This window comes from Triturus cristatus, chromosome 3_2 (assembly GCF_964204655.1).
Source record: "Triturus cristatus chromosome 3_2, aTriCri1.1, whole genome shotgun sequence".
NCBI classification, from domain to species: domain Eukaryota; kingdom Metazoa; phylum Chordata; class Amphibia; order Caudata; family Salamandridae; genus Triturus; species Triturus cristatus.
Genome location: NC_140584.1, coordinates 702,895,471 through 703,039,649, shown reverse-complemented (window position 1 = coordinate 703,039,649; position 144,179 = coordinate 702,895,471).

Below are 144,179 nucleotides of genomic sequence, written 5' to 3'. Positions count from 1 at the left end.
ATTTTGCAGACAATTTATTTAGTGTTTTGTATAGCGTGAACGTGACCCATTAGAGCAGAGGTCTTCAAACTTTTTTAGGTTGAGCCCCCCCAAGCTGAATTTTTTTAAATGTCGGGCCCCCCACCTCCTGACAGAAATTTCTGGAATCTGGTACACCTCATAATCGGCCGCCATTCGGATATCCCAGGCCATATCCGACAAATAATGTTAAATGTAGTAAGAGTGTTTAGTAAACTGCAGGTTTGTGAGTGGGTGTGGTTAAATGACAGAGGCTTATTAGACAGTTTAAATAAAAGATTTCCTAGATAAAATGCACGCATATTATTTTTACTAGGGTTTTACTTATATAGTTGAGTCATAATGGGACAGTGTTCTCTGGAGTAGCCCCGTCACCTACTAAGTAAGTACCCTCAAGTCAGGCAAATACCTACCAACCTCTTCATAAACATTTTGAATGGAAGTGAGCCACTTAGTCCCAGACTTGTTTTTGCACCTTCTCTAATTGTTGAGCGTTACCAAAGCAATTGAGGTGGCGACATCCCTTCCTGTGATGTCATGTGACACCAATGCACATTGCTTATTCTTATTAGTCCCCCCACTCGTGTTTTTAGGGCCTGTGCCCTGAGTGGGGGTTTAGGAAACCATGTCAGGCTTATGTTTAAAAAAATAGAACTGGGGGGCATAGCCGGCAGCCGATCCTAATGGCCGCCGCTTAGAGGAGCTCCGAGGAAGCCGAAGCTTCCCCAATCAATCCGGCAAGTAATCCGCTCGTTTCTCCTGCCCCAGAGACGATCCATGAAGGTGGAGGCACCGGCGCGCTGAGCGCCTGTGTTAATAGCCCACTCTCGACGACTCTCAACGCATCTGGAGCGGCGCGTGGAGCTGTACGGCCTGACCCAGCGGCCGCGACCACGGACTCTCCTGAGGCAGTGTCCCGGCCGGGAGGCTCGCGGGTCGGCGTGTGCCCCATAGTGAGAGGTGCACCCGCGAAGACATCTGGAGTCGGACGCGGCGCCTGAGCATCGGACGCCTGCCGGCGCCCGCAGTGTATATCCATTGAAAGGAGGGACGAGCGGCCTGCGGGGGGCACCCGCTGTGACTGTCCTGGAGAGGGCGAAAGTAGATTAGGCCCTGCAGGCTGCAGCCGGCCTTGGATGATGACGGGACCTGCCCTAAAGTGCCTGATACGGACCCCGGAGCCCCAAGCCAAACCGCACACAACACTACCCTGGAGGCAAATACCTGATAAGGGACTGAGCAGTGCCTTGAGGGAGGAGACCTGTGCACCCAGCCGGAGCCTCGCATGGGGACGGTCCCTCCTGAGGGGGACAAGAATTGGTGAGCCCCTGCTGCGCAGTGGGGGGTTTTCAGGGGTGCACCGGGTGATCGCATGAGCCCACTGGCCGGCGCAGAGAGCATGGTTGATGCCCGGGGAGGGCCCTTGGTCAGGCTCAAGTAAGCTGATTCGGACCCTTACACTGCACGGGGAGAACACTGGTAGCCACAGTACCTGAAAGGACGGAATAGACTCCTGTTGAGTAATCCACCCTGAACTCATACCCCACGGCCCACGCATCCCCTGGTGAGGCGGGAAAACCAACAGGCCGCGCAGGATGTGTGGTCTTGCGGCAGGCGGCGGCGATTACCGTCCAACGCGAACTTATCCGAACGGAGATGGGAGGTAAAGGGCTCCGCACGTCTTCACAGGGGAAGCTCGATAAATATGCATACGCAAAAGACCTCCCTGCTTTGCCAGAGCACACGGCTGTCGCGGACAAGGCCCCTGAAGGTGAGGGAGCGAACAAAGGGACACTGGAAGACATCATGACTGCTCTTACCAAGGTGCAGTCGACGGTGGGCTCCATCGCCACAGACGTCTCGTTTTTAAGAGCCGACTTTCAAAAAATGACCGCCAGTATCACGGAGGTGGAGCACGTGACGCAATCCTTGACTAAAGACTCAGCCACATTACTCCAAAAGGTCAGTCATCTGGAAGCCGAAAATAGACTGCTGGCGGCAAAACTGGACGACCAAGAAGGGCGCTCCCGCCGCAATAATGTCCGAATCACAGGCGTTCCCGAAAGTGAGGGGAGTCCGGCCATGGACCTCTATATTGAAGATCTCATTAAAAACAGGCTTCAGCACAGAGGACTCTCATCCTTTTTCTCGGTGGAAAGAGCGCACAGAGTAACAGGGGGTAGGCCCAAGCCTGGGGCGCCTCCTAGACCAATATTGGCCCGCATTTTCAATTTCCGAGATAGGGACGGCATTTTACAGGCAGCGAGAGTGGCTCCACCGCTGCACATTCATAACTCGATGGTATCCTTTTTCCCGGACTACACAACAGCAGTTACTAAGTGACGGAGAAGCTTCCTTGAAATCAAGAAAGAACTCAGGCGACGGGAGCTGCCCTACTCCATGTTATTTCCGGCGAAACTGAGGGTGGTGGCAGATGGTAAGACCTGGTTTTCCATACGCCAGAGGAGGCCCACGACTGGCTCGAGGGATGGCAGTGAGTGGATGGCTCCAGACGATCGGAGAGGCGCCAACAGCAATGCAGGGAATGAACGCACTCGGAGGCCAAGGACAGGAGCACTGGGAAGACGCCGCACAGCGGTCGGTGGTCGAGGAAAGTTAATAAGGATTAGTACGCAATTGGACCTCGCCAGCACTTGGGGCGGGGCACCCAACGTGCATCTACCTGTGAAGCAGACTGCATCGCAGAGGAGATTTGGTGAACCTGGTTCCCCCCCTGCTGGGGGAATGAGCAGACGACGGCAGAAATGGTCTTACTGGGCAGACGTGGCAGAACATAGCTGAAACATCGTCTTTGGGGTGGGGATGGGCTGCGGTGCCCCCCGGACTTCTCACCCCCACACGCAAGTACTGTTTATGGGATTGGGTATTAAGCACTCTGCAGAGTTGGGGGGGGCGGGTAGTTTTGAGTCCGTCCAGCAGGGAGGAAGGGAGGGGGGTGGAAGGATTGGGACTGTTCAAGCGGTTTGATATTTTTCTTATGTTAGTTCTTATAAAGGCACACATATATGACACATTCGCAGGCACTGTTCAGCGGTACACATCGCGCACCGGAATCGGGGATACCACTCTTACACTATGCCGGCTACGAAAGTACTGGACCTGCTGGCCATTGACCCGAGATCCCCCCCCGGGACTCACGTAGCTCCCTTATCCCTGATTACATGGAACGTGCGTGGCCTGGGGGACAAAATAAAAAGAGGCCTAGTTTTGCATTGCTTAAAACGAAGCGCCCCGACGGTGGCTTTGCTGCAGGAGACACACCTTACCGGGGCTGCATGTAGGGCACTAGACAGGTGGGGTTTTAAAATGGTAGCACACTCGGAGTTCTCCTCAGGATCACGGGGGGTTGGCATCCTGGTTAAGAAGCAATCACCGTTAATAATTCATAAAACAAAGACAGATGCACACGGTCACTTTGCGGCCCTTATAGGTCAGTGGGAGGGACGAGCGGTTAACATCGTAGCAGTTTATATACCCCCGGTCCTGCATGCTGTAGCACTTCCAGCTCTGAGTGACTTCTTGCTTGACCTTCCAGAGGGGAGCTACTGATTGGGGGAGACTTTAATGCCATTATAGATGGGACCATAGACCGCTACCCTGTGAGTAAGCAACCGACGGGCAGTTCCCGCCTTGCCAGCTTCTTAGAGGCACTTGGGCTTACTGATGTGTGGAGGAGTCACCACCCCGGGACGCAACAATTTACTTTTCACTCAGGGGTTCACGACAGTCTGTCTAGAATTGATTACTTTTTCGCTTCCACAGATAGTTTGAAAAATTTTAACAGAGTAAAGATTCGGCCGAGAGGTATCTCCGACCACTCGCCAGTGCTGTTGTCATACACATATCACCACAAAGTGCGGCAACGTGTATATCCTATATACCCGGGTTATCTTCAGGTCCCCAAGATCAAGAAAGCTATCCTTCAGGAGACACAACACTACTTCCAGGAGAATGTACTATCATTCGACTCCCCAACCACCTTGTGGGAGGCCTACAAGACTGTTCTCAGAGGGCAAGTCATCGCCTCTGTTACAGGTCATAAACGGGAAAAACAACAGGAACTGCATGATATAGAGTTAGCATTACATAACGCTGATTCCCAGCACACCAATAATCCAACACCGGCCACGTCTCAGCATTTACGTCTTGTGCAGCAGCAACACAGGGAGTACCTTAGGGTATCAGCTAAGTCACTATTGACGGCCACGCAGCATAGGATCTATGATATAGGTGATAAGGCCGGAAAACTTCTGGCGTGGCTTGACAAAAGGGAGCAAGGGACAAAATGGATAACGCGGCTTCGGGCAAGGGGCGGCCAGGAGACGACTGACCCAGAGACGATAACACACACTCTAGCGTCACACTTTCAGCAGGTGTACACGTCCTCCTCAGACATGTCTGCAAATGAGGCACTGTCTTATATACAGGACATTGCTATGCCCAAACTAACTCCAGAAGCAGCCCTCACACTGGAGGCTGATCTCACGGTCGAGGAGCTGCAGGTGGCGATTAGCTCACTACAATCTGGGAAGGCGGTAGGGCCAAATGGTATACCGATAGAACTTTATAAAACGGCGGCTGGGACTATTGCCCCACATCTACTGAATATGTTCTTTGACAGTCTGCAGACGGGTGAACTCCCGCTTGACCAACGATTAGCCACCATTGTGGTAATCCCAAAACCTGGAAAGCCCCCTGAAGAATGTACTTCGTATCGCCCAATATCTCTCATTAATGCAGAGGCCAAAATTCTCGCGAAACTTCTTGCGATCAGACTGACACCACATTTGGAGACTCTAATACATCCGGATCAGTCCGGTTTCATGCCAGGCAGAAACACGGCCCTAAACCTGCGACGCCTGCACGGGGAGATGGCCCGCATTCCATGCATTCAAGAGCCAGCTATAATACTCTCCCTAGATGCGTGAATGGCGTTTGACATGGTTGAGTGGTCCTTCCTATTCGCTGTGTTTAACTTACTTGGGCTTTGGCCCTAAATTCTGCGCGTGGATACGGCTGTTGTAAACAAAACCGATGGCACATGTTACAGCCAATGTTCATGTTTCCGGTACTTTTTCCTTAACGCGAGGCACATGGCAGGGTTGCCCTCTGTCACCTCTGCTTTTTGCCCTTGTACTGGAGCCTCTGGCGGAGTGGATTAGGTGGGAACCGATGATCCGAGGACTCAGTTGAGCAATAGGGTGGGAAGACTGTATTTCTCTCTACGCGGATGATATATTACTATATATGACCTCCCCTAGGCGCTCCTTACTGGTACTCTTAAACATATGTTAAATCTTTGGCCGGGCATCAGGATATACCATAAACTGGCCCAAATCGCTCCTGTGTGTCCTGTGTGGCCCACCGCCTCAACTCCCAGTAGATTGCCCGTTGCAGATCGTAGGAGACGGTTTTAAATATTTAGGCATATACATAACACCTAATCCAGGTACCTTTTTCAAACGAAATCTTGCGCCCCCCCTGGAGCGGCTGAAGAGAGATGCGATACATTGGGGAACATTGCAATTGACATTGTTGGGAAAGGCTGCACTTATTAAAATGATGGCACTCCCTCGATTTCTGTATGCACTAGAGAATACGCCGTTCCCAGTGCCATCCAGCTATTTTAAAATGATCGCAGCTCAGGTCACGAGCCTATTGTGGGGGAACAAACCAGCGCGCATTGCACAGGAAAAATTGGTTAAGGGCTGGTATGATGGTGGCATAGCACTCCCAAACATACAGATTTACTACTGGGCAGCTCAGTTGAAGGTCATTAAGCAATGGACACACTCCCCGCAAGCGGAACCCGCATTCAAAGCAGACAGATTTGGATTAGGATCAGAGGGCGTGTTAGCAGCCCTGTACAACAGGAAGCAAGCCACTTCCTTGCTAGGGCCCACAAAACATACAGTTACCATATGGTATGAGGCTCATACCAGACTAGGCTGGCGCGGGGTTATAACACAACTCACCCCCCTTTGGGACACGCGTCGATTGGGAAGGCTTAGGAATTGTAAGGCGTTTGCTCAATGGGACGCAATTGGTATTTCCACAGTGGGGGACATGTGGAGCAAAGGCAACGTAATCTCATTTGAATGTCTTAAACAACAGTATGAGTTAGCGCCCACTGAAATCTTTCGCTATATGCAGATAAAGCACGCATTGCAGGCTGTCCTCCCACCTGGCACTGAAGTCCCAGAAGCAACCCCCTGGAGAACAGGCTGTTGACAGACTATATGCACAAGCGGGCTACCTCTCTCACCTATCGAAAACTAATTAACAATCTACCTGATCCTACTGTGGCGCTGAGGGAAAAGTGGTCCCGCGACGTGCGACAACTTGACAACGCGGAATGGCAGGAGGTATTAGCTTCCCCGCGGGAGGTGGGAATACCCTCAAAACTTAGATTGGTGCAGCTTAAAATACTGCACCGAACCTATTACACTAGGCTCACCCTTCACAGAATGGGTACAGCACCGCACCCATACTGCTTACGACGCTGTGGGGAGGAGGGCACATTCTACCATACCCTGTGGCAGTGTCCAAAGGTCAGAGAATACTGGATTAAGGTGATGAGAACAATATCGCAGGCAGAGGAACTGTCACTAGTGCCGGAGCCCAGGCGATGCTTGCTAAATGTTTGGGAACTGAATGACCTTACCCGCACAGCACAGACCTGGGCCACATTGGGGATAATGTTGGCAAAACGTAATATCGCACAAAAATGGGGTTCCGCAGAATTACCAACGCTTGCTGCATGGACGCGGCAATGATGGCCGAAAGAACGGTGTTTGTGGGCTGGGGCTGTCCTCGCAAATGGAACAGGGTTTGGGGAAATTGGAATAAATTCCGGGGACACATATGTACGCGGCCAGAAATACAGGAGGACGAGGGTACTGAGGACGAAGATTAAGCTGGAATGGGGGACTCAATTGTGGGTCACTGTTATTTACTATTACGGAGTGTTAGACGATGTACCAATGCTGTCAGAATGTAAAATGTTGCTATGTAACGTCTATGTACATTGTTTAAATGATTTGTGCCTTGTTCTTCAAGATTATAATAAAAAAGAATTTACAAAAAAAAAATAGAACTAATAAAAACTGAATGATGTTGCCTATTTTACTTCAGAGCAATGTTGTCTGACAGACTTTGTGGTGATCAAATGGATCTGGGTCCAGCTGCTCAGTGAACTGGCAGCATTACAGTGCCTGTAAATGCAGTGACGGCCGTCGCAGGTAACCACGGTGTGGCGGCGGCAGGGCGGGGAAGTCGACAGATGACAGAATAGTTCAAATTAAATAAATAAATTAAACCTAATCTGTTCCCCCGCAGCACTCCACCGCCCCATCGTGCTTACCTGCCCCAGCCACAACTGATGCGTGATCCTCCAGGGAGTAGGTCTAGCAAGAAAGTAGAAAAGATTGTTAGAGGCGGAAAGGGTTTACGGTGGATGCCAAAGGCAGTGCTTAATTTTTTTTAAAGTGCAGGGGCCAAAGCTTTTATTAAGTAACTTGTGCCAGCGCTGGCTCTTGCCAGGGCAGCTGTATCCCAGGACCACCAGGTCTTCAACAAACCAACACACACCTCCTTCTTCCTCCACCCTGTTTTTCCTGCCTCTGTCTCATTCTTGCAGGTGGTTTTTCATCCCTGTTTTATCCCTTTGTCTCTGTTTTCACAGCTTTCTTGTCCTTTTTCTTGTACCATATTCTGCTTTACTCTATCTTGCTATTGGCCAAAGTTGGATGCTGAAAAATAATTATTGGTCCCTAAAAATGAGTACCGAGGGCCACCACTGGCCCCTCCGATAAAAAGGAAGCACTGCCCACATGTGGAGTCAGGTCAGGAATGGACTGGTTGGAAGCACTATTCGTAAGATCGCCCTTTGCCCCAGAACCCTCGGCCCAGTCGCCACAGCTGCTTATGCACTGCAATGTTAATCATGTTATCATTTGTGTCCATTGCCTTTATGCTTCTGATTGTATTGCTATATAATTGCATGTCGCATAAAGTGCAGACATTATACAGTCAGGCAACAAGTGGCACTTTACAGAGGTCCTAAAGGGAAAAATATATATAAGGCGTGAGTTGCATACATTGCTAGAAAGCCTTCCATTCAAAACAGGCACGAGAAGGCTGCCAAAATTTCTCATCATAAAACGCCCTGTTCTGCCTTTTCGCAAGACTGGAGACACCCAACCTTCCAAGCACTTTGTTGCGGGATCACGATAAAGCGTCTATTTGGGAGCAAAATGCAACAGCAGCAAATTGTGCGAACTAGCCACACTTGCAATTCACATAACTGGCCATTTGCTGCTGCCCCAAAATGAGCATGGCACAATCTGTACATGTAAATGCTAAAACAAAAAAGACATTGAATATTTAGGTTCAGGGTCATATTCTCAAAGCATGTCAACCTTGTCACTGACGAGAACGGACTTCTCTCTCGCTTTCTTTTATTTGCCTTCTGAGACTCCCAGTAGCATTTCTACTTCAATTACATTCACTTAGTAAAAATTAAACGGTAATCGCTTAATTGATTACACTCTGTCATGTGAGGGAACTTCAGATGTGAAACCGCACAGTAGGATGAGCCAGGAAGAGGATGTAGCTTTACAGCTAGAGCGATCGACCTCAAAGCTGGGGAACCAGGTTCGAGTCTCGGCAACGATGCTCAACATCCTGTGATTCTGGGCAAATCATTTAATCTCCCCGTGCCTAACAACAATGAATGTGTCCTTGTGTAATGAAACTGGTGCTCATGTAAAGCGCTCTGATACCTGATATCTTCTAATCTAGTTTGCGCTATATAAAAACTCTAAAAAATAAACAAAGTTGTCCCCTAAGCCATTTGTTTTCAGCCTATTATACAGAAATATCTATCTATAAATTGTTCTCTTCCATGTGCTGTGAACTGTGGAGGAGTGAGTGGACCCAGTGCCCAGATCACAATTACAAACAGGGCACTTGGAGAGCTGCCCGGTGCCCGGGTCCAGTGGGCCCACAGGATTTTACGAACCAAAGAGAAGTGGAACTACCAGCTGCCACTGCGACCAGGTGTAAATTGCAAACAGTGGGAGGCCTGCTCCTGCTCCTCCTCACTCGCAATATGCTGAAGACCACGGAGGAGAGGTGCATTATAATTGTTTTTCCAGTGATGGTGATCCATATCAGATATAAACATAGTTCGGGCATGTGCCATGGAGAATTACATTTTTGCTTACATCTCCAAAAGAACTGAGTGAAAATTCACCAAACCAAGAACTGAATGAACACTGATACGACTCGTATCCATATTTTTTTCCGTACGAATCGTACAAGTCACGTCCGATCCGTGAAGTACGATCCGTACGGGAAAAAGTACATACGGGTCGTCCCGATCCGTACAAATCGTAGCCGGAAAATTAGTATGAGACGGACCCGGACACTTCCCCGTACAAATCGTAAAAATGAAGTCCGACCGTACTAGTACGATCGGGACCGGCATTACAATTTACGATTCGTACGGAAATTCGTACATGGGGAATGACTTTGCCCGCCATGAAGCGAAGTTTGTACGCACCGTACACCCAGCGCAAAGGTACGCACCGTACCCCCAGTGCGAATGTACGGTGCGTACCCCCAGCGCGTTGGTATGCACCGTACCCCCAGCGCGTAGGTACGCACCATACCCCCCCGTGCTAATGTATGGTGCGTACCACCAGCGCATAGGTACGCACCGTACTCCCAGCGTGTTGGTACGCACGGTCCCACCCCGCGTAGGTATGCACCATACCCCCAGCGTGTAGGTACGCACCGTACCCCCAGTGCGAATGTACGGTGCGTACCCCCATCGCATATGTACGGTGCATACCCCCAGCGTGTATGTACGCACCGTACCCCTAGTGCGAATGTACGGTGCGTACCCCCAGCGTGTAGGTATGCACTGTACCCCCCCGTGCGAAAGTATGGTGCGTACCCCCAGCGCGTAGGTACGCACCGTACCCCCAGCGCATAGGTACGCACGGTCCCCCCTGCGTAGGTACGCACTGTACCCCCGGAGCGTAGGTACGCACCGTACCCCCATTGCGAATGTACGGTGCGTACCCCATCACGTATGTACGCTGCGTACCCCCAGCGCGTCTGTACGCACCGTACCCCCATTGCAAATGAATGGTGCGTACCCCCAACATCGCATATGTACGGCGGATGTTGCGGGTACGCGATGTTGCGTGTACGCATGCACATACGCGATGGCGGTCTACGCACCGTACATAGCAATGTCCGTGTACGCACCTCACATCCACTACTATGGGGGTGTGTGGCTGTACGACTTGTACCCCTGTACCGTACTGAACCACGGACACTGTAAAACAGCACAAGGAGGGCCTATTCGACTCGCACAACACCACAAAACACGTCTACACTGCACAAAAAATGAAAAGGACTGACCTGGACACATCCAAACAGGCAAACAGAGGGGCAACCTCACAACCACCCCTTATAACACACCCACCAAAAATTCAAACTGAGCTCCACCCACTAATGGACCAATAAAAAGGGACCACACACACAAACCATGAACCTTTGCAACAGACTCACCACTGCTACAGAGCACACACAAACCACTGCACCCATCCACCTAAACATATACACCTACACACACACCCCTTCACACATACCCTCTCTCCACATTCACACACACACCGTCGCATTCAGACCCACACACCCACAACCATCCACACCCTCACCCCACACCATGCCCACTGACAAGAATCCAAAGTTCACAAGGGAGGAGCTGGAGATCCTTGTCAACGAAGTCATCAGAGTCGAGCCACAGCTGTTTGGAACATTGGTCAGACAGACCAGCATAGCTGAAAAAGCACGCCTGTGGCAGAGGATTGTCAAGAGGGTGAATGCTGTCGCACCCATCAGAAGGACCAGGAATTAATGCCAAGCCAGGTGGTACGATCTGCGGAGGGCGGTCAAGAGAAAAATGAATGAAGAGCACGCCCAGACCAACATCACTGGAGGTGGTGCGCCCCGCAGACCAGTACATTACCATCCCTGGGAGGAGAAGGTGATGGCCATGTTTCCGCCGGTGGGAGTACATGGACTCCAAGGACCTCCAGAGCCTGGTGAGTACACAAACAACTTACGTAACATGGGGGTAATGGCATCCACACCCCAACTACACCAAATGCACGCAACTACCCCCAAGCCCTCACCCGCCAGAACCACAGTCACAAACAACGCGAATGCCAATAACATGTGTATGCCCCATTGAGAAAGCAAGGCCATGCTATGTCCCATGCTAAACGAAGCACCAACCCAAGAATGGATGTCCGGTATGCTAGGAGCTACATACCCATGCACCATGCGCAATGCCCAGGGATTGGGAAAGTACTGACAAGATAGCTCACACTTGGCCCTGGTGTAGGCAGCACAAAACCCTCCTGTGACCAGTGCAAACACAAACACCAATACAACAAGGTCAGATATCTAGGACAGGAACTCACGCTCACTCTCATGTCAGCATGCTCCATGGGGGGACAGCTACATCACCTGGGAGCCCCAGTGCCAAATCACACTACACCCACCAGCAGGCCCTGTCACACACACCCCTTACACAAGCAGACACCACCAGGACAGGCAATGGATTTACCTACTGCCACAATGGACATGTTAACACAACAACACCAATACATAGCCAAAGAATCACCCAAGCCACAAATCGACATGTCAAAGACTCAAGAGAATATATGAATCTGTCCCCCGCAACATACCCATACACAAGTGAACATTGAGGAGAATGCTAGGCACATACAACTGCCTGGAGGAACTGTGCCAACTTGAATGTGTATGAAACATGCATGTTGCATTAAACAGCTTTAACATTGTCTCTCTCTCACACACAGGGCAACGTGATGAACATCCCCCCAACAATGGGGGGGAAGAATCACAGTCACAGGCTCGGGAGGAACCGGATCCCACCAGCAGCGACACCTCTCAACACTCCGCGGATGACCCCGACCAACCTGGACCCTCCGGTGTCCAAGCCCCTGCAGCACCTGGTTCAGGAACATCTGTGCCAACCACCACCCCCATTCCTGCCACATCACAGGAGACACCCAGGAGCCCTGCCCGCAGTGAACAGAGCCAGTCTGACCAAGAGGGACAAGGTGCGGTGGGCACCCAGGAGGAGGCGTACAACACCGCCACTGCCATCCCTCAGGGGTCCCGTCGACCCGATGTGCCCACAACGGCAGGCCCAGCTCGTGTGGGCAGGGGTGGCGGGAGTGGAGGCAGGCGGAGGCGAGAACCTGACCAGCCAGCTGAAGGGACCGGTATGTCACACATCCGCAACATCATGGAGCCATACCGGCGTGACACCAGGGTGATCAGCCAGGGAGATCAGTGGTAGTGGTGAACCTCACAGAGATAAAAAACTAGCAGGCCGAGCAACAGGCCAGTCAACAACAACACCAAGGACGGATGGAGGCAAGACTGGCTGAGCTCCTGGCGGTGCAAAGGGACATAAGCCATTCACTCCGTCGGATCGCCGAAAACATGGGCAACCCTCCCTGTGACACCAGGCGCAGACCAGCACCAGCCACATGGAGGGAGGAGGAGGAGGATTCGTCCGACGGAGCGTCCCAAACATCGTCAAGGCCTGCATGTGAGGGTCCCCGGCGGAAGGTTGGTCGTCCACGGAAAAGACCGTGAGAGGCAGCGGGCCATCCACATCTCCCAGGTCACCTGGCCTTCATGTGCGACAGCAGCACCTCATTGACTGACATCATCTGCCATATGGACTTGCTGGTCACAGTCTGACCAATGATGCCAAACACTGTGGGCTGGACTCTGATGACTTCAAATAGCAAGGATCCCTTCTCCCCCTGTGAACTTTGGATTCTATGGTCCCTGCATTTCCCCATTTTCTGTGCACAAATCACGCCCCAGAGCTAGAAATTAAAACATTAATAATTGAAATTTCATGTTGCAGTCATTTAGCATGAGTCCACAACCTATGTGTGGGGATATGTTAAAGTATGCCTGAGTGTGGAACCAACTCCAGACATCCATACACTTGGATCTGAGTCCGGTCGAGGACACACATGGCTCACAATGTATCACAAAATACAGACATGGAGCCTAACACTCACTGGTGATGGCCTCAAGCTGCTGAGGGGGGGCTTGCTATATTGCTCTGACAGACCAATTTGGAAGAGTTACATGAAGGTGTAGAGGTCATGGGTCATGTTGATGTGCCCGGGGAGGGAGTACCAGGTCTGTTTTGCGAGGTGGGAGAACTATCTCCTGCATGCAGAGGTTATGTGGATGTGATGAATGGTGGCCAGGGCAAGGTGGGCTGCATGGAGTAGGGTCAATGGGGTGTTGGATGACACACGTCCAAGGTCGGTTTGGGTCCGGGGTTGTGGACTTCCTCCTGAGTGTGGTTGAGGAGTCTGAGGGTGATCCTGCAGCACACAGTGAGCCATTGTACCTCTCTCAGGTGGACGGTGATGTGGCTGGGGCGGGGGATGTTGCAGATGAGGTGTGCGGATGCACCCTGGATGTGGATAAGTTCTCCTGCATGTTTGCTGCTGTCCTCTGTAGAGGCCGGTGCTGTATTTGAGCCGGCTGGTGTCCTGGAACAGGGGGATGGTCTGTCTTGCCTTGCCTATCTGGGGGTCATCAGCAGCATGTGGAGGGTGTTGCAGCATGAGGTACAGATGTTGGTGAGTTGCATGTTAATTGTGAGCGATGGGTCCATGATGAACACCAGCTTCCTGCAAGGCCACTGGGTGCTGGTGCGGTGCACAGACCAGTGGGAGGCAAGGAGCTGACCCAGCCATAATGGGACAATCCTCAGATGATGACCTCTGTCCTGTCCAAGTCCTGCCTCAGATGGCTGATGTTCAGCCATTCATCAATGGATCTCATGCCTTCTTGAAGTTTGGATCTGGCAATGGCCGGCTCTTTGGTGAGTTTGAGGAGCAGCTGGGTGTCAATGGAATACCAGATGATGATGAGGTTGTGTGTGCATGTGATGGTGGAGAGGGGGGTCATGGAGACATTGAAGATCATCATGCTGAGAGAAGAGCCCTGTGGCATGGGCCAGATGACCCCAGTGTACTACATGTTGCAGGGTGGAGGCAGACTCCCTGTGCCTTGCTGGTGAGCTACTTCCTGATTGAATCCTGGGCCCTCCTCTGGATACCAGTGTTGGAGATGTGTGAGCTGACAGTGTGGTAGCACATGGTGTAGAATGGCGTTGAGAGGTCAAGGGTGGTGGCCTCACCATTGTTGAGCAGGGCAAAGTAGTTGTTGGTGTTGTCAATGATGACGGTTGCAGTGGTGTGATTACTGTGTAAAATGGTCTGGTGCCAGTAGGCTGGAGCTGGTTGCATGTAGGAAATTGGTCAGTTGCTTGTTGAGTGTCTTCCTGGTGACATTTGCTGGGTAGGGAAGTAGGGTGATGTACCAGGAGACCCTGCGGTACTGCCGTCTGTTGCTTAAGAAGGGCCTGGGGCTCTGCATGCCTCCTGTAGCCATGGAATGTGGCTAACTCAAAGGAGATATTCATGACGCACAGGACGTGGGCTTCAAGGATGGCGAATGATGTGGTTGAGATGTTGTGTGGGAAGGGGCCTGATGGAGAGCCAGAGTGGATGGTGCACATGATCCCGGTTGTGTACTTGCTGCTGACGGGAGTCCATGACCTGAGGGGGGTTTGTCCAGCGGATAATAGTGCTGTCTGCCTCTGTGTGCCAAGGCTGTTGTGTATGGCCATGAGCTTGCAGTGGTACAAAGTAGCAAGGGATGGGATCTGCCTTGCAAGGGTGGGGTGTCTTGGATGGAGATCTGCTGTGAGTTCACTCACAATGCTGATGAGCTCCTTGATGTCGTGTGTTTGGGTGTCTCGGCACCATCTGAAGGATCTCCACTTGGCCTTGCTGATGATAGGGTGATGGCTGTGTGTGGTGTTTTCCAGGGCTGTAAGGAAAATGATTTTTCTTTGTGTTGCAAGGTTTGCACACGAGTCCGGCTAGGTCTGTAGGAGTCCAGTAGGTCTGCCTTGTCCCAGGTGCCTTAACTGTTGTTGTGCTTCACAGGAAAGTCCGTCAATGTGGCAAGATTGTTGGATCAGTTGCTGATCCAGTGTGTGAGTTTGCAGGGTGTGGCGGTGGTGTTATTTTGAGTGTCCCACACAGCTTGTCTGTGGCGGCTTACATCAAGCATCTTTAGGGGATCGGTAGCGGGGTGTGTGGCACTGTGTTGCTTGTTGGAGACGTGGATTCAAATGTTGATGGACCAATGATGGATGGTGGTGTGTGTCCCCTCCAGCAAGAAGTTACTGGCCCCCAGCCACATGTAGCCTGTGGAGGTGAGGGCCTGCGTGCAGATGTACGTGTTGATGGCTTAGCGGAATTGTGGATGTAGACCTGCAGATCTGTAGATGAGTGTTACTCTGAGGGTTGCTAGGGAGTTGCTGCGAACCCGGACTTGTGACTCTGAGGGTGTACTTGTGAATAATCAGCAATTCAGCCCCCGGGATTGGTGTTGCCGTCCCTGCGGGTGTTCTTGGATCCGTCTGAGATGGCAATGAAGACGTCATGTGCTGAGGATGCTTTTGTCCAGGTTACTGTCATGAAGGTGATGTGTGGGGCTGTAGTGTTGAGGAGGTAACAGAGTCCAATGGTGTGCTGGTGGATGGAGCGGGTGTGGAGTAGGAGGCACGTTACCTGGTTGTACTGACAGGGTCTGGTAGGCTGGGCAGCACTGTGTAGACAGTTGGAGTAGCACACTCAGCATGCGAAGCTGTCGTGTGTGTGCTTAGGGGTTGCCTGATGGCAGGAGGATGATTGTCACAAGGACATTGCTTGGAGAGTGGCTGCAGCATGAGCCTGTTGTGTGACCTGGGTCACGCAAAGACTAGAGGGTCGTGCACTGTGCATGTTGCAGGCACAGACGGTCCTGCCTTTGGCACGGCGCTGGGGCTACAGTGGCACAGAAAAGCTGCTGGCTGCATTTCAAATGGGTGGAGAAGAAGGGCTGAGCATTTTTGAGGCGTGGGGGTTGCAGAATCAGGGCACTCGGAGTGGCGGGGCCGCAGGTGAGGCAGCAGCAGGCGGAAGGGGTTAGAAATCATGCAAAAATCAACACCCAAAGACAGGGAGGTCTGCAAGGCACAGTGCAACAGGTTTATGTCAAGGAAGGAGTGTCAGCTCACTCATGGGTCACTCCCAGGAAGTGTATGATCAATCACCATAAATTACAGCCACTGTATCAGGCAACAAAATGCGGAGATGCGCAAAGGAGACACACCATCAGCAGGCATTCACGTCCCGTTGTGGGCAGCAACCTGCACAAATACATACACAACCAGGTACTTCATGCACAATAGAGATCATTAGCCATGAAGCACTGCATGCATGTTGCCAAAGTACACATACACTCATATGCTCAATCTTTGTCAATTATGCAATAGATGACGCATGCAAACTGGTAAGAGATCTGCAGTGACCGAGATGAGGCACATTGGATTGTGATGAACACCTTTATTCCACATACACACACAAAGGGATATGCATCCATATTAACAGACTCACAGGTCAGTTGACAGAACATGTGGGACATACGCTGGACCCCCCTTCACAACACGGATGATGTCAATCCCAATGAACTGGCACACAAGGTAAGGGGATGAGCAAAACACATCCTGCTGCACATGGAGAGTCTGCAATTCCCCATAGAGCATGTTGTTGTGATGTCACCCACTATGTCCACCCGTAGCATCTGCAATGTTTCAGAGCCAAGGTTCACACACATTGATGCCTTCATCAGACGCCATATTCCACTACAGATGACTGTCAAGAAGGCTGACTATCTTGTCATGGGAGTGATGCTACATCTTATATGCTCCATGGTGAGAAGACATGTATGCATGGTACCACAACATGCACAGAAGCAGTCACCACACATTCCCAACCTGTACCACCACCAAAAAGCCTTGCTGCAATACTTACCCAAACTGACATTTCCACATGTCCGTGCATGGAACGCTGATTCAGCACACGTTGCAACCATCATGAGGAATAGCAGGACGACAACGATGACATGACCAGACAACAGGTGCAAAATACCTGGGAATGACAGACACACGAGAAGTCACCTAAAACAATTCTCAACTCACACATGGAAGTGTACAAAACATGAACAATGTTGGACACATGTAAACTGCCCATCAAGTCTCTCAGCAAAACTGTGTTGCATGACATCATCACTCGAGTGACACATCAGAACACACATCCAAGTCACTTTGCAGTCAGTCAGCTGGACACACACATTGCAACACATGACAATCAATGCTACAAGCTTGCACACTCATATCCAGTGACTCACCATTATAAGAAGAAGTTGCGTATGAGCTGACTCTGGATATCATCCCTCTCCTCCTCCTCATCACTAGCCTCGTGACCAAGCCCTTGATCCTCCATGGGTGGATGCTCCTGCTCATCTGGATCCAGGATGAGTGGCACTGCCTTCTCAACTGCCATGTTGTGCAGCATGCAGCACACAATGAAGATTTTGCAGACCTTCTCCGGGGCATAAGGGATGGACCCGCCTGTCTTGTCCAGGCACCGGAATCGGCTCTTCAGGAGTCCAAACGTCCTCTCAATCACTCGCCTGGTCTGCCCGTGTGCATCGTTGTATTGGTGATCTGCAGCTGTTCTTGGGTTGCGGAGAGGTGTCATCAGCCATGGCATGTTGGGATATCCAGAGTCCCCTACATGGAAACATCATGTAAATAAGTGGGTCAGGAGATGCCGTAAGAGACAAAGATACCGCAACACATAGGACAAAAGGACTATACCCACCAACAAGACATGCTTGTTCGTTGTGCAGCCGCAGCATCATTTGTGGCACCCTGCTACGCCTCATGATGTAGGCATCGTGTGCTGATCCTGGAAAACGTGCACAGACATGGGAAATCAGCATTTTAGCAAGACACACCACAAGGGCATTTATCGAGTGGTAATGTTTGCGGTTGCGATAGGCTTGTTCCTGTGCCTGTGGTGGTACAAAAGCCACATGTGTACCATCAATGGACCCAATTACATGGGGCATCCCACCCAGGGCATAGAAATCCCCCTTGACATCCATCAACCCCTCTGGATTCGGAAATTTGATGAATTCATCAAGGTGCTCCAACATGGCGGCTAAAACATCACGCAGGACACGGCTGAACATAGTCTGGGACATCCCACCCACATCAGCTATGGTCAATTGAAATGTACCTGTGGCAAAAAAATGTAAGGCTGCCATCACCTTCATCTTGGGGGTCAGCGCAGTAGGATACCTGTGTTGCGGTTGGAGGTGTGGTGCCAGCTTGTTTGTCAGGTCCTCAATCAACTGTTGAGTGAATCTGTAACAGCGGATGCAGGCACGTTCCCTCATGGCAGCCAAGTCTGGCATTAGTCTTGGGACAGGTGGTGCCCTGCAAAACATAGTTTTGAAGAATGAAGATTGAGAGTCGGCAAACATCAATGTCAATGAACATAGCACATGCTACACTGCTAATACACATCAGGTAACTATGGAGTCCGGTGTGTGCAATACATCCAGGACACAGATGCCAGCTTGCTGGCACTCCTACAAAAAGCCTGATACACATGTTGATTGTCAAGTCTACATGACATGCCCTGAAATGATTTGGGGGCCAGTCTGAGTGAAGAGCCACAGATATGACCGGAGTGACACACAACCACATAGCTGCATTTGAAGGATGTCATCTCATCCAGACAGCTGACTGCAAGGCACACGCACAGGTCACATGGAATGTCAAATGTACATATCAAACACAGTGCGATGAAGGGGTACATGTGACAACACAAAGACACAGCCATTGAGACAACAAACACATGTATGACTGAAAATATATGATGTCCCATGCACACAGACCCTACAGCCTTGGGAATCCACATGTGGCATGGTGTGCGTAGATGAGTTACATGCCCATCTCCACACAGACCCCTGTTGGATGCACCAACAGCAGATGCCGTTGACGGGACACTGACATGAAGCTCATAGGAACACATGACACACACCTGACATAGTCCCAAAGGAGCACGCTGATCGTGACAGGTCATCAGGAGACAGGTGCGGGTGTTGATGACTGTGCCACCCATTGCTGCTATGCATGACACAGTTGGACTACAGACACACATGTGGCAAGTGTCAAGGTGATGTGTGCCACATCGTGCCCCATCACATATGACATGTGTCCACAGGTCAGAACCCATCAATTGTGCAACTAGATGAGAGGACCTGTGCAATATCACTGGCTAACACACCTAGGGCCTGCACATGAAAGTATGCAATGACAAGTACTTGATGGACATCCATGTGCGACTCGTAGCCCTCCATTCCTGGCATGTGTACGGCTGTATTACCATTGTAAGCGTGTGAAATGCGTACCCGTACGTGTACGCACTGGTAGTACACGTACGTGTACTAAGGTAATACACGTATGTGTACAACTAGTGCGTACACGTACTTGTACACATACGTGTAGGCACTGGTAGTACACATACGTGTACAACTAGTGCGTACACGTAACTAGTGCATACACGTACTTGTACACGTACGTGTAGGCACTGGTAGTACATGTACAACTAGTGCGTACACGTACTTGTACACGTACGTGTAGGCACTGGTAGTACACGTACGTGTACTACCAGTGCCTACACATATGTGTACAAGTACGTGTACGCACTAGTTGTACACATACGTGTACGCACTAGTTGTAAACGTACGTGTACTAACAGTGCCTACACGTATGTGTACAAGTACGTGTACGCACTAGTTGTACACGTACGTGTACTACCAGTGCCTACACGTATGTGTACAAGTATGTGTAGGCACTAATTGTACACGTACGTGTACTACCAGTGCCTACACGTACGTGTCAAACGCACTGTGCAACTGGTGCCATAGGGGTATGTGTCAAACGCACCGTACCTGTGTGTGGCTTTCAAAATTACATAGGGGACACATAAGGGACAAGTATTAGGCCCTAAATGCATGCTGGTTGTCATGGATACCGAGTATTCTCTTCAAATTTTTCCATCAGGTATCCTGGAAAAGTCAGTTGGCCACAAAATACAATGTTGCAAAGTGGTTGTTGACTTGACATGATGCTCTAAATTTGAAGGATGCAAATGCTGTCAAGGGATTGGAGTAAACGTAAGATGTGAATGATTCTGACCAATCACTATGTACTCCTCAAAATGAATGCCCCTCAGCAAGACAGATATAAGGCAGCCAGAAGCCATGAGAGGGCACTTGCCTGCACAACTTTCCTGTCGACAACATTGCTGCTGTCTCTGCTTCCCTGGACCATGTCTCGTGCTGTGGAGAGGGCCCAGCCATTCACCCTGGAGGAGAATCAGGCCTTGCTGGACGTCCTCCTCCCACAGTACACTAGCCTGTATGGGAGACCAGGGGAGCAGGTGAGTGCTGAGTCCACTACCTTTGCCTATGCACCTGTTGTGTGACTGTCAATATTGTGTCCAGGTGGGACTGACATGCAATGTTGTTCAGAGTGTGTCCCGGGGGGGCATGCTTATGTCTCTCATACAGTGCATCATGTAGTTCCTGTGTGCACTCACTTGCATGGTGCTTACAGTGACTTTCACTGCATAGTGCATGAGACATTCAGCTTGGCTAATCCTTGGGGGCTTTTATTCCTGTTGTCCTCAGGTGATTCAGTGGTCCCCCAGTGTGACAGGTGACTGTACCCACAGATGTGTATGAGTTGAGTGGACCTGTGGTGAGAGTGTCCAAATGACGTGTACGACCTCATGGACATTGATGTGTGTGAATGTTCCTTTTCATGTGGGTGAGTGTCTATGTGAAGTGTTGCACCACAGCTGCATGTTGGAGGCTACTGATCTAACCATCTGATGTGACAAGTGAGCCGTGCTGTGTGTCTGACTTTCAGAGCTAGCACGACACCTGTGACTCCCCCCTGGCAAATGGCACATGTGCGGTGTGAGGGTTGTATCTGCTGTTGTCAATGACAGGTGAGTGATCTGTGCCTGGGTGTGTCTGTCTAGTCTGCTGAGGGTGCGTCAGTGGAGTGGGACATGTGACTGCATGGCACGTGCTGCCCATCAGCCTGCTGTTGCATTTGCTGCACAGTGTAGGGCATGTTCATTGAGTGTTTTGCACCCCTCATGCCACCTGTAGACTTTCAATGCCATGTACTGCATTGGCGCTTGCACACAGGCCAATTTCATGTTGTGAATGAGGCTATTCATGTCAGCATCCTATGCCCTGTTCAACATTTCAAAGATGTTCTAATGGGTGTCTCTGGGACATGGAGCAGGTGTATTGATGTTGTGTCACTTTGTCATCCTGACAGGTAACTGCCTACGAGAAGGGGGTTATCTGGACCAACGTCGTCAGGGCCATGAGGACTGCGGGGGGCGTGATCGGCAGCTGGCCCAGGTCCGCAAGAGGTGGCAGGACATCCGGTGCTGGACCCGGCGGATTGCCCGGGTCCAGCTCAAGCTCTCTCCTCCTCGCCCCCACGGTGGCCGCCGACACCTGACCCACCACATGAGACGTGTCCTGGCGGTGGTCTTCCCTGACCTCGATAGGCAGTTACAGGAGAGACTGCAGCAAGGAGGGGGTAGGTACATGGCTTTTTGTCGTGTTATGTGTCGCCAGCTTTAGGAAGTGCTATTTTGCATGAATACACTCCCAGAGTTCACATGTACAGTGCATTTTCTGTTCCCAAATGTCACCTGGGGATCTTTTTCATCCCTTCCTCTCCTTGACATGTGTCCCCTGGTGTGTGTGTAATCACATTTGCACATGGTCATCTAGGGTGCCAGTACATCTAAGTGCACATTGCTTTCTGCATCATGTGGGAGGGTGGTCTGTGACTTGTGTCGGTACCTTGCCTGTGCCATGACCTGTTCACTATATTGGGGGTCCAAAGTTGTTGTCACTGATGCTGATTCTCAACATAGGAGTGTGAGCTTTCAACTGGACGCCCTTGCAGCATGCATGAGCAATGTTGTGGCCTCAGACATGATGTGCATGAGTGTGAAATATGCATAGTGCCATGACGGTTGAACATGGTAGAGTCAGCTCATTCCAGGACCATGGAGCAGTGTGCCGACTACAGTCCCCTGAGACACCCTGGCCTCCTAATCATGTGTGTCATCCAACACTGTGCACATTCTCTCTGTGTGCTGCATAGGTCTGCCTCTGTAGCATTGTTCCCTGGCCTAGTTTGGATTTTGTTAATGTGTGCTACATGTGTCCACTGGACAGGGATACACCATTTTGCTTGTGCATAGTCACACTGGGCAGTGCCTGTGTGGCTATTCACAACAATCTGTTGATGGTTGTTTGTCACAAATATGTGTTGTCAGCCCCACGAGGTGATGTGGTGTCAATGAAGCAATTTTTCTAGCACAGTTGTTGTAACCCTGAATAAGAGGTGTCACTTCTTGATCTGTATAAATCACATTGACTCAGGTATTGGGGGGGTGCGGGAGAGGCATACATGTGCAACCCGGATTTTTCATTGCCAGGTCTGACTTGTGTGTGAGAATTGCCTAGACTAAAGTACACTGGGCAGTGCCCCTGTGATGCTGGCCAGTGCTTAATGTACGTGCTTTGCAGCCTGTGTCATTTTTTTACCACCAAGAATCCTGCTCATACATTTTTGGCACGTGTGTGGTTCAGATGCAACGCAGTTTGGACTTTGTGTGCTGACATCTGTGTGTACATTCTGGCTTGCCATGAGGGTGTCCCCACAGTACAGCTGGTTTACCAACCAATTGCAGGCCCATTAGCTTATGCATTGTCCTGGGTGTGGACATGTGTGCCACTCCAGATGACAGGCAGTAGGTCATATGTGTAGGCAACTGTGTAATCAGGTGACGGATGGCCTGGTGACAACTGACATGATTCAAGTTGTTACTCTTCATGAATTGTACCTTGGCACTCACAGCCCTTGTCAACAGTTATTCATGTTTAACATGTGGAAATTTGATGATTTGTGTTAAGAACACTGATGTGCCTGCATGCAATATGTCGCCCAAGGCAGTGCACACAAAAGTACTTTGACACTGTCATTGAATAAGCTGGCACCTTTTCAAAGAAGCCACTGTTATAAATAAATGGTGTTGCAGATTCTCCATATACATGTTCCCATGGTGGTCTTGATTTTGTGAGACTCATTATTTGTCGGTGATACAAACTAACGAGTGTCAAGACGTCAAGACCTCCGTGGGCCCATGTATATGTACTTTCTGCAACACCATCTATTTATAACAGTGGCTCCTCCGAAAAGGTGCTAGCTTCTTCAATGACAGTGTCAATGTACTTTTGTGTGCACTGCCTTGTGCAACATCTTGCATGCAGGCACATCAGTGTTCTTTTCACGAAATGGCCAATTGGCACATCCCAAACATGTAGATTGGTTAAAGTATTGTGAGTCCCAAGGTACCAACATTTGTTTGTTTTGTGTTCCAAGGGACCTTGAGCATTGAGGTGTGTTAGTTTACCTTGAGTGCACCACTCCTGTTTATTTCAGGGTAAACAAGAGGTGTCATGACTTCATTGTATTGCTGTGCTCACCGGTTCACAGACACTAGTTTCTCAGTGTATTGCTCATTCAAGTTGTGGCCTTTAGTGTATTGAGTTTCCTGGTGTCAAAGTGGCATGGTGGGTCTACCAACTGGGAAGTACAGGGCTTACATATGTGCGGAGTAATCCAGCTGTTACTCATGATGCATTGCCTGATATGCACTGTGACCAATTGTTCTTGTGCTCATGTGTCAGATGTATACAGGTGACTGATGCTTTCTGGTTTCTTCTCCTTGCCCACAGCATCATCATCAACAAGCAAGGGAGACACCTCCATGGACCTTGAGGAGGGACCCAGCGACAGTGCCACCAGTGCTGTGGAGTCAGCAGGAGACAGTGGCACGGAGGGGGAGGGGAGTCAGTTGGAGAACCTGTCCGGAGGCGAGAGCATGTATGACACCGACGGGTCCCAGGATGACATCCTTGAGGAGTCGGAGGATGCAACAACATCTGGCAGCATCCCACCATCTGTACCCGCCTCCTCCATTGCCATCTCCGCCCTCCCAGTTGCTCCCGTCCTTTCTGTCTGTGCAGGGTCCCACCGTGTCTCCTTCGGACCAGGCACTGCAGCCCCTGCCCCTGTCACCCCTGCTGCCCTCAGTGAATTGTATGTGGACACACTGTGGCAGTTGCAGGTTGGTCAGACATTAATGCTGCATGTCCTCCATGAACACACTAGACTGCTCACACAGTTGGTGTCGTTCGTGGAGTGCATGTCAGCAACGATGACTGAGCAACGCAGGTTTCTGCGGTCCATGGACTCTTCACTGACGGAAGCAGTGTCTCTCCTGCGGTGCTCCGTCCCCCCCACTACCCCAGACCCATCCACACTGCCCTCTCCCATGTCTGTCCAAAGCACACACAGAAAGTCACAGGCACACACCCCAACAGACACATCCAGCACACCCCCAAATAAGGCACAGCACACACCTCCTGGCACGCACACTCAGGGGGATGTAGTCACACCCACAGGGTCTGGGGGCAAACGGCAGACACGCAGCCACAGTCAGAGTCCGCAGTCCTCATGACCCACTTCCTCCAAATCCACTCCCCTTAGCTCCCCTGCCAAAATGTCACCCAAAGAGACCTATATGGCTAGTCTGTCCCTCAGCCCCACTGTGACACCACCCCGCAAGGAAGTCTCCGGCCAGGGTAGCTGAGTCCCCCCCATGTCCACCACCTCCCCCAAGAGCCCTGCACCCCATCCCTCAGACACCCCCCCTCAGTTGGCCCTGGTGTTTCTTCCGGTGCAGGGGTTCCTCTGGACGCGCTGGCAGCAGTGTGCAGCGAGCTGCTCACCCCCACCTTTGGCGCTGCCCCACCCCCTGTGGTGGATACTTCCAGCCCTGCACCCACCACACCTACCCAACCCACTCCTGTCCCTGCGGTGCCTGGTACTCCCACTGATGATGCCCCCCCCCGGTCGACAAACCTTGAGGTGACTTTGTGCAGGCAAGGTAGGGGTGGACACAGTCGCATACGTCCACCCTTGGACTCGAACTATGGACTGGCCATTGGCCTTTGTTAATAGTAATTTTTTTGGGTGTGCTGAATAAAGCCTTTTCATTTAGTTTCCACACTATTGCATTTCAGGTCCTTGATGTTGGTGATGAGGCCCATGAAGTTGGTGCTCTGGTAATGTGTTAGGGTTCTGAGAAATGTTTTATTTTGATGGTCATGAGGTGGACCATGGTATCTGTGTGCCATCACAATTTCTGTGAAAATATTAATTGGTAGTGTGTGTTCCTTTGGATTGTGAGACATTGTCCCAAGGAGTGTTACTTCCTCTGTGGCACCTGACATGTTCCCTGCAAACAGTTGCACAATTGTTGTGCTGACCTGTGTCAACATATCCTTTATTGGTGATGGATCCCTTCAACAATGGCCATGCATGCTCACCGATGTCTCCTGCTGACTCGTCTGTGCCATCCTTGCCAGTCACTGTACTTGTGTTTTGTGTATGTAGGAATGGCATAAGGGACCAATTGCCCCTTTTCAGCACTATGCATGTGTGTAATCACGGCCTAACACACAAATGGCACGTGTAATGCAGGGTATTTGGGCACCTGACTCACAATTGTGGGCATTGTATCTAGTCGCAGTGAACCCTATTCCTTACATGAGAGACAACATCTGGGTGGCTGGACCAGCACCTGGACATTCCTATCACTCCTGTGATGTGCGTGACAGTGTGTGTTCCCCTTGGCTAACTTATTTTAGTATGCGTTTAAATGACTATACAGTCTGTTGGCATGAAATCAGGGTGTGTATTGTGGGGCATCCGCCATGGGTGGGTATGCATGTGTTGTATGTCCTCACACCCACATGTGGTGTGTCATGCAGTGTGTGAATGACATCCATCCTCCTGGGAGTGGGGCACAGCTGGGAGTCCTCTGCACCCACCCCTCATATGTTTGGACACTGCTGGGAGTCCTCTGCACCCACCCCTCATATGTCTGGGCACTGCTGGGAGTCCTCTGCACCCACCCCTCATATGTCTGGACACTGCTGGTAGTGATATGCACCCACCCCCATATCTCTGTCCGCTGCTGGGAATCCTCTGCGCCCACCCCCATATGTCTGTCCACTGCTGGGAGTCCTCTGCACCCACCCCTCATATGTCTGGGCACTGCTGGGAGTCCTCTGCACCCACCCCTCATATCTCTGTCCACTGCTGGTAGTGATATGCACCCACCCCTCATATGTCTGTCCACTGCTGGGAGTCCTCTGCACCCACCCCTCATATGTCTGTCCACTGCTGGTAGTCCTCTGCACCCACCCCTCATATGTCTGTCCACTGCTGGGAGTCCTCTGCACCCACCCGTCATATGTCTGGGCACTGCTGGGAGTCCTCTGCACCCACCCCTCATATCTCTGTCCACTGCTGGTAGTGATATGCACCCACCCCTCATATGTCTGTCCACTGCTGGGAGTCCTCTGCACCCACCCCTCATGTGGCTGTCCACTGCTGGCAGTCCTCTGCACCCACCCCTCATATGTCTGTCCACTGCTGGGAGACCTCTGCACCAACCCCTCACATGTCTGTCCACTGCCTGGAGTCCTCTGCACCCACCCCTCATATGTCTGGGCACTGCTGGGAGTCCTCTGCACCCACCCCTCATATCTCTGTCCACTACTGGGAGTCCTCTGCACCCACCCCTCATATGTCTGGACACTGCTGGTAGTGATATTCACCCACCCCTCATATGTCTGTCCACTGCTGGGAGTCCTCTGCACCCACCCCTCATATGTCTGGACACTGCTGGTAGTGATATGCACCCACCCCTCATATGTCTGTCCACTGCTGGGAGTCCTCTGCACCCACCCCTCATATGTCTGTCCACTGCTGGGAGTCCTCTGCACCCACCCCTCATATGTCTGGGCACTGCTGGGAGTCCTCTGCACCCACCCCTCATATCTCTGTCCACTGCTGGTAGTGATATGCACCCACCCCTCATATGTCTGTCCACTGCTGGGAGTCCTCTGCACCCACCCCTCATATGTCTGTCCACTGCTGGTAGTCCTCTGCACCCACCCCTCATATGTCTGGACACTGCTGGTAGTGATATTCAACCACCCCTCATATGTCTGTCCACTGCTGGGAGTCCTCTGCACCCACCCCTCATACCTCTGTCCACTGCTGGTAGTGATATGCGCCCACCCCTCATTTGTCTGTCCACTGCTCGGAGTCCTCTGCACCCACCCCTCATATGTCTGGGCACTGCTTTGAGTCCTCTGCACCCACCCCTCATATCTCTGTCCACTGCTGGTAGTGATATGCACCCACCCCTCATATGTCTGTCCACTTCTGGGAGTCCTCTGCACCCACCCCTCATATGTCTGTCCACTGCTGGGAGTCCTCTGCACCCACCCCCCATATGTCTGTCCACTGCTGGGAGTCCTCTGCACCCACCCCCCATATGTCTGTCCACTGCTGGTAGTGATATGCACCCACCCCTCATATGTCTGTCCAATGCTGGGAGGCCTCTGCACCCACCCACGCACCCCCTTGGAGCTGTACACTGCTGGCCAGGACCTACACACACAACAATATGAAGGTAACATGCTGGGCCAGTCCTCAATGCCCACATTCCTGGCATGTGTACGCCTCGTATCCAAATTTTCGTACGGTCCGTACCTGAGTACTCATGGGGCCGTAGGGGTACGCACCGTACCCACGCATTTATGCGTGGGCACGGTGCGTACCTGAGTACTCAAGGGGCCGTAGGGGTATGCACCGTACCCACGTATTCATGCGTGGGTACGGTTTGTACCACTGTTGTCATGACGCCGTAGGGGTACATGTGGTACGCACTGTACCCACGCATTCATGCGTGGGTACGGTCCGTACCACTGTTGTCATGGCGCCGTAGGGGTACATGTGGTACGCACTGTACCCACGCATTCATGCGTGGGTACGGTCCATACCACTGTTGTCATTGCGCCTAGGGGTACGTGTGGTACGCACCGTACCCACGCATTCATGCGTGGGTACGGTCCGTACCACTGTTGTCATGGCGCCGTAGGGGTACGTGTGGTACGCACCGTACCCACGCATGAATGTGTGGGTACGGTCCGTACCACTGTTGTCATGGCGCCGTAGGGGTACGTGTGGTACGCACCGTACACGTCCACTTCCTTGTTGCGGTACGCAGAAGTTGCTGGCCATGCCCCCCCAAGTGACCAGACCCTGTTGGTAATGTATGGACTCCATATTATAGGTTTGTGTTTGCTATTGGGTATGTTTCCTGGCCCTCACCCCCCCTGGCCCCTGGGTGTTGTTCTCACCTTCTGCGGCGTGTGCGTCGGGTGCGGTGCACCAGGTCGTAGGCCAAGAGGACCAGGATGACTCGTACGATGGGGTTCATGGCTGTACGTTGCGTACCGGGGCTCCGTGGCGTAGGGTTCTGCTTATCCGGCAGTTTTTCGCTCCCGTAGTCACAGCGAGGTACGTAGTGACGTCGGTACGAATCGTACTTGCTGGGCTGGAAAACGCTGCTGAAATACGTACGGACGTCGCGTACAAGCAGTTCCGGATCGGAATCGTGGGTATTTTTTTGCTGTATGGTCTTTTGTATGGTTCGTGCAGAAAAAGGCTCTCTGTACGAATCGTACTTCCTAGGTTGTAGAATGAGTTTACCTAGTACGAGTCGTACGGAGAAAACGCTCCGTACGACTATTCGTACAGCCTTTTTCCATGATTGGAATCAGCCCCTATATGTATTAGTTATGATTTTTAAACATTTTAAAATATTTTTAACTATGTTTCTTTTAATTATATGTATTATTTACTTTATTTTACATTGTTTTTTAACATTTTTTTTAAAAAACGATATTTTAGACATCGATATTTTTTCCCGATATTTTTTAAATTACCATGATGTAGATAGGATGTCTGTTAGCTCCGGCCCTCGTAACGTAGTCAGACCTGACCCCTGCACCTCACACCAGCCCCGAGCCCACGGCCTAGCCGATCCTTCCCACCAGAACACACACACCCGACCCGGACTGCCCCCGTCCGTGGCCTTCCCCCTTCGGCCATCCCGGGCCCGCGTGCCCACTTCATGCACCAAGATGGCCGCCCGGCCCCAGCGCGACCCTAGCCTATAGGCGCCACTCCGGCTGGAGGACATCGCGCTCCCCTTGGGATGAGAGAGGGAGGAGCAGTTTCCATCACACCTCTGCGCTTCCCTGGGAAGGTGGGTTTCGATCGACCCGCCGGCCTCCCCGATGGCTGGCTCCACGCCTGCTGGGTGTCTGGGACTCCTCCCGACCCGGCCCTGAAAGGATCAAAGGACAATGGCAGGAAACCCCCAGCAAGCGACCCCCAGGTGACAAGACCCCTGCCTGCACAGACTCCGGACATCAAAGAGGAGTCGCCCTATAACAAGGGGTGCTCTGGGACTGTCCGGCAGATTCGCCTTGGAACACCTGAGCCCTGCTGAGTGACTCGCGGCTCCCTGAAGATCGTAAGACCTCCGACTTTGTGCTTGAGCCCTGCTGAGTGACTCGCGGCTCCCTGAAGATCGTAAGACCTCCGGACTTTGTGCTTGAGCCCTGCTGAGTGACTCGCGGCTCCCTGAAGATCGTAAGACCTCCGAACTTGTGCTTGAGCCCTGCTGAGTGACTCGCGGCTCCCTGAAGATCGTAAGACCTCCGAACTTGTACTCGAGCCTGCTGAGTGACTCGCGGCTCCCACAGACTCTCTTGGTCCCGCCGGACCCCACGACGACAGCGTATCCCCCAGCTCGAGGATTGTGAGCTGCGCGCCGGTTACGCTCCTGCATTTGATCCATATCCCCAAAGACTGTCCCACTACCTCCTAACCCCTCTCCAAGACTTTGCGAGCCCGCGCTCTACTTGTATATATTTTGCCTTGCTGATCATAAAGATCCTACCACTCCGATCTGATAAAGATTTGCTCTTAAGAACTCCTCGTGTGGTGTCTCTCTGTCGTGTGGTGCCGAGTGTGCGATCCTAGATACGAGGTTCCTCCCCTGAGGAGTCTCCCGCCAGTGCCCGGCTACGATACCTCGAGGGTGGGTCTCAGGGCAGTCAGGGCCCCCTCCGGGCCCCTCTGAGGTCGCCTTCTAACATTGGTGGCAAGCGACGGGATTCGGGCCCATAATCTAGAGATCGTACCGTGAACGGCTGTCGCACTACCGACAAAGATGGCAGAAGGAAACACCGTGGTTCTCGTAGAAGACGACGCCAGTACCGTGTTCCAGGTGGAACAACTGGAAGAGTACACTCACAAAGAACTAAAGCAATTTTGTAAGGAACTCAGAATCGCTACCACTGGTCTCAACACCAAAGAAGATATGCAAAAGGCACTGAAAGCTTGGGTGGATTCTGGAGCCTCCCGCCCAGAAGGAGCGGGGGAGCCCCACAACGAAGCTGGACCCTCCCAAGGAGAACGCAGCAGCAACCAGGTGCGAGGCTTCGTACCAGACGGGGGCCTATCCCCGGAGGAACTCGCAGACAGAGAAAAAAGTCGCCATCACGAGCTCGAATTAGCCAAACTCAAAATTGAGGGCGAGTTGAAATTAGCCGAGAAAAAGCTAGCAGTAGAACAGTTGCGAGTACAAGGAGAACTAGAAGAGAAAAAACTCCAACGAGAACACGAGGGAAGGAGACTTCAACTGGAACATGAACGCAGCTTGAAGGAAATAGAACTGAAAGCAAGAAGCAAAGAAGCACGGCCCCCGGGGAACCGGGAGGCGGCCGCCCCGACGGAGCAGAAGGTCCACATCCCCAAGGATGTGGTCAAAGAATATTACAAAAATGATGACATTCAGCAGTGGTTCCGGGCCTACGAGGTCGCCATGACCTCCCATCGGGTCCCGCAGAAGGATTGGGGGGGCGGGGTTATGGGGACGATTCCTGAGCGAAGGGAGAGACACCCTGCTCGACCTGCCCACCTCCATGCAGACCTCCTATGAACACATGAAAACGGCCCTCCTCACAAGGTACGGCCTCACCCCGGAGATGTACCGCCAGCGGGTCCGGGACTGCAGGAAGATCCCCGATACCACCTGGGTGGAATATGTGAATTTCTTCAGCCGCGCCTTCGATGGGTGGATCAAGGGCAGCAAGGTAACCACCCTGGCAGAACTAACCGACCTTATGTTGTGGGAACACCTGGCTGCCAACTGCTTTGTGGAACTACGCCAGCATCTGCTCGACAGCAAGCTCACGGACCCGAGAAAGCTGGCTGTCGAGGCGGATCGCTGGACCAACACCCGGGTCTCCCGGGGCCCTGTAGGAGAGTACCCCCGAGCCAGTCAGGGACCACCCCGCCAGAGAGGGGGGGGAAACCAGGGAGGGCAGAGAGAGCCCCAGGCTAGTCCCCCAAAGTCCCAACCTCCACCTTTCCCGGCACCCCCACCAGCTGTATCCGCCCCCCCGAGACGGGGGCACCGGGTAACCATCACTGGTTTCCATTGCCAGAAGCCCGGGCATTACGCCAACGACCCTGAATGCCCCATGGCCCCACGCACCACCCAGGCAGCACCCCCCGCTAGACAGATAGCCAATGTAGCCCTGGGGGAGGAGGTTGAGGAAGACGAGGAGTGGGAACCCACCGCTATGGCCCTAGTGTCCTTAGGGGATAGAGAGATGGTCCCTGGGAGCCTCCTGCCCTCTAACACAAAGAAATATGGGCAACTCGTAACGATCAATGGCCACCAGGTAGAAGCCCTCCGTGACACCGGGGCCAGCATCACCGGTGTCCTCAGCCATTTAGTCCACGAAGACCAGGTCCTCCCCAACGTATTTTGCCCTGTCATTTCAGCCGACAACACAGAAAGCCTATGTAAGGTAGCCCTGGTGCCCTTCGAGTGGGGAGGGGTGGTCGGTAAACTGAAGGTCGCAGTGAGAACCTCCCAGCCCGTCGACTGTCTCCTGGGGAACGACCTGGAAAGTTCCCCCTGGGGACAAGTTGAGCGCAAGACCCACCTAGGGATGCTGGGCCTCCCTGAGTGGGTGTGCGCCACCACTCGATCCATGGCGGCTCGACTGACCCCCCCTGAGGGACGTCGACGACGCCCCGACCCCTGAAGATGGGATAGCCCCGGCCGAGGGCCCCCACATTCCCCCAACAGAAGAGTCGATCGCCAGTGGCGAATCCCCGCCTTCCGACTCCACCCCAGACGCTGAGTTAGGCGATCTGCCCGAATTAGCCCAGTGGCGCCACGAGGGGGGCCCCTCCCGAGAGGAGTTCTGCCGAGAGCAGGCTACCTGTCCCTCCCTGGTCGGGCCCCGGCAACAGGCAGAGGCCCAGGCCGCAGGCGACCAGACGGGGACGCACCGGGTGTATTGGGAGAATGACCTTTTGTACAGCGAACAGAAGTCGGTGGAGCTAGGGTCCGGCCGAGTGCTGGTGGTACCCCTACGCTTCCGAAACCTCCTCCTGGGCTTGGCCCACGACGTTCCCCTCACAGGTCACTTGGGTCAGGACAAAACCTACAGTCGCCTCGTGACTCACTTCTACTGGCCCAGAATGAAAGCGGATTTGGAAGCCCACTGCAAGTCCTGTCCCACGTGCCAGGCCAGTGGGAAGAGTGGAGGGAAGCGCAAGGCTCCCCTCCAACCCTTCCCTGTCGTCAGTACCCCTTTTGAGCGGGTCGGAATCGACATTGTAGGACCTCTGGACCCCCCAACTGCCCAGGGGCACCGGTTCATCCTCGTCCTGGTGGACCATGCCACCCGTTACCCTGAGGCCATCCCCCTGCGCACCGTCACGGCCCCCGTGGTGGGCCGGGCGCTGATGGGGATCTTCTCCCGCATGGGTGTTCCCCGCGAGGTCGTGAGCGATCGCGGTACCAACTTTATCTCCCGATACATGAAGTCCTTATGGCAACAGTGCGGGGTGTCCTACAAGTTCACCACCCCGTACCACCCCCAAGGAAACGGCCTGGTAGAACGGTTTAACCGGACTCTGAAAGGGATGATCGCGGGCCTGGAAGAGCCCCTCCGGTGTAAGTGGGACCTCCTGCTCCCCTGCCTCCTATTCGCATACCGAGAAGTTCCCCAGAAATCCTTGGGTTTCAGCCCCTTTGAGTTACTCTACGGGCACCCCGTCAGGGGGCCCCTCAGCCTGGTCAAGGAAGAGTGGGAGGCGGCGCCCCAAGGCCCCCCCCGAGACGTGTTCCGTTACGTCCTGACCCTCCGAAATCAGACGAGGAGGTTCCGGGAGATGGCAGAGGCCAACCTGGAGGCGAGTCAGGAGGAGATGAAGCGCTGGTATGACCAGAACGCCGCGCTAGTCGAGTTTCAGCCGGGCCAGCTGGTGTGGGTCATGGCCCCCGTGAAACCCTGCGCTCTCCAGGATAAATGGACCGGGCCCTTCAAAGTAGTTGAGCGGAAGAGCCGGGTCACGTACTTGGTAGACGTCCAGTCACCCCGGGACCCCCTCCGTGTCCTCCACGTGAACTGCCTCAAGCCCCACTTTGTGCGGACGGAGCTGAGCCTCCTACTGGCCACTGACGACGGGTCCGAAGAAGAGTCAGATCCGCTCCCTGATCTTCTGTGCACCAAGGAGAAGGACGGCTCCGTAGAGGGAGTGAACCTCTCCCCGTCTCTCACTCCCCAGCAACGTGAGGATTGCCGCCAGCTCCTAGGGCAGTTTCCGGACCTTTTCTCCCTGGTCCCCAAGGTCACCGACTGGTGTGTCCATGATGTGGATACCGGGGACAGCCCGCCAGTGAGACACCGAGCCTACCGAGTCCCTGATCGGGTCCGGTCCTGTATCCAAGCCGAAGTCTCGAAAATGTTGACCCTAGGCGTGATAGAACCCTCAGATAGCCCCTGGGCCAGCCCCGTGGTCCTGGTCCCAAAAGCAGCTGCCCCCGGGGTCGCCCCGGAACTCCGCTTCTGCGTGGACTACCGGGGACTCAATGAAGACACCCGAGCCGATGCCCACCCCATTCCCCAAACCGACGAGCTCATTGACCGGCTCGGGGCTGCTCGGTTCCTTAGCACCTTCGATCTCACCTGCGGCTACTGGCAAATTGCGCTCACAGAGGGAGCCAAGGAGCGGTCCGCCTTCTCCACCCCGGATGGGCACTATCGCTTTCGCGTGATGCCCTTCGGGATGAAAAATGCCCCGGCCACCTTCCAGCGACTGGTAAATAGAGTCCTGGCCGGGCTGGAAAAATTCAGCGCTGCATATCTCGACGATATCACAGTTTTTAGTTCCAAATGGAGTGAGCACCTCCAGCACCTCCGGAGGGTGCTAACCGCCCTACGCCAGGCGGGCCTCACCGTGAAAGCCAGCAAATGCCAGATTGGGCAAGGTTCGGTAACCTACCTGGGGCACCAGGTCGGAAGCGGGCAAGTCGCCCCTCTGCAGCCCAAAATCGACGCCATCCTAGCCTGGGAACCCCCCACTACCCAAACAGAGGTCCGAGCCTTTCTGGGCCTCACGGGCTACTACCGGAGATTCATCCGGAATTACGGCAGCCTGTTCGGTCCCCTCACGGGACTCACGTCCAAGAAGCAGCCCAAGAATGTACAGTGGTCCCCTGCCTGCCAAGAGGCGTTCAATGCCCTGAAAACGGCCATGTGTACGGCCCCCGTCCTCCAGGCCCCCGACTACTCCAAAGAGTTTGTGGTACAAACTGATGCCTCCGAGCATGGCATCGGGGCAGTCCTCTCCCAGGTAAATGACCAGGGTCTAGATCAGCCCATGGCCTTCCTCAGCCGAAGGCTGTTGCCCCGGGAACAGAGATGGAGTACCATCGAGCGCAAGGCGTTCGCCGTAGTCTGGGCCCTCAAGAAACTACGCCCTTACCTGTTCGGCACCCATTTCAGGGTCCAAACCGACCATCGCCCCTTGCGATGGCTCATGCAGATGCGAGGAGAAAACCCCAAGCTTCTGCGGTGGTCAATCTCCCTCCAGGGGATGGATTTCACCGTGGAACATCGCCCTGGCACGGACCACGCCAACGCCGATGGCCTCTCCCGATTCTTCCGCCTCAGCGAAGAGAACCCCCAAGAAGATGGGTAGTTCTCTCCGGCTTTCAGCTGGGGGGGACGCGTGTTAGACCCGGCCCTCGTAACGTAGTCAGACCTGACCCCTGCACCTCACACCAGCCCCGAGCCCACGGCCTAGCCGATCCTTCCCACCAGAACACACACACCCGACCCGGACTGCCCCCGTCCGTGGCCTTCCCCCTTCGGCCATCCCGGGCCCGCATGCCCACTTCATGCACCAAGATGGCCGCCCGGCCCCAGCGCGACCCTAGCCTATAGGCGCCACTCCGGCTGGAGGACATCGCGCTCCCCTTGGGATGAGAGAGGGAGGAGCAGTTTCCATCACACCTCTGCGCTTCGCTGGGGAGGTGGGTTTCGATCGACCCGCCGGCCTCCCCGAGGGCTGGCTCCACGCCTGCTGGGTGTCTGGGACTCCTCCCGACCCGGCCCTGAAAGGATCAAAGGACAATGGCAGGAAACCCCCAGCAAGCGGCCCCCAGGTGACAAAACCCCTGCCTGCACAGACTCCGGACATCAAAGAGGAGTCGCCCTATAACAAGGGGAGCTCTGGGACTGTCCGGCAGATTTGCCTTGGAACACCTGAGCCCTGCTGAGTGACTCGCGGCTCCCTGAAGATCGTAAGACCTCCGACTTTGTGCTTGAGCCCTGCTGAGTGACTCGCGGCTCCCTGAAGATCGTAAGACCTCCGGACTTTGTGCTTGAGCCCTGCTGAGTGACTCGCGGCTCCCTGAAGATCGTAAGACCTCCGAACTTGTGCTTGAGCCCTGCTGAGTGACTCGCGGCTCCCTGAAGATCGTAAGACCTCCGAACTTGTACTCGAGCCTGCTGAGTGACTCGCGGCTCCCACAGACTCTCTTGGTCCCGCCGGACCCCACGACGACAGCGTATCCCCCAGCTCGAGGATTGTGAGCTGCGCGCCGGGTACGCTCCTGCATTTGATCCATATCCCCAAAGACTGTCCCGCTACCTCCTAACCCCTCTCCAAGACTTTGCGAGCCCGCGCTCTACTTGTATATATTTTGCCTTGCTGATCATAAAGATCCTACCACTCCGATCTGATAAAGATTTGCTCTTAAGAACTCCTCGTGTGGTGTCTCTCTGTCGTGTGGTGCCGAGTGTGCGATCCTAGATACGAGTTTCCTCCGCTGAGGAGTCTCCCGCCAGTGCCCGGCTACGATACCTCGAGGGTGGGTCTCAGGGCAGTCAGGGCCCCCTCCGGGCCCCTCTGAGGTCGCCTTCTAACAATGGCGATATTCTTGACTTCGCTATTTTTGTCACAATATTTTTTTACCTCGATATTGTGGTACTCGATATTTTGCAAGTGATTTGTTTTGATCCCCTCTAGGGATGAAACTTTTACGCAGATCTGAGTGTCGTCTGTGTACATGTGGTTTAGAGATGTTGGCGATACGTAGAATTTCAGCTAATGGTTGCAAATAGATGTTAACAAGAGTTGGGAAGAGAGTTGAACCTTGGGGACACCAATCGTAATCAGGGAACGGGAGGACAGATTACGATTAACTAAGAATCTCTGGGAGCCGTTCTGTAGGAAGGATTTGAACCACTCAAGAATGGCTTCCCCTAGTCCCATCCTATTTTCCAGACGTTCTACTAGCTTTTCATGGTTAACTGTATCAAACGCGGATAATAGATCGAAAAGAATTACGAGACATGTTTGCCTTGGTCTAGTGCTTGGAGGGCATCATCTACTATATGGAGAATATTAGTTTCAGTACTGTGATCCGGCCTGAAACCAGATTTGAATTCATCTAGCAGGTAAAAGAGGCGATGTGTAGGCTAAGTTGTTGTTGCACACATTTCTCAAGTAATTTTGCTAGTAGAGGAATATTAGATATTGGTCTGAAATTGTCCGTTTCAGCAGCATTCAGTGAGGGTTTTTTAGGATGGAAATGACTTGACCAGATTTTAGAGAGTCGGGTATGGACCCTTTTATTAGGGAAGCATTGATTATTGCGTTCCCGATGGGTATGTTAAATTAGTTGGCTGCAGAAAAACAATTGGATGGGAGTGGGTCATTGAAGTGGTTGTTTGGATTAATGGACGATATAATTTTGGATGAGCTATGGTCATCATATAAGTTGAAGGTGGTCCAGTGGGCTTGGTTTTTGGGTACCGCCTGTCGGGTGTGTGCAGCGAGGTTTGGAGGTGTCACCAAGGGCTGTGAGAGGACGATAGCGGCAGAATGCAACTTGTTTCCCAGGGAGTTGATTTTAGCAGAGAAGAAGGAGGAGAACTCATCGCAACTTATTAGGGATTTAGTTGTTTCTTTAGAGGTTTTAGCCAGTTTGTTTGATTGTTGTTTTACCAATTGAAAGTGCTTACGAGGTCTGTTTTTAGCGTTTTCAAGTTCTACTCTGAAGAACAATTTTTTTATTTGAGAATGGTCTTCTTGTATGCATTTCTGGTCTTTCTAAGAAGTTTTAGCTAGGGGGAGGAGGGGTGTTGTCTCCAATTCCTTTCTGTTAGCCTAAGATTTCTCCTTTCAGTGTTTAGGGACCCATAAAACCAGGGATTTTTATCTTTGGCCTATCTTTGAGTTATATTTGGTTTTAACGGGGCTAGTGAGTCAATTATTTCAGACATTGTTGAGTTTTAGTGGTCTGTGAGTTTGCTGACAGTTGATAGTTTGGGGGAAGGGGTGAGATCCATCTCGCATCCTGCTGCCAGTTTCTCGTAATTTAGGCTTTTAGTGTCCCAGAGCCATAGTTTCGGTTTCACTAATTGCACTGATCTTTTCTTAGGTTTGCCCAGTATTTGGAAGGAAATAGCGTGGAGGTCTGACCAGTCACTGGGAGCAATTGAAGTTAGCCTGATCACCATTTCCTTTGAGATGATCCAGTCCAGCGTGGCACCTTTCAAGTGTGTAGGCAGAGTGCAGGCTTGAGTAAGTGATTGGTCACCCAGGAAGTCTTTAAGGTTGTTGACCTGAACACCATTGAGGTCATTTCAATGAAGATGAAAGTCTCCTAGGAATATTTAATTGGAGTGGGAAGAGGAATTTGCTATAATGATTTCCATCAGGTGGTTGATGAATAGGTCATTCTTACCGGGGGAGGTAGAAGGTGTGCAGTTTGCACAGAAGGTTAGAATTGTTACTTATGGAGAGTGCAAAGTGTTCACAGGAGTCAAGAGGGTCGGAGAGGAACTGGGTAACAGAGAGGTTGGAGCAAGAAATGCAAGCTATACCTCCCCCTTTTTTATTTGTCTGTCAAGCCTTACAATGTTATAGTTTGGAGGAACCAGTAGATCCTTGCAGGATGATAAAGCGTCTTTGAGCCATGATTCGGTTAGGATTGCCACATCAAATTCTTGACTTAGGATGAGTTCGGCCATGTCAGAGGCATGCTTCACTGCTGATCGGCATTTACGATGGAGACCAGAGAGCGGAGACGCAGAGATCCCCAGGGTTATGTTGTGGGTAGTTGTGGATAAGGGTACTCATTTTAGATTACTACTGTTTACCTCTCTGTTTCTGCAAATGGAAGATCTGTTCGTGTTGATTGAGACCGTATAGATTTTGTTTTCACCTTCCTTGTCAGGGGGATTGGAGCAGACAGGTGTCTCCACGTACTTTGTAGAAGAGCTAGCATTTCATCCTCTGATAGAGAGTTAAGTTGTTTGCAAGGGTGATAGTGTCTATTAGCCAGCGACAGTGGTTGATGGTAAGGCTTAATTTGGGGGTACAGTACTGATTTTTGACTATGCTTGATTTTAGCGAGAAAGTGTTCGATAAGGAGTAGGAGGTTCCTCAATTTGAGAGTCACGTTATGGATACTCTGAGCTAGGCTGGCTGTTCGGAGGCTTCAAGATCCATTAGTGAGGGCTGTACTAGAGGCAAAGTGACAAAGGGATCCGGGCTTTGTGTGGCATAGTCGGGGATCCTGGTAAGAGCATTGGAGTTCGGTCTCCTAGTGGTTGAATTTCATTGTGAAGCAGTGAGCAGAGGGCCTGTTTTGCTATGCAGGGTGGTCGAGGGGCCTTTAGGGGGTAGACGACAAGCTCTGGATGGTTCAAGTGCTTTCCGCTAAGGTTGTGGGATGGAGACGATGAGTCGGTGGTGTGGTTGCAGGCGTTGCCTTTTTGAGGTATTAAGGTGGTGACCGGTGAGGTAGGTGTTGCTCTATTAGATTTATTGAGAGATTGAGGTGGTGAGGTAGGTGGTATTCTATTGGATTTGGGGGAGAAGCTGCCCTGAGTCCTGTGCTGTAGGGACTCCACAATGGGGAGATTAGTGCCAGATCATTCTTTGGGAGAGGGTGTTAAGGAGAAAAGGGAGCGAAAAGAGGTAGCTTGTGTTTTGGTAGACGTGGGCGGGAAGCCCTTACCCTCTGGAGCTAACTTTGAGTTGTGGTGGACACTGCTCCAACGTGCGTTAGGTTGAGACAGGTGGTGCTCGGGTGCGTTAAAGTGTGGGAGGCAAGCACCTGCTCTTTTAGGGTGGGGAAGTGGACATTGAATGTTTTGAGATCCTTGTGAGGAGCTTGGATCAGAACGGAGCAATATTTATAGATTGTGATGTTGAGGTCAGCTCTAAGGTATTGTGAGGGAGCAATTATAATTTTGGTGTCATACGGAATGTTTCTGGTTTCAATAACGTTTAGTATGTTTATTATGGCTGCACACCAGTGCAGTTTTCCTGGTGTAGAATATTAGATCATTAACAATGATGCCCTTTTCCAGGTTGTGGTAGTACGGGTCGGATATCAGTGACTCAGACTGTCTTCTCAGGAGATTGTGATTGAAGGTTTTTGAGGCTGACTTGGATAGGTTACAGGTGTATGAGATAGTATAGGAGTTACATCCTGCAGCTTCTTTCAGGTATGTTCCTGCCATACTGGTGAGAGTGATTCAAGGTTAGTTGAAAGAAAATTTCTATCCGTTTTCTCCGTGAATTTTCCTGGACAAAGGAGATTGGGAGGGAGTTATGCAAAGTAGATGGGTCTATCCACTATCACCGTGACATTCCTAGATCACTAGTCGGAATGTCTAAGTGAAGTGAAGAAGTGGTGGGTGTGCTCATCGGAGAGTAGAAATATGAGTAGAGTACACGCATAGATCCTGTATTACTATATGTATATATATATGTATAATTAAATTTTTTTCCCTCAAGGATCCAAAGTGGGAGGACGTCAACACCAGACTCTATGCTCTCTATCCTGTAAAAGAGGATGTTTAAGGATGGCCGCTTCTTTGTAAGGGTGTCAAGATTTTTAGTCCTTTTTCAGTTTCTAAGGACATATATAGCTTAGGCCATTTTCCATTATTGTTCCTGGCTGACCCTGTGAGAGGGCAGGGGAATCACACAGGGACCAAGTGACGCCAGTATTCAAAGTCTGATGAACTTCCATTCATTACATTCAGCCACATTGAGCTTTTTCCAAAGTTGATTACCATATGTGTTTGAATGGACAAAAGGGGCACTGGGAGCCCTCTACACGTTTGCCTCTTCCCCAAAGAGCCAACTCCAAATTAGGCGCATAGAAAGAGCTGAAATAGCTCTGGGTGAGGTTGGCGCCGCAAGTCCCCAACCTGTGGCTGAGGCTCAGATCAGGAAACAAACCGGGAGGCCGCAGGCAGGCGGGGCCACAGATGGGAAAGCACAGCCTGCCCCCAGGCTGGACCCGGCAGGGAAAAACAAGGCACAGGGCAGCGGCCTCCAGCAGAGGGCCAGCCCCTGGACACACTTTAACAGAACTGAGGCAGTAGGCGGCGGCCCCAAGCGGGACACCATTATGGAATGTGGTGTAATGGTGTTATTTTAGTAATTTCACGTATTTAGTGTAACTAAATTCACAAAATTACACAAATTATGCAGTGTAAGTTAAATTTTGCCAGGGCTACTGCAATGGTTTGTGTAAGGTATGAAGATTGTGCGGACAGTGTTGCAACTTAAAAAAATAGTTGAACTCTGACTTTCATAATGATGGAAAAGGCATATGAATACTTTGAATAGAAAACATCACAAATGTAGATAGAACTCATTCTCATTTACTGTTTCATTATTTTCTATGACGAGGGGAGGGGTTAACATTTGGCCACAGTTAGATGAGAGGAAGCAAGCTCCCATGATGTACTCATATACAGAGAGAGGCAGAAACGTTGCTAGACATGTAGGAACAGATTTACAAATATTTCACACAATGCAGAGCAGCAAGCAAATTTGCAGTGCTGTGTTGTGTGATGTGGAAGAGCAGGACAGCACTCTATCTACAGAGCTATTTCACTGTTTTTCTCTCCCGCTGCTCTGTTTCAGGCTGCCTTCTGCTACATACACACCCTCACATCGTATTACAAGGGTATGTGTGTAACACCTAGTATAGGTGTTGTACTGGAAGAGGGCCTTTCCAGTACAAAATCCTATGTTAAGACTAACTTTAAAACTTTTCCCACTTTGGATGCATGCTATACAGCAAAGCACACATGCAATAGAAACCTGTCTGCAGTATCGACTGCTGCCGTGAGGGAAACGGCCACTTCCACCTACCTGTTGCTGTGAGGGGAACAGCCATTCACCGCCACTCCAACCCATTGCCGTGAGGGGAACGGCCGCCCAGGGGACTACAGCTCCCAGAACCCCCAGAACCTTGCACATCCAGTGAGGCTGCTACCGCGCCAGGAGGCGCGATAAGAGCCTCGCAGCACTCCCGCGGCGCAGGAAACCTGTCTGCAGTATCCACTGCTGCCATGAGGGAAACGGCCACTTTCACCTACCTGTTGCTGTGAGGGGAACGGCCATTCACCGCCACTCCAACCCATCGCCGTGAGGGAAACGGCTGCCTGGGGGACTACAGCTCCCAGAAACCCCAGTGCCTCGCGCATCCAGTGACGCCGCTACCGCACTAGGAGGCGCAATAAGAGCCTCGCAACAGTCCTGCGGCGCGGGAAACCTGTCTGCAGTATCGACTGCTGCCGTGAGGGAAACAGCCACTTCCACCTACCTGTTGCCGTGAGGGGAACGGCCATTCACCGCCACTCCAACCCATCGCTGTGAGGGGAACGGTTGCCTGGGGGACTACAGCTCCCAGAACCCCCAGAGCCTCGTGCATCCAGTGATGCCGCTACCGTGCCAGGAGGCGCGATAAGAGCCTTGCAGCACTCCCGCGGCGCAGGAAACCTGTCTGCAGTATCGACTGCTGCCGTGAGGGAAACGGACACTTCCACCTACCTGTTGCCGTGAGGGCAACGGCCATTCACCGCCACTCCAACCCATCGCCGTGAGGGGAACGGCCACCCGGGAGACTACAGCTCCCAGAACCCCCAGAGCCTCGCACATCCAGTGATGCCGTTACCGCGCCAGGAGGCGTGATAAAAGCCTTGCAGTACTCCCGCGGCGCGGGAAACCTGTCTGCAGTATTGACTGCTGCCGTTAGGGAAATGGCCACTTCCACCTACCTGTTGCCGTGAGGGGAATGGCCATTCACCGCCACTCCAACCCATCGTGGTGAGGGGAACGGTCGCCTGGGGGACTACTGCTTCCAGAACCCCCAGAGCCTCACGCATCCAGTGACGCCGCTAACGCGCCAGGAGGCGTGATAAGAGCCTCACAGCACTCCCGCGGTGCGGGAAACCTGTCTGCAGTTTCGACTGCTGCCGTGAGGGAAACGGCCACTTCCAACTACCTGTTGTCGCGAGGGGAACGGCCATTCACCGCCACTTCAACCCATTGCCGTGAGTGGAACGGCTGCCCGGAGGACTACAGCTCCCAGAACCACCAGAGCCTCGCACATCCAGTGATGCTGCTACCACGCCAGGAGGTGCAATATGAGCCTAACAGCATTCCCGCGGCACGGGACGCGCGTGGGCGTGCCCGGGCCAAGGGTGGGCCCGTCTGCGCCCGTCAGAGCCCGAAGGAGACCGGGCTGGGCCACTCCCTTTGGTCTTTGCAGTGCGATTATCCTGCTGCTTTTGGACTTGTGCAGGAACTGTTCCATAGGTGGGTGTCTCGATCATACAATTGATTCACATATTGCCAGAACAAACTACTCAATGACTCAGAGTTTTTAACTTGTTTTAATCTTACCTTCTGTGGGATCTCTAAAATAGAATATATTATACTGTGACTGAATTCCTGGTCCCTCGCCCAATTGACTTGCCAAATTAAACCAAAGGGAGTCCTCACTGGCCAATTAGATATGGGGAGGCGTATCTGCTCGGGGAAAAAAGTGGCAGCACCTGTGCAATCACCAACAAGCCACCAGCCCACCTTGATTGATAAGATATCTCCAGAGGGCCATAGGGGTGGTCTTAAATGAGATTGAATTGACTGAAAGACGCTTAACAATAACACCAGCTCTAGCTCAGCCCACTTTTAATTCTGAACTACAAACCATCAATCCAGATCCACCAAGGGCCCAAGTTAGAACATGTGCTTTAGTAAATGACGTGCCAACTCTGGACTTGCACATTGAGGATACTCCTCTGGACCCACAAAAAAGAGGGAATGCCAAAACCGCCACAAAAACTGGGAAAATTTGGAAGAAGGGAACTAAGGACCACGCAGAAGACGGGGTTCTGGGAAATGCAGGGTTGGGGGGGGGGTCATGTGAACGAAGGCATAGAACAACCACAGTGGGTGTCAAATCTGGTCAGGGATTTGCATTTGGAAATAAGAAATATAATTAAGGAGGAGTTGATCACTCTGACCACTAGGGTAGATAATCTTGCATCTTTAATAGATGATTACATTAGAACGCCAGGACCTAGGGAGAAAGATCCCCACCACCAGACCAGGTCCCCAGCCCACCCAGCCCCCCCAAGAAATGGCCATGCTTTAGTAACTATTTGTAATTCGATTCCACTAGCCCAGAGTAACAGGGAAGATGGGGCGGCTTGTTCAAATACATCTAAAAAAACAAATTATCGCATCACTGACCTAGAAAGTGAGGAATCAAGCAAGAAGCGGGAGACTGGTAGACAACCAAGACCCCCAGCAGAAGAACCCCAAGTGGGAAAAAATATGTAAAACTTGGGTTCAAAGTGCAGAATTAGAGAGGGGCAGTATCTGTGAATTGTGCCATTAGAGTGAAGTTCAGACTTACCATGTATTAATCTCCCCCCAGATTCTACACCATATGTTTTGATTCTAACAAATGTGCCAGAACTCAAAAAGGGGCAAAGGGAATCGCATTATGACCTAAAAAATAAATGCATCTTTTGGCTGTCTAAACATCTCCAATTTTCCTATAAGGATGCGGGTGAGATTTTATTCACGCGCAGGGTGAGGTGGGGGGGCCAAAGAGTAAAAGATTTAGATGGTGATACCATTGTGATTAATTTCAGAAACCCACAGGTTGTTAGGACACTCCTAATGCGAACCCACCATGGGCAAATAGGGGACATCAGGCCCCTTCCATTGGGGTACTTTTATCCCTCGGGACTGGTTCCAGATAACAACCCATGGACAGTCTCCGGAGCAGGGCCCAGACGCTGATATGAGCAAAATCTCACCAAGGGGCAAGAGTACACGACCTAATCATTTTTCAACCTTCCACTTGCAAATAGATTTGCACCATTGGAATCCGTCGACTGACTAAAATCAATACAGCAATTTAACTTGGAAACAAGGGAAATAGAACAGTCACCAAGGAGGGCCGAGGGAGTAGATGCTGCCCATAGTGAAGAAATGGAGAGGCTCTCTCTAAATTATATTGCAATGGACACACCTTCAACGATAGCACAAACTCCCACAGGCCATCAGCAGCTGACCCCACTATCTACAGCTACCAACCCTGACAACAAACCCAAGTTCCATGTCTTATCCTGGAACATTGCGGGCTTGACTTCTAAACAGGGCAACCCGGAGTGGGAGTTCCTTATTGATACACATGACATCTGTATGTTTCAGGAGACTTGGGCTAGAGAGGACACCCATAGATTGGGTTATGCGACTTTTGGCTTGGCAGCCACGAGTGGGGGAAGGGGAAGACCTGCGGGAGGACTTTGTGTCTGGGTAGCTGTACACTTGGGATGCACGGCAAAACAGATTGACACAACTTCACGTGACATACTTTGTGTCATCCTGAGTTTCCCCATCAAGATTAGAATAGCCTTAATCAATGTCTACTCTCACCCGGTTACCTATGGCCAGGAGTCTCCAACTCTTGAGCACTTGTCAACCTTTTTACACACAATCCCTGGTGGCACCTTGGTGGTACTTGCTGATGATTTCAACTGCCAGTATGAGCCACTGAAGGACTTAATTGGGGGTGACATTGACGAGGAAGACCAGCACTGGTCAATGCCAGAATTGAATGCCCCACCAACCAGGGCCTGGACCCCTTTGGTGTTCCAAATGAACACCCTCACATTGACCCATTCTTTTAGGGCTTATAATGGTCGAACTAAATCTGATTCCCCAGCAAAACACACTTACAATAAACCTGGTAGCTCCTCCATTTTAGGTTATATCGTGATGGATACTAAATCTTGGTGTTAGGTGATCGATTTTAAGGTTATACCTAGGCACAATAGCGACCACAATGCCCTGGCCCTGGATATGGTATCACCATGTTCTAAGAGTGTTCAAGTGGGAAATTATCTAAATGGGTCCAGGTTAGCCCAGACTGGTTGCAGGAGGCGAGTGAAATGGGGGGCCATCTGAAACTTTCAGGACAAGCTGGCCTCCCTTTATAAAATTGTCACTCCATACCTAGAGGCTGCCTATCAACTCAGTTATACAACAGTCTCTAATACAGTCATAGCAGAAATCGGGAGAAATCATAAAGATCTAGTAAGTGACCTGGTCAACATCTTCTTTCCTGTTGCAAAATCTAAACAGAAGGGGCCAATGGGCCACTCCTGGTACAACGGTGATTGTCGAAGAGCTAAGCAATCATTGATCCTAGCTATTAAAGCAAAGGACAAACCAATGCTAAGAGACAAGCGAATAGCCTATAGAAATACAATCAATGCTGCAAAACAACAATGGCAGGCTGATAAATGGGAAAGTATGAGGGCTGCTTTAACTTCAAGGGATATGCAAACCTTTTGGAACATAGTTAATACCGGTTGCAAGGAGGGTAAATCGGCAACAGAGCCAAATCTTGGGGCAGAAATCTGAAGGACTCATTTCAAGTCGCTATATGCAAGGGAAAAGGAAGAAGTAGGTCAAGCTATGGGCACTCTAACTTGCTCTCAGCAGTCTTCCCCCAATGCCACAGAAATCTCGCTAAAAGAGATAATGGCTGCATTGAACAGAGTAGCTCCCACTAAAGCGCCAGGCTTAGACAAGATCCCAGGCGATGTTTTTAGGAACGAACCTATTATTTGGGCTCCATATTTTTGGAGCCTATTTAATGCTATTTTTCAGGGGATGCCAATTCCGACGACCTGGTTGGGGGCAGAGATCATCCCAATTTACAAGAAGGGCTCTCCACTTCTCCCCGCTAACTATCATCCAATTAGTCTCATAGATGTTTCACAAAAAATCTATGCACAAGTACTTTTGGATCGACTGGAGAGATGGATGGAGGAGCATTCCATACTTAGCCCCTACCAGGCCGGCTTTAGAGCAAGGATGTCCACGATAGATCAGATTTTAAGGCTGCAACGTCTCTATTGGAAGACAGTGCTTTTGGAGGGCGGCAGCCTTTATCTGATCTTCGTGGACTTAAAATCAGCATTTGACCTGGTCCCCAGGGACAAATTATGGTCCATTTTAATAAGTATGGGGGTCCCTCCGTACTATTGTTATCAGATGAAGCGGCGTCATGAATCTAACTATGAACAAGTTAGATATCGGGAAAATGGTGAGCTTACAGATCCTATAGTTATAGACAGAGGGGTAAGGCAGAGGTGTGTTTTGGCCCCAACCCTCTTCTGTCTATTTATTAACGGCCTTGTGGAGGACTTGATTGGTGGGAGGGACGTAGATGCCCCCAGGTTGGCGAAACACAGGGTTTCGGCCCTGATGTTCGCCGACGACACTCTTCTACTATCTAAATCCCCTGTGGGAATCCAGCGGGCCCTAGCCATCTTCCAGTCATTTTGTAAAAGTAGGGGTTTGGAGATAAACTCTCTAAAGATCAAATATATGGTTTTTAACGCAGGAGATTCTACGCAACCAAATCCCTGTCTAGATGGGAAACCTCTGGAAAAGGTTACAGTTTTTGACTATCTAGGACTAACCCTCACTGATAAAATGCAGTGGCACGCACAAATCAAGAAGGCTAGTTTAAGATTAGCCAAAACTTCGGGGGGGCTGGCGAAGATGTTTAAGAAAACCACCCACAAAATGGTTGGCCCGGCTATGGAAATTTACAAGACACAAGCAAGGGGGGCGGCCCTATATGGGGCAGAAATTTGGGGCCATCAACCATCTGACTCCCTCTCTAGGTACGAAAATGCCTTCATTAGACAAATCTTAGGCCTCCCAAAAAGTACACCACTAACGCCACTGCGTATGGACCTTGGGGTCGGTCCAATTGCTGACAAATTTGCCCTTAGGCTCCTTCTCCACTGGAGACGTTTATGGTGCACACCAGAACTGGTGGCTTTTAAAGATGAGATGAAGGAGCTCTTAAACTGGCAGGGGGAGGGCAAAATCCCATGGTTAGCCTACATCAAAAATACCTTAGTTACTCTAAGGATGGGTGACCTATGGGCCAATGCTGAAGTATCGCGCCCAACAATTCCTAGGAAGGCTCTCATAAAGCTTTTTAGAGAATTTAAGATAAATCAGATTGAGGGGAACTCCACCACTGATACACTGACTGTACAATTTCTGGAAGTCAAGGACCAATACAGGTTAGAATCTGTTCTTGACATTATTCAGCCCCCCCCTAGCCAAAAAACTTTATTTGCAATTCAGGCATGGGGTATTACCACTCCGTGCCTTCACAAATAACTGGGGTGATGCACAGTTTAAGGGGTGTCCGGTTTGTGAGAACATCTTTGAAACGGACCAAAACGTATTGTTTGCCTGTCCGGCATATAAGAAGATTAGGCACCGATGGCTCCAACAGGTTTGCCGGGACCTTGGGACAACTCACTGCGGGGAGGCTTATAGGATATTAAAATATGATACCAGCAGCCGCGGCCCGTGGAGGGAGTTCCGTGGGGCGGTAAGGTGGGGCAGGGGAGGGGCAGGGTGGGGGGTTCTAAAAACCGGAATATGGATAATTGCAGGTAAGTAAACAATTAAACAAATAAAACTAATTTCGTAGCGCGCGCTGCATCGCATTTTGCGATGCAGCACGCTCTACGAAATTTGTTTTATTTATTTAATTGTTTACTTACCTGCAATTATCCATATTCCGGTTTTTAGAACACCCCACCCTGCCCCTCCCCCGCCCCGCCTTACCGCCCCACGGAACTCCCTCCACGGGCCGCGGCTGGATACCAGCCTCCCTATTGTGTACTCAGTTTCCCGATATTTATTCTCCATGTGGTGTGCTCATTCAACTGTACTAAAATCTAGTCTGGTTTCATTGGATTCTTAATTTATAAACAATTTTTATTCTTTTTTATTGCATAAAATTGAGTAGTTTTATATACATTAACGCTTTTACTGAAATCTTTTAAGTATTGCACTGTCCAGCACTTTACTTCATTTTGTATAACAAAACCGTATGAACTGTGTTGTTTTTTTTTTTTAACAAATGTACTTTTATGACCAGAATGGCCGAAATAAAGATATTTTGAACTTGAACTTGAGCAATAAAGTTAGGAGGAATAAAACAATTTCTCATTTTTAATGACTGTCTCACGAGGCATGATTCATTGATGCAAAGGCCAGTTAATTATTGTCAGTAGATAGAGCTTTGAGTCAAAACCCATAGGTGGATGCATGTGAGCTTGACAACTTTCCAGGTGCAAAACAACTTTTGCCCTGAAAAGTAAGTAGTATATATAAAGACTTTGTGCTGGTTTGCAGCACTGTTTGTGACTTCACTGGCACAGAGCCTTGATTAATCTACCCCACAGTCTGTTCACAATATAGATAAGAACTGAAACATCCCTGGCAAGGAAGCAAGTTCCCATAATGTCCAGATTACTTACCTCTTATCTCATTACTCTGATTTGATCTCAGCTAAAATCAATACTTACAGTGATGACAAGTCACAAGGCAAGTCATTCCACTCGTACTTTCCTCAAACATTGTCCTGTTAAAAATTCACTAACCCTCTGATCCTCCTTCTATGTATCTGTGCATTTCTGGCTCTTATTATTGAGGACATTATCAAACTTAGAGTTAGCTCTATATTCTCCAACCAGTCTGTTTGCTACGTACAGTCGACTGTACTAAATGAAGTGAGGTTTATTAGGACTTGTATTTCTAAAATGTCACTTGTAATATTTAGGACACATGCCATTGTAATGCAAGTTGATTTCTAGGAATCTGTAGGACATGTATTATTTGGAAAGTACAAGTGCTTTCCACTTAAAAGGGAATACATATACTTTGTAGTTTGTTTAAAGAACTCGTCAAACTAATTGTCAGAAGTATAATGCTATAGAATTGTCAAGTGCTCTGAGACCCAATTGGGTCATGTTCAAGCTATATAAAACACATAGGGCCTTATGTAGGTGGGCTTGCATTTACCACTTCCTAAATACCGAATCATACCGATTCGGTATTTATGAAGTGGTAAATGCAATGTAGGTAATGAGTCGGTAAATATTACCGATTCGGAAAAATTCGGTAATTACCGAATCGGTATTTACCGATTCGGTAATGAGGCATACCTTCCCATTGATGGGAAGGTGTGCCTCATTACCGAATCGGTAAATACCGATTCGGTAATGGGGGAGCACATGCAAGGGTGGCAGGGTGTCACATTGACACCCTGTTGCACCCCTGATTCGGCCATGTGTGCACATGTGGCGCACATACATGCCCTAAGGGCATGTATGTCTGCCACATTGCACACTTAAACGTGCACAAAAATGCTTTTTGTCACCTATTTGTCATTTACCACCAACCTTTAGTTGGTGGTAAATAACGAATCCCCACACCCACCACACACTCCCCCTACATCTCATTTCATGATTCGGTATTTACCGAATCGGTAAATTTACCGAATCGGTAATATTACCGGTTCGGTAATTTTACCGATTCGGTAAATACCGAATCATGAAATTCTCCCCCTACATCTCAAAAGCCAAAATACCGGTCGGTAACGGTATAATTACCGAAAATCGGCCGTTACCGACCGGTATTTGGCTTCCTACATGAGGCCCTAAATGAATAAATAAATAAACTACTAAATGTTCTTGGTCTGTGTGTGTTTTGTGGAATTGGTGAAATCGGTCACTTTTAATAACCTCACACCACACACAGACCAATGGTGTACTCACCAATATATATTTTGAAAGCTACATCATGAATCCAGAACAGATTCCAGAAATCTGGTGCTGAAAAAGGAAATCTCTTGAGTCGCCCAATTTCTACCTGGCCAGCAGGATGGAGGAAGAAAACAAAGCCCATGTTGATCCTCTATAAACAGGCAACATGAAAGCTCTCCAAGCCTCTGCCTAGACTACTTGCTTCTCCCGTAAGATATACAAAGCAAAAGAAAAAGAGGGCGCATAAAACACCTTCATGAGCCAGCAGAGAGGTGACACCTAATTCGCTTGGTACAGTTATTTCGATTTATTAAAGCTTGCAGCAGCCAAAAGGAACCATTATTTCAGTAAGCGACCATCTAATTTACCACCACAGTGAGGCTAGGACAAAGAAGGAAGTAAAGAGGGAATCGGAGTTTCAGTTCTCTTTTTCTTGTTTATGTCCACATTACAAATTGGCATAAAATGTCTGCTATGATTTGCCTTGAGATTTTTAATGATCACTATGGAGTCAGCTCAGTGTACCTTCAAAAGCAAACAACCGTGGCTTGCAAAAAACAGCAGATTTCTGCCTATTCCGTTTGACTCATGGACAAAACAGGAAAAACATCACAAAGTACTGCCAACAAAATGTACTTGGGTCCACAGTGTACTGTTCCAATATCTGCATGGTTGCAATTAGGACCAGTGCTTAATTTGTGCTGGTGATTGCAGATGGTGGGCAATAGTGGCCCTTTTCTGGAAATCAGGATATACTTTTCATTATCAGACTTTAACCAAAGCCAAACGAGAGACAGGCAAAAGGAGAAAGAGAAACATAGGGGGTATGAAAAGGATACAGTTACAGTGTGATAATGAGACAGGAAGGATAGGAGCTTTGAGGTGGAATCAAGACTAGGCAGCTTTAGCTTTCCGCAAACAGGGCATTCCGCAGTGTGGGCAGCTGCTCCTAAGAATAACTTTGGGTACCACACCTATTAACTATTTGTTTTCTTACAAATTAAGCAGTGCTTGTATTGCAACATTCATAATTGTACATCTATGGAACAATCTTTTCTTCTAAATGTTCAATTCATGTGCATTGCAACTACCTAAAATATTGAGCTAAACACGGAGGCCCTCTTTTTAGAATAGGGCCAAAGTGTGGCAATTCTGTTCAAATGAGAACTTATCACTGGATTTAGGTGCTCAGTGTAAATGATGAGATGTAACACAACTGTTTGTTTGACTAAAAGGACCCATGGCACGGTAATGAGGATATTAGGCAGCATTTCCCAAACTGTGGGTCGCGACCCACTGTTCGGTCCCTAGCCAATTTTTGATGGGTTGGGAAAGTCCAAGCAATAAATTAAGATGCTTTTAAATTATATATTTATCTTGTTACATTTGCTGCAGACAGAGGTCATTTGTCAGGCTCTTCTGCCAAATTGCTAAATATTTGTTTAACATGGCAATTGATGTTCACATACTCATCATCTCACTTTGCACTCAGAGAAAGAAAAGTAAAAATTATGTGGCAATCTTGCTCAGGCACAGGGAGAGTGAAAGGAAAGGGTGTGTGTGGGATGTTAGTTTTTGTTACAGGCAACAAAATATGAATACCTGTAAATGAACTGTACACATTCAGCGGTTAGAAAAGCAAAAATTAGGCATAGGCACTTTTTGCAATTCTGAAATGTGATGGTGTGATGAAAACAAAGATTTTAACAGGATGAAAACAAATCAAAACACTTTACTTGGTCATTCACAGTGATAAATAATCACTGAAATCCAAGCTCTACACATAATTTGTCTTCAATATATTTTATCAGTAAAACAGTATATCTGTGCAAATTTAGTGTCATGTTCAATGGAAATTGTGCAGTCGGTAAATGGTAGTGGGCTGCACACGATGCTTTAGTTACATCAAAAAATCTTCCACTTCATGTCTATTAAAGCTAGGTGGGACGCGAAAGTTTGTCATTCGAAAAATTGGGCGTGGTTCTAATACGTGTGGTGAACAACTGAATTACAATGGATTGCAGAACATAGGGATGTGTGTTTTTCAAAATCAATGTGAGTCTATATGCTTCCCATTAGAGGGCCGGGTGTGAGGAGAGAGGTACAGAAGCAAAAGCAATCAACAATAGCAGTCAGAAAGCAGAAGGGCTTTCATGCCATGCTAAGGGTGCTCCATAAGCAAACTGGAAAGGACAGAAGTGGGGATTTATTTGTGTGTAGAAAGTAGGAGGCAAGCATGAGACTACAATGGCATATCTTGTAGTGACCGGAAAGACCGGGTGATACAGGTCTGAACTCTGGGCCTTCTACCATATATTGTCTTGTGAGGAGACCCAGAGAGGCTAAGAGGCCTAGATGAGTGGCGTGGTTATGACGATGCACAGGCAAGGAATCTAACTACCTACGATTGATATTGTGCATCAATGTGTATGAATTTCCCTGCTCTAAAAGTAAGATATACAGCTAAACAGTTTTGTCGACTGGCTTTCCATTATATGCTCTCGACTCCTACCCTGTAGGTTACGGTTCTGGCGCGAGTGGCAACAACAGGGAACCGCTCGTAACAGTGTCCAAACACCAATGTTTTTTATCTGTCACAAAAGTCTCACTGCACATATTCAAGAGGTATCAAAGGCCATCAAGCTTTTCTTAAATTTCGAACTTTTTATTTTCTTTCATTTTTTTACATCGTTATGGCAGGAAATGCCCTTTTCAATTTCCGTAACGTTCCACACCATAAGCAGCGGGATTTTTAACGAAGCTGGAAGACTTTTGATGTGTGCGTTGAGACTTTTGTGGCCGTCAAGAAAGTTGGTGTTTGGACATTAAGACCATCAGCAGCAGTGCCTGTAAAAGGATCCGCGTCCACAGTGAGGTGTGCACTGAGAGCGGACTTGCTTTGTGTTTTCAAGGACTTGTTAGATCTCCCGAATGGCCACCTTCCAGACAAAAGCACTATTGTGCCTTTCCTCTCCTGTGCTCAGCTGATACCAACCCTCCCAGGAAGGTGGACGAAAGCAGAAAGCGCAGACATAATGGGACGCCGATTCGACGAAGCCTTCACTTACCTGTGAAAGCAAAACAATTTTATAGATCACTAAAGCGAGAACACAAGCGGCCTTTCACAGCTGAGCGCGAGCCGCAGCCCTGACCTGCGGTGCGTCGTGTGTGGAGAAGCGTGCAGCACGAGGCACCAGAGAGTATGGCGAGCGTCCCGGAAGCCATCACTCCAATCAGGCATTATTAAGTAATAACCAGCCCCGGGTCCGGCCATGCGGATCACCGCAGGCTGCTGATTAGAACCAGCGAAATACAATCTAAACCCGCTTGGCTGTGCCCTACTTTGCAACAGATGCGGCTTCCGCTGTCTCTACGGCGCAAATTAAGAGTGATGGGAAGGCTGAACTCTCCCCATTGCTTTAATGGCTGTGACAAAGAACCGTCCACGTCTTTCACTTTTTACTCTATTTATTTGCCCTTTTCTGCTTTGAGGAAGATGGATGTCGAAAGGCTGTAACATGAGTAATGTTTACTCTGTTTCTTGGTTTCATCATGTAGCACTTTTTTTAATGTGTAAAACTATAACTTGCTTGAAGTAGCGGTACTTTTAATGTGTAAGACTGTACTGTGTTTTATAGGATGTATTTCTAGTTTCAGAATGTAGGTAAATATTTTTTTTAATTCATTTTCTATCTAGTTCTATGAAAGCGAGCACCTGAAAATGCACAGAAGAGTCTACGCCTCAGATATTGTTGTTTGGTAAATAATCTAAAATCTATGTGTTGACTTCATAGAATATCTGCGTTTTCTCTGAAGGTCTGTTTGTAATGAGTTGTTTTTGAGGCAGTCAACACTACTGTTGGGAGATCTGTGGGAGGGTCGATTTTCTGTCAATAATAAGAGCACTACGATTTGAGCTTGAGCTAACATTAGCTTGTGTTACACAGTCCTCCATCTTGCCTCATTAACACAATATCAGTAGATCATTGGTGATTCTGTTTCTAAACAAAACTCATCTACTTTTCACTTGAATAAGCAGAAAGTGTTGTGCAGGACCAAGGACAGTTCTTAGTGTTCCAGGCTATGTTAACAATGAATCAGCTCAATTGTACAGCTAAAACTGCAAGAATGGGCGAATCTCAATCTATCCTTAGTTTGAGAAAATCTTAAAATGTATTCTGCAGTAAAACGTTTCTTCTAGGATGTTCCTTATTGGTCCAAACCTTAAGAATCTTGTATTCTCACCGAATGTATATACCTCTTTGTCTAAAGCCCTATATAAGAGTGGATTTTGCTTGTAAAAAAAGACTCCTAGTCCCCATTTTTGAAGGCAAAACTATGCCAGATTTAATTTTGAACTGTACCGAGTTCTTTGTACTTATGATTTATATGCTTGCAGCTAACTTACTCGTGGTACTTTATGCCAATTAACTCTTATATAGAGAAAAGAGGATATATAAAAACCGTTTGTGTAGCCGAAGCAGGAAGAGAAAAGATTAAAAAGAGGCTTCAGAGTCATTGGAGAGTTGCGTCAGTGCAGCACAGCGATTGACTGGCGAACGACAAAACCGCTTCGGGATAGAATGACCTTAGACGTGCTAGGGTTGGTGGACGGATTAGAGTGATAGTTCGTGTGAAAAGAGTGAAAGTTTGAAGCAGAACTGCTTACGATTGTTATCATAATTGGGAATCCAATTCCAAAAAGAGAGATGGATGCAAATAAAGAAGAGAAGTTTCCTCTCGAAAGCACCCCAGCTAGGGGAATAGCAACAAAGAAAGGGTTACACACGTGCATGTGGCTTAACCAATAGCACAAATACACATCTAAAGATGGGGAGCTAGAGCTTTGATTTGCCCTTAGTAGAACCTTCCACATTCCCTGAATACAGAATTTGAGGAGAAGAATGTATGATTGAGGCGCTAAATCATTTGGGAACAAACGGTGAGTGAGAAGAAGAGGAAGAAATTTGAATTTAAGATTTGTAGTAGAGCTCATTCATGGAGGAAGTAGCAGGACAAGGAAAGGCAGAGAAGGTGGAGCGAGGAGGTCATTGAAACAGTAAGTGCATATCTTCTGTTAGAAAAGGAAGAAAAAGGAAAAGAAAACCCTGAGAAAGAATCAAATACAGAAAGAGAGGAGGAGGATGCTCTCATAGAAGAGCTTCTCAGTGTTAGACCACCCCTATACATTGCCACAACCGCAGGTACGACAAGTGCTACTGCACCGGTACTATCAGAGAACACCGTGACCGCAGGTCTCTCAGTGGAAAATCCTAAGTTGTACAGATACCTTTGTTCTGTCCTCTACCCAGACCCCCGTATCAGTTGCAATAAGTCCCATAAACTTTACGGGCATCATTCCTGCTCCCCTAATCGAAACCTCCACTTGTTTAGCTCAGGGACAACCTGTTCAAAGTTTGCCAACACCAAGCACAGAAAGCAAGGGAAGTTTGATCGACAAGGAAATTATGGGTCAGGCAACCACCACAGACTTGTCAGTTAGCTCACCTGGTGCAGGTCATTTCGAGGATAAACTTATCCCAGTTAAAGACGTGATTTGAGGAGCAGGTAAAAGGAAATGTGGAATGGATTGCTTAGGGTATTATGGGGAAAACAAGTTGGTTTCTATGTACAAAGAAGCAGTAAGAGTGGCAAAAGAGTCCATGCCAAGATGAAGTAGGTGACAGATGAATGTGATGTTAAAAATAACACAGCGGAAGAAGTTGTGAAGGAATGCCAGGATGGGTACAAGTGAAAATGAATTGCAGAAGTTGAAACTGAGAAGTTTACAAATACATGTCAGAAAATTGATTGAAAATATTTGAAAGTGGAGGGGACACCGATAAGCTCAGAGAATTGTGGTCAAAGAAAGAAAGGGTCAGAGTGAGGCAAAGGGGGAAGAGGGAGAAGAAGTAGCAGTTGGGAGAGATAAAGGAGTTTCCCTTACAAGAGGTACACAGAGGAGCTTATGTGCATGTCTTATAGTCTGGTCAGATCTTTTCCATTTTACCAATTACCTTCCGAAGCTTAGATAATATCCTGATAAGTGGTACACCCAGATTAAGCAGATTGGGACGATATTGAAGGTATTGTGGGAAGATTTGGATGTATTGTGTGAGACAGCAGTTCCAAAAGATCTATGGGAGGAATGTAAGAGAGCTGTTGAACGGCCCACAAAGCAACTGCATTGGTGCCATGGACTAATGCCCCTCACCTATTATTAGGACCAAGCATGAGAAAATTAGACACCTAAAGAAGAAGGTTACCCAAAGAGAGATTAACTGGCCTAAGATTTACCGAACCTCTCAAGAGCCCAAGGAATCATAGAACACTAATCTTGAGAGACTTATGCAGGTGTATAGAGAACATAGTGGGATAAATGATCCTTTAGGTGAAAACATGGGAGGATTTCTTACCTCTTTTGTATACAGATTGAGGCCAGAAATCCGCAACCAAATAATTCAAGGCATCCTCTAGTTGGCAGCAGATGAGATCCTACGGTTTGCAGAATATTTCAGAAAGACTTTAGAGGCTAAATGATAGAGTCTGAAGGAGAAGTTCATGATTGCTCAGACCCAGTTGGCTCACAATGCATGGGTGAAGGGATTTACGCTCCTGCCCCAAGTGTCCGAATTAGACCCTGATTTTGGAAAGTTCATGTAATGAGTTTCTCCAAACTATGTGAATATACCTGGAATGAGTAGAGGTCAGGGAAATGGGGCAGGGACTAACACAAGTGCCCTAAAGAAGGTGAAGCAGTGCCACATTTGTTACAGGGTAGGGCATTAAAAGAGGAAGTGTAGTTACAATCCAGACTGAATCATAACAGTATCCCAAGGAGTGACTTCGACAGGCCGGGGAGAGTATCCCCCAGTACCCAAACCCCCTCTGGATGTCCAGAAGTTTCCAAAACCTGGAACAGCGCCTAACAACTTTAATCCAATGCCAATACAGTGAGGATCCCATCATCACAGCCAAATCACATTGTCTCCCAAAATCCTATGATGCTGCAAAAATTCCAGGCCAGATGATATTTGAAACTGTCATAGATCAAGATCAATGATGGTGCCTGAGGTGGGAGGAGGAGTGTGTACTTGGCGCAGCCCTAGAAGTGGATCAGAGAGGACCATATGTGGATAGAGAGGTAAACAGACATCCCGTATCTTTCTTAGTAGACACAGGAGCCACTCATTCAAAGGGTAGAGCAGTTGAGGTCTCTAACCTACCCCATACAGGAAAAGAAGACCACGTTGTAGGTATCACAAATCATCAGTATACTATTCAAGTTACTGCCCCGGCGTCAGCGAAAGTAGAAGACATTGGTGAGCAGCACTAATTTGTAATCTGTGATTCTAGTCCTGTAAACCTTTTGGGCAAAGATTTTCTCTGCAAGCGTAACTGCATCATATATTGTATGTAGGATGGAGTGAGAATTGAGGCTCAAGCAGCTGACCCTGAATTTAAGTTACAGTCATCAGAACCTATTGTAAGGCTGCACCCTGTCCTCACTACTGGGGATTTGCCAATAGATTTAAGGGAGACAGTCAAAGAAGAGATTTGGGATTTTTCTGAAAAGGAAGTTGGATTGATTATTGATTCCAAGCCCCTAAAGATTAAACTTTGGCCTAATGCCATTTTACCTCAGACTCACTCACACAAGATGACCCCGAGGCCATTGAAGGGATTATCCTTGAAATTGAAAATGTGTTAGATGCAAGGGATATTGAAGGAGGTTATTGGAAGCCCTTGCAATGCTCCAATTATGGACTCACACAACTCAAATAAAAAGTGCAGGCTCTTTCAAGACCACTGTAAAATTAACCAAATTGTTGTCCCATTTTATTCTGTGGTACTGAACCCTGCCAATTTCCTATTCTAAATCCCCCCAGCAGCGTAGTCGTTTGCAGTCTTTGCCAGGCACTCTTCTCAGTCCCATTCCATGAAGAGAGCCAGTTTCTCATCATGTTCCGGTTCCAAGAAAAGACCGTTGGGTGGATTGCGTCCCACAAGGGTGTACAGATAGCCCATTCTACTTCAATCAGATTCTTGAAAATAAATTAGGGTCCTTGCAGCTGCCATGCAGGCTGACATTAATTTATTACATTTATGATCTTTTGATTGCTTCAAAGAAAAAAGAAAATTGCAAACAGGACACCATTTTTTTAACTAAATCATTTGACTGAGAATGGACATATCGTCTCGGCTGAAAAGCTTAAATATTGACAGATGGAAGTCAATTATCCGGGACAACAAATAGCAAAGGGAGTGAGGTGAGTGTGTCATGAGTGCATAGAGACAGTTCCTAAAAATAAGTTCCAATCTACACAGAGAAAGATGAAGATGGTTTGGGCATGGTTGGCAACTGCCAACAATGGATCCCAAACTTTTCTTTGGTGGCAAAGCCTTTGATTAGGCTGACCTGTACGTTGATATCAATGACCCGTTACCAAAGCATGATGAAAGCATTGAAGCATTCCAGGAGCTTAAAATGTTACTTTGAAGCTCACCCGCTCTTGGAATGCCAGACTATAAGAAAGATGTAATACTCTTTTGACACGAAAAAGATGGGTATGCACTGTCCATACTAACAGACGTCCATGGAGACACAAAATATTCAATCAGCTATTTTCAGCTACTCTTGATCCGGTGGCCACAGCGTTGCCTGGTTGTCTCAAAGCGGTTGCAGCGGTTAGCCTTAGCATTCAGCAAACTGAGGGGATCATGATGGGCTATCCCTTTGATTGTGATGGTGCATCACTCTATCGAGATCCTGATGATTCTTACCAGAACTCAGAATTTGATGAATAGCCACATAACTCACCATGGAGGAACTGTTTTGGCAGCTGAGAATGTTTCCATCTGGAGATGTAACACATTACATCCAGCTTCCTTCTTACCATCCCCAGAGGGAGATGATTAGAATGACTTTGACCATGACTGCACCAGTGTAACTGAGTTGAGAACAAAACAAAGGCCTGCTAAACTGGATGTCCTCCATACCGAATCTGATAATGCTCTTTTTGTCTATGGGTTGTATCTGAGAGACCAACATGGTATCCTAAGACCTGCTTTTGCTGTATATAGGGTAATGACTGATTGGGTTTTTTTTAATGGCAAAATCCACACTCTTTTATAGGGCTTTAGAAAAAGAGGTTCACACTTTCAGTGGGAATACATGATTCTCATTGTTTGAACCAATAGGAAGCATCCTAGAAGAAACATTTTACTGCAGAATACATTTGAAGATGCTCTCAACATAAGTGTACACTCAGAGTGAGGCATCACTATACAGTGGGGCAAAACTCTGGGTACAGGGTTGCATTTTACTTTGCCAGGATCAGGGTGGTACTCTGACTGCTGTCAGTAGTGGGTCAGGAGCTGGCTAGAGCTCTTATTAAAGTTAGTTTGAATGATGTGAGGCCACGAACCAGGTCTTGCATAGGGCAGTAATGCAAGACCAGCTTGGGTTGTACACTCCTCATGGCTGAAAGGCAGGAATAGTTGCTGGCCTAGCCTTCAGGCTGGTGGAGTTCGAATCATGGGTGAGACATTGAGCTCCATCTCAGAAAGAGAACCCATTAGGGGCGGGTGAGGATGTAGGTTTGAGCAGTGGTGACTGCCATGTCCCGCGGTTGTAGGTAGGGTGGCATATAAAAAATTATAATTAAAAGCACTTACCTGCAAGCACAACGCGACGTCCTCCTCGATGGTCATATCTCCTTGAGGCACGCAGACAGGCTGGCTCCAAACTGCCGAACCAATCCTAGCACCGCTCTCCCCAGCATAAGAGCAGTGCTAGGATTGATGAGATTGGCCTTACTCGGTGCTCTCTAACCTAGAGGTCTTAAGACAGCTGGGTTAGAGAGGTTTAAAGTTCACATGTGTGGCTGGCCATCGCAAGACGGCCGCCCAAAAAGACATGCACACTTTAAACTGAAAGTGCCCTGCTCTCTCTGCTGATGCCAGTCAGGACCAGCCCGCCCCATCCTGACGCTCCGTTCGGGATGGGGAGAAGAAAAATAAAATGGTAATGAATTAACTTCATTACCATTTTATTTTCGTCTTTGGGGGCATTTCAGAGGGGCGAAGCTCCTTCCCTCAAACGGAGGAGCCGCCCCTGTGATGAGAACTTTTAATGTGGCGCTACCTTGCACAGAGTTCCGGGAGAACTTTGAGAGTGGTAAACTGGCAAATTAAAATTGCTCTTCCGATACGTGCTTACACAGAATAGGCTGTGGCGAGATGACACAGAGCTCTTATTTCAGTAAACACTTCACACTTTTCAGGAATGACTCTACAAAGCTCTTGTCTAGCCCACAGTAGAAAAGAGTAAAATTAAGTCTTAAACCGCATTTCCCTCGTCATGGCTTGAAAACATTGATATTTGTAGAATGAACAGCTGCAGGGATGGGCAGGAGCCGCAGCGACCCTCTGGTACTATGATCCATCGCTGTAGCATATTCCCTTTGCCTTTCAGGACCACCTAAATGGCTTCTACTGGTCTTACTAGTGATACGGAGGGGGGGGGGGCGTACTGGCACGTGCGTGTTTCTTTGCTTTTTAAAAAAAAAAATATATTTTTTATTGAAGATGCACAAGATATGAGCAGTAGCAAGAGAATAATGGTAGTACTCCAACAGTATAAATGCATCGACAGGTGAATCAAACTTTTATCAAGAACAATAAACGGACCCCCACCCGTTCTTGTTTGTTTCTCCCCAGTCAGTACATTTGTGTGTGTTTGTATGCTTGTTTGTACATTTGTGTAACTGTTTGAGATTTATCTCGTCAGTTTTGCATTGTTGACTCCTCAAATTTGGCCTATTCATTTTGGAGTGGAGGTGGGGGCTGGAGTGTGAAAACCACGCATACTCTATACTTGAGTTTGGTGAACTATTTGGCATGTGATGGGGCTCGTACAGTCTAGTACAGGTGTTCAGTTGTACTTTTTATTGAACTTGCTGCTGTCGGTCTTCCGGTGAGAATTTGTGTGCGTCTTTGTCTGTCTGCAGAGCCTGGAATTCACCATAGCACAGTTGAGAACCCCTTTGCTCTTTTACAAAGTATGTCTTTTTCTGAGAGGGTGTTGCTAGTGTGTCAGTCATCTCACTTGCGTGTAAGGATAACCCCTATCTACTTTGCCAGAATTCTCTACTCTCACCAGCCTTACAAGCAGTAGTGTCTAGGTGCATCAGCCCCGTAAATTACAAACATCTCAAGATTACTGTTCAGCTGCCAGCTTACTTGTTGCATCTTTCAATTACACACCACTAATTGCTTTTAGCATGTTGTGTCACGTGATCATGAACTTTTTAGAGGATATTTTTCACTTGAATTCGTTATTGCCAGGTACGGTAGATTCTTAATGCTGATTGGCTAAACGTGTTCATTCATCCCACGGTGATCTTTTTTATTAGGTCTCGCCTAGTGACGCAGCGCATTCGCTGCTCGCCTTGGCGAGACCTATTGCCGTCGGTTTCTGTTCACGTGCATGCGGTGTTTCAACACAGCGTGCGCCTGGCACGCATTCACTTTGTACGCGGTGTGTAGGTGTGGATAAGCTGGGGTAAGTGCAGGTGCTGGCAAGAGCGCGCCTTGAAAACCTTTTTGAGTTTAGTTACATTTTGACAGATTTTCAGTTAACCTGGTTTAAGCTCTGTATTTTTTCTACCACCCTGCGTCCAGGAACGCTGCGAAATGATAGAAAACAGGCAGCTCAAAACATACTTGATACAGTGTACTGATTTTTGGTACTTTTTGTTAGTATGAAGGGGGCTGTAATCCAAGCCGTAAATAAGAAAACTGATTCTCTAGCATTTTCGGAGAAAATCGGAAGTCTGACATTCTTCATCCATACACCCTCTATCCCCACTCCTCTGTGTTTTAAATGTATTTCTTTGTTATGGAAGCCTTCTCTATTACACAAAGGTCATGTGTTTGAATTGCTCCACACCCAATTTAGTAGCTAATTCTTCCAAGATCGGTTGCTGTTTAATTGGGTTATGACAACTGTTATTTACAGCACTTATTGGCAAAAAGCGACATACAAAATGTAATGTTTTGAAAACAATGTTGTCATTCCAATTTGATATGTAACTTCGTATAGCCCCTGACACCACATCGTTTGGGTGGAGAGTCATTAGAACATGGTGAAGAGCGTTTCAGAGAACAGTGACTGCGAGGTTGAGATTAGTGGTAAGGGAGTGGAGTGAGGGGTTGTAAGTGTGGCCATGATGGGTGTCAAGCAGACGTTGAAAACTGTGGTGACCGGTAGATCCCTGGAGGATGTGATAGGTCAGTACCTGTGGGGGAAATAGAGGTGTCTGAGCCACTGTAAGCCAGAGAGGTTTCTTTGAGAAATATAAGGTACTGTACCTTGCTGCGCCTTCTGATATTTGTTTATACAAAATACTAGTAGGGGAAATCACTACAGTCCCAAAGTCTTAGTTACAGTTTTTCAAAATCACTGTGGCTAGCATCCGGAGAAGGAGGTTCTTTTGATCCTCGTTTTCAAAGAAGCAGATGAAGTGTTCAGCGAATACGGTGGCATTCACAGATCCAGGCAGTAAGTCAGAAGAACCTGATAAAGCAGCTCCATTGTACCTGGCTGCATGTGAGAGGTGGAAAGCTGAATTATTTTGTCAAAAGGGAGAAAAAATGCCGCATGCGCCACGTCTTTTCCTTCAAGCTAAGCCTGCAGGAGTACTGTTTGCATACAGCGCCTAAGAACTAGCATTTTATGGCACTTAACCTTTCAGAGGACAACTACCCGTCTGCAGGCTGTTCATTTCTCAAAGCCACCCATCTCTTTCAGATTTTATACATCGTTCCGCATTGTGGGCACTGTTTGCTTTTATTTCTTTTCCACACCTATGTCATTTTTGACCAGTTTTAATCTTTAACATGAAAAAATGTAGGTATTTTCAAATTCCCCATCTGTTTATATATTGTATGAAAGAAAGACATTTCCTTCTGATCCAGCACCTTCTGTCTCCTCAACCTCCTCCCCATCCAGAGTAAGAGGTAGAGAAAGCTGGCTTGTGGGAAGCCAATGCGGCCTATAACGTGTTTTAAACAAAGTTGCCGCTAAGGCGCTCCAGTCGGGGAGGAGGGTGCAGATGAACGTAAAAGGCATGAGATAGGGAGAGGAGACCAGCATTGGGAACTGGATGGACAGAAACCAAAGTGGGCTGAATTCAAAAGTAGGGGAAAGGGACGTTTTCTTACATCTAAATGTTTACAGTCTTAAATTGCTGTCGTTTAAACTTTAAAAAAGATAACAAAATGTGTTTTAAATATACATTATGTTGAAATGTGTCTTAACTTATCAACGAGTAAATGCAAGTTTATTTAAGCAACACTAATGAGAAGCTTTCAGCCAATTTAAGAAAAATGGAAACTTATTTTCTTTTCTATAATCACACCAATAATGTCATGTTTCTTACAGAAAAACATAATCCTTAGGGTGGCAACGTAGCACACCACAACACGTACATTTTGGAGGCACGTCAATAGAGACCATGTGCCTCCATAGACTCATGCACTAACTTGTCTTCGTTACGCATTGGACAATTTTCAAAATAATGTTTTTTTTCTCATTTTAACAGTGAGGACGGATACTGGTCCAAACACGATTTACATTTTGGATGCTTTTTTAACTGGGAGCTTTATAACTCGTGTATTTGATATATTGGCTTTTGATCACCCTTGGAAACTTTCTACATTAGGTAAGATTTCCAACATTGATATTGACTCAATGGAGGCACCCACAGAATACTATATGCTTTTTGGTGCCTTCAATATACGTTTACTTCAATAGCTATAATATGTATACACATTTATATACATATTTATTCGCTTGCAGAATTCAGAATACGAGAACTAACACTATCAGGAGTCGCTTACGGTATAATTTACGATTTGAACCCTCAAGGTGAGTTAGCGGTCTTTGCATTAAGAAAAATTATCTATTATACTGTGGGGTTCGACGTATGACTTTCACATCATTCAAATACTTTTCACAGACTATGTTCCCATGTAGATTATTCGACCTCAGTTCACGTAACAATCTGTTGCTGTATTCGGTCATCTCTTACTAAATCTTTGGACTACTCTATTCCACTGGGTACAGGACTATTTTTTCCGGTGGTGGTATTCTCTCGATCTATATCTTTCGGTCTTCTCTCTATCACGCACTTGGATGTATCTGAATTTTCTTTCTTCATCATAGAGGTTTGGTGGAGAACTTTTATGCTTTTTAGCTCATTTACATATGGAGTCAAGTAGACTATATGTATTCTTTATGTTTTTTTATACATATACAGCCTTGAGAAAGCCCTGCGGGCGAAACGCGCGTCGGCTGTGATTTGAATATTGGAAATATACTTGGCAAACTAAAGTCTGTGATTGAATATATACTTGGCAATAAAACATCCAACACGACAACTCTATCAAGACTGGACAATGAAATATTTTCGTATATGAACTTTTCAACGTATGGATAAGATTTAAGGAAATGGAGAATTCAAAATTTATTAGACTGTTGTGGTGTGCTACGTTGCCTCTCTGGTAGATTCAAATCTTTGGATTTCCATAGTCGCAAAGATTATTTCATACTCTTAGTGGATGTGTATTTGGCTTCATGTTAGCACCCAAGAATACTGTTTGATCTTTAACTGTTTGATAATACATTCTATGTACATCTAATGAGGTGCAGATCACTATAGCATATCCACTAAGGTCTTTATTTTTTGCATAGTCCTTAGGGTAACACTGTTTAATGTTTGTAATTTCACAGTACTGTGTCATGGACATGTAGAATTAGAACATTGAGTTAGTTGGGAAAGCGGTCTCCGTGAAAAGAAAATTGATTAAACAATGCTTTAATGTAAATTAATAAAAGTTATTATAAAAATAAAAAGCACGACCAAAATTCAAATAAACCGGACAGGGGAACTTTTTTGGGGGGAACTAAGAAGGATGATGTGTAATGCCATTGAGAGACTTCTGGTGTAATACTGAGGTTTCAGATGGCACCTATAGAATGCAAGTTGATCTAGAAGCCAGAAGAAAGCTCCAACCATATATGAGCTGTCATGTTATTTCAGACCAGATGTGCTCACTTGTGTTTTACTAACACCAAGTGAAGTCCACCTATATGCAGATTGTGCCCCTTGGCTTAAGTGCTGTACTTGCTGTCTTCGGGCTGACGTGCCACATAAGGAGAGGTTTTAATCGGCTAATTTCCGATGATAACGATAAAGGTATTTTTATTTTTATTTATTTAGATGATGCCCTTTTTGCTTTTATTTTGTATGTTTTTGCGAAGCAGCGGCTTCGAACCATGAGATCGCTGACCATCAACCCATAGACAGATTTGATAATTTACTCGTATTTCATAGAAGCGGGCCTAAATCGCACTCTGTGGAAAGCCATATGTTAACGTGTTGCCCTTTTCCTGGCCTCGTAATAGGTTTTACACGTAGTGTTTTGTAGAGCTCAGACAGGTGGATTGAGGTAACAGAAATGTCCGCCTTGCTTTTGGGAATGCATGATTTTTGAAGCACCTTTGGAGCGGGGCGCTCCACATACCAGTTCACTAAATGACCTCACCGGGATCCACGCCGCGGGCCGCCCAGCCGCTGCCTTCACAGGAGGGCAGCAGACGCCATCCGCCCGCCTGTTTGAGCGGTCCCTGGGAATGCCACACGTCTGCTTGCAGAGGGAGTGCACTAAACCAACAGTTAATCTCCACTGCAGTATGCATATCAAGCACACTCTGGCGGCTCCTCCATAGGGGCGTCGCCCCTCTGCTTTCTCGCAGTGCGAGAAGCAGAAACATAAAATGGTAAAAACTACCATTTTATGTTTCTGCTTCTCGCACTGCGAGAAAGCAGAAGTGCCTGGAGTGCCTGGTTGTGTGAGGGCGGGTGGGCAGTGCTGCTCTCAGGCAGGGGGGGAGTGGCTTACCCACTGTTGTGGGTAGTGACTGTTTGGTTGGTCCCAGGGCCGAACAAAGCAGTCATGTGCACTCCCCCTTTTGGTCTGGCTGGGGCGCTGTCTGCCGCGCCTCACCAATCACAACGCTGCCATTGCAGCGTTGTGATTGGTTTGCCTTAGGGAGGGAGGCTGCCTTGGTTAAACGCAGGCCCGGCCGGGAGGCGGGAGCAGCCGGAGCCGGTGCTCAGAAAACACGGGACACGGGAAAGGTGAGTTAAGTTTTATTTAAGGTGTCCTGCAGTCATGCATGCCCATCTGGAAATTCATTGCAGTGTTCTAGATGTTCCAAAGCTCTTTAAACATAGAAGTGTTCCCCGCCGCCCGTGTCGGTGACTGTTCGAGGGCCCCTGTTTTATATATGTGAATGTGACACTTTTAGGTGTGCGCACTCCTGCACGGTGCAGCCAGCCCCATCCACCCGGCTCTAGAACCCGCCTTCACCGGCAGGGCAGCCCAGGACACGGTTTGTTTGGGGTTGCCTTGTAACTCTGGCCTCGCATGAGATTTGTGCAGCAGTCTGTTCCCTGTGCGGCCCCACAACTCTGCACTCCCTGTGAACACAGCACTGCTCCACACCGGCTCCTTGGCTCCAGCACTCTCATTCCGGCGCGTCCAAGAGCAGCAGGTGCGCTGGGGGTATGTTGGGCTTTTATTGTGTTATGTGGTTTTGTGGTGTGTTGTGATTTGTTGCACTCCTTTGGGTTTGCTGTGCTATCCGGCGTCCTTGTGTGGTGTGACATGCTCTTATTGTGTACTGACTGACGCGCTTATGTAAAGCCTGCTGCGCTAATATGTTCGGGTCGTGTTCCCGCCGTATAAAAATTAACACTCTTTGAAGTACAGAGTGACTCTGCACTTCAAAGAGTGTTAGTGTTTATATAATGGGAACGCAGACTGATGCAGACACTCAGAAATGTTTCTGGAGCTGGGCCCTGCTGGCACGCAGCCAAGAGGTGAGTGCCAGCACAGCCTAGCTTCAGAAACATTTCTACCTACAAGAAAAGTAATGTTTCTGAAGCTAGACCCTGATCTGCTGGCACGCTGCACACCGCTGAAAAGCATACACGCTGCGTGCCAGCAGGGCCTAGCTTCAGAAACATAACTTCTTGTAGATGGAAATTCTATGTACAAGAAAAGTAATGTTTGTGAAGCTGGGCCCTACTGGCACGCAGCGTGTGCGTGTATGCTTTTCAGAGATGCGTGCAAGCAGAGCAGGGCTTAGCTTCAGAAACATAACTATTCTTGTAGATAGAAATCGAATTCTATCTACAAGTAAAGTTATGTTTCTGAAGCTTGGCCCTGCTCTGCTGGCACGCACCTCTGAAAGCATACATCCTGCCAGCTGTTACAAGTTTTCAGGCACGGGAAGATTACATAATTTGCCCACAATAACAAGCTGCTGAACTGGGGTTGGATTCATACTTGGTTCCCCAGTTGCTTATTCAGCAGCTTTAGATAGGTCACACCTTCTCCCATATGAAAAGAGAAGTGCAAAGTTTTCAAGATGAGTCAGAATGCAGGGTGCTTTACAATGTAAAAGGAGATTAGAAAACAAATTTGCCGTACTTTGTTTCCAGTCGGTGTAGGCCTGCTCTATTGTGGAATTAGAGCATAAAGAAAAGGTGGACGGTGGACTAGCCATGAGCAAGAGATCAGAGTGACGGGGCAGAGAGGGTTCAACAATCACTCAGGTTAACAACATGTGTAGGTGGTACATAAACTCTCTTCAATCTGTTTTGGAGCGGAAGGCCCTGATACAGGATTGGCACTTTCACAATTACTTTATTAATCTTCCTGCTTTCTCAAATTTGCTTGAAAATGCACCATTTGCCTACTCTTTTTAAAAACAAATCACGGGGGAGGACCCCCGAACCCCCTTAACTCATTCTGGCTCGCGTGCTACGCACGCTCACCACAGTGCGCTCCACCACAAGTTTTACGCCTCACCACTTTAAAATCTCACCAGCCGCCACTGCAAGCACGTGCCGTACGTATCTCTCGCGCACATTGCACAGTGAGGAGAAAGCTCCCTTCTCGTTGCCTCTGGTATGCGATTTCTGCTTGAGGTACTACACGCCATGAGGTTGTACAGGCGGAGGGGTTTTCCTCTCCGAGGAATTGCAGTCCTGCCGGCCGCCGTTTCCTGACATTGAATGGCCTGAAAGACCCCGGTTTGCTTCTAGCCTGAGCAGCCTCCTGCTGGCTGCCTGAGTGAAAGGTTCACAGGCCTTTCCAACCCAGCTCTTACGGACGGAGCGCCTAGAAAGAGTATTATTGACGAACACAATTGGGACCTGGAAGATAGTCAATGCGCCTCCAAAGGCTTCAAAAAGAACTTTTGACAGATGGTACTAGCACATTTTTAGTCTGCCTTTCTAGGTCTCGCCTAGCGACGCAGCGCATGCGCTGCCCGCCTTGGCGAGATCTATTGTCGTCAGTTTCTGTTCGGAAGGGGGACAGGCGATGTGCACACGTACGGACACATCATGTGTACGCGGCGTTTCAACACAGTGCGCTTTCACTTTCCAGTGCGCGCATGGCGCGCTTTCACTTTTCCTACCAGTCTTGGAGTCGAGCGACGTTGACAAATGACGCTGTCTCGGGGAATCTCTTGGGGGACACTGGTAAGGGGTTGGGGTGGCTGGTTTGTATATTTGTAACTTGCGTGGGAATCATTTACGTGTTTTGGAATCATTTATGCGCATTCCACCCTCGTCCCAGCCCTGCAACCCAGGGGCACCTCGGAGACAGAGCTAACTTTGTTCTTGGGGAATCTGGACCCGCGGGTGATGGAAGAGCTCTTGTTCGAGCTCTTCCTGCAGGTGAAAGGGGAGATAAGCTGTTAATTGTGGCAGGGTTCCCATGTGTGTTTGTAAATTTGCCAACGCTAATGTGTAGAGGGTTGAAGAATGATCTTGTGTGGGTGTTTGGGTGCGATTGGCTAAACATGTTGTGGGTTGGGTTGCGGGCGTTGTGTTGAGTGACTGGAGAAGGCCGCACAAATAACGAGACGACACAATGTGCTTTTTAACACTTACTTTATTCATCTAGTCCCCCTCCCCCTCTACTCTGCACCAATGTTAGTTTTTATTACGTGAAATTTGACAATCACCCTGGAAACTAAGCCATAGCCTTAACTACGTGTAATTCCTATGTGGTGAGTGTGCACTATAACAAAACAACACAAAGATTCCAAAGGAAAGGCTGCGCCTTCAAAAAACAACAGTTAATGTTTTGTGAAAAAGTACAAATATGAAATGGGTATGCTGCCAAATAATCGCTTGAACTTGCGTCGCCACACTTTCAAATGCACTGATTGCTTTGGCTGCATTTAAAAAACAAAAACGGTGTATTTAGGATATCGATTGAATTTGCGTGGATGTCCGTGTGCTTGCTTTGGCTGCATTTAAAAAACAAAAACGGTGTATTTAGGATATCGATTGAATTTGCGTGGATGTCCGTGTGCTTGCTTCGGAGTCTGCGCGGTTAAAAGAAAACATCTGGCACACGTCAGCTCTTCGCGACCCTGTTTATAAGCTCGGAGTTTTGCCAATAGTGTTTTTGGAAAATCCACCATTGGCCGACACGGAGCTTTAAATTATATCATACGCCACTGACAAGAGGTGCACAAGCATTTGCAATGCAATAGGTCTCGCATTTACGCGAGTTTAAGCTATTGCCATTGTTAATGACAATGCCTTTTATTTATGTTTTAAAAACCAAAATAAAAGGCATAGCCATTTAGAATGGCGGTAGGTCAAACTTGCGTACTGGGAGACCTATTGGATTGCAAATGCTTGTTGTGGGCTTGCAGACTGCAGTATCAGCAGAATTCCACTCCAGAAACCAGTCTGTTTAAAATGAACGGAGATCTGTGATGCAGCCTGTGCTCTCTGATTGTGAACAAACATATCAGATTGTTGGAAGCTAGATCAGAAAAGAAGAAAGACAAATTTCAGTTGTGCATTGTTTACTGCATGAGAATTTACAACTGCATCTCAGTGGAAATCGAAGTGTAGCCTGTTCGTTACAGGTTTTCTTTTTATCTTTCAGAGGTTAGAAAAGCCCTTCTGGTTTTGTTGTCTGTAAATCTTGTTTACAGTTCCATAAACCCCCATGACTGTGACATGGACCACTCCATAGAAATAGCAGTTTGTCAGTGAGTTTTGCAGTGTGCATTCATTCTGGGTGGACATTACACTCTACCAGCTGGGCTGCCATGCTTTCCTTGCTGCGTGGTCAGCTGTGAGATTCAAGCGCCACGTTATTCAGCATGGAGGGTTGAAACTGAAATTGAAACCCAGTGCATTTGATCAGTGACGTAACGATAATTGAGGGGGCCCCCATGCAAGGTAAGTGGAGGGGCCCCCTCCGGACTCTATCAGGAGCTCCCCGGCTGAAGTGCAGTGCTGAGGGGGCCCCCTGGAGCTTGGGGGCCCCCGCATTGCGGGAGATGCGGGGGCCTGTGTTACACCCCTGCATTTGACCTGGAGCTCTGCTTCGAAGCTGTGTGGGGTGGGCGATTTGTGTCGGTGATAGGGTAATTTATTCTCTGAAGGGAAAAATGTCAACATTACTCTGATTTTCCGCACTGGTATTTTGAAAACCCACACCAATAAATCCTACTCAAGTCGATGCGACAGAGTTGATTGTTGTCTTTATTTCGTAGCGTTATTTTCTACGTTTGGTGTCTATTTTATTCATAGCGCTTTAACACCGCATCAGGGGCAAAAAGCGATATATAAATGCAAACCTTTTTCCCTCTTCTATCCCTCCACTATCCTTCTCAATCCAAATAACTGACTAACATATCCACCCCTCAAATTACTTTCATATTTCACTGTACTAGTTTACAACTTATCCTTATGGGATCCGGAGGAGTGTGCTACTCACCGAAAAAGCACTTTGACGCCTTGTCAGGGGTAGTAAGCGCTATATAAATGTAATTACAATACAATACAATCAACCTGATACATTGTTAATATAGACTGAGATAGTAAGAACTGTCCTTGATTTAGCACAACAAGGAAATTTGAGAACCCTTTCTGAATATTCAAGTGAAAAGTAGACGAGTTTTCTTTGGAAACAGAATCAACAACAGTCATCCTGTGATATCCTGCGATGTTGAGGCACAATGGAGGACAGTGTAAACACGAGTTAATGTTAGCAGTAGCTCAAAATCGAAGTGCTCTTTTTAGTGGCAGAAAATTAACGCACACAACCCCCTATGAAGATTTTAATCATAAGCCAAATTTGTTGTTGCAACACATAAATCATCAACTTTGGATTCTTCTGCTTAGCCTCTCCTTCATCTTTCAAGGTGTACAAAAGCACCCCAGTGCGTACATGTCAGGATCCATCTTCTATCTGCTTTAAGACCGCGGCTCCCTGGGCACTGGTGAGATGTGCCAAGTTCATCAAAACACTCAGGCATCATCTTTTCCTATCAGTGGCAGCTGCACTCAGTCACAATCAAGTCTGGGACCTAATAACAAAATATGCCATCCAAGCTGGGATGGCCACGTAGTGGTCAATGTTTCTATTGGGGGCAGCCAATCAATGTAAAGTATCGCCATGCGATCCGGTGTTTGCTTTGCCAGGCTCAGCCTAGCACAGCAGAAACTGCCAGTGTATTTGCACACTGGTCACTTGCTAACTTCGCTTTGAACATCTTAGTTACTTTTATTATCTAGTTCCGCTGGGGGCATTCAATCGATGTAAAGCACATGAGCAAAAACAGGAGAATACCACAGCAAACTTAGCTTAGAACTGCACTGACTCCCTCTACAGTAGTATTGTGAACACATTCATTGTTTTTATCTGATACTGCCTGTTGTAATGATTTTAAACTTTTCATACCTTTTTACTCTTCCGGCTATAATGGATTATTGGTTACTCGCAGACTGCACTTTGATCATTTTCGCTATTCACAGGATTTTAGCCAACATCAAGGCTTTTATTAACTATTGTAACTGTGTATTGTTCATTTCACACAGCACTTCGAATATTTGTTCTTTTAATCAGTTTGCTACGTGTAATGTTTTTGAACTGAACTGAACCTGATTAGTATGAGGCACTTCAAAGATTTTCTCCTTAGTAAATGTAGCAATATAAATTTGCCGGATTATTATAGATGCATCCATCTCTTTTCTGGCAAGCAGCCTATCATGTAATACAAATAATTGCATCTTTGTTTTAGAGTCATTCACAGTAAGCCAGTTTGATATTCTAATAGTTAATTCCTAGGTAGATACCTATATACCCCCGATGCCCTTTAAAAACTCTCTTTAAAACAAAAAAACTTGATTTAAGTATATATTCAGTGACAGTTCATGCCGGACAACAAAGCTTGAAAATACATTGTCAGGATAATGAGCTTCACAGTTTACAGGCTGAACTACAGGTACTATAAAACCACACAGTGACACTCATAGGACAGTTCTCTGTTAGCCAGTGCAGCCTACGTAATACAAATATGGAATTAAGAGGATCATAAGGCCTGAGGACAAGAGTGCCTGGAAATAAGCAGGCAGCACAGAAATGTTAAGGAACAATTAATGCAACGCCGATGTTCAACAAGCAACAAGTAACTAGGAGGTAACTTCGGGCTTATATTCGGGGGCATCACGTATTCAGTCTTTAGTCATATGTGCAACGATTAGGCATATGGGGGGGCAAACACGGGCTACAGTAAAGTCAGTCTTCTCATTAGGTCTTTGACTTGTGCGATTCCAGTCAATCACAATCCGCCCCCACAAAGCCTGCCACGACAAATGCCAAATCATCCGCTATAGGCCTCTTCTCTCTTCATTTCTCAGGCCAGTTTCCTCTGATAGTGCCCAGCGCCCGACCTCTCTCTTCCACCTTCAATGGGGGGACCCTCCAGTGCATTGCAAGAATCTACCTAACTATGACCAGAGCCAAACTCAAGAACCTAGTCATGGCCTTCTTCAGTCTCAAAGTGGGGGACTTCCCCAGAAGGCATATCTCCAGCCGCAGAACTTCTGTTCAGGCTAATGTATGCTCCAGGTCAGCATTCACTCCTGCCAGAATCTCAAAATCCCAGGACAAAACCAAGTCAAGTGTATAAACTCAGCAGTGAACTCTCCGCATCTTTGAAACTTCCTATTGTCCATGCCGTGCATTTTATTTAGCCTAGATTGTATAAGGTAAGTCATATAGAGAAAATGTATCTGGATTTAGTGAAACCCAGTCTTACATGACACAGTATGACCATGTTCCAATACATTAGCCCATTCTTTATCGAGTAGCTCTCGTCCGATCGCGACTCCCCTTGTTCGCTGAAGGTATGATAAGCCTGTCTTAGTCTGGTGCAGGGCGATTCTCTCCCACACATGCTTTGGAAGATCAGACATGTTCAATGGATGCAGGGTTCTTTTGGGAGATAAACAGTTGCACAGGCCTTTAATTCCCTTTCAACTCTTGTGTTATGATGAGAAAACGTGACTCAGTCTCTGAGAGCTCGTTTAGTGGCAATAATTTCACATTTTCCTTCATGTGCCACTTCAATTACTTGTTCTCTGGTATGACAATTCACAAATATCGTAAAATAATACTTCCTCGAGTAACGGAGAGTTCATCTTTCACATTTTTAGATTTCTGATGCTCACTGTCATTTGTAAGAGGTCGAGTGTGCTGTTTTCAGGATTGGCGGATAAATATGCCTACAAGGATTTTTCTTTCTTTTGCACAATTTAGGGGCCGATTCCGATCCTGGAAAAATCGTGTACGAATCGTCGGACGGAGCGTTTTCTCCATCCGACTCGTACCCGGGATAAATACCTTACAAACATGCAAGTACGATTCGTACGGAAACACAATTTCCGTACGAATCGTAAAAAACCCCGACCGTCTAAAATATACCCGCAATTCCGATCCGGGACACCGCGTAGGCAGCGTTTTACGGACCAGCAAGTACGATTCGTACCCACAGCCCTTCGCACGGCAATATTTTTACGGGACCCAAAAAGTGCCGTAAAAGCTAAGTACGCCACGATGCACGGCAAAAAGGGGGCCTGGTACGCACCGTACCCCCATCCCTACACGTCCGCACCGTACCCCCAGCCCCCCCATGTCCGCGCCGTACCCCAGTACCCCCCCATGTCTGCGCCATACCCCAGCACCCTCCCCATGTCCGTGCCATACCCCCACCCCCGTATGTACGGAGCGTATCCCCACCCCACCCCATAGATACGGAGCGTACCCCCACCCCACCCTGTATGTACGGAGCGTACCCCCACCCCACCCCCATAGGTACAGAGCGTACCCCCACCCCCGTATGTACGGTGCATACCCCCACACCCGTATGTACGGTGCGAACCCCCAGCGCGTAGCGTACCGAATTTGTGTTTGTTTTGTGGAACTCACATTTCTCTACATTCAAGGCTACGCGCTGGGGGTACGCACCGTACATACAGGGGGTGGGGGAATGCAACGTACATACCAGGGGTTGGCACCGTACATACGGGTGTGGGGGTACGCTCCGTACATACGAGGGGTACGCACCGTACACACGGGGGTGGGGGTACGCACCGTACATACGAGGGGTACGCACCGTACATACGGGGTGGGGGTACGCACCGTACATACGGGGTGGGGGTACGCTCCGTACCTACGGGGTGGGGGTACGCTCTGTACCTACGGGGTTGGGGTACGCTCCGTACCTACATGGGGTGGGGGTATGCTCCATGCCTACGGGGTGGGGGTACGCTCCGTGCCTACGGGGGTGGGGTAGGGGTACGGCGCGTACATGGGGGGCTCGGGGTACGGCGCGTACATGGGGGGGCTGGGGGTACGGTGCATACTTGGGGGGTGGGCTGGGGGGGTGTTCGGCGCGTATGTGGGCACATGTTTGGACGTCTCCATGGTTGCTACGGGAGTTCGCTCCGTACAGTGTTTTTTCCATACGGTTGTGCATTCGGACGGACGGGACGGATCGTACTTGCGCGCTCGGACTTCATTTTCCCGATTCGTACGTAAAAATGTCCAGGGACGTGTCGGACACTTCTTCCGACCCGAGGACGTGTCGGGGAATTTCCCCAATGCGATTCGTATGGATTTTTTTACATACGAATCGTACTTGCCAGTTTGTACGGGACTTGTACGATTCGTACGTAAAACAAATCCGGATACGATTCGTATGGGAAATATTTTTAACAGATCTGAATCGGCACCTTAATATCTAGTAGGCAAACAATGGTTGCAAGCTCTATCTAGTAGCTCACATTAAGTTATTTAAAAATTGAATTAGCTTATTCCAATTTCAACAAATCTGCCACACAATTTTACACAGGTGTTGATTTTTCAAGATGTCAATTTATAATGAAAAACGTTTTAGAGGGTACAATAAACTATTCTATATATCAATATAAATCTACACATAGTGACTGAGATTTACAAATGATTTGTTGTTACAAGCATCTCATTATCACTAGTGTGGACACCTATTCCAAACAATATATACAACAGGAAATTGTAACTGATTAAACAGAAAACGAATCCCCAAGTCAATTATTCACAAAGAAAATAGGTGTAGTTGTTGACGTTTCGGTCTAGAAAGTGAAGACATCTGTTAGACCATCTTCAGGATGGTAGATTCAAATGTTGAATGACCCTTAGAAGACTACATGAGTGATTTCAGAATGTAGTCAAGTTCATTAAAATTGTCTCTCTGACATCAAACAGAAAGCTACTGAATAGCTACCGTTGTTTCCAGGAGGTCCCGAAGAAGGGTTCAGCACAGTTAGTTTAAGCAATCTTGCAACGGTCCTCATGGACCGGCCTGTTCTAATTTCAAAGTTTCCAATTGTTTGTCTGGAATAAAATGGGCAGTGCTCTGTATGACGTTCCTCTGTCTCAACAGTGGGTATTCAGGATTGTGCAATAATGTCTTTAAGTATCACCATGTCACTATCTGTGCTCATGGCAGTAATAAATTGTTCCAAAGAAATAGTGGCAGACCTACTGGACTTTACAATGAAGTTATTGTATGCTTCAGCAGCAATGGAAGTGGCACCATGACACTGTACTGGCACTTGTGATAAAAAGTCAGCAGGGTTTTGATCTGGTCGGTGTACAATAGGGCAGACATATTCCTGTAGTCGCAAACCCCAACGTTCAATACGAGGAGGCATCTTAGCTTTAGGATTGCCAAAGATGGTAACCAATGTTGGATGATCTGTGACAACCGTGAAATGCTTTCCATATAAAAATACGTGGAAATGTTCACAAGCCTATACCAATGCTAAACTTTTTTTTTCAGGTTGTGAATGGGCAAATTCAAATTGTGACATCTGCCACAATATGCCTTTGACCATTTAGGTGTCCATTGTGTTAGGCAAGGATCACGCCCAACCTGTAACTGGGCTGGCATCAACAACAGCTTGATTCTCTTGAAGCTTTGTTCACATCCATGTGACCAGTGAAATGAAGTATTATGTTTTATTAAAGTCTCCTGAGGGAGCTCTTATTGTGGCAAAGTCACATATGTACCTACAACAGTAACTGGCCATGCAAAGAAAAGAACATAACATGGTAACATCTTGAGGGGGACAGGTTTCTGATAAAGCCTGTACCTTAGCCGGATCTGGATTTATTCCTCCATCAGAGGAAATATGGTCAAAGAATTTGTGTTTGTTTTGTGGAACTCACATTTCTCTACATTCAAGGTTAGACTTGCATCAGCAAGTAATCAACACACTTGTGTAAGAGCTTTACCATATTCTTTTTTTGTGGCCCTAGTTCATCAACTGTAATTGAAAACATTTATGACATGCTGTATAATACGTTGAATGACATCTTCAAAAAGATCTGCAGCTCATGAGACACCAAACGTAATCTTTTATATGTGAAAAAAACAATATGGATAGAAAAGGTGGTAATATACCTGCAATTTTCTTCGAGTTCCAAATGATGATTCCCTTTGTTCAGCTCAAGGAGAGAGAAGATTTTGGCACCATTTATCTGTGTGATCATGTTGGGAATGTGTGGAACTGCATGTCATTCTCTTTCAATTGCCTTGTTAGCTTGACGCATATTAAGACAGATGCATACAGCTCCTTCACTGTCCTTATTGGGCACTACCACTATGGGTGAAACTCATGGCTTTGGACTGGAAGATCGCTCAATAATATCATGCTTTAGTTATATCTCAAGTTCCTTTTTATCAGCTTCTTGTAAATGGATCACTGACATAATATTGTCAGTCAAAATATCGAGGTACCGGAATTTCGTGTCCAAAATATCGATGGACAAAATATCGACTTCCTATCTCCATAAAAGTAAGTATCAAAATATCGATATCAAAATATCATTGTCAAAAATATAGTTGTATAAAAATTAATTTTCTAATGTCTTACAAATAATATCAAATTAATTAAATTATAAATATAATTAAATTAAACATAGTTAGAATTATTTGTTTTTTAAATTAATAAATAATAAATGTAATGTAAAAAAATATTAAACATGCATAATTATTTTATATATATATAAATAAACTTGATATTAATAATACATCACTATTAAATGTAATTATAAAATTTTGAAAACATAATTTAAATGATAATTACATATATATCTAAATAAACCTGTAATATAAATTTAAAAAAATAATATTATATATAATAAATTAAATTATTAAAATATGTTTTTTTTTCCAAATAATATTTCACACTGCATTCATTATAACAGTAGGGAAATCATTGGATAGCCTGGGGGATAAAATGACTATTCCCACTCCAACAAGTGTAACAGTAGTAAAAGTGTTGCATAGCGGGAGGGTAAAAATTACTATTCCTACTCCAGTGAGTGCAACAGTAGGGAAAGTGTTGGATAGCGAGTGGGTAAAAATTACTTTTCCCACTCCAGAGAGTGCAACAGTAGGGAAAGTGTTGGAAAGTGAGTGGGAATAATTTACTATTCCCACACCATCAAGTGTAACAGTAGGGAAAGTGTTGGATAGCGGGAGTGTAAAAAGTACTATTCCCACTCCAGTGAGTGCCTCAGTAGGGAAAGTGTTGGATAGTGGGTGGGTCAAAATTACTATTCCCATTCCAACGAGAGTAACAGTATGGAAACTGTTGGATAGCGGGTGTGTAAAAATTACTATTCCCACACCACTGAGTGCAACAGTAGGGAAAGTGTTGGATAGGGGGTGGGAATAATTTACTATTCCCACTCCACCAAGTTTAACAGTAGGGAAAGTGTTGGGTAGCATAGGGGATTAATTTAATATTCCCACTCCTGCAATATAATCAACATTAATTAACAATTAATACATTTAAAAAAATTATTTACCTCCCACCATATTCCCCTATAAACGTCACCACCAATATTGTAAAATATTAATCAATTAACATAATTAATTATCAATTAGTTAATTAACTGATAACAATTAATGATAAAATTAATAACCATCAAATATGAATTAATTCACACAATTAACACTATGGGGCAGATTCCAATCCTGGAAAAAGGCTCTACGAATCCTTGTACGGAGCGTTTTCTCCGTAAGACTCGTACCCGGTAAACTTTCCTTACAACCTAGGAAGTACGATTCGTACAGAAAGCCTCTTTCCGTACGAATCGTACAAAAGACCGTACGGTAAAAAAAAACAACGATTCGGATCCGGAACAGCCTGTACGCAACGTCCGGACGTATTTAAGCAGCGGTTTCCGGCCCAGCAAGTACGATTCGTCCCTACAGCACTCCGTACGGCTCTTTTCAGACGGGAGCCAAAAACAGCCGTAAAAGGACATATGCGACGTTCTCAGCAGTACGAGTCATACTCCGACACGTTCCCAGGGGTACGAGTCGTACAGGGGTATGAGTCGTACATATGAGTCGTACAGGGGTACGAGTTGTACAGGGGTACGAGTCATACATACGAGTCGTACAGGGGTACGAGCCATACAGGCATACACCCCCATGCTTTGTGCATGTACGGTGCATACCCCAACATTGCGTATGTATGGTGCGTACATACATGTTGTTGTAAGGTGCGTACATATGCATGGGGGGGCCTGTACGACTCTTACCCCTGTACGACTAGTATGTACGACTCTTACCCCTGTACGAATCGTACCCCTCCTGCGATGTTGAGGCACAATGGAGGACAGTGTAAACACGAGTTAATGTTAGCAGTAGCTCAAAATCGAAGTGCTCTTTTTAGTGGCAGAAAATTAACGCACACAACCCCCTATGAAGATTTTAATCATAAGCCAAATTTGTTGTTGCAACACATAAATCATCAACTTTGGATTCTTCTGCTTAGCCTCTCCTTCATCTTTCAAGGTGTACAAAAGCACCCCAGTGCGTACATGTCAGGATCCATCTTCTATCTGCTTCAAGATCGCGGCTCCCTGGGCACTGGTGAGATGTGCCAAGTTCATCAAAACACTCAGGCATCATCTTTTCCTATCAGTGGCAGGAGCACTCAATCAAGTCTGGGACCTAATAACAAAATATGCCATCCAAGCTGGGATGGCCACGTAGTGGTCAATGTTTCTATTGGGGGCAGCCAATCAATGTAAAGTATCGCCATGCGATCCGGTGTTTGCTCTGCCAGGCTCAGCCTAGCACAGCAGAAACTGCCAGTGTATTTGCACACTGGTCACTTGCTAACTTCGCTTTGAACATCTTAGTTACTTTTATTATCTAGTTCCGCTGGGGGCATTCAATCGATGTAAAGCACATGAGCAAAAACAGGAGAATACCACAGCAAACTTAGCTTAGAACTGCACTGACTCCCTCTACAGTAGTATTGTGAACACATTCATTGTTTTTATCTGATACTGCCTGTTGTAATGATTTTAAACTTTTCATACCTTTTTACTCTTCCGGCTATAATGGATTATTGGTTACTCGCAGACTGCACTTTGATCATTTTAGCTATTCACAGGATTTTAGCCAACATCAAGGCTTTTATTAACTATTGTAACTGTGTATTGTTCATTTCACACAGCACTTCGAATATTTGTTCTTTTAATCAGTTTGCTACGTGTAATGTTTTTGAACTGAACTGAACCTGATTAGTATGAGGCACTTCAAAGATTTTCTCCTTAGTAAATGTAGCAATATAAATTTGCCGGATTATTATAGATGCATCCATCTCTTTTCTGGCAAGCAGCCTATCATGTAATACAAATAATTGCATCTTTGTTTTAGAGTCATTCACAGTAAGCCAGTTTGATATTCTAATAGTTAATTCCTAGGTAGATACCTATATACCCCCGATGCCCTTTAAAAGCTCTCTTTAAAACAAAAAAACTTGATTTAAGTATATATTCAGTGACAGTTCATGCCGGACAACAAAGCTTGAAAATACAGTGTCAGGATAATGAGCTTCACAGTTTACAGGCTGAACTACAGGTACTATAAAACCACACAGTGACACTCATAGGACAGTTCTCTGTTAGCCAGTGCAGCCTACGTAATACAAATATGGAATTAAGAGGATCATAAGGCCTGAGGACAAGAGTGCCTGGAAATAAGCAGGCAGCACAGAAATGTTAAGGAACAATTAATGCAACGCCGATGTTCAACAAGCAACAAGTAACTAGGAGGTAACTTCGGGCTTATATTCGGGGGCATCACGTATTCAGTCTTTAGTCATATGTGCAACGATTAGGCATATGGGGGGGCAAACACGGGCTACAGTAAAGTCAGTCTTCTCATTAGGTCTTTGACTTGTGCGATTCCAGTCAATCACAATCCGCCCCCACAAAGCCTGCCACGACAAATGCCAAATCATCCGCTATAGGCCTCTTCTCTCTTCATTTCTCAGGCCAGTTTCCTCTGATAGTGCCCAGCGCCCGACCTCCCTCTTCCACCTTCAATGGGGGGACCCTCCAGTGCATTGCAAGAATCTACCTAACTATGACCAGAGCCAAACTCAAGAACCTAGTCATGGCCTTCTTCAGTCTCAAAGTGGGGGACTTCCCCAGAAGGCATATCTCCAGCCGCAGAACTTCTGTTCAGGCTAATGTATGCTCCAGGTCGGCATTCACTCCTGCCAGAATCTCAAAATCCCAGGACAAAACCAAGTCAAGTGTATAAACTCAGCAGTGAACTCTCCGCATCTTTGAAACTTCCTATTGTCCATGCCGTGCATTTTATTTAGCCTAGATTGTATAAGGTAAGTCATATAGAGAAAATGTATCTGGATTTAGTGAAACCCAGTCTTACATGACACAGTATGACCATGTTCCAATACATTAGCCCATTCTTTATCGAGTAGCTCTCGTCCGATCGCGACTCCCCTTGTTCGCTGAAGGTATGATAAGCCTGTCTTAGTCTGGTGCAGGGCGATTCTCTCCCACACATGCTTTGGAAGATCAGACATGTTCAATGGATGCAGGGTTCTTTTGGGAGATAAACAGTTGCACAGGCCTTTAATTCCCTTTCAACTCTTGTGTTATGATGAGAAAACGTGACTCAGTCTCTGAGAGCTCGTTTAGTGGCAATAATTTCACATTTTCCTTCATGTGCCACTTCAATTACTTGTTCTCTGGTATGACAATTCACAAATATCGTAAAATAATACTTCCTCGAGTAACGGAGAGTTCATCTTTCATATTTTTAGATTTCTGATGCTCACTGTCATTTGTAAGAGGTCGAGTGTGCTGTTTTCAGGATTGGCGGATAAATATGCCTACAAGGATTTTTCTTTCTTTTGCACAATTTAGGGGCCGATTCCGATCCTGGAAAAATCGTGTACGAATCGTCGGACGGAGCGTTTTCTCCATCCGACTCGTACCCGGGATAAATACCTTACAAACATGCAAGTACGATTCGTACGGAAACACAATTTCCGTACGAATCGTAAAAAACCCCGACCGTCTAAAATATACCCGCAATTCCGATCCGGGACACCGCGTAGGCAGCGTTTTACGGACCAGCAAGTACGATTCGTACCCACAGCCCTTCGCACGGCAATATTTTTACGGGACCCAAAAAGTGCCGTAAAAGCTAAGTACGCCACGATGCACGGCAAAAAGGGGGCCTGGTACGCACCGTACCCCCATCCCTACACGTCCGCACCGTACCCCCAGCCCCCCCATGTCCGCGCCGTACCCCAGTACCCCCCCATGTCTGCGCCATACCCCAGCACCCTCCCCATGTCCGTGCCATACCCCCACCCCCGTATGTACGGAGCGTATCCCCACCCCACCCCATAGATACGGAGCGTACCCCCACCCCACCCTGTATGTACGGAGCGTACCCCCACCCCACCCCCATAGGTACAGAGCGTACCCCCACCCCCGTATGTACGGTGCATACCCCCACACCCGTATGTACGGTGCGTACCCCCAGCGCGTAGCGTAGCGAATTTGTGTTTGTTTTGTGGAACTCACATTTCTCTACATTCAAGGCTACGCGCTGGGGGTACGCACCGTACATACAGGGGGTGGGGGAATGCAACGTACATACCAGGGGTTGGCACCGTACATACGGGTGTGGGGGTACGCTCCGTACATACGAGGGGTACGCACTGTACACACGGGGGTGGGGGTACGCACCGTACATACGAGGGGTACGCACCGTACATACGGGGTGGGGGTACGCACCGTACATACGGGGTGGGGGTACGCTCCGTACCTACGGGGTGGGGGTACGCTCTGTACCTACGGGGTGGGGGTACGCTCCGTACCTACATGGGGTGGGGGTATGCTCCATGCCTACGGGGTGGGGGTACGCTCCGTGCCTACGGGGGTGGGGTAGGGGTACGGCGCGTACATGGGGGGCTCGGGGTACGGCGCGTACATGGGAGGGCTGGGGGTACGGTGCATACTTGGGGGGTGGGCTGGGGGGGTGTTCGGCGCGTATGTGGGCACATGTTTGGACGTCTCCATGGTTGCTACGGGAGTTCGCTCCGTACAGTGTTTTTTCCATACGGTTGTGCATTCGGACGGACGGGACGGATCGTACTTGCGCGCTCGGACTTCATTTTCCCGATTCGTACGTAAAAATGTCCAGGGACGTGTCGGACACTTCTTCCGACCCGAGGAAGTGTCGGGGAATTTCCCCAATGCGATTCGTATGGATTTTTTTACATACGAATCGTACTTGCCAGTTTGTACGGGACTTGTACGATTCGTACGTAAAACAAATCCGGATACGATTCGTATGGGAAATATTTTTAACAGATCTGAATCGGCACCTTAATATCTAGTAGGCAAACAATGGTTGCAAGCTCTATCTAGTAGCTCACATTAAGTTATTTAAAAATTGAATTAGCTTATTCCAATTTCAACAAATCTGCCACACAATTTTACACAGGTGTTGATTTTTCAAGATGTCAATTTATAATGAAAAACGTTTTAGAGGGTACAATAAACTATTCTATATATCAATATAAATCTACACATAGTGACTGAGATTTACAAATGATTTGTTGTTACAAGCATCTCATTATCACTAGTGTGGACACCTATTCCAAACAATATATACAACAGGAAATTGTAACTGATTAAACAGAAAACGAATCCCCAAGTCAATTATTCACAAAGAAAATAGGTGTAGTTGTTGACGTTTCGGTCTAGAAAGTGAAGACATCTGTTAGACCATCTTCAGGATGGTAGATTCAAATGTTGAATGACCCTTAGAAGACTACATGAGTGATTTCAGAATGTAGTCAAGTTCATTAAAATTGTCTCTCTGACATCAAACAGAAAGCTACTGAATAGCTACCGTTGTTTCCAGGAGGTCCCGAAGAAGGGTTCAGCACAGTTAGTTTAAGCAATCTTGCAACGGTCCTCATGGACCGGCCTGTTCTAATTTCAAAGTTTCCAATTGTTTGTCTGGAAAAAAATGGGCAGTGCTCTGTATGACGTTCCTCTGTCTCAACAGTGGGTATTCAGGATTGTGCAATAATGTCTTTAAGTATCACCATGTCACTATCTGTGCTCATGGCAGTAATAAATTGTTCCAAAGAAATAGTGGCAGACCTACTGGACTTTACAATGAAGTTATTGTATGCTTCAGCAGCAATGGAAGTGGCACCATGACACTGTACTGGCACTTGTGATAAAAAGTCAGCAGGGTTTTGATCTGGTCGGTGTACAATAGGGCAGACATATTCCTGTAGTCGCAAACCCCAACGTTCAATACGAGGAGGCATCTTAGCTTTAGGATTGCCAAAGATGGTAACCAATGTTGGATGATCTGTGACAACCGTGAAATGCTTTCCATATAAAAATACGTGGAAATGTTCACAAGCCTATACCAATGCTAAACTTTTTTTTTCAGGTTGTGAATGGGCAAATTCAAATTGTGACATCTGCCACAATATGCCTTTGACCATTTAGGTGTCCATTGTGTTAGGCAAGGATCGCGCCCAACCTGTAACTGGGCTGGCATCAACAACAGCTTGATTCTCTTGAAGCTTTGTTCACATCCATGTGACCAGTGAAATGAAGTATTATGTTTTATTAAGTCTCCTGAGGGAGCTCTTATTGTGGCAAAGTCACATATGTACCTACAACAGTAACTGGCCATGCAAAGAAAAGAACATAACATGGTAACATCTTGAGGGGGACAGGTTTCTGATAAAGCCTGTACTTTAGCCGGATCTGGATTTATTCCTCCATCAGAGGAAATATGGTCAAAGAATTTGTGTTTGTTTTGTGGAACTCACATTTCTCTACATTCAAGGTTAGACTTGCATCAGCAAGTAATCAACACACTTGTGTAAGAGCTTTACCATATTCTTTTTTTGTGGCCCTAGTTCATCAACTGTAATTGAAAACATTTATGACATGCTGTATAATACGTTGAATGACATCTTCAAAAAGATCTGCAGCTCATGAGACACCAAACGTAATCTTTTATATGTGAAAAAAACAATATGGATAGAAAAGGTGGTAATATACCTGCAATTTTCTTCGAGTTCCAAATGATGATTCCCTTTGTTCAGCTCAAGGAGAGAGAAGATTTTGGCACTATTTATCTGGTTGATCATGTCGGGAATGTGTGGAACTGCATGTCATTCTCTTTCAATTGCCTTGTTAGCTTGACGCATATTAAGACAGATGCATACAGCTCCTTCACTGTCCTTATTGGGCACTACCACTATGGGTGAAACTCATGGCTTTGGACTGGTAGATCGCTCAATAATATCATGCTTTAGTTATATCTCAAGTTCCTTTTTATCAGCTTCTTGTAAATGGATCACTGACATAATATTGTCAGTCAAAATATCGAGGTACCGGAATATCGTGTCCAAAATATCGATGGACAAAATATCGACTTCCTATCTCCATAAAAGTAAGTATCAAAATATCGATATCAAAATATCATTGTTAAAAATATAGTTGTATAAAAATTAATTTTCTTTAATGTCTTACAAATAATATCAAATTAATTAAATTATAAATATAATTAAATTAAACATAGTTAGAATTATTTGTTTTTTAAATTAATAAATAATAAATGTAATGTAAAAAAATATTAAACATGCATAATTATTTTATATATATATAAATAAACTTGATATTAATAATACATCATTATTAAATGTAATTATAAAATTTTGAAAACATAATTTAAATGATAATCACATATATATCTAAATAAACCTGTAATATAAATTTAAAAAAATAATATTATATATAATAAATTAAATTATTAAAATATGTTTTTTTTTCCAAATAATATTTCACACTACATTCATTATAACAGTAGGGAAATCATTGGATAGCCTGGGGGATAAAATGACTATTCCCACTCCAACAAGTGTAACAGTAGTAAAAGTGTTGCATAGCGGGAGGGTAAAAATTACTATTCCTACTCCAGTGAGTGCAACAGTAGGGAAAGTGTTGGATAGCGAGTGGGTAAAAATTACTTTTCCCACTCCAGAGAGTGCAACAGTAGGGAAAGTGTTGGAAAGTGAGTGGGAATAATTTACTATTCCCACACCATCAAGTGTAACAGTAGGGAAAGTGTTGGATAGCGGGAGTGTAAAAAGTACTATTCCCACTCCAGTGAGTGCCTCAGTAGGGAAAGTGTTGGATAGTGGGTGGGTCAAAATTACTATTTTCATTCCAACGAGAGTAACAGTATGGAAACTGTTGGATAGCGGGTGTGTAAAAATTACTATTCCCACACCACTGAGTGCAACAGTAGGGAAAGTGTTGGATAGGGGGTGGGAATAATTTACTATTCCCACTCCACCAAGTTTAACAGTAGGGAAAGTGTTGGGTAGCATAGGGGATTAATTTATTATTCCCACTCCTGCAATATAATCAACATTAATTAACAATTAATACATTTAAAAAAATTATTTACCTCCCACCATATTCCCCTATAAACGTCACCACCAATATTGTAAAATATTAATCAATTAACATAATTAATTATCAATTAGTTAATTAACTGATAACAATTAATGATAAAATTAATAACCATCAAATATGAATTAATTCACACAATTAACACTGTGGGGCAGATTCCAATCCTGGAAAAAGGCTCTACGAATCCTTGTACGGAGCGTTTTCTCCGTAAGACTCGTACCCGGTAAACTTTCCTTACAACCTAGGAAGTACGATTCGTACAGAAAGCCTCTTTCCGTACGAATCGTACAAAAGACCGTACGGTAAAAAAAAACAACGATTCGGATCCGGAACAGCCTGTACGCAACGTCCGGACGTATTTAAGCAGCGGTTTCCGGCCCAGCAAGTACGATTCGTCCCTACAGCACTCCGTACGGCTCTTTTCAGACGGGAGCCAAAAACAGCCGTAAAAGGTCATATGCGACGTTCTCAGCAGTACGAGTCATACTCCGACACGTTCCCAGGGGTACGAGTCGTACAGGGGTACGAGTCGTACATATGAGTCGTACAGGGGTACGAGTTGTACAGGGGTACGAGTCATACATACGAGTCGTACAGGGGTACGAGCCATACAGGCATACACCCCCATGCTTTGTGCATGTACGGTGCGTACCCCAACATTGCGTATGTATGGTGCGTACATACATGTTGTTGTAAGGTGCGTACATATGCATGGGGGGGCCTGTACGACTCTTACCCCTGTACGACTAGTATGTACGACTCTTACCCCTGTACGAATCGTACCCCTGTACGACTCGTATGTACGACTCATACGCCTGTACGACTCGTACCCCGGGAACAACTTTTCCCGGGATATGAGTCATACAAAGTTCGCTTTGTAGCGGGTAAAGTCATTCCCCGTGTACGAGACTTTTCCGTACGATTCGTAAATCGGAAAGCCGGTCCGGATCATACTTGTACGGTCCGACTGTATTTTTACGATTCGTACGCAAAAGTGTCCGGGTCCGTCTCGTACAACTTTTCCCGATCCGATTCGTACGGATCGGGCCGATCCGTATGTATTTTTCCCATACGAATCGTACTTCAGGGGTCGGACGGGACTTGTACGATTCGTACGGAAAAAATTACGGATACGAGTCGTACGAAAAAAAAAAATACAGGATTGGAATCGACCCCTATAAAGTAACTCAAAAAAATAATATATACAAAATATTAAAAAAGTAAATAAAAATTAAATTACTTCCCACCCTACTCCACTATCAAACCTCAACCCACTCCCACAAAAAGTACACAATTAAGATATTAACAAATTAATAATTAATAATTCATATCAAATAAATACCTTTTTTTAACACAATTACCATATTTACCAATAAAATATTTATTATCATTAATCAATGTATAATTAATTAGTTAACACAATTAACAATATAAATTATTAAATAGAAAAATATAAATTAAATAATTATTTAATTAATTAATATATTATAATGAAATTACTCCCCACCCTACCCCCTATAAACTCACAACCCCCTACAGAACTAAAATACGCAAAAACAATTTAACATAACATACATTACAAAAATAATATATACTTTTAACACATATACTAACATTTAAAACATCCCAAAAAAATCTATATTTTTAACAACGATATTATGACTGAAAATATTACTGACTACTAAATTATGGCAAACGATATTTCTTACCTGCATATCGATATTCTGTACCACTATATTGTTGACCGTCGATATTCTGTCCTCTCAATATTTAAAACTCGATATTTTTTCATATCGATATTTTAAATTCGATATTTAGACTGTTTACCGTTTTCATGGCATACAGGCAAGACACCCTCCTCATAAGCCACTTTATACAGCGTTGTCAGTTGAGGGGTGATGAGGGGCGGCATACATTTGATAGAATTCTGCTGGGAGTACATCCATCCCCAGGGTCTTCCCTGCAGCTGCGTCTTTAATGGGCACTCTGATCTCCTTTTCAGTAATTTGATGGCCCAGCATCTGTTTGATGTCATCTGGGAGTTAAGGTAGTGCGGCTTTATGCAGAAATCCCTCAATAACCTCAACTGTAAACACACTAGGTCCGCTATATACATCCACATAGTGTTTCACAAATATATCATGGACATCTGTCTGAGTATGTTGCAGTAAACCACCCTTACCACAGAGCATCTGCACCGTGTTTTCATGGCTCTCTGTGGTGAGTCTTTCTGCTCTGCGCTCTTCTGAGTGCGTTTTAGCTATGTACTCTTTATGTGCGAATAGCCCCAGCTTCTGCTGCAGTGTTTTGTCCACAAGTTTCTAAGAGATTGAGGCCGGGTCTATCAGCACTGCAGCTTCCAGATCTCGAAGGGTGGTATCTAACTAAGTTTTCTCTCTCTACATGGATTTGGGGACTTCTACCTGTTAAGCGAGGCAGTGTCCCCTAATCACCACTACCTTAAATGCCTCCCAGAGGATTCATTATGGAGAAAATATTCACTGATGGCATCCAGCAGGAATACCCTAAATGTTGGATAGTAAACCAGATCAGGGCAAAGTCTCCATGTTGGGATCAGGGCCAACTTCCTTCCCCATCTGAGTCACATCTTAAGTAGTATGTGGTCCGAGAATGTGCAAGCAAGGTATTCCACGCAGTTAGACATCCCAGCCATATTTGAGGAAATTAGTAACTTGTCCAACCGTACGTGTAAATTGTGTACTGGGGAATAGAACAAATATTCCTTCTCTAGTTTGTGCCTGTGCCTTCATAGGTCTATGAGATGCCAGTGTGCACCTCATTCCTGAAAATAGCTGTTCACAGTGTGTGTTGGGGAATCAAGCAATCGGCTGGAGTGGAGCAGTCCAATGAGACATCTACCACACAATTATAACCCCCCACACCTTCTTCCCCAAAATCTGCGGTGGTCATCATGGAGGATGTGCATATCTATAATCACACTGTTAATCTTCACTTCAAGGACCTCCCTGGTGGCATTTATGGCATCTAGAATTCAGTTGAATTTATTAGAAACCACCCCTCCTGGGTGCAGCTTCCCCGTCCTGCTGTGCTTCCTTCAGACATAGTGGGGTGCTGTCCAGGCCCAACTGGGGACCATCCCCATGTTCCTAAGTTGACCAGGTTTGACCCATTGCTGTGTTACTCCTGGGTCCACCCCCAAAGGTTGCCAGCAGTGCTTCCTCAGCCCGAGTAAAAACACCTCATGTGGTCCGCAGCCAGATTTAAGGACTTTTGTGTAGCCTAGGTAGTTATTGAGGTACAAGACCAATAGCAAGCACCACTGTCCTTGGCTCAGCTCAAGAGTCCCCAGAAGTCTCACATGGATCAGGCACCGCTATATCATATGAGCCAGGTATCTCATATATGTAGCTTCCTCAAGCGACCCCAGGGGAATCACCAACTACCAACAGCCAGTGTGCACCCAGATCCAGCAACAGAACAGAAATCAATGGAATCCTCTAGGACCCCAACTGCTCGGTTTCTCTGCCGGTGTGTGGTGTTCCTATCCCATCCGGTTGCTCACCTGTTCCGTGGGTCCAACTCCAGTGTTTATGGGGGCAATCATAGGTCCGGACCTTCTTTGGACTACTATCAGTGAGGTAGGTTGCCCTCGCTCCAGCCACATCTGCCTCTAGAAGTACGGGTGTGGCTAACGGTCTCCAGTGGTGCCCACAGGGCCTAGGAGTCATCGAGGGCTATCGTACAGCAGTCGGCCCGGTGGTCACTCCAATACTAGGCCACTGCCAGTCTCGGCAGGCCCCTGTCACAAGCGGCAGCCCGAAGCCCATGGCTGCACAGGGATGGCAGTCCGCATTCATCTTTAGCCACACTCACTGCAACCCTGCCCTCTGCTCCTAGGCCAGCAGCCACCGACAGGATTTTCGGGGGTCGCAGGGCCTAGGACGGATGTCCCATCCTAGAGGGCATTGGCTGGTCCAGGTCAAGCTGCCATGTGCAGTGACGGCAGCCTCATCTCCGCAGCGATGGTTGCAGCCGCCATCTGCATCTTGGCCTAAGTCAGCCCTGCCCCAATTCTCCGCTCCATCACTCAAACACTCAGGTGCCTGCTCTTGTTGTGATAGCAGTGCCAAGGGCGGAAGCGACGGATGGGCTACAAAAATATCAGGAATGAAGATGGATGGGGCAAAGGCAGCTGAAGCATTTTAATGTGTGCCCATCTTCGTGCTCGACTTGGCCACACCTCTTAAAAACCTTTCTTGACAGTTAACAAATGATTTGCACATCACCGGTGTGTACGTCAAATTTTATTATCTCTAAAGGCTTTAGATTGTGTAGTGGCTGGACATACACATTAAGCTAGAACGTTGACATTTATGCCTCCTGTGGTACCAATCATGCGACCTTGGACCAGCTGGAGTACGTCCTTGGCCACAGTACTCAGTTTAACAGAAAGTATGCCAACCACTCCTTTGCATATTCCGGTATGTCAGCCACTTGCTTCCAGCAGGCTATTAAGGCAGAGTGGTCCAGCATATCAAAGGACAAAAAGTGCTCCTAAACCATGAACTATGCAGCCATATCCTGATGATGGTTAATCTTCATAAATGAAACACTTTAATTGTGTTCATGTTACACCTTCACACTGCTGCTTTGGTGAGCATTAATAGAAATTCATTTTCATATCTATTTCACAATTCAAATATGGATCAGGATATGGAGAAAACAATTTATAACTCTGAACCTCCTGCAGTAGCATGCCTTCCAGTACAGCAGTCTCTCCAAAGAATATTCAGAACACCTACATATTAAAATATTTGGGAACCATTTGCTAAATGGTAAACCAAATAAAGATTCTCTGTTTCATTAATCAAACTATGAAATAAGAGTCTTATCCAAAGTACACATTTACCTGGTGCAAAGACTGTAAAATCGCCTTGATTTTAACATATTATCTCACTTAAGTAGTGACAATCATTCTGATACTTAAATGTTTCTATTCCCTTCAGAGGATATTTAGAATTTGGCAGTTGTTTAAAAAATATATTTGGGTCCTTCTGCTTTAAAGTCCTCTCCAGTACACCATATTCCGTACTCCATACAGACCCTAATAGTCTGCTTTCAAGAGTCAATGTGAATCCATGGGTGATGGTCTGCACAAAATAGCCACCAATATGTTGGCATTTGAACAAAGTCCACTACATGTTGATTGAAGTTTGATTAGTAGCAGTGTAGTAGGCTGGTTGGCCCGGCCGTGAGGTGAAGCGCCACGTCCTTGCAACGGTTAGAGTGAGCTTCCATGCTGCTTGCAGGCATAATTAAGTTAATTCTGTAAAAATACTCTGTCTGCATAGTGCTGTCTCACAATTGTAGTGAGAGGATATGCCGGTGCTTAATTCCGACAACATCCAATTAGTGTGGGGCCAATTTGTAAAGGAGAATAAGAAGAAAAAAAAAGAGGAGAGGAGGGACACCAGAGGAGTGAGTTCGATTGTGGGCTGGCGTTGATAGACAAAAGCCGTTTCTTTGGTAGTGCTGGTGCTTTTCCTTGCTCTTCAAAGCGTGGGTGAAAACAATGGGAAAGCATTTAAAATTGTCAAATTTAATGGCCAAGGTGGAGTCAGCCGCAAGTCTTAAAGCAAAAACGCTAGCAGCCCAATTGAAGGCAGCATTAGCTGCGGCAATAGCAGAGCATAGTCAAAAGGCAAGGTCTGGCTCTATTATAAACTAAAGTTCTGTGAGCTCAGAAGAGGAGCCACCAGAATCCAGAAAGGACGTTGAAGCAAAGGCCTCAGTTATAGAGAACATAGCTCAAGGAGGGTCGGATGAAAGAATAAGACCAGAGGAAGAGCTGGGCCCACATGATCATGACTCAATTGTGTGAAAACAGGAAAGCGGAAAAGGGAAAGAAGATATTCCTCCTCTACAAGAACCTATAAAGGAGAAAATGGGCAAACCAAATCATCAAAATACCAAGGAGTATCTGCTATTCTCCAAAGGCAAAGCATCCTTGGCCACTCCGGCTGTGTCTGCGATACTACAAGGGCCACCAGATGAGACACAAATGAGTCCCTCGCTAAGTGATCATCCTACCCAGGACAATAGGACATCCAGCAGGGGGTGGGTGAACATAGCACCTTTCAAAAGGAAAATAGCCTTTCCGTGGATTGCCACTTCCACAGCAGCCACCACAACATCACTCCCAGTTGTTAGGCAAAGAAGGACCAGCCGCTGCAGGGCTGCCAGCATGGATTCATAAAGAAATTGGAAGGTCAGCTAAACAATTGCTAGAAGAGGGAAATCTCCTACAATGTCACATAAAAACTATGCTGAACCTTGTTTTAGAAGAGGAAAGAGGGCTCAAAACAACTCAAGCTAATGAGATAACATCTCTTCATCAGCGCCTCTCAAAGATTGAGGAGACAGTGGACAGTTTTCCTGCAAGGATACAAGAAGTGGAATCAAGCCACAGAAGATCAGATGAATATTAGGCAGCAGCAGGTGAACTTGGTTAAAAAAGAAAAAACTTCACTTAAGAGTAAACTCGAGGAGCTTGAGAATCATTTGAGGTGCTCAAACATGCCTATAGTGGTGATCCCAGAGAGGAGCAAAGGGTCCCAAACTCTCCAATGGTTCAAGACTTTTATAAAGAAGAGTGTACTGCCATAATTTGCTGGAGATCTCACGAGCAGCAAGTAGCAAGAGCTCATCGGGTGCCTTCAGACCCTTTTCCAAACTCTGAGCTACCACGAACAATTTTGATCAACTTTGCCGACTACCGCATCAAAGAGCAGATATTATCTAAAGCAATCCAGAAGAGACAATTATCGATCAACGGTGTTTTTAGCTGTTGGATATTTGCTGATATGTCTGCAGTTGCCGCACAACGGTGAAAAGAGTTTGTTAAATTGTTATATCTTTTTAAGGCACAGGGCGCCTAGGCCGCAATAGCTCAGCAGTCAAAGTTAAGGGTGTTAGTGAGAGGGAAGTTCCATATGTTCGCAAATATAGAGGAAGCTCAGAATCTGCTGAGAGAAATCTCCACTCCAGAATAGCAGAGAATTACTAACCGTAAGATGAGAGGCTGTTATAGGAAGGGGGGACAGGTCACTTAGGGTGCGGCTCCATGACACCCCACAAGCGAGTCAATCCGGGGAGGGTGGAGACAGGCTTTGCGGGCTTATTCCTATCTCCAGGGGAGGGTAAGCTGTGGGGAGAATGTGGGAGTAGTTGGGTTTGGGGTGCAAAAAAGAAAAAAATGAGCATAATCATAGTAGAGAAGGTTTGGGAAAATAGATGATTGAATGGAACATTGCAATATCTAGGCATGAATTATAGAGATGGGTTTTAAGTTTTGGATAACATCGGTCAATGTAAATGGAGTATTGAACAAACAAAAGTATGGAGGGATAATAATATGGTTAGCGTCTTTTTCTCCACAAGTTCTTTTCCTTCAAGACACCCACTTGAAAACAAACACTCCAAAACATTTTATTCCTAATTTGTTTCCCAAAGTATTTTTTGAGTCGGCAGGGATGGCAATAAGGGGGGTTGCTATATATTTAGTCGGGGGCTAGACTGGAAGTTTATTCAAGTTTAGAGAGATCATCATGGTCGTTGGCTATGGGGTATGGTGAGTTTAAATGGGAACATCCTAAATTTTGTCAACTATTACGCTCCAATTGTAGATGATACAACATTTTAGGTCAGGATTAATGAGATGCTTAGAGGGATTATGGGCCAGATTATTTTTGTTGGGAGACTTTAACTATATTCAGGACCTGACTAAGGATACTTTGAACAAAAAAAAAAACAACTGAAGCCAAAGACTAAAAAAGTAATAGATGTCATAAAGCAAGATCACCAATTGATTGATCCATGTCGTAGAGCCCATCGGGAAGAATTATAATATACCTGCTACTCCCGACAATTCCAGTCATCTTCCTGTATTGATTTTGTTTTCAATTTCTCGTTCTTTGAAATATACTGGCTCAGGTATAGGGACTAATTCATTTTAAGAACTTTCTTTGGTCAAATTGGAACTAGAAATACAGGAGGGCAGGAGGATAAGGTTGATGTGGCAGTTGGATTGACTCCTTTTCTCAAACCAAAAATGGGTACTTGCCACAAGAAAATGGATTCAAGACTTTTTTAAGGACAATACAGGCACAGCAGAACTTTTTTTAGTCTAGGGGGTCTTTAAGGCCTCAGTCCATGGGCAGATGGTGGCCTTTATGGCCACGCAGTCTATAATCTGTAGGACTCTCATAGCCAAACTTCAGCTGGCAATTGATACTGCTTTACTGCAGAAGAATGTCTCTTTAAGGGGAAAAGAGACAGTCGAGAGGCAGCTGGATAAAGCAAAACAGGAGTTACAAGAGTTTTTCATTATAGAAGGAATTAAAAGATCTCGGACATTCCAAGAGTGAGTTTATGAAGAGAGCCAAATGGGAGGCAAACTGCTAGCCTGGTCGACTAAAGTGAAACAGGAAGCAGCATTAATTACTGAAGTGTTGGAACCGAGTACAGGAGCTCTGGTGAATGACAAGGAAAGGATTGCCCCAGTGTTTGTGGACCACTATGATCAGTTATATGCCTCCAAATATAGAGTGGGGAAAGAGGCAATCCCATAATATTTTAACCACATTAACCTCCAGCATTCATCGAAAACCCAGGAAGAAGAGATTCAAGTAGCTATGTCAGCAGCCGAAATTCAGTTAGCCCTGGTCACAAAGTCAGGGGGAAATTCATGTGGAAATGATGGGTTCCCAATAGAATTTTATAAGGTGTTTGCCGAGGAATTAATACCCTTTTTAGCAGAGCTTTTTAACTATGTGAAATCGGGCAGTTTGGTACCCACAGCTTTTAAAGAATCAATTATTGTCAGTTTTGTAAAGAAGGGTGAAAACCCTACAGACATGAATTCATACAGACCGATCAGTCTTCTCAACTCTGGCTATAAAATTCTAATGAAAATTTGGGCCCGACACTTTACTCCTCTGGCACAAAAAGTGATCCACAAGGATCAGACAGTGTTTGTCGCAGGGAGCTAATGTCCACAAATAAAGGATTTTTAGTCCAGGCACTTGATTTTTTTTAATAGCAATCAAACTCCAGCACTTATTATGATGGTCGACGAAGAAAAAGCTTTTCATTTGGCAAATTGGGATGTTCTATTTTTTGGTCTGGGAAGGTATGGGATTCCTCCCCAGGTTATAAACATGTTATGCAATATCTATCAAGGGGCAGGGCACAGGCTTTTATTAACGCTAACCTGGCTGGGATAGTGAACATTAATCGGGGGACAAGGCAGGAGTGCCCGTGCTCTTCACCTTTTTTATCGATCCCCTTGCCACCAGAATTCATAGTAATGGGGAGATAAAAGCATCATTATTAGGAATGGCCAAACTAAAGCTGTTCGCGGATGCCATTATCCTCTATCTTAGTCTGGAAAGTCAGAATATTGAATTAACATTAGCAGAATTTGCACAATTTGAATTGATTGGAGGGTAGAGAGAGTTTGCTGGATGAGTGGTTGTTACTATCACTCACATTGATAGGTAGTGTTGCCCTTATAAAAATATCTATTTTACCCTTAATTTTCTATTTACAAATGTCCCTATAAAAATCAATATACTCTCTTTTAAAAAGTTAGAAACAATGTTCAGAAAATTTGTCTGGAGTAAAAAGGCATGGAGGGTAAAATGCGCAGTACTCCTACTTAACATTAATCAGGGAGGGCTTGCACTTCCCAAAGTCCGTACATATTATGAAGTAGCCTTCTTAGATCTAATAATCTGTTTAGTCGACTGCAAGTGATCAGTTGATAACTTTTTTGGGATAAAATCATGCAGGAAGCTGGATCGCAGATTCTGGTATTTTTTAAAACAGCTGAACTCCCCCAAAAAACGTGGTACAAGACTTTGCAGGAATACACTTCTAGACTTCAGGCTTTTTATTCCAAGCAGGTTTGTTCCACTGGGTTTTATTATTTAAAACTAGCAGAACGTAAAAGCTTGGACCTCCAAATATAGAGCAGTCATCTTAGGTTTTGGAACAATCTGTGATTTTAAGGCGCTAGGGCACTTTTTAATTGGTGGCAGAGTTATTACTTGGAAAGAGGTCCAAGCCCAGTGTGGAAACCGGAGCAAGCTTCTCTTCTTCGGATATGCACAGATTATACATCTGTTAAATAAGTACAGTCTCCCATCTAGTTCGGACCCAACTCCACTAGTGGCTGTGTTATTTGGAGCAAAGTTAAGATGGGTGTGAAACTGGCATTGTCTTTTACGGTCCCAAGGGGAGTCAAAGGTGGTTAATAAATTCTTATAAAAAGTGACCCAGGAGACACAATGTATGCTCTCAAACAGGGATTGGCAAGGCATTTCACAACTGGGTAGCAAGGCCTTAAGAGTGGCCAATTTGAAAAGAATGGCTTTTTTGTCACGCTGGTTGGCCTACTATACTCCCAAAGCTCTTCATAAGATACATCTGGAATTAGAGAATAGATGTTTTGGCTGCCAGTTGGCAGGCAAGGGAGGCTGGCTTCACACTTTTTTCACCTGCCCAAAGCTAGGACACTTTTGGGAAAGATTCATCTCTGCTCTAACCCGGGGATTACAGAAAAGACTGGACCTTGCGGCAGATGTAGCACTTTTTGGTATCACCAGCCAGAGACAAAACCTAGCAATGTCGAGAGCGGAGGAGTCATTCATAGCAATTGCTTCCCTTGTTGCGCGTTCTCTGATACTTCAGAATTGGCAGTCACTCAAAGTATCTACTTATCCCGAATGGTTTAATAAAATGATATGTACTAGGAAATTTAAGGAAGAATATGGTAAGAGAGTAGGTGCCATTAAAAGATTTACTACTGTATGGAAATATATGGAGAGGCTGGAGATCATTCCTGAAAAGTAGGGCCATGATGTAATGAGAAGTTTCTAACAGGAAAAAGAAAATGCACTTTAGCACTGCACTTTAGTACTAACAGGATTGGTTAGCACTGCACTTTATTAAATGGTAATTGGTTGCACTTTGGTAAGTTTCTGTCGAGGATAATTTTCTAGCACCATATCCAGATGGTAAATAAACACGCTTCACTTTATGGAAAGATCCACTCATAGAAGCTTACGTTAATTTGATGCAGTAATATTTATTTGCGAAATTTGGCATGTTGCAGTTTATACATACCTTTATTGTCTAATTTAATGTATAGACAGGGATGTGTATTTCAAAGTTTCCAATTGTTTGTCTGGAAAAAAATGGGCAGTGCTCTGTATGACGTTCCTCTGTCTCAACAGTGGGTATTCAGGATTGTGCAATAATGTCTTTAAGTATCACCATGTCACTATCTGTGCTCATGGCAGTAATAAATTGTTCCAAAGAAATAGTGGCAGACGTACTGGACTTTACAATGAAGTTATTGTATGCTTCAGCAGCAATGGAAGTGGCACCATGACACTGTACTGGCACTTGTGATAAAAAGTCAGCAGGGTTTTGATCTGGTCGGTGTACAATAGGGCAGACATATTCCTGTAGTCGCAAACCCCAACGTTCAATACGAGGAGGCATCTTAGCTTTAGGATTGCCAAAGAGGGTAACCAATGTTGGATGATCTGTGACAACCGTGAAATGCTTTCCATATAAAAATACGTGGAAATGTTCACAAGCCTATACCAATGCTAAACTTTTTTTTTCAGGTTGTGAATGGGCAAATTCAAATTGTGACATCTGCCACAATATGCCTTTGACCATTTAGGTGTCCATTGTGTTAGGCAAGGATCGCACCCAACCTGTAACTGGGCTGGCATCAACAACAGCTTGATTCTCTTGAAGCTTTGTTCACATCCATGTGACCAGTGAAATGAAGTATTAGGTTTTATTAAGTCTCCTGAGGGAGCTCTTATTGTGGCAAAGTCACATATGTACCTACAACAGTAACTGGCCATGCAAAGAAAAGAACATAACATGGTAACATCTTGAGGGGGACAGGTTTCTGATAAAGCCTGTACTTTAGCCGGATCTGGATTTATTCCTCCATCAGAGGAAATATGGTCAAAGAATTTGTGTTTGTTTTGTGGAACTCACATTTCTCTACATTCAAGGTTAGACTTGCATCAGCAAGTAATCAACACACTTGTGTAAGAGCTTTACCATATTCTTTTTTTGTGGCCCTAGTTCATCAACTGTAATTGAAAACATTTATGACATGCTGTATAATACGTTGAATGACATCTTCAAAAAGATCTGCAGCTCATGAGACACCAAACGTAATCTTTTATATGTGAAAAAAACAATATGGATAGAAAAGGTGGTAATATACCTGCAATTTTCTTCGAGTTCCAAATGATGATTCCCTTTGTTCAGCTCAAGGAGAGAGAAGATTTTGGCACCATTTATCTGTGTGATCATGTCGGGAATGTGTGGAACTGCATGTCATTCTCTTTCAATTGCCTTGTTAGCTTGACGCATATTAAGACAGATGCATACAGCTCCTTCACTGTCCTTATTGGGCACTACCACTATGGGTGAAACTCATGGCTTTGGACTGGTAGATCGCTCAATAATATCATGCTTTAGTTATATCTCAAGTTCCTTTTTATCAGCTTCTTGTAAATGGATCACTGACATAATATTGTCAGTCAAAATATCGAGGTACCGGAATATCGTGTCCAAAATATCGATGGACAAAATATCGACTTCCTATCTCCATAAAAGTAAGTATCAAAATATCGATATCAAAATATCATTGTTAAAAATATAGTTGTATAAAAATTAATTTTCTTTAATGTCTTACAAATAATATCAAATTAATTAAATTATAAATATAATTAAATTAAACATAGTTAGAATTATTTGTTTTTTAAATTAATAAATAATAAATGTAATGTAAAAAAATATTAAACATGCATAATTATTTTATATATATATAAATAAACTTGATATTAATAATACATCATTATTAAATGTAATTATAAAATTTTGAAAACATAATTTAAATGATAATCACATATATATCTAAATAAACCTGTAATATAAATTTAAAAAAATAATATTATATATAATAAATTAAATTATTAAAATATGTTTTTTTTTCCAAATAATATTTCACACTACATTCATTATAACAGTAGGGAAATCATTGGATAGCCTGGGGGATAAAATGACTATTCCCACTCCAACAAGTGTAACAGTAGTAAAAGTGTTGCATAGCGGGAGGGTAAAAATTACTATTCCTACTCCAGTGAGTGCAACAGTAGGGAAAGTGTTGGATAGCGAGTGGGTAAAAATTACTTTTCCCACTCCAGAGAGTGCAACAGTAGGGAAAGTGTTGGAAAGTGAGTGGGAATAATTTACTATTCCCACACCATCAAGTGTAACAGTAGGGAAAGTGTTGGATAGCGGGAGTGTAAAAAGTACTATTCCCACTCCAGTGAGTGCCTCAGTAGGGAAAGTGTTGGATAGTGGGTGGGTCAAAATTACTATTCCCATTCCAACGAGAGTAACAGTATGGAAACTGTTGGATAGCGGGTGTGTAAAAATTACTATTCCCACACCACTGAGTGCAACAGTAGGGAAAGTGTTGGATAGGGGGTGGGAATAATTTACTATTCCGACTCCACCAAGTTTAACAGTAGGGAAAGTGTTGGGTAGCATAGGGGATTAATTTAATATTCCCACTCCTGCAATATAATCAACATTAATTAACAATTAATACATTAAAAAAAATTATTTACCTCCCACCATATTCCCCTATAAACGTCACCACCAATATTGTAAAATATTAATCAATTAACATAATTAATTATCAATTAGTTAATTAACTGATAACAATTAATGATAAAATTAATAACCATCAAATATGAATTAATTCACACAATTAACACTATGGGGCAGATTCCAATCCTGGAAAAAGGCTCTACGAATCCTTGTACGGAGCGTTTTCTCCGTAAGACTCGTACCCGGTAAACTTTCCTTACAACCTAGGAAGTACGATTCGTACAGAAAGCCTCTTTCCGTACGAATCGTACAAAAGACCGTACGGTAAAAAAAAACAACGATTCGGATCCGGAACAGCCTGTACGCAACGTCCGGACGTATTTAAGCAGCGGTTTCCGGCCCAGCAAGTACGATTCGTCCCTACAGCACTCCGTACGGCTCTTTTCAGACGGGAGCCAAAAACAGCCGTAAAAGGTCATATGCGACGTTCTCAGCAGTACGAGTCATACTCCGACACGTTCCCAGGGGTACGAGTCGTACAGGGGTACGAGTCGTACATATGAGTCGTACAGGGGTACGAGTTGTACAGGGGTACGAGTCATACATACGAGTCGTACAGGGGTACGAGCCATACAGGCATACACCCCCATGCTTTGTGCATGTACGGTGCGTACCCCAACATTGCGTATGTATGGTGCGTACATACATGTTGTTGTAAGGTGCGTACATATGCATGGGGGGGCCTGTACGACTCTTACCCCTGTACGACTAGTATGTACGACTCTTACCCCTGTACGAATCATACCCCTGTATGACTCGTATGTACGACTCATACGCCTGTACGACTCGTACCCCGGGAACAACTTTTCCCGGGATATGAGTCATACAAAGTTCGCTTTGTAGCGGGTAAAGTCATTCCCCGTGTACGAGACTTTTCCGTACGATTCGTAAATCGGAAAGCCGGTCCGGATCATACTTGTACGGTCCGACTGTATTTTTACGATTCGTACGCAAAAGTGTCCGGGTCCGTCTCGTACAACTTTTCCCGATCCGATTCGTACGGATCGGGCCGATCCGTATGTATTTTTCCCATACGAATCGTACTTCAGGGGTCGGACGGGACTTGTACGATTCGTACGGAAAAAATTACGGATACGAGTCGTACGAAAAAAAAAAATACAGGATTGGAATCGACCCCTATAAAGTAACTCAAAAAAATAATATATACAAAATATTAAAAAAGTAAATAAAAATTAAATTACTTCCCACCCTACTCCACTATCAAACCTCAACCCACTCCTACAAAAAGTACACAATTAAGATATTAACAAATTAATAATTAATAATTAATATCAAATAAATAACTTTTTTTTAACACAATTACCATATTTACCAATAAAATATTTATTATCATTAATCAATGTATAATTAATTAGTTAACACAATTAACAATATAAATTATTAAATAGAAAAATATAAATTAAATAATTATTTAATTAATTAATATATTATAATTAAATTACTCCCCACCCTACCCCCTATAAACTCACAACCCCCTACAGAACTAAAATACGCAAAAACAATTTAACATAACATACATTACAAAAATAATATATACTTTTAACACATATACTAACATTTAAAACATCCCTAAAAAATCTATATTTTTAACAACGATATTATGACTGAAAATATTACTGACTACTAAATTATGGCAAACGATATTTCTTACCTGCATATCGATATTCTGTACCACTATATTGTTGACCGTCGATATTCTGTCCTCTCAATATTTAAAACTCGATATTTTTTCATATCGATATTTTAAATTCGATATTTAGACTGTTTACCGTTTTCATGGCATACAGGCAAGACACCCTCCTCATAAGCCACTTTATACAGCGTTGTCAGTTGAGGGGTGATGAGGGGCGGCATACATTTGATAGAATTCTGCTGGGAGTACATCCATCCCCAGGGTCTTCCCTACAGCTGCGTCTTTAATGGGCACTCTGATCTCCTTTTCAGTAATTTGATGGCCCAGCATCTGTTTGATGTCATCTGGGAGTTAAGGTAGTGCGGCTTTATGCAGAAATCCCTCAATAACCTCAACTGTAAACACACTAGGGTGCCGATTACGATCCGTTAAAAACCGCGTACGAACCGTCGGTCGGAGCGAATTCCCCGTCCGACTCGTACCCGGTTGTAAAACTTTACAAACATGGAATTACGATTCGCACGGAAACACCATTTCCGTACGAATCGTAAAAAACACCGACCGACGAAAATATACATACGAATGTGATCCGGGAATGCTGCGACGTGACGTCGGGACGCTTTCAGGCAGCGTTTCACGAACCAGGAATTACGATTCGAACCGACAGCAGTCCGGACGGCAATATTTCACGGCACCCAAAAAGTGCCGCAAAAGCGAAGTACGGCGCGAATCGACCAGAGTAGGTGGCCCGGTACGCGCCGACCCCCCCCCAGCCCCCGTAGGTACGCGCCGACCCCCCCCCAGCCCCCGTAGGTACGCGCCGACCCCCCCCCAGCCCCCGTAGGTACGCGCCGACCCCCCCTGTGTGTACACCCGTGTACGGTGCGTACCCCCCGTGTACGGTCGAGTCGAACCCCCCCGTGTACGGTCGAGTCGAACCCCCCCGTGTACGCTCGAGTCGGACCCCCCCGTGTACGCTCGAGTCGAACCCCCACCCGTGTATGTACGGTGCGTACCCCCCCGTGTACGCTCGAGTCGAACCCCCCCGTGTACGGTCGAGTCGAACCCCCCCGTGTACGATCGAGTCGTACCCCCACCCGTGTATGTACGGTGCGTACCCCCAGCGCTACGCGCTGGGGGTACGCACCGTACATACACGGGTGGGGGTACGACTCGAGCGTACACGGGGGGTTCGACTCGACCGTACACGGGGGGTACGCACCGTACATACACGGGTGGGGGTTCGACTCGAGCGTACACGGGGGGTACGCACCGTACATACACGGGTGGGGGTACGACTCGAGCGTACACGGGGGGTTCGACTCGAGCGTACACGGGGGGTACGCACCGTACATACACGGGTGGGGGTTCGACTCGAGCGTACACGGGGGGTACGCACCGTACATACACGGGTGGGGGTTCGACTCGAGCGTACACGGGGGGGTCCGACTCGAGCGTACACGGGGGGGTTCGACTCGAGCGTACACGGGGGGTACGCACCGTACATACACGGGTGGGGGTTCGACTCGAGCGTACACGGGGGGTTCGACTCGAGCGTACACGGGGGGTACGCACCGTACATACACGGGTGGGGGTTCGACTCGAGCGTACACGGGGGGTACGCACCGTACATACACGGGTGGGGGTACGACTCGAGCGTACACGGGGGGTTCGACTCGAGCGTACACGGGGGGTACGCACCGTACATACACGGGTGGGGGTACGACTCGAGCGTACACGGGGGGTACGCACCGTACACGGGTGTACACACAGGGGGGGTCGGCGCGTACCTACGGGGGCTGGGGGGGGGGTCGGCGCGTACCTACGGGGGCTGGGGGGGGGTCGGCGCGTACCTACGGGGGCTGGGGGGGGGGTCGGCGCGTACCTACGGGGGCTGGGGGGGGGTCGGCGCGTACCTACGGGGGCTGGGGGGGGTCGGCGCGTACCTACGGGGGCTGGGGGGGGGGTCGGCGCGTACCTACGGGGGCTGGGGGGGGGGTCGGCGCGTACCTACGGGGGCTGGGGGGGGTACGGCACGTACCGGGCACCTGTTTGGACGTCTCCATGGTTGTTATGGGAGATCGGTGCGGACGGTCTTTTCACCATACGGTTGTACATTCGGACGCCCGGGATGGATCGTGATTCCCCGGTCGGAGTTCACCTTTCACGTTTGTACGGTGAATCGTACGAGGACGTGTCGGACACATTTTCCGACCCGAGGACGTGTGGGGAAATATTCCCAGTGCGGTTCGTATGGACTTTTTACCATGCGAATCGTGATTGCCAGTTCGTACGGCACTTGTACGATTCGTACGGTAAAAAGACCCGATACGAGTCGTACGGGGACATTTTTTACCGGATCGTGATCGGCACCTAGGTCCGCTATATACATCCACATAGTGTTTCACAAATATATCATGGACATCTGTCTGAGTATGTTGCAGTAAACCACCCTTACCACAGAGCATCTGCACCGTGTTTTCATGGCTCTCTGTGGTGAGTCTTTCTGCTCTGCGCTCTTCTGAGTGCGTTTTAGCTATGTACTCTTTATGTGCGAATAGCCCCAGCTTCTGCTGCAGTGTTTTGTCCACAAGTTTCTAAGAGATTGAGGCCGGGTCTATCAGCACTGCAGCTTCCAGATCTCGAAGGGTGGTATCTAACTAAGTTTTCTCTCTCTACATGGATTTGGGGACTTCTACCTGTTAAGCGAGGCAGTGTCCCCTAATCACCACTACCTTAAATGCCTCCCAGAGGATTCATTATGGAGAAAATATTCACTGATGGCATCCAGCAGGAATACCCTAAATGTTGGATAGTAAACCAGATCAGGGCAAAGTCTCCATGTTGGGATCAGGGCCAACTTCCTTCCCCATCTGAGTCACATCTTAAGTAGTATGTGGTCCGAGAATGTGCAAGCAAGGTATTCCACGCAGTTAGACATCCCAGCCATATTTGAGGAAATTAGTAACTTGTCCAACCGTACGTGTAAATTGTGTACTGGGGAATAGAACAAATATTCCTTCTCTAGTTTGTGCCTGTGCCTTCATAGGTCTATGAGATGCCAGTGTGCACCTCATTCCTGAAAATAGCTGTTCACAGTGTGTGTTGGGGAATCAAGCAATCGGCTGGAGTGGAGCAGTCCAATGAGACATCTACCACACAATTATAACCCCCCACACCTTCTTCCCCAAAATCTGCGGTGGTCATCATGGAGGATGTGCATATCTATAATCACACTGTTAATCTTCACTTCAAGGACCTCCCTGGTGGCATTTATGGCATCTAGAATTCAGTTGAATTTATTAGAAACCACCCCTCCTGGGTGCAGCTCCCCCGTCCTGCTGTGCTTCCTTCAGACATAGTGGGGTGCTGTCCAGGTCCAACTGGGGACCATCCCCATGTTCCTAAGTTGACCAGGTTTGACCCATTGCTGTGTTACTCCTGGGTCCACCCCCAAAGGTTGCCAGCAGTGCTTCCTCAGCCCGAGTAAAAACACCTCATGTGGTCCGCAGCCAGATTTAAGGACTTTTGTGTAGCCTAGGTAGTTATTGAGGTACAAGACCAATAGCAAGCACCACTGTCCTTGGCTCAGCTCAAGAGTCCCCAGAAGTCTCACATGGATCAGGCACCGCTATATCATATGAGCCAGGTATCTCATATATGTAGCTTCCTCAAGCGACCCCAGGGGAATCACCAACTACCAACAGCCAGTGTGCACCCAGATCCAGCAACAGAACAGAAATCAATGGAATCCTCTAGGACCCCAACTGCTCGGTTTCTCTGCCGGTGTGTGGTGTTCCTATCCCATCCGGTTGCTCACCTGTTCCGTGGGTCCAACTCCAGTGTTTATGGGGGCAATCATAGGTCCGGACCTTCTTTGGACTACTATCAGTGAGGTAGGTTGCCCTCGCTCCAGCCACATCTGCCTCTAGAAGTACGGGTGTGGCTAACGGTCTCCAGTGGTGCCCACAGGGCCTAGGAGTCATCGAGGGCTATCGTACAGCAGTCGGCCCGGTGGTCACTCCAATACTAGGCCACTGCCAGTCTCGGCAGGCCCCTGTCACAAGCGGCAGCCCGAAGCCCATGGCTGCACAGGGATGGCAGTCCGCATTCATCTTTAGCCACACTCACTGCAACCCTGCCCTCTGCTCCTAGGCCAGCAGCCACCGACAGGATTTTCGGGGGTCGCAGGGCCTAGGACGGATGTCCCACCCTAGAGGGCATTGGCTGGTCCAGGTCAAGCTGCCATGTGCAGTGACGGCAGCCTCATCTCCGCAGCGATGGTTGCAGCCGCCATCTGCATCTTGGCCTAAGTCAGCCCTGCCCCAATTCTCCGCTCCATCACTCAAACACTCAGGTGCCTGCTCTTGTTGTGATAGCAGTGCCAAGGGCGGAAGCGACGGATGGGCTACAAAAATATCAGGAATGAAGATGGATGGGGCAAAGGCAGCTGAAGCATTTTAATGTGTGCCCATCTTCGTGCTCGACTTGGCCACACCTCTTAAAAACCTTTCTTGACAGTTAACAAATGATTTGCACATCACCGGTGTGTACGTCAAATTTTATTATCTCTAAAGGCTTTAGATTGTGTAGTGGCTGGACATACACATTAAGCTAGAACGTTGACATTTATGCATCCTGTGGTACCAATCATGCGACCTTGGACCAGCTGGAGTACGTCCTTGGCCACAGTACTCAGTTTAACAGAAAGTATGCCAACCACTCCTTTGCATATTCCGGTATGTCAGCCACTTGCTTCCAGCAGGCTATTAAGGCAGAGTGGTCCAGCATATCAAAGGACAAAAAGTGCTCCTAAACCATGAACTATGCAGCCATATCCTGATGATGGTTAATCTTCATAAATGAAACACTTTAATTGTGTTCATGTTACACCTTCACACTGCTGCTTTGGTGAGCATTAATAGAAATTCATTTTCATATCTATTTCACAATTCAAATATGGATCAGGATATGGAGAAAACAATTTATAACTCTGAACCTCCTGCAGTAGCATGCCTTCCAGTACAGCAGTCTCTCCAAAGAATATTCAGAACACCTACATATTAAAATATTTGGGAACCATTTGCTAAATGGTAAACCAAATAAAGATTCTCTGTTTCATTAATCAAACTATGAAATAAGAGTCTTATCCAAAGTACACATTTACCTGGTGCAAAGACTGTAAAATCGCCTTGATTTTAACATATTATCTCACTTAAGTAGTGACAATCATTCTGATACTTAAATGTTTCTATTCCCTTCAGAGGATATTTAGAATTTGGCAGTTGTTTAAAAAATATATTTGGGTCCTTCTGCTTTAAAGTCCTCTCCAGTACACCATATTCCGTACTCCATACAGACCCTAATAGTCTGCTTTCAAGAGTCAATGTGAATCCATGGGTGATGGTCTGCACAAAATAGCCACCAATATGTTGGCATTTGAACAAAGTCCACTACATGTTGATTGAAGTTTGATTAGTAGCAGTGTAGTAGGCTGGTTGGCCCGGCCGTGAGGTGAAGCGCCACGTCCTTGCAACGGTTAGAGTGAGCTTCCATGCTGCTTGCAGGCATAATTAAGTTAATTCTGTAAAAATACTCTGTCTGCATAGTGCTGTCTCACAATTGTAGTGAGAGGATATGCCGGTGCTTAATTCCGACAACATCCAATTAGTGTGGGGCCAATTTGTAAAGGAGAATAAGAAGAAAAAAAAAGAGGAGAGGAGGGACACCAGAGGAGTGAGTTCGATTGTGGGCTGGCGTTGATAGACAAAAGCCGTTTCTTTGGTAGTGCTGGTGCTTTTCCTTGCTCTTCAAAGCGTGGGTGAAAACAATGGGAAAGCATTTAAAATTGTCAAATTTAATGGCCAAGGTGGAGTCAGCCGCAAGTCTTAAAGCAAAAACGCTAGCAGCCCAATTGAAGGCAGCATTAGCTGCGGCAATAGCAGAGCATAGTCAAAAGGCAAGGTCTGGCTCTATTATAAACTAAAGTTCTGTGAGCTCAGAAGAGGAGCCACCAGAATCCAGAAAGGACGTTGAAGCAAAGGCCTCAGTTATAGAGAACATAGCTCAAGGAGGGTCGGATGAAAGAATAAGACCAGAGGAAGAGCTGGGCCCACATGATCATGACTCAATTGTGTGAAAACAGGAAAGCGGAAAAGGGAAAGAAGATATTCCTCCTCTACAAGAACCTATAAAGGAGAAAATGGGCAAACCAAATCATCAAAATACCAAGGAGTATCTGCTATTCTCCAAAGGCAAAGCATCCTTGGCCACTCCGGCTGTGTCTGCGATACTACAAGGGCCACCAGATGAGACACAAATGAGTCCCTCGCTAAGTGATCATCCTACCCAGGACAATTGGACATCCAGGAGGGGGAGGGTGAACATAGCACCTTTCAAAAGGAAAATAGCCTTTCCGTGGATTGCCACTTCCACAGCAGCCACCACAACATCAGTCCCAGTTGTTAGGCAAAGAAGGACCAGCCGCTGCAGGGCTGCCAGCATGGATTCAGAAAGAAATTGGAAGGTCAGCTAAACAATTGCTAGAAGAGGGAAATCTCCTACAATGTCACATAAAAACTATGCTGAACCTTGTTTTAGAAGAGAAAAGAGGGCTCAAAACAACTCAAGCTAATGAGATAACATCTCTTCATCAGCGCCTCTCAAAGATTGAGGAGGCAGTGGACAGTTTTCCTGCAAGGATACAAGAAGTGGAATCAAGCCACAGAAGATCAGATGAATATTAGGCAGCAGCAGGTGAACTTGGTTAAAAAAGAAAAAACTTCACTTAAGAGTAAACTCGAGGAGCTTGAGAATCATTTGAGGTGCTCAAACATGCCTATAGTGGTGATCCCAGAGGGGAGCAAAGGGTCCCAAACTCTCCAATGGTTCAAGACTTTTATAAAGAAGAGTGTACTGCCATAATTTGCTGGAGATCTCACGAGCAGCAAGTAGCAAGAGCTCATCGGGTGCCTTCAGACCCTTTTCCAAACTCTGAGCTACCACGAACAATTTTGATCAACTTTGCCGACTACCGCATCAAAGAGCAGATATTATCTAAAGCAATCCAGAAGAGACAATTATCGATCAACGGTGTTTTTAGCTGTTGGATATTTGCTGATATGTCTGCAGTTGCCGCACAACGGTGAAAAGAGTTTGTTAAATTGTTATATCTTTTTAAGGCACAGGGCGCCTAGGCCGCAATAGCTCAGCAGTCAAAGTTAAGGGTGTTAGTGAGAGGGAAGTTCCATATGTTCGCAAATATAGAGGAAGCTCAGAATCTGCTGAGAGAAATCTCCACTCCAGAATAGCAGAGAATTACTAACCGTAAGATGAGAGGCTGTTATAGGAAGGGGGGACAGGTCACTTAGGGTGCGGCTCCATGACACCCCACAAGCGAGTCAATCCGGGGAGGGTGGAGACAGGCTTTGCGGGCTTATTCCTATCTCCAGGGGAGGGTAAGCTGTGGGGAGAATGTGGGAGTAGTTGGGTTTGGGGTGCAAAAAAGAAAAAAATGAGCATAATCATAGTAGAGAAGGTTTGGGAAAATAGATGATTGAATGGAACATTGCAATATCTAGGCATGAATTATAGAGATGGGTTTTAAGTTTTGGATAACATCGGTCAATGTAAATGGAGTATTGAACAAACAAAAGTATGGAGGGATAATAATATGGTTAGCGTCTTTTTCTCCACAAGTTCTTTTCCTTCAAGACACCCACTTGAAAACAAACACTCCAAAACATTTTATTCCTAATTTGTTTCCCAAAGTATTTTTTGAGTCGGCAGGGATGGCAATAAGGGGGGTTGCTATATATTTAGTCGGGGGCTAGACTGGAAGTTTATTCAAGTTTAGAGAGATCATCATGGTCGTTGGCTATGGGGTATGGTGAGTTTAAATGGGAACATCCTAAATTTTGTCAACTATTACGCTCCAATTGTAGATGATACAACATTTTAGGTCAGGATTAATGAGATGCTTAGAGGGATTATGGGCCAGATTATTTTTGTTGGGAGACTTTAACTATATTCAGGACCTGACTAAGGATACTTTGAACAAAAAAATAACAACTGAAGCCAAAGACTAAAAAAGTAATAGATGTCATAAAGCAAGATCACCAATTGATTGATCCATGTCGTAGAGCCCATCGGGAAGAATTAGAATATACCTGCTACTCCCGACAATTCCAGTCATCTTCCTGTATTGATTTTGTTTTTAATTTCTCGTTCTTTGAAATATACTGGCTCAGGTATAGGGACTAATTCATTTTAAGAACTTTCTTTGGTCAAATTGGAACTAGAAATACAGGAGGGCAGGAGGATAAGGTTGATGTGGCAGTTGGATTGACTCCTTTTCTCAAACCAAAAATGGGTACTTGCCACAAGAAAATTGATTCAAGACTTTTTTAAGGACAATACAGGCACAGCAGAACTTTTTTCAGTCTAGGGGGTCTTTAAGGCCTCAGTCCATGGGCAGATGGTGGCCTTTATGGCCACGCAGTCTATAATCTGTAGGACTCTCATAGCCAAACTTCAGCTGGCAATTGATACTGCTTTACTGCAGAAGAATGTCTCTTTAAGGGGAAAAGAGACAGTCGAGAGGCAGCTGGATAAAGCAAAACAGGAGTTACAAGAGTTTTTCATTATAGAAGGAATTAAAAGATCTCGGACATTCCAAGAGTGAGTTTATGAAGAGAGCCAAATGGGAGGCAAACTGCTAGCCTGGTAGACTAAAGTGAAACAGGAAGCAGCATTAATTACTGAAGTGTTGGAACCGAGTACAGGAGCTCTGGTGAATGACAAGGAAAGGATTGCCCAAGTGTTTGTGGACCACTATGATCAGTTATATGCCTCCAAATATAGAGTGGGGAAAGAGGCAATCCCATAATATTTTAACCACATTAACCTCCAGCATTCATCGAAAACCCAGGAAGAAGAGATTCAAGTAGCTATGTCAGCAGCCGAAATTCAGTTAGCCCTGGTCACAAAGTCAGGGGGAAATTCATGTGGAAATGATGGGTTCCCAATAGAATTTTATAAGGTGTTTGCCGAGGAATTAATACCCTTTTTAGCAGAGCTTTTTAATTATGTGAAATCGGGCAGTTTGGTACCCACAGCTTTTAAAGAATCAATTATTGTCAGTTTTGTAAAGAAGGGTGAAAACCCTACAGACATGAATTCATGCAGACCGATCAGTCTTCTCAACTCTGGCTATAAAATTCTAATGAAAATTTGGGCCCGACACTTTACTCCTCTGGCACAAAAAGTGATCCACAAGGATCAGACAGTGTTTGTCGCAGGGAGCTAATGTCCACAAATAAAGGATTTTTAGTCCAGGCACTTGATTTTTTTTAATAGCAATCAAACTCCAGCACTTATTATGATGGTCGACGAAGAAAAAGCTTTTCATTTGGCAAATTGGGATGTTCTATTTTTTGGTCTGGGAAGGTATGGGATTCCTCCCCAGGTTATAAACATGTTATGCAATATCTATCAAGGGGCAGGGCACAGGCTTTTATTAACGCTAACCTGGCTGGGATAGTGAACATTAATCGGGGGACAAGGCAGGAGTGCCCGTGCTCTTCACCTTTTTTATCGATCCCCTTGCCACCAGAATTCATAGTAATGGGGAGATAAAAGCATCATTATTAGGAATGGCCAAACTAAAGCTGTTCGCGGATGCCATTATCCTCTATCTTAGTCTGGAAAGTCAGAATATTGAATTAACATTAGCAGAATTTGCACAATTTGAATTGATTGGAGGGTAGAGAGAGTTTGCTGGATGTGTGGTTGTTACTATCACTCACATTGATAGGTAGTGTTGCCCTTATAAAAATATCTATTTTACCCTTAATTTTCTATTTACAAATGTCCCGATAAAAATCAATATACTCTCTTTTAACCCCTTCCATGCTGCGCAGATTCCGCCGCTGTGCTGACGGAATCTTGCGCGGGCGTGGTCATGACGGAACGGTTCCGTCATGAGCACAGCTCAACCGTGGCTCATGACGGAACCGTTCCGTCATGAGCACCGAAGGGGTTAAAAAGTTAGAAACAATGTTCAGAAAATTTGTCTGGAGTAAAAAGGCATGGAGGGTAAAATGCGCAGTACTCCTACTTAACATTAATCAGGGAGGGCTTGCACTTCCCAAAGTCCGTACATATTATGAAGTAGCCTTCTTAGATCTAATAATCTGTTTAGTCGACTGCAAGTGATCAGTTGATAACTTTTTTTGGATAAAATAGTGCAGGAAGCTGGATCGCAGATTCTGGTATTTTTTAAAACAGCTGAACTCCCCCAAAAAACGTGGTACAAGACTTTGCAGGAATACACTTCTAGACTTCAGGCTTTTTATTCCAAGCAGGTTTGTTCCACTGGGTTTTATTATTTAAAACTAGCAGAACGTAAAAGCTTGGACCTCCAAATATAGAGCAGTCATCTTAGGTTTTGGAACAATCTGTGATTTTAAGGCGCTAGGGCACTTTTTAATTGGTGGCAGAGTTATTACTTGGAAAGAGGTCCAAGCCCAGTGTGGAAACCGGAGCAAGCTTTTCTTCTTCGGATATGCACAGATTATACATCTGTTAAAAAAGTACAGTCTCCCATCTAGTTCGGACCCAACTCCACTCGTGGCTGTGTTATTTGGAGCAAAGTTAAGATGGGTGTGAAACTGGCATTGTCTTTTACGGTCCCAAGGGGAGTCAAAGGTGGTTAATAAATTCTTATAAAAAGTGACCCAGGAGACACAATGTATGCTCTCAAACAGGGATTGGCAAGGCATTTCACAACTGGGTAGCAAGGCCTTAAGAGTGGCCAATTTGAAAAGAATGGCTTTTTTGTCACGCTGGTTGGCCTACTATACTCCCAAAGCACTTCATAAGATACATCTGGAATTAGAGAATAGATGTTTTGGCTGCCAGTTGGCAGGCAAGGGAGGCTGGCTTCACACTTTTTTCACCTGCCCAAAGCTAGGACACTTTTGGGAAAGATTCATCTCTGCTCTAACCCGGGGATTACAGAAAAGACTGGACCTTGAGGCAGATGTAGCACTTTTTGGTATCACCAGCCAGAGACAAAACCTAGCAATGTCGAGAGCGGAGGAGTCATTCATAGCAATTGCTTCCCTTGTTGCGCGTTCTCTGATACTTCAGAATTGGCAGTCACTCAAAGTATCTACTTATCCCGAATGGTTTAATAAAATGATATGTACTAGGAAATTTAAGGAAGAATATGGTAAGAGAGTAGGTGCCAGTAAAAGATTTACTACTGTATGGAAATATATGGAGAGGCTGGAGATCATTCCTGAAAAGTAGGGCCATGATGTAATGAGAAGTTTCTAACAGGAAAAAGAAAATGCACTTTAGCACTGCACTTTAGTACTAACAGGATTGGTTAGCACTGCACTTTATTAAATGGTAATTGGTTGCACTTTGGTAAGTTTCTGTCGAGGATAATTTTCTAGCACCATATCCAGATGGTAAATAAACACGCTTCACTTTATGGAAAGATCCACTCATAGAAGCTTACGTTAATTTGATGCAGTAATATTTATTTGCGAAATTTGGCATGTTGCAGTTTATACATACCTTTATTGTCTAATTTAATATATAGACAGGGATGTGTATTTCAAAGTTTCCAATTGTTTGTCTGGAAAAAAATGGGCAGTGCTCTGTATGACGTTCCTCTGTCTCAACAGTGGGTATTCAGGATTGTGCAATAATGTCTTTAAGTATCACCATGTCACTATCTGTGCTCATGGCAGTAATAAATTGTTCCAAAGAAATAGTGGCAGACGTACTGGACTTTACAATGAAGTTATTGTATGCTTCAGCAGCAATGGAAGTGGCACCATGACACTGTACTGGCACTTGTGATAAAAAGTCAGCAGGGTTTTGATCTGGTCGGTGTACAATAGGGCAGACATATTCCTGTAGTCGCAAACCCCAACGTTCAATACGAGGAGGCATCTTAGCTTTAGGATTGCCAAAGATGGTAACCAATGTTGGATGATCTGTGACAACCGTGAAATGCTTTCCATATAAAAATACGTGGAAATGTTCACAAGCCTATACCAATGCTAAACTTTTTTTTTCAGGTTGTGAATGGGCAAATTCAAATTGTGACATCTGCCACAATATGCCTTTGACCATTTAGGTGTCCATTGTGTTAGGCAAGGATCGCACCCAACCTGTAACTGGGCTGGCATCAACAACAGCTTGATTCTCTTGAAGCTTTGTTCACATCCATGTGACCAGTGAAATGAAGTATTAGGTTTTATTAAGTCTCCTGAGGGAGCTCTTATTGTGGCAAAGTCACATATGTACCTACAACAGTAACTGGCCATGCAAAGAAAAGAACATAACATGGTAACATCTTGAGGGGGACAGGTTTCTGATAAAGCCTGTACTTTAGCCGGATCTGGATTTATTCCTCCATCAGAGGAAATATGGTCAAAGAATTTGTGTTTGTTTTGTGGAACTCACATTTCTCTACATTCAAGGTTAGACTTGCATCAGCAAGTAATCAACACACTTGTGTAAGAGCTTTACCATATTCTTTTTTTGTGGCCCTAGTTCATCAACTGTAATTGAAAACATTTATGACATGCTGTATAATACGTTGAATGACATCTTCAAAAAGATCTGCAGCTCATGAGACACCAAACGTAATCTTTTATATGTGAAAAAAACAGTATGGATAGAAAAGGTGGTAATATACCTGCAATTTTCTTCGAGTTCCAAATGATGATTCCCTTTGTTCAGCTCAAGGAGAGAGAAGATTTTGGCACTATTTATCTGTGTGATCATGTCGGGAATGTGTGGAACTGCATGTCATTCTCTTTCAATTGCCTTGTTAGCTTGACGCATATTAAGACAGATGCATACAGCTCCTTCACTGTCCTTATTGGGCACTACCACTATGGGTGAAACTCATGGCTTTGGACTGGTAGATCGCTCAATAATATCATGCTTTAGTTATATCTCAAGTTCCTTTTTATCAGCTTCTTGTAAATGGATCACTGACATAATATTGTCAGTCAAAATATCGAGGTACCGGAATATCGTGTCCAAAATATCGATGGACAAAATATCGACTTCCTATCTCCATAAAAGTAAGTATCAAAATATCGATATCAAAATATCATTGTTAAAAATATAGTTGTATAAAAATTAATTTTCTTTAATGTCTTACAAATAATATCAAATTAATTAAATTATAAATATAATTAAATTAAACATAGTTAGAATTATTTGTTTTTTAAATTAATAAATAATAAATGTAATGTAAAAAAATATTAAACATGCATAATTATTTTATATATATAAATAAACTTGATATTAATAATACATCATTATTAAATGTAATTATAAAATTTTGAAAACATAATTTAAATGATAATCACATATATATCTAAATAAACCTGTAATATAAATTTAAAAAAATAATATTATATATAATAAATTAAATTATTAAAATATGTTTTTTTTTCCAAATAATATTTCACACTACATTCATTATAACAGTAGGGAAATCATTGGATAGCCTGGGGGATAAAATGACTATTCCCACTCCAACAAGTGTAACAGTAGTAAAAGTGTTGCATAGCGGGAGGGTAAAAATTACTATTCCTACTCCAGTGAGTGCAACAGTAGGGAAAGTGTTGGATAGCGAGTGGGTAAAAATTACTTTTCCCACTCCAGAGAGTGCAACAGTAGGGAAAGTGTTGGAAAGTGAGTGGGAATAATTTACTATTCCCACACCATCAAGTGTAACAGTAGGGAAAGTGTTGGATAGCGGGAGTGTAAAAAGTACTATTCCCACTCCAGTGAGTGCCTCAGTAGGGAAAGTGTTGGATAGTGGGTGGGTCAAAATTACTATTCCCATTCCAACGAGAGTAACAGTATGGAAACTGTTGGATAGCGGGTGTGTAAAAATTACTATTCCCACACCACTGAGTGCAACAGTAGGGAAAGTGTTGGATAGGGGGTGGGAATAATTTACTATTCCGACTCCACCAAGTTTAACAGTAGGGAAAGTGTTGGGTAGCATAGGGGATTAATTTAATATTCCCACTCCTGCAATATAATCAACATTAATTAACAATTAATACATTTAAAAAAATTATTTACCTCCCACCATATTCCCCTATAAACGTCACCACCAATATTGTAAAATATTAATCAATTAACATAATTAATTATCAATTAGTTAATTAACTGATAACAATTAATGATAAAATTAATAACCATCAAATATGAATTAATTCACACAATTAACACTATGGGGCAGATTCCAATCCTGGAAAAAGGCTCTACGAATCCTTGTACGGAGCGTTTTCTCCGTAAGACTCGTACCCGGTAAACTTTCCTTACAACCTAGGAAGTACGATTCGTACAGAAAGCCTCTTTCCGTACGAATCGTACAAAAGACCGTACGGTAAAAAAAAACAACGATTCGGATCCGGAACAGCCTGTACGCAACGTCCGGACGTATTTAAGCAGCGGTTTCCGGCCCAGCAAGTACGATTCGTCCCTACAGCACTCCGTACGGCTCTTTTCAGACGGGAGCCAAAAACAGCCGTAAAAGGTCATATGCGACGTTCTCAGCAGTACGAGTCATACTCCGACACGTTCCCAGGGGTACGAGTCGTACAGGGGTACGAGTCGTACATATGAGTCGTACAGGGGTACGAGTTGTACAGGGGTACGAGTCATACATACGAGTCGTACAGGGGTACGAGCCATACAGGCATACACCCCCATGCTTTGTGCATGTACGGTGCGTACCCCAACATTGCGTATGTATGGTGCGTACATACATGTTGTTGTAAGGTGCGTACATATGCATGGGGGGGCCTGTACGACTCTTACCCCTGTACGACTAGTATGTACGACTCTTACCCCTGTACGAATCATACCCCTGTATGACTCGTATGTACGACTCATACGCCTGTACGACTCGTACCCCGGGAACAACTTTTCCCGGGATATGAGTCATACAAAGTTCGCTTTGTAGCGGGTAAAGTCATTCCCCGTGTACGAGACTTTTCCGTACGATTCGTAAATCGGAAAGCCGGTCCGGATCATACTTGTACGGTCCGACTGTATTTTTACGATTCGTACGCAAAAGTGTCCGGGTCCGTCTCGTACAACTTTTCCCGATCCGATTCGTACGGATCGGGCCGATCCGTATGTATTTTTCCCATACGAATCGTACTTCAGGGGTCGGACGGGACTTGTACGATTCGTACGGAAAAAATTACGGATACGAGTCGTACGAAAAAAAAAAATACAGGATTGGAATCGACCCCTATAAAGTAACTCAAAAAAATAATATATACAAAATATTAAAAAAGTAAATAAAAATTAAATTACTTCCCACCCTACTCCACTATCAAACCTCAACCCACTCCTACAAAAAGTACACAATTAAGATATTAACAAATTAATAATTAATAATTAATATCAAATAAATAACTTTTTTTAACACAATTACCATATTTACCAATAAAATATTTATTATCATTAATCAATGTATAATTAATTAGTTAACACAATTAACAATATAAATTATTAAATAGAAAAATATAAATTAAATAATTATTTAATTAATTAATATATTATAATTAAATTACTCCCCACCCTACCCCCTATAAACTCACAACCCCCTACAGAACTAAAATACGCAAAAACAATTTAACATAACATACATTACAAAAATAATATATACTTTTAACACATATACTAACATTTAAAACATCCCTAAAAAATCTATATTTTTAACAACGATATTATGACTGAAAATATTACTGACTACTAAATTATGGCAAACGATATTTCTTACCTGCATATCGATATTCTGTACCACTATATTGTTGACCGTCGATATTCTGTCCTCTCAATATTTAAAACTCGATATTTTTTCATATCGATATTTTAAATTCGATATTTAGACTGTTTACCGTTTTCATGGCATACAGGCAAGACACCCTCCTCATAAGCCACTTTATACAGCGTTGTCAGTTGAGGGGTGATGAGGGGCGGCATACATTTGATAGAATTCTGCTGGGAGTACATCCATCCCCAGGGTCTTCCCTGCAGCTGCGTCTTTAATGGGCTCTCTGATCTCCTTTTCAGTAATTTGATGGCCCAGCATCTGTTTGATGTCATCTGGGAGTTAAGGTAGTGCGGCTTTATGCAGAAATCCCTCAATAACCTCAACTGTAAACACACTAGGTCCGCTATATACATCCACATAGTGTTTCACAAATATATCATGGACATCTGTCTGAGTATGTTGCAGTAAACCACCCTTACCACAGAGCATCTGCACCGTGTTTTCATGGCTCTCTGTGGTGAGTCTTTCTGCTCTGCGCTCTTCTGAGTGCGTTTTAGCTATGTACTCTTTATGTGCGAATAGCCCCAGCTTCTGCTGCAGTGTTTTGTCCACAAGTTTCTAAGAGATTGAGGCCGGGTCTATCAGCACTGCAGCTTCCAGATCTCGAAGGGTGGTATCTAACTAAGTTTTCTCTCTCTACATGGATTTGGGGACTTCTACCTGTTAAGCGAGGCAGTGTCCCCTAATCACCACTACCTTAAATGCCTCCCAGAGGATTCATTATGGAGAAAATATTCACTGATGGCATCCAGCAGGAATACACTAAGGTGCCGATCACGATCCGGTAAAAAATGTCCCCGTACGACTCGTATCGGGTCTTTTTACCGTACGAATCGTACAAGTGCCGTACGAACTGGCAATCACGATTCGCATGGTAAAAAGTCCATACGAACCGCACTGGGAATATTTCCCCACACGTCCTCGGGTCGGAAAATGTGTCCGACACGTCCTCGTACGATTCACCGTACAAACGTGAAAGGTGAACTCCGACCGGGGAATCACGATCCATCCCGGGCGTCCGAATGTACAACCGTATGGTGAAAAGACCGTCCGCACCGAACTCCCATAACAACCATGGAGACGTCCAAACAGGTGCCCGGTACGTGCCGTACCCCCCCCAGCCCCCGTAGGTACGCGCCGACCCCCCCCCAGCCCCCGTAGGTACGGGCCGACCCCCCCCAGCCCCCGTAGGTACGCGCCGACCCCCCCCCCCAGCCCCCGTAGGTACGGGCCGACCCCCCCCAGCCCCCGTAGGTACGCGCCGACCCCCCCCCAGCCCCCGTAGGTACGCGCCGACCCCCCCTGTGTGTACACCCGTGTACGGTGCGTACCCCCCGTGTACGCTCGAGTCGAACCCCTCCGTGTACGCTCGAGTCGAACCCCCCCGTGTACGCTCGAGTCGAACCCCCCCGTGTACGCTCGAGTCGTACCCCCACCCGTGTATGTACGGTGCGTACCCCCCCGTGTACGCTCGAGTCGAACCCCCCGTGTACGCTCGAGTCGGACCCCCCGTGTACGCTCGAGTCGAACCCCCCGTAGCGCGTAGCGCTGGGGGTACGCACCGTACATACACGGGTGGGGGTACGACTCGAGCGTACACGGGGGGGTTCGACTCGAGCGTACACGGGGGGGTTCGACTCGAGCGTACACGGGGGGTCCGACTCGAGCGTACACGGGGGGGTTCGACTCGAGCGTACACGGGGGGGTACGCACCGTACATACACGGGTGGGGGTACGACTCGAGCGTACACGGGGGGGTTCGACTCGAGCGTACACGGGGGGGTTCGACTCGAGCGTACACGGGGGGGTTCGACTCGAGCGTACACGGGGGGGTATGCACCGTACATACACGGGTGGGGGTACGACTCGAGCGTACACGGGGGGGTACGCACCGTACATACACGGGTGGGGGTACGACTCGAGCGTACACGGGGGGGTTCGACTCGAGCGTACACGGGGGGTACGCACCGTACACGGGTGTACACACAGGTGGGGTCGGCGCGTACCTACGGGGGCTGGGGGGGGGGTCGGCGCGTACCTACGGGGGCTGGGGGGGGTCGGCGCGTACCTACGGGGGCTGGGGGGGGTCGGCGCGTACCTACGGGGGCTGGGGGGGGTCGGCGCGTACCTACGGGGGCTGGGGGGGGGTCGGCGCGTACCTACGGGGGCTGGGGGGGGGGTCGGCACGTACCTACGGGGGCTGGGGGGGTCGGCGCGTACCTACGGGGGCTGGGGGGGGGTCGGCGCGTACCGGGCCACCTACTCTGGTCGATTCGCGCCGTACTTCGCTTTTGCGGCACTTTTTGGGTGCCGTGAAAATATTGCCGTCCGGACTGCTGTCGGTTCGAATCGTAATTCCTGGTTCGTGAAACGCTGCCTGAAAGCGTCCCGACGTCACGTCGCAGCATTCCCGGATCACATTCGTATGTATATTTTCGTCGGTCGGTGTTTTTTACGATTCGTACGGAAATGGTGTTTCCGTGCGAATCGTAATTCCATGTTTGTAAAGTTTTACAACCGGGTACGAGTCGGACGGGGAATTCGCTCCGACCGACGGTTCGTACGCGGTTTTTAACGGATCGTAATCGGCACCTAAATGTTGGATAGTAAACCAGATCAGGGCAAAGTCTCCATGTTGGGATCAGGGCCAACTTCCTTCCCCATCTGAGTCACATCTTAAGTAGTATGTGGTCCGAGAATGTGCAAGCAAGGTATTCCACGCAGTTAGACATCCCAGCCATATTTGAGGAAATTAGTAACTTGTCCAACCGTACGTGTAAATTGTGTACTGGGGAATAGAACAAATATTCCTTCTCTAGTTTGTGCCTGTGCCTTCATAGGTCTATGAGATGCCAGTGTGCACCTCATTCCTGAAAATAGCTGTTCACAGTGTGTGTTGGGGAATCAAGCAATCGGCTGGAGTGGAGCAGTCCAATGAGACATCTACCACACAATTATAACCCCCCACACCTTCTTCCCCAAAATCTGCGGTGGTCATCATGGAGGATGTGCATATCTATAATCACACTGTTAATCTTCACTTCAAGGACCTCCCTGGTGGCATTTATGGCATCTAGAATTCAGTTGAATTTATTAGAAACCACCCCTCCTGGGTGCAGCTCCCCCGTCCTGCTGTGCTTCCTTCAGACATAGTGGGGTGCTGTCCAGGCCCAACTGGGGACCATCCCCATGTTCCTAAGTTGACCAGGTTTGACCCATTGCTGTGTTACTCCTGGGTCCACCCCCAAAGGTTGCCAGCAGTGCTTCCTCAGCCCGAGTAAAAACACCTCATGTGGTCCGCAGCCAGATTTAAGGACTTTTGTGTAGCCTAGGTAGTTATTGAGGTACAAGACCAATAGCAAGCACCACTGTCCTTGGCTCAGCTCAAGAGTCCCCAGAAGTCTCACATGGATCAGGCACCGCTATATCATATGAGCCAGGTATCTCATATATGTAGCTTCCTCAAGCGACCCCAGGGGAATCACCAACTACCAACAGCCAGTGTGCACCCAGATCCAGCAACAGAACAGAAATCAATGGAATCCTCTAGGACCCCAACTGCTCGGTTTCTCTGCCGGTGTGTGGTGTTCCTATCCCATCCGGTTGCTCACCTGTTCCGTGGGTCCAACTCCAGTGTTTATGGGGGCAATCATAGGTCCGGACCTTCTTTGGACTACTATCAGTGAGGTAGGTTGCCCTCGCTCCAGCCACATCTGCCTCTAGAAGTACGGGTGTGGCTAACGGTCTCCAGTGGTGCCCACAGGGCCTAGGAGTCATCGAGGGCTATCGTACAGCAGAGGGCCCGGTGGTCACTCCAATACTAGGCCACTGCCAGTCTCGGCAGGCCCCTGTCACAAGCGGCAGCCCGAAGCCCATGGCTGCACAGGGATGGCAGTCCGCATTCATCTTTAGCCACACTCACTGCAACCCTGCCCTCTGCTCCTAGGCCAGCAGCCACCGACAGGATTTTCGGGGGTCGCAGGGCCTAGGACGGATGTCCCACCCTAGAGGGCATTGGCTGGTCCAGGTCAAGCTGCCATGTGCAGTGACGGCAGCCTCATCTCCGCAGCGATGGTTGCAGCCGCCATCTGCATCTTGGCCTAAGTCAGCCCTGCCCCAATTCTCCGCTCCATCACTCAAACACTCAGGTGCCTGCTCTTGTTGTGATAGCAGTGCCAAGGGCGGAAGCGACGGATGGGCTACAAAAATATCAGGAATGAAGATGGATGGGGCAAAGGCAGCTGAAGCATTTTAATGTGTGCCCATCTTCGTGCTCGACTTGGCCACACCTCTTAAAAACCTTTCTTGACAGTTAACAAATGATTTGCACATCACCGGTGTGTACGTCAAATTTTATTATCTCTAAAGGCTTTAGATTGTGTAGTGGCTGGACATACACATTAAGCTAGAACGTTGACATTTATGCATCCTGTGGTACCAATCATGCGACCTTGGACCAGCTGGAGTACGTCCTTGGCCACAGTACTCAGTTTAACAGAAAGTATGCCAACCACTCCTTTGCATATTCCGGTATGTCAGCCACTTGCTTCCAGCAGGCTATTAAGGCAGAGTGGTCCAGCATATCAAAGGACAAAAAGTGCTCCTAAACCATGAACTATGCAGCCATATCCTGATGATGGTTAATCTTCATAAATGAAACACTTTAATTGTGTTCATGTTACACCTTCACACTGCTGCTTTGGTGAGCATTAATAGAAATTCATTTTCATATCTATTTCACAATTCAAATATGGATCAGGATATGGAGAAAACAATTTATAACTCTGAACCTCCTGCAGTAGCATGCCTTCCAGTACAGCAGTCTCTCCAAAGAATATTCAGAACACCTACATATTAAAATATTTGGGAACCATTTGCTAAATGGTAAACCAAATAAAGATTCTCTGTTTCATTAATCAAACTATGAAATAAGAGTCTTATCCAAAGTACACATTTACCTGGTGCAAAGACTGTAAAATCGCCTTGATTTTAACATATTATCTCACTTAAGTAGTGACAATCATTCTGATACTTAAATGTTTCTATTCCCTTCAGAGGATATTTAGAATTTGGCAGTTGTTTAAAAAATATATTTGGGTCCTTCTGCTTTAAAGTCCTCTCCAGTACACCATATTCCGTACTCCATACAGACCCTAATAGTCTGCTTTCAAGAGTCAATGTGAATCCATGGGTGATGGTCTGCACAAAATAGCCACCAATATGTTGGCATTTGAACAAAGTCCACTACATGTTGATTGAAGTTTGATTAGTAGCAGTGTAGTAGGCTGGTTGGCCCGGCCGTGAGGTGAAGCGCCACGTCCTTGCAACGGTTAGAGTGAGCTTCCATGCTGCTTGCAGGCATAATTAAGTTAATTCTGTAAAAATACTCTGTCTGCATAGTGCTGTCTCACAATTGTAGTGAGAGGATATGCCGGTGCTTAATTCCGACAACATCCAATTAGTGTGGGGCCAATTTGTAAAGGAGAATAAGAAGAAAAAAAAAGAGGAGAGGAGGGACACCAGAGGAGTGAGTTCGATTGTGGGCTGGCGTTGATAGACAAAAGCCGTTTCTTTGGTAGTGCTGGTGCTTTTCCTTGCTCTTCAAAGCGTGGGTGAAAACAATGGGAAAGCATTTAAAATTGTCAAATTTAATGGCCAAGGTGGAGTCAGCCGCAAGTCTTAAAGCAAAAACGCTAGCAGCCCAATTGAAGGCAGCATTAGCTGCGGCAATAGCAGAGCATAGTCAAAAGGCAAGGTCTGGCTCTATTATAAACTAAAGTTCTGTGAGCTCAGAAGAGGAGCCACCAGAATCCAGAAAGGACGTTGAAGCAAAGGCCTCAGTTATAGAGAACATAGCTCAAGGAGGGTCGGATGAAAGAATAAGACCAGAGGAAGAGCTGGGCCCACATGATCATGACTCAATTGTGTGAAAACAGGAAAGCGGAAAAGGGAAAGAAGATATTCCTCCTCTACAAGAACCTATAAAGGAGAAAATGGGCAAACCAAATCATCAAAATACCAAGGAGTATCTGCTATTCTCCAAAGGCAAAGCATCCTTGGCCACTCCGGCTGTGTCTGCGATACTACAAGGGCCACCAGATGAGACACAAATGAGTCCCTCGCTAAGTGATCATCCTACCCAGGACAATTGGACATCCAGGAGGGGGAGGGTGAACATAGCACCTTTCAAAAGGAAAATAGCCTTTCCGTGGATTGCCACTTCCACAGCAGCCACCACAACATCAGTCCCAGTTGTTAGGCAAAGAAGGACCAGCCGCTGCAGGGCTGCCAGCATGGATTCAGAAAGAAATTGGAAGGTCAGCTAAACAATTGCTAGAAGAGGGAAATCTCCTACAATGTCACATAAAAACTATGCTGAACCTTGTTTTAGAAGAGAAAAGAGGGCTCAAAACAACTCAAGCTAATGAGATAACATCTCTTCATCAGCGCCTCTCAAAGATTGAGGAGGCAGTGGACAGTTTTCCTGCAAGGATACAAGAAGTGGAATCAAGCCACAGAAGATCAGATGAATATTAGGCAGCAGCAGGTGAACTTGGTTAAAAAAGAAAAAACTTCACTTAAGAGTAAACTCGAGGAGCTTGAGAATCATTTGAGGTGCTCAAACATGCCTATAGTGGTGATCCCAGAGGGGAGCAAAGGGTCCCAAACTCTCCAATGGTTCAAGACTTTTATAAAGAAGAGTGTACTGCCATAATTTGCTGGAGATCTCACGAGCAGCAAGTAGCAAGAGCTCATCGGGTGCCTTCAGACCCTTTTCCAAACTCTGAGCTACCACGAACAATTTTGATCAACTTTGCCGACTACCGCATCAAAGAGCAGATATTATCTAAAGCAATCCAGAAGAGACAATTATCGATCAACGGTGTTTTTAGCTGTTGGATATTTGCTGATATGTCTGCAGTTGCCGCACAACGGTGAAAAGAGTTTGTTAAATTGTTATATCTTTTTAAGGCACAGGGCGCCTAGGCCGCAATAGCTCAGCAGTCAAAGTTAAGGGTGTTAGTGAGAGGGAAGTTCCATATGTTCGCAAATATAGAGGAAGCTCAGAATCTGCTGAGAGAAATCTCCACTCCAGAATAGCAGAGAATTACTAACCGTAAGATGAGAGGCTGTTATAGGAAGGGGGGACAGGTCACTTAGGGTGCGGCTCCATGACACCCCACAAGCGAGTCAATCCGGGGAGGGTGGAGACAGGCTTTGCGGGCTTATTCCTATCTCCAGGGGAGGGTAAGCTGTGGGGAGAATGTGGGAGTAGTTGGGTTTGGGGTGCAAAAAAGAAAAAAATGAGCATAATCATAGTAGAGAAGGTTTGGGAAAATAGATGATTGAATGGAACATTGCAATATCTAGGCATGAATTATAGAGATGGGTTTTAAGTTTTGGATAACATCGGTCAATGTAAATGGAGTATTGAACAAACAAAAGTATGGAGGGATAATAATATGGTTAGCGTCTTTTTCTCCACAAGTTCTTTTCCTTCAAGACACCCACTTGAAAACAAACACTCCAAAACATTTTATTCCTAATTTGTTTCCCAAAGTATTTTTTGAGTCGGCAGGGATGGCAATAAGGGGGGTTGCTATATATTTAGTCGGGGGCTAGACTGGAAGTTTATTCAAGTTTAGAGAGATCATCATGGTCGTTGGCTATGGGGTATGGTGAGTTTAAATGGGAACATCCTAAATTTTGTCAACTATTACGCTCCAATTGTAGATGATACAACATTTTAGGTCAGGATTAATGAGATGCTTAGAGGGATTATGGGCCAGATTATTTTTGTTGGGAGACTTTAACTATATTCAGGACCTGACTAAGGATACTTTGAACAAAAAAATAACAACTGAAGCCAAAGACTAAAAAAGTAATAGATGTCATAAAGCAAGATCACCAATTGATTGATCCATGTCGTAGAGCCCATCGGGAAGAATTAGAATATACCTGCTACTCCCGACAATTCCAGTCATCTTCCTGTATTGATTTTGTTTTTAATTTCTCGTTCTTTGAAATATACTGGCTCAGGTATAGGGACTAATTCATTTTAAGAACTTTCTTTGGTCAAATTGGAACTAGAAATACAGGAGGGCAGGAGGATAAGGTTGATGTGGCAGTTGGATTGACTCCTTTTCTCAAACCAAAAATGGGTACTTGCCACAAGAAAATTGATTCAAGACTTTTTTAAGGACAATACAGGCACAGCAGAACTTTTTTCAGTCTAGGGGGTCTTTAAGGCCTCAGTCCATGGGCAGATGGTGGCCTTTATGGCCACGCAGTCTATAATCTGTAGGACTCTCATAGCCAAACTTCAGCTGGCAATTGATACTGCTTTACTGCAGAAGAATGTCTCTTTAAGGGGAAAAGAGACAGTCGAGAGGCAGCTGGATAAAGCAAAACAGGAGTTACAAGAGTTTTTCATTATAGAAGGAATTAAAAGATCTCGGACATTCCAAGAGTGAGTTTATGAAGAGAGCCAAATGGGAGGCAAACTGCTAGCCTGGTAGACTAAAGTGAAACAGGAAGCAGCATTAATTACTGAAGTGTTGGAACCGAGTACAGGAGCTCTGGTGAATGACAAGGAAAGGATTGCCCAAGTGTTTGTGGACCACTATGATCAGTTATATGCCTCCAAATATAGAGTGGGGAAAGAGGCAATCCCATAATATTTTAACCACATTAACCTCCAGCATTCATCGAAAACCCAGGAAGAAGAGATTCAAGTAGCTATGTCAGCAGCCGAAATTCAGTTAGCCCTGGTCACAAAGTCAGGGGGAAATTCATGTGGAAATGATGGGTTCCCAATAGAATTTTATAAGGTGTTTGCTGAGGAATTAATACCCTTTTTAGCAGAGCTTTTTAATTATGTGAAATCGGGCAGTTTGGTACCCACAGCTTTTAAAGAATCAATTATTGTCAGTTTTGTAAAGAAGGGTGAAAACCCTACAGACATGAATTCATACAGACCGATCAGTCTTCTCAACTCTGGCTATAAAATTCTAATGAAAATTTGGGCCCGACACTTTACTCCTCTGGCACAAAAAGTGATCCACAAGGATCAGACAGTGTTTGTCGCAGGGAGCTAATGTCCACAAATAAAGGATTTTTAGTCCAGGCACTTGATTTTTTTTAATAGCAATCAAACTCCAGCACTTATTATGATGGTCGACGAAGAAAAAGCTTTTCATTTGGCAAATTGGGATGTTCTATTTTTTGGTCTGGGAAGGTATGGGATTCCTCCCCAGGTTATAAACATGTTATGCAATATCTATCAAGGGGCAGGGCACAGGCTTTTATTAACGCTAACCTGGCTGGGATAGTGAACATTAATCGGGGGACAAGGCAGGAGTGCCCGTGCTCTTCACCTTTTTTATCGATCCCCTTGCCACCAGAATTCATAGTAATGGGGAGATAAAAGCATCATTATTAGGAATGGCCAAACTAAAGCTGTTCGCGGATGCCATTATCCTCTATCTTAGTCTGGAAAGTCAGAATATTGAATTAACATTAGCAGAATTTGCACAATTTGAATTGATTGGAGGGTAGAGAGAGTTTGCTGGATGAGTGGTTGTTACTATCACTCACATTGATAGGTAGTGTTGCCCTTATAAAAATATCTATTTTACCCTTAATTTTCTATTTACAAATGTCCCGATAAAAATCAATATACTCTCTTTTAACCCCTTCCATGCTGCGCAGATTCCGCCGCTGTGCTGACGGAATCTTGCGCGGGCGTGGTCATGACGGAACGGTTCCGTCATGAGCACAGCTCAACCGTGGCTCATGACGGAACCGTTCCGTCATGAGCACCGAAGGGGTTAAAAAGTTAGAAACAATGTTCAGAAAATTTGTCTGGAGTAAAAAGGCATGGAGGGTAAAATGCGCAGTACTCCTACTTAACATTAATCAGGGAGGGCTTGCACTTCCCAAAGTCCGTACATATTATGAAGTAGCCTTCTTAGATCTAATAATCTGTTTAGTCGACTGCAAGTGATCAGTTGATAACTTTTTTTGGATAAAATAGTGCAGGAAGCTGGATCGCAGATTCTGGTATTTTTTAAAACAGCTGAACTCCCCCAAAAAACGTGGTACAAGACTTTGCAGGAATACACTTCTAGACTTCAGGCTTTTTATTCCAAGCAGGTTTGTTCCACTGGGTTTTATTATTTAAAACTAGCAGAACGTAAAAGCTTGGACCTCCAAATATAGAGCAGTCATCTTAGGTTTTGGAACAATCTGTGATTTTAAGGCGCTAGGGCACTTTTTAATTGGTGGCAGAGTTATTACTTGGAAAGAGGTCCAAGCCCAGTGTGGAAACCGGAGCAAGCTTTTCTTCTTCGGATATGCACAGATTATACATCTGTTAAATAAGTACAGTCTCCCATCTAGTTCGGACCCAACTCCACTAGTGGCTGTGTTATTTGGAGCAAAGTTAAGATGGGTGTGAAACTGGCATTGTCTTTTACGGTCCCAAGGGGAGTCAAAGGTGGTTAATAAATTCTTATAAAAAGTGACCCAGGAGACACAATGTATGCTCTCAAACAGGGATTGGCAAGGCATTTCACAACTGGGTAGCAAGGCCTTAAGAGTGGCCAATTTGAAAAGAATGGCTTTTTTGTCACGCTGGTTGGCCTACTATACTCCCAAAGCACTTCATAAGATACATCTGGAATTAGAGAATAGATGTTTTGGCTGCCAGTTGGCAGGCAAGGGAGGCTGGCTTCACACTTTTTTCACCTGCCCAAAGCTAGGACACTTTTGGGAAAGATTCATCTCTGCTCTAACCCGGGGATTACAGAAAAGACTGGACCTTGAGGCAGATGTAGCACTTTTTGGTATCACCAGCCAGAGACAAAACCTAGCAATGTCGAGAGCGGAGGAGTCATTCATAGCAATTGCTTCCCTTGTTGCGCGTTCTCTGATACTTCAGAATTGGCAGTCACTCAAAGTATCTACTTATCCCGAATGGTTTAATAAAATGATATGTACTAGGAAATTTAAGGAAGAATATGGTAAGAGAGTAGGTGCCATTAAAAGATTTACTACTGTATGGAAATATATGGAGAGGCTGGAGATCATTCCTGAAAAGTAGGGCCATGATGTAATGAGAAGTTTCTAACAGGAAAAAGAAAATGCACTTTAGCACTGCACTTTAGTACTAACAGGATTGGTTAGCACTGCACTTTATTAAATGGTAATTGGTTGCACTTTGGTAAGTTTCTGTCGAGGATAATTTTCTAGCACCATATCCAGATGGTAAATAAACACGCTTCACTTTATGGAAAGATCCACTCATAGAAGCTTACGTTAATTTGATGCAGTAATATTTATTTGCGAAATTTGGCATGTTGCAGTTTATACATACCTTTATTGTCTAATTTAATATATAGACAGGGATGTGTATTTCAAAGTTTCCAATTGTTTGTCTGGAAAAAAATGGGCAGTGCTCTGTATGACGTTCCTCTGTCTCAACAGTGGGTATTCAGGATTGTGCAATAATGTCTTTAAGTATCACCATGTCACTATCTGTGCTCATGGCAGTAATAAATTGTTCCAAAGAAATAGTGGCAGACGTACTGGACTTTACAATGAAGTTATTGTATGCTTCAGCAGCAATGGAAGTGGCACCATGACACTGTACTGGCACTTGTGATAAAAAGTCAGCAGGGTTTTGATCTGGTCGGTGTACAATAGGGCAGACATATTCCTGTAGTCGCAAACCCCAACGTTCAATACGAGGAGGCATCTTAGCTTTAGGATTGCCAAAGATGGTAACCAATGTTGGATGATCTGTGACAACCGTGAAATGCTTTCCATATAAAAATACGTGGAAATGTTCACAAGCCTATACCAATGCTAAACTTTTTTTTTCAGGTTGTGAATGGGCAAATTCAAATTGTGACATCTGCCACAATATGCCTTTGACCATTTAGGTGTCCATTGTGTTAGGCAAGGATCGCACCCAACCTGTAACTGGGCTGGCATCAACAACAGCTTGATTCTCTTGAAGCTTTGTTCACATCCATGTGACCAGTGAAATGAAGTATTAGGTTTTATTAAGTCTCCTGAGGGAGCTCTTATTGTGGCAAAGTCACATATGTACCTACAACAGTAACTGGCCATGCAAAGAAAAGAACATAACATGGTAACATCTTGAGGGGGACAGGTTTCTGATAAAGCCTGTACTTTAGCCGGATCTGGATTTATTCCTCCATCAGAGGAAATATGGTCAAAGAATTTGTGTTTGTTTTGTGGAACTCACATTTCTCTACATTCAAGGTTAGACTTGCATCAGCAAGTAATCAACACACTTGTGTAAGAGCTTTACCATATTCTTTTTTTGTGGCCCTAGTTCATCAACTGTAATTGAAAACATTTATGACATGCTGTATAATACGTTGAATGACATCTTCAAAAAGATCTGCAGCTCATGAGACACCAAACGTAATCTTTTATATGTGAAAAAAACAATATGGATAGAAAAGGTGGTAATATACCTGCAATTTTCTTCGAGTTCCAAATGATGATTCCCTTTGTTCAGCTCAAGGAGAGAGAAGATTTTGGCACTATTTATCTGGTTGATCATGTCGGGAATGTGTGGAACTGCATGTCATTCTCTTTCAATTGCCTTGTTAGCTTGACGCATATTAAGACAGATGCATACAGCTCCTTCACTGTCCTTATTGGGCACTACCACTATGGGTGAAACTCATGGCTTTGGACTGGTAGATCGCTCAATAATATCATGCTTTAGTTATATCTCAAGTTCCTTTTTATCAGCTTCTTGTAAATGGATCACTGACATAATATTGTCAGTCAAAATATCGAGGTACCGGAATATCGTGTCCAAAATATCGATGGACAAAATATCGACTTCCTATCTCCATAAAAGTAAGTATCAAAATATCGATATCAAAATATCATTGTTAAAAATATAGTTGTATAAAAATTAATTTTCTTTAATGTCTTACAAATAATATCAAATTAATTAAATTATAAATATAATTAAATTAAACATAGTTAGAATTATTTGTTTTTCAAATTAATAAATAATAAATGTAATGTAAAAAAATATTAAACATGCATAATTATTTTATATATATATAAATAAACTTGATATTAATAATACATCATTATTAAATGTAATTATAAAATTTTGAAAACATAATTTAAATGATAATCACATATATATCTAAATAAACCTGTAATATAAATTTAAAAAAATAATATTATATATAATAAATTAAATTATTAAAATATGTTTTTTTTTTCCAAATAATATTTCACACTACATTCATTATAACAGTAGGGAAATCATTGGATAGCCTGGGGGATAAAATGACTATTCCCACTCCAACAAGTGTAACAGTAGTAAAAGTGTTGCATAGCGGGAGGGTAAAAATTACTATTCCTACTCCAGTGAGTGCAACAGTAGGGAAAGTGTTGGATAGCGAGTGGGTAAAAATTACTTTTCCCACTCCAGAGAGTGCAACAGTAGGGAAAGTGTTGGAAAGTGAGTGGGAATAATTTACTATTCCCACACCATCAAGTGTAACAGTAGGGAAAGTGTTGGATAGCGGGAGTGTAAAAAGTACTATTCCCACTCCAGTGAGTGCCTCAGTAGGGAAAGTGTTGGATAGTGGGTGGGTCAAAATTACTATTCCCATTCCAACGAGAGTAACAGTATGGAAACTGTTGGATAGCGGGTGTGTAAAAATTACTATTCCCACACCACTGAGTGCAACAGTAGGGAAAGTGTTGGATAGGGGGTGGGAATAATTTACTATTCCGACTCCACCAAGTTTAACAGTAGGGAAAGTGTTGGGTAGCATAGGGGATTAATTTAATATTCCCACTCCTGCAATATAATCAACATTAATTAACAATTAATACATTTAAAAAAATTATTTACCTCCCACCATATTCCCCTATAAACGTCACCACCAATATTGTAAAATATTAATCAATTAACATAATTAATTATCAATTAGTTAATTAACTGATAACAATTAATGATAAAATTAATAACCATCAAATATGAATTAATTCACACAATTAACACTATGGGGCAGATTCCAATCCTGGAAAAAGGCTCTACGAATCCTTGTACGGAGCGTTTTCTCCGTAAGACTCGTACCCGGTAAACTTTCCTTACAACCTAGGAAGTACGATTCGTACAGAAAGCCTCTTTCCGTACGAATCGTACAAAAGACCGTACGGTAAAAAAAAACAACGATTCGGATCCGGAACAGCCTGTACGCAACGTCCGGACGTATTTAAGCAGCGGTTTCCGGCCCAGCAAGTACGATTCGTCCCTACAGCACTCCGTACGGCTCTTTTCAGACGGGAGCCAAAAACAGCCGTAAAAGGTCATATGCGACGTTCTCAGCAGTACAAGTCATACTCCGACACGTTCCCAGGGGTACGAGTCGTACAGGGGTACGAGTCGTACATATGAGTCGTACAGGGGTACGAGTTGTACAGGGGTACGAGTCATACATACGAGTCGTACAGGGGTACGAGCCATACAGGCATACACCCCCATGCTTTGTGCATGTACGGTGCGTACCCCAACATTGCGTATGTATGGTGCGTACATACATGTTGTTGTAAGGTGCGTACATATGCATGGGGGGGCCTGTACGACTCTTACCCCTGTACGACTAGTATGTACGACTCTTACCCCTGTACGAATCATACCCCTGTATGACTCGTATGTACGACTCATACGCCTGTACGACTCGTACCCCGGGAACAACTTTTCCCGGGATATGAGTCATACAAAGTTCGCTTTGTAGCGGGTAAAGTCATTCCCCGTGTACGAGACTTTTCCGTACGATTCGTAAATCGGAAAGCCGGTCCGGATCATACTTGTACGGTCCGACTGTATTTTTACGATTCGTACGCAAAAGTGGCCGGGTCCGTCTCGTACAACTTTTCCCGATCCGATTCGTACGGATCGGGCCGATCCGTATGTATTTTTCCCATACGAATCGTACTTCAGGGGTCGGACGGGACTTGTACGATTCGTACGGAAAAAATTACGGATACGAGTCGTACGAAAAAAAAAAATACAGGATTGGAATCGACCCCTATAAAGTAACTCAAAAAAATAATATATACAAAATATTAAAAAAGTAAATAAAAATTAAATTACTTCCCACCCTACTCCACTATCAAACCTCAACCCACTCCTACAAAAAGTACACAATTAAGATATTAACAAATTAATAATTAATAATTAATATCAAATAAATAACTTTTTTTAACACAATTACCATATTTACCAATAAAATATTTATTATCATTAATCAATGTATAATTAATTAGTTAACACAATTAACAATATAAATTATTAAATAGAAAAATATAAATTAAATAATTATTTAATTAATTAATATATTATAATTAAATTACTCCCCACCCTACCCCCTATAAACTCACAACCCCCTACAGAACTAAAATACGCAAAAACAATTTAACATAACATACATTACAAAAATAATATATACTTTTAACACATATACTAACATTTAAAACATCCCTAAAAAATCTATATTTTTAACAACGATATTATGACTGAAAATATTACTGACTACTAAATTATGGCAAACGATATTTCTTACCTGCATATCGATATTCTGTACCACTATATTGTTGACCGTCGATATTCTGTCCTCTCAATATTTAAAACTCGATATTTTTTCATATCGATATTTGAAATTCGATATTTAGACTGTTTACCGTTTTCATGGCATACAGGCAAGACACCCTCCTCATAAGCCACTTTATACAGCGTTGTCAGTTGAGGGGTGATGAGGGGCGACATACATTTGATAGAATTCTGCTGGGAGTACATCCATCCCCAGGGTCTTCCCTGCAGCTGCGTCTTTAATGGGCACTCTGATCTCCTTTTCAGTAATTTGATGGCCCAGCATCTGTTTGATGTCATCTGGGAGTTAAGGTAGTGCGGCTTTATGCAGAAATCCCTCAATAACCTCAACTGTAAACACACTAGGTCCGCTATATACATCCACATAGTGTTTCACAAATATATCATGGACATCTGTCTGAGTATGTTGCAGTAAACCACCCTTACCACAGAGCATCTGCACCGTGTTTTCATGGCTCTCTGTGGTGAGTCTTTCTGCTCTGCGCTCTTCTGAGTGCGTTTTAGCTATGTACTCTTTATGTGCGAATAGCCCCAGCTTCTGCTGCAGTGTTTTGTCCACAAGTTTCTAAGAGATTGAGGCCGGGTCTATCAGCACTGCAGCTTCCAGATCTCGAAGGGTGGTATCTAACTAAGTTTTCTCTCTCTACATGGATTTGGGGACTTCTACCTGTTAAGCGAGGCAGTGTCCCCTAATCACCACTACCTTAAATGCCTCCCAGAGGATTCATTATGGAGAAAATATTCACTGATGGCATCCAGCAGGAATACCCTAAATGTTGGATAGTAAACCAGATCAGGGCAAAGTCTCCATGTTGGGATCAGGGCCAACTTCCTTCCCCATCTGAGTCACATCTTAAGTAGTATGTGGTCCGAGAATGTGCAAGCAAGGTATTCCACGCAGTTAGACATCCCAGCCATATTTGAGGAAATTAGTAACTTGTCCAACCGTACGTGTAAATTGTGTACTGGGGAATAGAACAAATATTCCTTCTCTAGTTTGTGCCTGTGCCTTCATAGGTCTATGAGATGCCAGTGTGCACCTCATTCCTGAAAATAGCTGTTCACAGTGTGTGTTGGGGAATCAAGCAATCGGCTGGAGTGGAGCAGTCCAATGAGACATCTACCACACAATTATAACCCCCCACACCTTCTTCCCCAAAATCTGCGGTGGTCATCATGGAGGATGTGCATATCTATAATCACACTGTTAATCTTCACTTCAAGGACCTCCCTGGTGGCATTTATGGCATCTAGAATTCAGTTGAATTTATTAGAAACCACCCCTCCTGGGTGCAGCTCCCCCGTCCTGCTGTGCTTCCTTCAGACATAGTGGGGTGCTGTCCAGGCCCAACTGGGGACCATCCCCATGTTCCTAAGTTGACCAGGTTTGACCCATTGCTGTGTTACTCCTGGGTCCACCCCCAAAGGTTGCCAGCAGTGCTTCCTCAGCCCGAGTAAAAACACCTCATGTGGTCCGCAGCCAGATTTAAGGACTTTTGTGTAGCCTAGGTAGTTATTGAGGTACAAGACCAATAGCAAGCACCACTGTCCTTGGCTCAGCTCAAGAGTCCCCAGAAGTCTCACATGGATCAGGCACCGCTATATCATATGAGCCAGGTATCTCATATATGTAGCTTCCTCAAGCGACCCCAGGGGAATCACCAACTACCAACAGCCAGTGTGCACCCAGATCCAGCAACAGAACAGAAATCAATGGAATCCTCTAGGACCCCAACTGCTCGGTTTCTCTGCCGGTGTGTGGTGTTCCTATCCCATCCGGTTGCTCACCTGTTCCGTGGGTCCAACTCCAGTGTTTATGGGGGCAATCATAGGTCCGGACCTTCTTTGGACTACTATCAGTGAGGTAGGTTGCCCTCGCTCCAGCCACATCTGCCTCTAGAAGTACGGGTGTGGCTAACGGTCTCCAGTGGTGCCCACAGGGCCTAGGAGTCATCGAGGGCTATCGTACAGCAGTCGGCCCGGTGGTCACTCCAATACTAGGCCACTGCCAGTCTCGGCAGGCCCCTGTCACAAGCGGCAGCCCGAAGCCCATGGCTGCACAGGGATGGCAGTCCGCATTCATCTTTAGCCACACTCACTGCAACCCTGCCCTCTGCTCCTAGGCCAGCAGCCACCGACAGGATTTTCGGGGGTCGCAGGGCCTAGGACGGATGTCCCACCCTAGAGGGCATTGGCTGGTCCAGGTCAAGCTGCCATGTGCAGTGACGGCAGCCTCATCTCCGCAGCGATGGTTGCAGCCGCCATCTGCATCTTGGCCTAAGTCAGCCCTGCCCCAATTCTCCGCTCCATCACTCAAACACTCAGGTGCCTGCTCTTGTTGTGATAGCAGTGCCAAGGGCGGAAGCGACGGATGGGCTACAAAAATATCAGGAATGAAGATGGATGGGGCAAAGGCAGCTGAAGCATTTTAATGTGTGCCCATCTTCGTGCTCGACTTGGCCACACCTCTTAAAAACCTTTCTTGACAGTTAACAAATGATTTGCACATCACCGGTGTGTACGTCAAATTTTATTATCTCTAAAGGCTTTAGATTGTGTAGTGGCTGGACATACACATTAAGCTAGAACGTTGACATTTATGCATCCTGTGGTACCAATCATGCGACCTTGGACCAGCTGGAGTACGTCCTTGGCCACAGTACTCAGTTTAACAGAAAGTATGCCAACCACTCCTTTGCATATTCCGGTATGTCAGCCACTTGCTTCCAGCAGGCTATTAAGGCAGAGTGGTCCAGCATATCAAAGGACAAAAAGTGCTCCTAAACCATGAACTATGCAGCCATATCCTGATGATGGTTAATCTTCATAAATGAAACACTTTAATTGTGTTCATGTTACACCTTCACACTGCTGCTTTGGTGAGCATTAATAGAAATTCATTTTCATATCTATTTCACAATTCAAATATGGATCAGGATATGGAGAAAACAATTTATAACTCTGAACCTCCTGCAGTAGCATGCCTTCCAGTACAGCAGTCTCTCCAAAGAATATTCAGAACACCTACATATTAAAATATTTGGGAACCATTTGCTAAATGGTAAACCAAATAAAGATTCTCTGTTTCATTAATCAAACTATGAAATAAGAGTCTTATCCAAAGTACACATTTACCTGGTGCAAAGACTGTAAAATCGCCTTGATTTTAACATATTATCTCACTTAAGTAGTGACAATCATTCTGATACTTAAATGTTTCTATTCCCTTCAGAGGATATTTAGAATTTGGCAGTTGTTTAAAAAATATATTTGGGTCCTTCTGCTTTAAAGTCCTCTCCAGTACACCATATTCCGTACTCCATACAGACCCTAATAGTCTGCTTTCAAGAGTCAATGTGAATCCATGGGTGATGGTCTGCACAAAATAGCCACCAATATGTTGGCATTTGAACAAAGTCCACTACATGTTGATTGAAGTTTGATTAATAGCAGTGTAGTAGGCTGGTTGGCCCGGCCGTGAGGTGAAGCGCCACGTCCTTGCAACGGTTAGAGTGAGCTTCCATGCTGCTTGCAGGCATAATTAAGTTAATTCTGTAAAAATACTCTGTCTGCATAGTGCTGTCTCACAATTGTAGTGAGAGGATATGCCGGTGCTTAATTCCGACAACATCCAATTAGTGTGGGGCCAATTTGTAAAGGAGAATAAGAAGAAAAAAAAAGAGGAGAGGAGGGACACCAGAGGAGTGAGTTCGATTGTGGGCTGGCGTTGATAGACAAAAGCCGTTTCTTTGGTAGTGCTGGTGCTTTTCCTTGCTCTTCAAAGCGTGGGTGAAAACAATGGGAAAGCATTTAAAATTGTCAAATTTAATGGCCAAGGTGGAGTCAGCCGCAAGTCTTAAAGCAAAAACGCTAGCAGCCCAATTGAAGGCAGCATTAGCTGCGGCAATAGCAGAGCATAGTCAAAAGGCAAGGTCTGGCTCTATTATAAACTAAAGTTCTGTGAGCTCAGAAGAGGAGCCACCAGAATCCAGAAAGGACGTTGAAGCAAAGGCCTCAGTTATAGAGAACATAGCTCAAGGAGGGTCGGATGAAAGAATAAGACCAGAGGAAGAGCTGGGCCCACATGATCATGACTCAATTGTGTGAAAACAGGAAAGCGGAAAAGGGAAAGAAGATATTCCTCCTCTACAAGAACCTATAAAGGAGAAAATGGGCAAACCAAATCATCAAAATACCAAGGAGTATCTGCTATTCTCCAAAGGCAAAGCATCCTTGGCCACTCCGGCTGTGTCTGCGATACTACAAGGGCCACCAGATGAGACACAAATGAGTCCCTCGCTAAGTGATCATCCTACCCAGGACAATTGGACATCCAGGAGGGGGAGGGTGAACATAGCACCTTTCAAAAGGAAAATAGCCTTTCCGTGGATTGCCACTTCCACAGCAGCCACCACAACATCAGTCCCAGTTGTTAGGCAAAGAAGGACCAGCCGCTGCAGGGCTGCCAGCATGGATTCAGAAAGAAATTGGAAGGTCAGCTAAACAATTGCTAGAAGAGGGAAATCTCCTACAATGTCACATAAAAACTATGCTGAACCTTGTTTTAGAAGAGAAAAGAGGGCTCAAAACAACTCAAGCTAATGAGATAACATCTCTTCATCAGCGCCTCTCAAAGATTGAGGAGGCAGTGGACAGTTTTCCTGCAAGGATACAAGAAGTGGAATCAAGCCACAGAAGATCAGATGAATATTAGGCAGCAGCAGGTGAACTTGGTTAAAAAAGAAAAAACTTCACTTAAGAGTAAACTCGAGGAGCTTGAGAATCATTTGAGGTGCTCAAACATGCCTATAGTGGTGATCCCAGAGGGGAGCAAAGGGTCCCAAACTCTCCAATGGTTCAAGACTTTTATAAAGAAGAGTGTACTGCCATAATTTGCTGGAGATCTCACGAGCAGCAAGTAGCAAGAGCTCATCGGGTGCCTTCAGACCCTTTTCCAAACTCTGAGCTACCACGAACAATTTTGATCAACTTTGCCGACTACCGCATCAAAGAGCAGATATTATCTAAAGCAATCCAGAAGAGACAATTATCGATCAACGGTGTTTTTAGCTGTTGGATATTTGCTGATATGTCTGCAGTTGCCGCACAACGGTGAAAAGAGTTTGTTAAATTGTTATATCTTTTTAAGGCACAGGGCGCCTAGGCCGCAATAGCTCAGCAGTCAAAGTTAAGGGTGTTAGTGAGAGGGAAGTTCCATATGTTCGCAAATATAGAGGAAGCTCAGAATCTGCTGAGAGAAATCTCCACTCCAGAATAGCAGAGAATTACTAACCGTAAGATGAGAGGCTGTTATAGGAAGGGGGGACAGGTCACTTAGGGTGCGGCTCCATGACACCCCACAAGCGAGTCAATCCGGGGAGGGTGGAGACAGGCTTTGCGGGCTTATTCCTATCTCCAGGGGAGGGTAAGCTGTGGGGAGAATGTGGGAGTAGTTGGGTTTGGGGTGCAAAAAAGAAAAAAATGAGCATAATCATAGTAGAGAAGGTTTGGGAAAATAGATGATTGAATGGAACATTGCAATATCTAGGCATGAATTATAGAGATGGGTTTTAAGTTTTGGATAACATCGGTCAATGTAAATGGAGTATTGAACAAACAAAAGTATGGAGGGATAATAATATGGTTAGCGTCTTTTTCTCCACAAGTTCTTTTCCTTCAAGACACCCACTTGAAAACAAACACTCCAAAACATTTTATTCCTAATTTGTTTCCCAAAGTATTTTTTGAGTCGGCAGGGATGGCAATAAGGGGGGTTGCTATATATTTAGTCGGGGGCTAGACTGGAAGTTTATTCAAGTTTAGAGAGATCATCATGGTCGTTGGCTATGGGGTATGGTGAGTTTAAATGGGAACATCCTAAATTTTGTCAACTATTACGCTCCAATTGTAGATGATACAACATTTTAGGTCAGGATTAATGAGATGCTTAGAGGGATTATGGGCCAGATTATTTTTGTTGGGAGACTTTAACTATATTCAGGACCTGACTAAGGATACTTTGAACAAAAAAATAACAACTGAAGCCAAAGACTAAAAAAGTAATAGATGTCATAAAGCAAGATCACCAATTGATTGATCCATGTCGTAGAGCCCATCGGGAAGAATTAGAATATACCTGCTACTCCCGACAATTCCAGTCATCTTCCTGTATTGATTTTGTTTTCAATTTCTCGTTCTTTGAAATATACTGGCTCAGGTATAGGGACTAATTCATTTTAAGAACTTTCTTTGGTCAAATTGGAACTAGAAATACAGGAGGGCAGGAGGATAAGGTTGATGTGGCAGTTGGATTGACTCCTTTTCTCAAACCAAAAATGGGTACTTGCCACAAGAAAATTGATTCAAGACTTTTTTAAGGACAATACAGGCACAGCAGAACTTTTTTCAGTCTAGGGGGTCTTTAAGGCCTCAGTCCATGGGCAGATGGTGGCCTTTATGGCCACGCAGTCTATAATCTGTAGGACTCTCATAGCCAAACTTCAGCTGGCAATTGATACTGCTTTACTGCAGAAGAATGTCTCTTTAAGGGGAAAAGAGACAGTCGAGAGGCAGCTGGATAAAGCAAAACAGGAGTTACAAGAGTTTTTCATTATAGAAGGAATTAAAAGATCTCGGACATTCCAAGAGTGAGTTTATGAAGAGAGCCAAATGGGAGGCAAACTGCTAGCCTGGTAGACTAAAGTGAAACAGGAAGCAGCATTAATTACTGAAGTGTTGGAACCGAGTACAGGAGCTCTGGTGAATGACAAGGAAAGGATTGCCCAAGTGTTTGTGGACCACTATGATCAGTTATATGCCTCCAAATATAGAGTGGGGAAAGAGGCAATCCCATAATATTTTAACCACATTAACCTCCAGCATTCATCGAAAACCCAGGAAGAAGAGATTCAAGTAGCTATGTCAGCAGCCGAAATTCAGTTAGCCCTGGTCACAAAGTCAGGGGGAAATTCATGTGGAAATGATGGGTTCCCAATAGAATTTTATAAGGTGTTTGCCGAGGAATTAATACCCTTTTTAGCAGAGCTTTTTAATTATGTGAAATCGGGCAGTTTGGTACCCACAGCTTTTAAAGAATCAATTATTGTCAGTTTTGTAAAGAAGGGTGAAAACCCTACAGACATGAATTCATACAGACCGATCAGTCTTCTCAACTCTGGCTATAAAATTCTAATGAAAATTTGGGCCCGACACTTTACTCCTCTGGCACAAAAAGTGATCCACAAGGATCAGACAGTGTTTGTCGCAGGGAGCTAATGTCCACAAATAAAGGATTTTTAGTCCAGGCACTTGATTTTTTTTAATAGCAATCAAACTCCAGCACTTATTATGATGGTCGACGAAGAAAAAGCTTTTCATTTGGCAAATTGGGATGTTCTATTTTTTGGTCTGGGAAGGTATGGGATTCCTCCCCAGGTTATAAACATGTTATGCAATATCTATCAAGGGGCAGGGCACAGGCTTTTATTAACGCTAACCTGGCTGGGATAGTGAACATTAATCGGGGGACAAGGCAGGAGTGCCCGTGCTCTTCACCTTTTTTATCGATCCCCTTGCCACCAGAATTCATAGTAATGGGGAGATAAAAGCATCATTATTAGGAATGGCCAAACTAAAGCTGTTCGCGGATGCCATTATCCTCTATCTTAGTCTGGAAAGTCAGAATATTGCATTAACATTAGCAGAATTTGCACAATTTGAATTGATTGGAGGGTAGAGAGAGTTTGCTGGATGAGTGGTTGTTACTATCACTCACATTGATAGGTAGTGTTGCCCTTATAAAAATATCTATTTTACCCTTAATTTTCTATTTACAAATGTCCCTATAAAAATCAATATACTCTCTTTTAAAAAGTTAGAAACAATGTTCAGAAAATTTGTCTGGAGTAAAAAGGTATGGAGGGTAAAATGCGCAGTACTCCTACTTAACATTAATCAGGGAGGGCTTGCACTTCCCAAAGTCCGTACATATTATGAAGTAGCCTTCTTAGATCTAATAATCTGTTTAGTCGACTGCAAGTGATCAGTTGATAACTTTTTTTGGATAAAATAGTGCAGGAAGCTGGATCGCAGATTCTGGTATTTTTTAAAACAGCTGAACTCCCCCAAAAAACGTGGTACAAGACTTTGCAGGAATACACTTCTAGACTTCAGGCTTTTTATTCCAAGCAGGTTTGTTCCACTGGGTTTTATTATTTAAAACTAGCAGAACGTAAAAGCTTGGACCTCCAAATATAGAGCAGTCATCTTAGGTTTTGGAACAATCTGTGATTTTAAGGCGCTAGGGCACTTTTTAATTGGTGGCAGAGTTATTACTTGGAAAGAGGTCCAAGCCCAGTGTGGAAACCGGAGCAAGCTTTTCTTCTTCGGATATGCACAGATTATACATCTGTTAAATAAGTACAGTCTCCCATCTAGTTCGGACCCAACTCCACTAGTGGCTGTGTTATTTGGAGCAAAGTTAAGATGGGTGTGAAACTGGCATTGTCTTTTACGGTCCCAAGGGGAGTCAAAGGTGGTTAATAAATTCTTATAAAAAGTGACCCAGGAGACACAATGTATGCTCTCAAACAGGGATTGGCAAGGCATTTCACAACTGGGTAGCAAGGCCTTAAGAGTGGCCAATTTGAAAAGAATGGCTTTTTTGTCACGCTGGTTGGCCTACTATACTCCCAAAGCTCTTCATAAGATACATCTGGAATTAGAGAATAGATGTTTTGGCTGCCAGTTGGCAGGCAAGGGAGGCTGGCTTCACACTTTTTTCACCTGCCCAAAGCTAGGACACTTTTGGGAAAGATTCATCTCTGCTCTAAGCCGGGGATTACAGAAAAGACTGGACCTTGAGGCAGATGTAGCACTTTTTGGTATCACCAGCCAGAGACAAAACCTAGCAATGTCGAGAGCGGAGGAGTCATTCATAGCAATTGCTTCCCTTGTTGCGCGTTCTCTGATACTTCAGAATTGGCAGTCACTCAAAGTATCTACTTATCCCGAATGGTTTAATAAAATGATATGTACTAGGAAATTTAAGGAAGAATATGGTAAGAGAGTAGGTGCCATTAAAAGATTTACTACTGTATGGAAATATATGGAGAGGCTGGAGATCATTCCTGAAAACTAGGGCCATGATGTAATGAGAAGTTTCTAACAGGAAAAAGAAAATGCACTTTAGCACTGCACTTTAGTACTAACAGGATTGGTAAGCACTGCACTTTATTAAATGGTAATTGGTTGCACTTTGGTAAGTTTCTGTCGAGGATAATTTTCTAGCACCATATCCAGATGGTAAATAAACACGCTTCACTTTATGGAAAGATCCACATAGAAGCTTACGTTAATTTGATGCAGTAATATTTATTTGCGAAATTTGGCATGTTGCAGTTTATACATACCTTTATTGTCTAATTTAATATATAGACAGGGATGTGTATTTATCAAATTTATTGCATTAATTCCCTTTTTTATCTATGGTTCTGCTCAATAAAAAAAATTAAAAAAGAATTTATCTGGCTAGAGTTCCACATAAGGGTAGCGGAATCACTTGGGAAGGAACACCCTTTATCGCATAGCAGACCAGTAGTTCCAGCTCTGCAGGTCTACGATGCGAAGGCAGTTAGCACAGCATTGTTCGGAGCAGAATTGTGGGATTTTGAGAAGACCCACGACCTCTGCAGATCCGAGCATAAATTCCTTAGGGATTTAGTGATGCTGCCCAAATATGTTCCTCTCACCCCTCTTTTGCTTGATATGGGCAGACGATCAATTGGCGATGTGGCAAGGCTCCGCCCATTGCTCTTCTGGGCTCACATTAGGCGAACCACTGAGCTTTTACCTTATGCAGAAGCCCTATCTGAGGTCATCAGGCTTGACATAGGTAGAAAAGTGGGTTGGATATCTAGAGCTCTATTACGATGCCCGCCCGCCACCACAACAGCAAAAGGGACCGCCCGCCATAGGTGCGGTGGTCCTGCCATTCAAATTAGGATGCGCCCACCACACTGGCAGGCGCATCACGCATTTTTTACAATGCGGTGGGCGGTGCTTTAAGCAGCACCCGCCGCAATGTAAAAAATGCATGTGGGTATTTGCATGCACAATGTGACAGGCACCGCGCAGTGCCTGCCACCTTGTGCATGCAAATGCAGGGTGGTGCCGTAGGTACACCCCATATGCACCCCACACCCCCAACATCCTGGGGGCACCGCTATAGGCCCCCAACAGCAAAAAACGCATGTCTTTCCATGGCAGCAACGCCACCATGGAAAGGTTGCTCTCCGCCGGCATCCTGATATGGTTGGCGGTGCCTTACAGACACCGCCACCATATTGTGGCAGTTTTCCGCCCGGTCGACGAGT